We start from the raw sequence: 108798 nt of genomic DNA on the forward strand, positions 1-108798 counted from the left end.
GTTTCTCAGCATCTGCATTCTGTCTCACAACTTCAGTGCTATTCAGACTGTGGGCTGGAAAAAGGAACTGTTGTGAGGGAATAAGCTGAATGAAGCTGAACTCATAAACAAGTTTAGATGTATAACTGTATATAACATAGGCCTGTACACTATGTTCTTTGTTTAGTCTGCCAAACTATGAGTAGCTCCTACATGACACCTTCATGACAACTGACATAAAGCTAAATAAACATTTCTAAAGGCGTATTCCAACAAACTTCAACTGTCAAAATGACAGCTTTATTCAATTTTGACATCAACCTGGCATAAGATTGTGTTATGATACTTTCCAGTCTGACTTGCTGTATGTATATACCCCAGCACTGTTGAAATCTCATATCTATTTGGCAAGAAGGTGTTGATTGATTTTCTATAACAGCAGCTCAGAAAATAGTGCAGCTCCAAATTACACGTTTATATTAATTTCGCTCTTTCTAATATCGTTATCGTTTCTATGCAGAAAGCAGCTCATTCATAGAGACTTGCACGGCACACACGCCACGTAAACGGCTTCATACAACTGACTTTGTAGCTCACTGCACTTCTGGTATTCATAGTACTGAGAAAGTCTCTGTTTCAAATTTAATACAGTACTGAAAAAAAGTCACACTTATTGAGGTGCTTTAAATTTTACTTGCATATCAAAGGCTAGTACAGCACTTTGCTATTTTTCCCCAGTTAGGATCAATCATTCATGGCCTCCTCGTTGGAACTGCTGCAACTCTCAGTAGTAAATTATTGGCTCCAAATCCCTACCAAGAAAAGCTTCCCCCGTTTAATATTTCAGTGTTTTACATTCATATTTCATGATTTCAGCTGTTCCCTCCCACATGCCCTTTGTCAGTGAGGATCCTGTGCTGCCCAGGAGCAAGTTTATTAGACAATTACAGCAGCAAAGACAAAGATCAAAGCTGGAGCAGAATCGAGAAACTTCTCTCTGGAGTATCTCTGTTAGCCCAGCATGAACCTCTCGTCTGAAGGGTTCATGAGTCAGGCTCTGGGATCTGGAGATGTTTCATAGTAGTAAATCAAAGCGACTGGCTCCTTCACTACTCATCTACAAGACTATACCACAAGTCTTAGCTTAGCTACGGATAACTGAGTAACGTGAATGACCAAGAACCTTCATACTGGCATGTGCAAAAGTTTGCATCGACTTTTGAACTGCTGTGCCACAGGGCAGCGTAAACACACTGGGTAGAAAGCGCTCTCAGCCCTCTTCCGCATACACAAGCGTGAACTTTTCCACATACACAAGCGTAGACACTATTTTGCTTTGCATTCAGGTTTTTTTAAAACAATTTCTCAATGCATTTCACTGTCTTTAATTGGCATTATACTTCACATACAATAATGATTGTTTGGCAAATTTTGGTTCTCTAGAAAACATTTCTGGGAATCTCTTAGAGATCTGAATTTGTGGCCAACAAGAACAAATAGCACATAGAAAAAAACTTATTTACATATAATCATCTACCTCTACTCTGCACATAATGTAATTCATAAAGATATTCTTTATAAATGATCATCAACATGCCAATATTTCCCAATGTATGCACATTTACAAGTAACAAAAACAAACTGTGTATGTTAAGATATTAACAGTGCAAAGGTTTGCATTTTTCTTTCTGAATGTGACGTACATATTCGCTAATGACTTGTAGTCCCAATCTTTTCTTTTTTCTCTTGTGCGTCTGTTATATATGTTGTAACTCTGCCAGATGTCATACACCTCTTTCTTTCTTGAAGACTGAGAGGATAATAAAAAACTTTACAAAAAAATTACACCCACATCAATTTTTCTAGATAACTTGTAAAGCACAACAACAAGTAAAAAGCTTTTCTGGAAAAATACTAAATGTATTCCTCAATTGTTTTCATAAATATTTATCAATTCTTACATGCAAGTACTGTAGATACAAAATTATCCATATAATCAAATACTTCACCTATCATTTTGCATCTGTAGATGAGCTGGATTAATTGGGGGCAGACTCGCGTCACTGTGCTGGTTTCTGATGCGTGACTAGCATCAGCGATAAGATCCACATTTAGATCTGACTCAGACCTCCTGCTGAGCTCAAAGTACAAGGCAAAAAAACATGTAGCTCTGAGGGTCCCACCCCAGTGACGAGTGACGGTTTGGTACCTGAGAGTGTAATGAGTAAGGCACAATTCTGACGTCAGCGATAAAGCCTCATTTATGTTATGAGTTCAGTTATAAGATTTACTTCACCACAGATTTGCAGTTTCTAAAATAACACATACATGAAAATAGTATAAAAAAGTACTTTCGAGAGGAAAGACATTTTGTAGGCAAATTAAATATTAATGCTATTCTTCATTTTACGTAATGATTTTTGGTTTTTTTTTGTTTTTTACACGTCAAAGGGTGTTGTTTATTCATAAATGCTATTTAATGAGTACATTTCAAGGCATCAAGGTCAAAAACTTGTGTACATAGTTCATCATTTTCACAGTGTGTCCAGAAACATTTATTTATTTTATTACAGTTTATTTATTTGTAAAAGCTGTAATTTACTGTTATCTTTCCCAAAAAAATTACAGCTTTTACAAATAAATAAACTGTAAAAAAATAAATAAATGTTTCTGGACACACTGTGAAAATGATGAACTATGTACACAAGTTTTTGACCTTGATGCCTTGATGATGTTGGGAGATGTATTACATCTACAGTTATACAAAATAAATAAATAAATAAATAAAATAATAATAATAATAATAATAATAAAATAAAGAAGTAATAAGAAGTAGGGCTGGGCGATATGACCAAAATATCATATCATGAGTCTCGAAGACATTTCTATGATACACAATGTACCACAACAAGAAACCTCTGGCAAAACATTAGTGCTGTGATTTTTAAAAACTTTTCTAATTTAAAATGTAGAATTGTATTTATTACAAAAATAAATAAATAAATATTTAACACTGAAAAAGGAGGAAAAATGAAAAATCTGTAAAAATCTCACAAATCACAAAAAAAAACAAGTGCTTTAACAGGTTGTAATTAAAAAAAAAAAAAAAAGAAAAAGAAATATGAATAAAAAGATATCCACGGTATCCCAGAAAAGCATGTTGTGACGTCATTGATCAGGATGTCCATGTGTGTGTCGTCACTTCTAATGAGAAGTTTGCTAGCTGGAATGTAAACTTCCATCAAACGCAAGAGAGGGAGAGAGAGAGAGACAGAGAGAGAGACAGAGAGAGAGAGAGAGAGAGAGAGAGTTTAGATAGCACGCGCAGGACTAAGAGACATTCATACATACCGGAGCAGCCGCGATGTCGCGAGACAGAATTCCACCGACGTCTTCTGTCGGTCACGTGCACGCGTGAAGACAGGATTCTTCACGTGTTTTCCGTCCAACACACACACTCATAAACACACACACACACACACGTACACACACGCATAGACACACACGTGCGCGCGCCTGTGCGGGGATGTGGCGACCATGGCATGCGCGAGGAGGATGAAAACTTTGGCGTCGACGTGCGTGATCCTCAGCGGCATGACCAACATCGCGTGCCTGCTGTACGTCGGCTGGATCACCAATTTCGTGCACGAGAAAGATCCGGAGAGAAGTTGGAGGAGGATAAGGAGAGACGCTGCGCATCATCGAGAGACTGGAGCGGCTGGAGAACGTGGTCAACTCACACATCCAAGGTACAAACCTCACGCGCGCCGTGCTTACCTTATTCCATTTCTCAGAAAAGAAAAAATACAAAAAAAACTTTAATACATAAAAAAAAAAAACTCATATAATGTTTGATTTACTCCAGATCTTCTGCAAACTTTACATCCAGTCCACTACTTCACACGACACAAGATTCATGTGAAGCATGGGTTCTCGAGCCTTTTTACACACACTGACCACTTTAAGTGTAAATATATATAATAAATTGATCCAGAAACTTTATGTACTACGCTCAGCTTTATCTACATCCATCACCTGTGCTGAAGTCACTGGAGTAACTTCGTACTTATCTGACAGGAGTGGAACCCAAGCGCATGTGCCTCAGTGTTATTCATCCTGAGATGCTTTTCTGCTCAGCACGGTTGTAAAGAGTGATTGTTTGAGTTAGCTTTCCTGTCAGCTCTAACCATTCTCCTCTGACCGCTCTCACGAATAAGACATTTCCACCCAGAGAGCTGGATGTTTTTGTTTTTCGCACCATTCGACATAAAACTCTAGAGCTGTTGTGGGTGAAAATCCCACGAGATCAGCAGTCAAAACAACGATGGCTCCCGTCACCGAGGTCACGTTTTCCCCTCATTCTGATGTTTGATATGAACACTGAACTGATGCTCTTGACCTGCATCTGTGTGATTTTATGCATTGCCCTGCCCCCACATGATTGACTGATTGGATAATTGCATGAATGCGCAGGTGTACAGGTGTTCCTAATAAAGTGGCTGGTGAGATTCTCCTCATCCCTGCTGTAGTAATGCACGGATCTGAATTACCTGCAAGAGCCAGGACACATTTTAGCCTAATATTTACAGCTCTGAATACATTCGTTGAGTTACGTAGGAATTAACTTTCAGACTGAAATGTTCTTATCTCAAATTGCCGTGCTAATTTGCCCACTAATTTGTCAGAGCACTTGTGTTAGCTCATTAACAAACCTGTTCTGGTGTCTTTAAGTGACAGATGAAGTTCAACGGATTCAGCTGTTCTCTTTTCCTTTGTCATTTTCATGTCTTTGTATCCAAAGGAAACAGTAGGCATGGCCATCCTAGTGGAACAAACTCATTATCTGTTTGGCATCCGGAGCCATTGTTTGTGCTCATATGAGGTCTGTCTTCGAGGAAATTACTTTTTTTTTTTAATATTAACCAAATTTCTGGAATAACAATGACAATAACATATTTTTTCCACATATTTTTTTTCTAATCAGAATTATTCAAGTCACATGTCCCACTGGCACTCACATGACATGACAAAGTCTTTTATACCGAAAGTCATTTATTTTCAATAAAAGTTGCCGATTTATAGCAACAACAGGCAAAGAAAGCAAAAGTGGGTTTAATTTTATTTCTACCACAGTGCTATTGCATTCTCAGTTCTGATTGGTCAGGAGGTGTTGATTAGTTTTCATGTTTATATTAATACGCAGGTTCTAATAAGTTATCGTTTCTATAGTAGCAGCTTAGACAGGGACCTAAATGGCAGATGCTCCACATGAACAGATTTTTAAAAATGTGTACTTGTTGATATTACTTATGGAATTGTAAGTCAGTAAGTTTTATAACACAGGAAAGTTTTCCAGAAGTTTACGATTTCTGGTTTCTCGGTAACATGATAAGAGCCTGGTGAGGGACCGACTGTTTATAGCTGCTGTAACGTAAGTGAGAACAGGAACTGTTACGTTCTACAATGTTAAATATAACTGTAAACGGATCGAATGTATGACTTGTTCTTGAATAAATAAAAAATAGTAAACTCTGCTCTGTTACATCACCCTGTTATTGATTATTTTCCGATAACAGCATGACAGCAGAGTGTTTTATTCCTTACATAAATGAGAAGTGATGTGATATAGTGACTTCCAAATGTTATCCATGGTCAGATGGTTGGCTTTGGAGATCTTTTGTAAGTTGCTATGAAGTTTGTGTGATACTGTTGCACTAGCCACATGCTACTAGTGCAAGCATGACAGTGAAATGCTTATGTTGAAGCTCAGGTAAATTGCTTACATACTGTATATCATAAGGCACAGAATATACAACACACACATCTCATTTAGACGAAAAGATTAAAACAGAATGAAATGATTACACTGAGGTGCAGCAGGTACAATTGCCACCTCACGGTTTCAGGGTTATCGCTACGATCCTGAGCTCGGGTTACTGCCTGGGTGGAGTTTCACATGTTCTCCTTGTGTCTGTGTTGGTTCATCCGGGATTCTTCTGGTTTCCTCCCTTTTTCCAAAAACATGCCAGTAGGTGGAATGAGTGAGTGTGTGTGTGTGCGTGTGTGTGTGTGTGAGTGTGTGTGGCCCAGTGTTCCTGGGATAGGCTCAGTATCCACCACAACCTTGACCAGGATAAAGCACTTATTCAAAAGATGAATGAAAGAATGCGAAACAAGTACAATAAAATACGCCATGCAATATAATGACAACAAAGCGAGCAGTGTAGATTTACTGCTGGAGTGAACCCGAGTCTCCATTCCTGCCTGTAGGAACATGCTGCGTTAAGAGAAAAATGGGACAAAGTAATGGAGATAACGCATGAAAATATGTAGTGATGAGTGGGTGATGAGGTAGAAGGCATTTGCGTATGTAATGTTGTTGCTGGATTTACATCTTTCCTTGTATTGCATTTGTTCCACAAACTGTTTAAACACGACGTCATTTTGTTTTTGTCTTGTAGAATGAATTATGTTCTGCCACAGGCTGTACATCCGTAGTGTGATTGAATATTCCGGTTTGTACTAATGCTCATAGCTCACACACACACACACGCACACACACATGCACTCAGGCTGATCTCTATAAAAGAGAGGGGATGATTGTAACTCCAAAGACAGCAGAAGAGTGCAGGATTACGCCAGAGTGACATTTATTCCCCCAGAACGTATTAAAAGTCACAGAGTTTGGTTTTTACGCTCATCTGAACCGTCTGATTAGATCGTCATTGGAGGAAACGGGAGCTCTCAGTCCACTTCTGCTTTAGGATGAAGCAGTTTAGTGAAAGAGATAAAGCGAAGCACGTTAACAGCTGCATCGTTCCTGCATTTGCTCTCTCTCGCAGTGAGACACAGCCTCATTAGTGCGAGGCAGAAGCAGTGGATGGAGGGTCACAGTGCTAACACCAAGCGTGCTGAAGCTCATCAGTGTCAAAACCGTGGCTTTTTTTTAATTGTGAAGCGCTGGAAAGGAGTAAGGAAGAAAATTATATGACTGCTAGAGAGGAAAAAATTAGGGCGTGACTGATATGGAAATTTTGTCACAGATATGGATTCCTAAAAGCTAAAAAAAAAAAAAAAACAGATAAGATCGACCCAAATAATGTTATGTAAATTAAATAAAAGAGACGACAATAGATTTAATGGAGGATAAGAATGATCTTTAATGCATAAAAATATATATTTAATCACTGATCCTTTTCCTATAATAGCATGTCCTGAAGTGTGTTGTTCCTCTTAGACGACAACAATAAAGCAACGATTATGTGTTTTTTATTTCTTAAAGACAGACACATCATACATTTTATCCATTTATAGTTACATCTAATGTTGCGGACTGGCCACAGTTGCTGTTATCACGTACATCATAGCGACTAAACAGTTGTTCCCTCACTAGTCTCTCTCTTTTCTCTCCTTTTCTCTCTCACAAAAAATATGTTGTTAGAAATATATATATGCTATGATTTCTGCCAATATCTATAATTTGGTACAACATTTATATCAGTTTTGCTCTAGTAACAGCAGTTGTAATCAGTGCCATGGTCTCAATATTTACAGCATGCATAAAGCAAAAGCTGTTAAGCAATCCAACAAAATCAACAGCGTAAAATACACATTCATTCACTGTCCACTTTATTAGGAACACCTATACATGCGTGCAATTATCATTCAGTCATGTGGCATTTGTCTCACACAATATCATGATTTTTTTTTTTGTCACCAATCAATGAATTCATGACCCAATAACGTGATCATATCAACATGTGTAACAGAAATGTCAGAGTGAAAGCTGCACAAATGCCAGTTTTATTCCAAGCATGATGCCTTGAGAAAATAATCACTGCAGAATCATCCACAAAAACCTCCCAGAAGACTGAATTGGGGGAAAGTTGTTTACTTTTTTGCTTCAACAATGACAAATAAATCTGTATTTCGGAAAACAGGACAAAACCATTCAGTGCAGCTCACTTTGTGCATTCCTTCCGCTGTTCTGTATGAAAATGCTTTAATGACTGAGCTGAGTCAGAGGCAGGGTACGAGTAAGTATACCTACTATAGAGACTGATTATGGCTGAGTCACCCAAACCCCATGCGCTCAGGCAAAGAGTGGGATATTATATGACAACCATTAGCTGTAATAACTGGAATGTTTCAGAAAAACACCACTGTAGCAACCTGCTCTGTTTTAAATGGAAGAAACTGACCTGAATTTTTATTGATTCTGATTTGGTCAGAAGATGTTGATTAATTTTCTATAACAGCAGCTCTGACAGTAGTGCAGCCTCAAATCACAGGTTTTTCTAATACATTATCGCTTCTACAGTAATGCAGACGAATTTTAAAAACCGTGTAATGATTGTTTTGGTCACATTTTCTGTAATGTTTATTTAGCATTTATGGAAGGAGTCTCCAGTGTCAGCAATTTGTAACCATCATACATGAAGCTGTAATTTTAAGTTTTCCAACACAAAAATGTGCTGCATTTTTTTGTCTTATTAACTTCAAGAGAGAGAAAAAAAGAGGCTGGTGAGGGAACAACTGTTTATAGCTTCTATAACATAAGTGAGAACAGGAAAGAATTTGTTCCACAACATTAAATGATAATACTATAAACCGATAAAAGCTACAGTATATTGTTAAAAATAAAAATAAAAATGTGTAAATTGCTGTTGTATAAGAGGAATAAAACACTTCAGGATGTCCTGTTATGGGAAAATAATCAACTTCAGCGTGGTAAGTGACTCTGCTTCATCGCACCATTCCTTCACTAATTATTTTCCTTTAACAACATTCCCCCAAGTGTTTTATTCCTTACTTAGTTTGTTTGAACTGTCTTCAAGCAAAAACGATGCATCATTTATGCTGAGGTTTTCATGTTTTAATTCCTGCTGCTGAATCAGATGGCAGTGAATAAACATGTTTTAGAAAATATGGTCATACCCCTGGTTACCCCCACCATGGTTCCTGTGCCTCAAGGCGAACACTTTCCTTTGTTTTCGATTAAAAATCGGTGGCAAATTGGGTTGCATCGTGTTGCATCATACTGTATTGAATATATGCTGTTTTAAATGGAGCATCCATTGGATTATTGATCACATCAAGCTGTGGTCTCAGGCAGAAAGAGCCTTAATGAATACAGCAACAACAACAACAACAACAACAACAACTACGCAAAGGCAGTTTGTTAAGGCAGTTTGAGCTTTTTGCTTTGTTAACCGTATCAGTTCTACTGGCAAGAACCTGTGAAAAATCTAAAATGCGGAGTGTTTAGTGTGAAATCTCTTGTCTGGCTGCTCTGAGGCTTAAATCGATTTCATGCCTAAATGTCAGCTTCCGCACATCGTCGTCATTCAGGTCAGACAATGATAACGTGCCCATGTTAATGTTAATGAAGCTCCCTGACTCCCTGACTCTCCAGTGTAGTGGCGGCTTACTGAGCAGAAACTCTGTATGTCTTGCTCAACAGCGCTCCTTATGTATGGTCTCGTACACTGAGAGATGTGTGGTTCTTCCCTCAAGGACTGAGGCTGGTGCTCATTTTTCTTCTCTATGCACCTGCTCCAGGTAATCAGTTGCTGCAAAATATATGGGCTGCCTATTCATGCCTGTGCCAAGCGACCATCTAGCGCTTTCATTTATTACCTCTGTATCTGCACAGCTGAGCAGATTTCCATAGAACATTGTGCTTATTAGAATTTCCTGTGAAAATTTAATCACTGAAATGTTTCAGGCGTGCACATTAGCACGTTGTCGCCGTCTGCACAATGCGCTATGTACTACACATTACTCACTTGACTTTTGTTGCATAATCACGCCTCAAATTAAACACAAAGTACTCATGCTTGGTGTGTCAGTCTTTCAGCAGTAATTAAGCCTCAGCACTCCCTGGTGGCTCCGCCCCTTCTGCTAAGTACAGGAGGCAGCTACTGTTTAGTGTGAAAAGTGTCCAGTATTCCACAATTCATTTCTCATTCTCTGTAGTACATCATGCATGCATTAATAATACACTACATCTTGCTGAATTTCGCAGGGAAACATTCTACTCGCAATGATAGTGCTAGTGCTAGAAAAGCAGCTAGAAAAAAGGCAGGGCTTCCACAGTGCTTTTATTTTCACACAAGGCATGAGTAGTTTTGTACATATTTCTACTGTCACATTACTTGCAAAAAGAAAGGTAAGGTTGTGGTTTGATTGCACTCTACTGCTACTTCCCCTCCTCCAGATAGAGCTACGCTGATCAACGTAGCATCGTATTGCAAAGTGGTACATTTATCACTAATGCTTTAGCTAATATTTAGAAGCTAATTATGAAAATATGTTGACAGAAACTTTAAACTACTTAAAGTTTTGGTTGGGAGAAAAATCCTGAACTTTAAAAATTATCCTCTTGTTGTATTTGGGCAATGATTAGGCTGAAGTTTGAGAATAGACATGCATCATGGGAGGTACTTGCAAAAGTTTTCTGTCAGAACGTTAACCAGTTAAGCTGAATCCCATCCAAGCATATATCTGATCTAATGAAGGTTAAAGATCATGCTCGAAGGATTGACAGTGATTCTCTGGCAGTTGTGGGATTCAAAATTACAACCTTCTGTTCACTAAGCACTACTCCTGCCCCTGGTGTAGTTATCTGTGTGTGTCAGGTTCAGTTGATCTTATTTCCAGTATCACCTGTGATTAGCTTTGGACCGCCCGGGATCTATCTTCCACCACTTTGGAACCTGTCGTGTCCATTTAACTGAGGTCCGAACTCATTTAAAATTCCAATTAATTGGCGTCTAATGAACCATTTAGCCGGCGAGACTCTAAATGAAATTGGATCACATCCAGAAGACACAGTGCTGATATTCATTAAGTCTACAGCGTGCACTCAGTTTGTCTCAGTTGGGGTCTATCTGGCTCATGTCTGATCTCCAGAGAGGAAAGACCCGTGTGTAATCAGACTGGAGCTCTAATAATCCTTTCACATGTGACCACTGCTGAAAAGGAGGGGTTTAGGTTTAATCAGCACGGATCATGTGATGCTTCACAGTCCAATCTGAGAGCAGAGTTTTATCTCTGGGATATATTACTGTTTTGGGACGGCCCAAATGGAATAAACGGTGGATATGTGGGCCAAACTAGAATCCTTCTTGAATGAAATGTAGGAGTGGGCAATACTGATACTGATACTGATACTGACACTGACACCTGTCGTGCTGAAAGGTGAAATTCCTTTTCATCTTCAGCTTACTAGCAGACACCTGAAGGTTTTGCATTAAAATCGGCTGGAATTTGTAGTTGTTCATGATTCCCTCCACCTTGATAAAAGCCCCAGTTCTGGCTGAAGAAAAGCAGCCCTAAAGCATGATGCTGCCACCACCATGCTTCACCGTGGTTATGGTGTTCTTTTGGTGATGTGCTTTTTTTTTGCACCAAACATGCCTTTTGGAATTGGTCTCATCAGTCATTTTGCCACATGGCTTGGGGTGATTTAGTTGAGGTTGGATGTTTTTTGTGAGAAAGGGCTTCCGTCTAGCCACCCTACCCCACAGCCCAGTCATGTGAAGAATATGAGAGATTGTTGTCACATGTAATCAGTACTTGTCAGATATTCCTGTCACATGAGTAATCAGTACTTGTCAGATATTTCTGCAGCTTCTTTAATGTTGCCGTAGACCACTTGGCAGCCTCCCTGGTAAGTTTGTTGTACCTCTCTCCTGATCGATACCTTTCGACAGTGGGACCCTGTACAGGCTTTGTAAGCTCTTTGCAGACCATGGCTTCAGAAGTCAGATGGAACTTCAGAAGATGTGAAGAAAGCCCTACAGAAACAGCTGGTCTTTATTTGGGGTTAATTAGAATAATTTCATTGATGACAGCTGTATGATAATTACTTTTGAACATGAGATTGAATGTGATTGGTTCATTCTGAACACAGCCACATCCCCAGTTATAAAATGGTGTGTTCACTTATGCAACCAGGTTTTTGTAAGTTTTTTATTTTCCCTGTTTTTCCCTAAAATGTTTCAGATTGTTTTCCACTTTATTTTTATACAGTGTAATTTCACACTAAATGTAATTTCTGACATGATTTATTTGGCTTCACTTCTTTAAAAATCACAAAAAAACCTGCCATTTTAACAGGTAGACTTTTTATATCTACTGTTTATAAATAATTATCACGATGTGACTGCTACATTTTGGCGATACACAATATATACGTTTGCTAACAAAGTGACAGCAAAACAGTATTGCATTTTTTTTAAAAAACTGAAAAATTAAGTCTTTTTTTACCATTTCAAAAACAATTTCAGCAAGTCATTTGAACAAAACCATGAAAAACCTTATTACAACATGTCACAATATCCCACAAAATCTCAGCAAAGTGTATTGTGACATTATTTATCATGATATTGATATGATATCAAATCATATTGCCCAGTCCTAATGACCAGCGCATCATACATTTTTATCCGTTTATAGTTGCATTTAACAAGTTAGAGACTCTGGAGACTTTGTGTGTAAATATTAAATAAACATCTCCCTATGGAAATCAACGATTACATATTTTTCTTTGGTAAATAACTGCAAATGTCCCTGTGAATTTGCCCTTACTGATAGAAAAATAATGTGACAGAACAAGTGCATTGATATAAAATTAAGGGGAAAACAGCATTAACCCTAATTTCAAACAAGTGTTTTCAGGGAGAAAATTGCAGCGTGTTTGGGCCATAGCTGTCTTCCCACACTCACACAGCTGAATATTACACATGATTTCACTGAAAGATAATTGTATTTTCATTGACACACACGTTCCTCCTGAAGACTTTAATAGGATCGCCTAAAAAGAAACTCACTGATGTAGTTTTGCTCTCTTTTTTTCCTTCCTCATTCTCCAAATCCTAACACTGACTCAAGCAGAGGTATTGATCAGTATAATTACTTCTTAGCAGCAGGAGTGTGTGTAATGGAGTGAACGTCAATATGAGGCTCGAGTGGCTGCCTCTGATAACCTTGTAGTGTTCGTGTTTGTCTTTGACTCATTGTTGCGTCTCTGCATGCGGCTGACTGGTCCAACTGATAAGAATATAATTAATAATAATGGAATATAAAATGAAACATTGTGATGATTAAATTAATATCGATATTATTATTATTATAACTGATGCAGATTGGTGTAGTTGGCCTTATGACAGACGTTTTGGAGAGTTCACTGTCAGAAAAATGTACTTTAGAGAAACGTCTACTACAGAGTTGTTGAAATCTCGAATCTGATTGGTCAGAAGGTGTTGATTAATTTTCTATACCAGAAGCTCTGACAGTAGTTCCAGCTATAAGGCAGATCACAGGTTTATATTAATGTGCTCATTTCTATGATAACAACTTACACAGGGTCTTGTATGGTGGATGCTCCACACACATGGATTAATTGTTGATATGGTGAGGAGGTTGAAGGTTTATGTAGCATTTTAGTGTATATATGTTAGCCGTCACGCTGCAGTGGCCGAGCTGGATTACTGGAAGATTTAGCACACACTGTGCTTAGGCGCTCGTTCACTGTTTAGCTGTCATTTTCTTGCTTTCAGCTCTCTGTGAGCTTTAAATTTTATGGAGTTTTATGGGCGTGGATAAAATGGAATCAGCTATGTCATGAATGTGCTTGATAATTTATGGCTGTTTGGTGTTTATCAACATATTATCACGAATCCCCTCTGAGGATGTTGCTTTAGTCTGTACTTTGGCTTAGCCCGTGCTCTTACTTTGACATTCTTTGCTTTCACTTCCATATGCATGTCATCTCTATTGATCCCACCTGTTACATGTTAAGTTCATAATTAGTTTGAATAACCTTTTTAACTTCCATGTCTTCCTGTTTTTTTTTTCTTAGTTACTTCCTGGTTTTGATCCTCGCCTATTTCTCTCTTATCGCAATGTGGATTATCCCTTTTTGATGCTGCCTACCTGTTATTTGAACCGCGCTGTATACTGTAACATTTAGTTCGGTGTGGTCATGAAATCATTTACATACAACTTTACTGAGGCCTACTGAGAGAAACCAAACAATCTCGCTAATTTGGGTCCTCTAAAGAAAAAAATACCCATGGTTTAATTGATTGACCGACAAGCTGACCTAACACTCACCTGAGTCAACTTGTAATATAAAATACAGTCCTTGAAAGAAGAATTGTTTCTGACAAAAAAAAAAAAAAAGTATATATTACCACTAATACTGCTTATATATTTAAAGATGGCATTAATGACATTCAGTTTGCTGCATTTAATACGGCTTCTGGCTGGAGAGCATATTGCAAAAGTATAAAGCTCTTATAACCATGCCTCTCGTTTCTGCAAAACCTGCGTCTGTGTGCATCTCTCTCCAAGCAGCACATAATTCCTGACATAATTTAGACATCTAAATACCGATGCGCACTATTTCCGTATGAACTCCTCAGTACATATATGCCTCTAGTGCATATATAGCCTTTAAAGAGGGGAAATGGGTAAAAGAGAAAAGTAAAAAGAAAATGCCTTTTTCTCTCAAACCATGACAATTGGATGAGAGCAGTAATCTTTTAATCTAGCTTTATAACCAAGAGCATTCACGTCATCGTGATTTCCCTGAGGGGCTTTAACTATGTGTCACCACTGACTCATATGTTCATTTATTCATTCGCTTATTCACTTATTTATTGCTTTCAGGTTTCTTAAGTGACAGTGAGGCATGAAAAGTCAGGTCAAGTCTGATTTTATAGTCATCTCTTTAATATGCACTTTTCAAGTGGGACAAATGTCACGCATCATGGACACAGAACACTGAACATTCACAGCAACACCGCAGCTCAATACAAACAATTACAAAAAAACTCATTAGACAACAGAATAAGGCACAGAGAAACCTACAATTTTTATTCTTATCAATTCAGATTCTGTGAATTTGCAAATGAAAACACTCCTAAATCCCAGCCTTAGAAATACTGATTGCATACTTTTCTGGCCACAAGCTTCTGCATCTCGAATGTTGCATATGATTGGCTGTCTGTGCATCCATGTGCACACATATTAATTATTTTAGTTCATGAATGAGTCGGTTCTTGATTTGTGGTGATGGTTGAGAGATGTATTTTGCTTTTTGCCTTTTTTGTAGATAAAAAAAACTGTTGTAGATAAGACAAACCTGTTCCTCTTGCTGCATGATGTGATCAAAATGCTCCAATTCAGTTAGTGTGAAAGGTGAGACGTGTGTTCGACTCTCAGCTGTGTGAATGAGGCATGACAGGGACACGTCACCTTTTAATATTGTAACTCTGTCCGGTTCAGAAAAAAAAGTGGAGCCATTTGGGATCTGAAAGATTCAAGTCTTACTGATGAGTCAAATGATTTGACGCACTAACACACTGACACACTGTAATCTGTAAAATAAATAGCACAAAACAGCTTAACCCAGTTGTTCCAGCTTAAAGACGAATCATTTTCTTCCTCAGTATGACGCCAGTATCAGACTCAGGAAGGAGGCGTGGCCTAATGTTTGAGGTGATGATAACGTAGTTCCAGTACAAAAAGTAAAGAAGCAAACTCTGACTCTAGACACCAAACATGACTTGGTTGATTAGCTACATAAATTTTAAAGTTATGTAGCTTTCAAAGTAAAAGTGTTTGTAATAAATTCACACGACATATGGCACAGCCATTATTAGACATTATTCTCTCTTTCGTTTTTACACTTTTTTCCTACCAGCCTGACAGAACGGCAGTGTTGTTTTCATGACCGTTAGTCAGCAGCCTGAGAGCCCAAAACTTGTAAATCCTCCTGCTGGTTTAGTAGTTAAGCGTCTTGTGCTGCTGGCGTGATTGTGACGGTTTGGCATCGTCTCAGGTGGGTCGAGGGAGGGGCATTTATTAGCATAGTACATAAAGAGCTAAACGGGATCACAGATGGTGGCATTTTAACACACCGCCTCTGCAGTGTGGAGTGTCACACTGTCAAGGGACAGAAAGAGAGGGAGAGGGTGAGAACTAAACACTGAGAGACAAGAACACAAACACAAGCAAGCAGTTAAAAAAAACCTGTTGGATATCACTGTGGCTGAATTCTGGAAAACAGCCAGAAATGATGAAAAATAAGGGGTTTGACCAAAATTGAGTGTTTCTCCCGATAATATTCTTTGACATCTCTATTTTAAGAAAACATGAATAGATTTCACCAAAACAGCATGGAAATGTTCTTTATTTAGCTTACTTTCTACACATTCAACATACAATGTTCATGTAAAATAAGCTTAACAAACAGTGCAGAATGCAGGCAGTGAGCCTAAAGGCATTTAAAACCTTTGTGAACTAACAATGTTTTCATATTTGTCTCAAATCATTGAGTCCTCATCCAGGCCTGATTCTGGGGTCTCTTGGGGGCGAGGCTCAGTATCACAGGTTTGCTTTTACATAGAAGCATTCCTTCTGGTCCGTGGATTGATTGCACAATTCCATATGGCGGTTTTGTGTAGGCAGGTTTGCAAAATGGTAGGCACTAGGTTCATTCGTTTCCTATTTTCTATTAGTTTTCTTTGTGAAAGCCTAAATGTCTCTGAGGCCCTCTATTGGCTGGCTGCAGTATAACATTTAACCCCGCCCATTCCCAAGTTCAGTTGACCCTGATAACTCCCTCAGTATTTTCCTTTCATGTGTTAAATGTGTTTTATAAGAGTTATTTAATGATAAGTAAAAGGGCGTGGTTAATGAGATGATTGACAGTTTTGTACATGGCAGCTAAGACTCATGAACGTGCATGTATTTTCCAACACGAATCTGATGCTCTTTACTCTATGACCATAGCAAACACTCAAAATATTTTAGTATGGTTATCCAGTCTCTCCTTTTTAAACAAACTGCACTGACAGAACGAGTGGAGAATAAAGGAGTGTTTCTCCGTTCAGATGGGTAACTTACTGCAGGTGACAGAGCTAGATGAAAATCATGGAGATCAGCGATTTTTTTCCTCAAAAAAAATAGTTTGTGTTGAGTGTAAGTCATGACTCGTTCAGTCATGACTCAAAGCTCTAAAATCTTTTCCTGACGAAGGTAAAATCAGTATACCTGTGAAAATGATCTGACTACAATTTAGCATTTTAGATGTTAATTAATAAGCTGTACTTGCCACTTAGTTAGCTGATGTGCCATCTTAAATTGCATTTCAGGTAATATCAGTGTGTGTCCTTGTGTCTGAGTGTCCATCATTAATATTGGCGGGTGAGAGGCGGGGCCACTGTCTACCGGCTGTGTCTACTGCAAGCTTCCTACATTGAAAGGTGACAAATTAAAGGAAATACCAACATAAAGTGTGTTAGTAAGGTGTTGAGTTACCACCAGCTGCATGAACAGCTTCAATGTGCCTTGGCATCGATTCTACATGTCTCTGAAACCATACTGGAGCGACAGACACCGTTCTTCCAAAAGATTTACATAATTTTCAGCATTAAACTATTCAGTGAGCCCACCTGCCCTTTGAATGGGGGCGGAGTCAACTCGCAAGAGACTACACCCATTAGAACAGAAGTGTTTCATTATAGGATAAAGGAGATCAGTCCGAAGAACTTTATATTGATTTGCATCAATGCTCCTTTCTAAGGGGACAATTGGACCAGAAACTATCCCAGAAAAATAAATAAATGCCCCCTAGAGCATAACAGAGCCATCAGATTTTCCTTTAAATTGTCTCGCGTTTGTAGTTCAACGGTCTGCAGGGTTTAGACTGTGTTCTCATTATGAGCTGTTCTCCTGAGACGAGGCTTGAACTGTACTGAACTGTAATCATCAGCTATTCTCCGGGATTATCAGCTGGAGTAATTAGAGGCATTGAAGCGTAACTCCTGATTCACTGAGCAGAGAGATCCTTTGAGGCGTGAGAAAGCTAGTTATATAGATGCTATGTCAGAAATCCATTGTGTCCACATACTTTTGGCCTTATAGTGTAACTGTTAGCCAGATAAACCTGATTTTATCTCCTGAAACCAAATAACATTTGTACTGAATGCCTCTTACTGCATCAGCGCACGCATACACACACACACACACACACGCACAGTGACACAGAGAGGAGATTGCCTACAAACCATATGGACAGAGCAATTAAATATCAATTACAGAGTATAATGATTCTGTACTGCGCTGTGTCAATGCGAAAATCACTTTGGGACATGCTGTTAATGGAAAATAATCAACTTCAGGCTGGTAGCAGTAACTTCACACCAGGCCGCATCACACCACTCCATCTTTGATTGATTGTTTTATTCTCCACATATAATACCATACATCAATATCATGCATATACAACGTCCTCAGGGACATGATGGTCCAAAAAATTAGCCTCAGCTTTTTTTCTCCTGTTATAAGCCATTAATCTGATCTTGCGTGTCTTCGGGAAGATTTCCCATCTAATCAATCAGACTTTATTAGACCACAAATGGGAAGTGTTGTTTAGGGATTTAGAGACCTGCAGGCAATGGCTGTGCATATCTGCTTCCTTTCCTACTTTATAAATGCCTAAACATTCATGAAAGAGAGAAACAAAAAACTGTATTCAAGAGGGAAACAGTTTGAAGAGTTGAGAACTGAGAGAAATGAATAAAAATTTCTTACACTGCACTTCTCTTCGTTGCTGAGACGTAAGGGCTCATTATATGAGTAGCGATGCGAGACGTTATTCAAATATCTGGATATCCAGAGTAAAAGGTGCGATTTGCCACAAAAACACTGTTTACTCCTTGACTCCACCTTCCATCTATGCTCACATACTGTATTCCATCTATGTCACATCACATCCACATTAGGTACCTAGCGAACTTTTCATCATTTTATTCTACTTGGCTAGATACAGTGTTAGCCAAAAACATGTGACATGGCATTCCTCTTCAGTAAGCGCCTTAACCTGGTCATTGTCACGGTGGATTCGGAGCCTATCCCAAGAACACTGGGAGTAAGTTTGGGAACACACACTGGATGAGACATCAGTGGGACACCATGAACACACACCTTTACACACTCATTCACAACTAGGGGCAATTTGGAGTCATCAGTTCATCTATTGGCATGTTTTTGGGAGGTGGGAGGAAACTGGAGAATCCATAGGGAACCCCCAAGGACACAGGGTAAATTGCACACAGACAGTAACCTGAGCTCAGGATCAAACCAGGGACCCTAGAGCTGTGAGACAGAAACACTACCTGCTGCACAACCATTCCACCCCAGCCTGGAGAAATGTAGCCAATCCGGTGTCCAGCTTCATCCTTTTACCTACATGGAGACACCTGTTAACTGCAAACACTTCAGCTCCGAGATTTATGCTTGCTTTAATTCTGCTGGCAACATTACTTTTTTTCCCACATTAACAATATTTCAGATTCCTTCCTAATTCCATTTCTGACCAGTAAAGACGGTGTGTGACAGTTACATGACTGATCGAGTCCATCCCAGACCTGTGTTTCTCCAGGTGCTTTTTTTTTCAGTCACACAATACACTTTGATCTCATTGTCTCCCACATGCAGCCTGGGAATTCCTTCTTACTTCCTGCGCAGTATATCACCGTTCTGCACAGAATGTTAAAAATAGTGTGACTGTATACATGCATGATTCCCATAATCCCTGCTAATGTAATAATCACTGTGACATACAATCACTGCAGATGTGTAATGCCAACATAGCCGCAGAGTTTGTTGTAAATGGAGCAGAGTCCTGCATGAGCCCAATTTTAGAAACCCATTCCTACCCGGTAGCCACAAATATCTTCAAATCAATTTGGTAAGCCAAACTGACCTATTTTTTTGTACAAAGACCTGCCAATCTGCAGCTGCACTCACTCATTAGGCTCAGCAGGTTTAAAATGGCTTATTTATTCCTCATGCAGTAACATTTTAAATGGAGGAGACCTGCTTCCCTATGTACAGAGCCAAATAACAACAAACTGGAAGAGAATAGAAAAGATGATTAAACGCTATATCCTTAAGTGCTGTTTTTTTTCTTTCTTTCTTTTTGTAGAAAGTATGTCAGTAAGTTTTCCGTCATGGGAAAGTCTTCAGGACAGAGATGTTTGCAGTTTCTCAGTAACATGACAAGCTGTATATTTTTAAGAGGGTGATAAGAAGAGAGACTAATGATGATATGTATTCATTTTCTGCTACTTATCATTAAGGGTGCCAATAATTCTGTAGGACACCATAAGTATCACATCCATGAGAGCTTGACTACAGTCCAGAAGATGGTACTGAGTTATATAATGGAAAAGTGCTCAGGTGGATTTTGAGGAGGCTGACTGCCTCAGGGAAATAAAATATAGAATTTGTTGCCATTTCATGTGAATTTATCAAGAAAAGTTAACAAAGTATGTAATGAATAGTATGTGAAAAGTCATACATTCATCATCCAAAACAAAGAATCAGACCTGGATCTGTGGTTCAAACCCTGGCCACATTTACAAACTCAGCTTCAGTAAGCTCTGATAAAGGTTGAAAGTCTACTCTCTGAGGACCGAGAGGCTGAGTGAGAGTCCGTATGAAGCGTGGAGGAGGTGGAGGAGGAGGATTTGGACTGAAAGAAGAAGGCTGGTGGTCAGGTTGAAGAAAATAGTAGTGAGTGTGGAGAAAAATATACATGAGCTATTTGGAAAAGCCTAAAGGAGTGATCGATGATTGTTGCCTCACGCTTTATATATATCATTCTTAGCATGGGCCGCTTCAACTGCAATTTCTCTGAAGGATCTTTAATAAGACGTATCTCACAGCCTACCTGCCTGTCACCACAATCTTCTGTTATTCCTGAAGACATGTTAGACAGTTGCTTAAGGATATCAATTTTCTCCTTCTCCTGCTGTCTATGCTTTGACTTTTCCTGCCTCATCTGCCAGTTTGAGTGGTGTGTTGCTCAGTCTTGCTGAGTTTTACATCTAGAATTTACAGTGTAGAGTTTTGCATGTTCTCCTTATGTCCTTGTGGGTTTGCTACGGGTTCTTTATTTCCTCCCACCTCCCAAAAACATGCCAGTAGGTGGATTAGTGAGTCTAAATTGCCTCTAGGTGGGAATGAGTGTGTGAATGTGTGTGTGTGTGTGTGTGGTGCCCTGAGATGAACTGGTGTCCCATCCTGGGTGTATTCCAACCTCACACTCGGTATTCCCAGGATAGACTCCGGATCCACCTCAACCCCGACCAGGATAAAGCGCTTACTGAGGGTGAACAGACGAATGAATGAATATCTCCATCACACCCCTACATTTGATGAAGCAACACAGGAGAGCTGAGAATTTCCAGTTGCTTTAATGTATGTTCACAAGCTTTATAGCACAATTTGGATTTTTTTTAATTTGTCTTTTTTTTTTTGCCTTGACAGGTTATACTCGTATATATATCACGGGCGAGTGTATTGTGACATAATTTATTGTGGCACATCGTCATATCACCCAGCCCTTTGAGCAAGAGCAGAAATAGTTTGCTTCTGTATTATTTCATGTTAATGATGTATTAATAAACAGCTTTCTTTCCACATATTTGAGAAAAGCAGCATAAAATAAACTCAAGCTTTGCCCCTGGCAGCCGTGACTCACTTGTTTCAATTATGAAAAAATAACTGATGCTTGTTAAACCCTCCTGCTGCTCACTCCGAGCTCTTTGCAGATTACCTGCTGATTCTGCTGAGCTTTAAAGACCTCTCATGAACCCGGGTTAGATGACTCCAGCTCGAGTACTTCTCGGAAGAGTTGTCAGGATGTGCGCTGGGCGACTGACAGAATGGGATCTGTCAGTGTTGGAGTATCTCTTGCTTTTTTTCTCACACTGACATCACGTTCAGATGAATTGTCAGCTTCCTATGAAGCCTGAAGTATGAATAAGATGGCATTTGGGAGACAGTCATCAAAAGTTTCCCAATAGTACTTTTTCACCGATCCTTATTAACTATAAGTCACGGCAACTTTGCTGTAATGGTCACGACTGACCCAAACAAAGCCAAGTTTCAGACTATCAGCAGTAAATAATCCTTGATCCAGGATGCGCTGGATCAAGTGCTATTTTATGTGCTGCTGAATATTGAGTGAGGAAGCCATATTGTTAAATTAAACCATAATTTTTCAGTGATTAATGCAATAATTACGACTAGGTCTAATTATGCAGCAATATACTGGCAATATACTAGACTCCTATCAGATTTATTTTAATGATTGCCATCTTCTTAATCATATAATCATCATATTAGTCTGTTTATTTAAATTTTATTTGTTGGTTATATGTTACATTATATTACATTGGACAGCAAAGGGAAAAAAAATTCCTTCTTTAGTCTGCATTTTCTATCCCTGATTTTTTTTTATTTTTGGGGAAAATGTCTCGGAGAAATCTCGCGACTTTGTGATTTACTTGTGATTCAATACAGTACTCAGCTCTCTTTAGCTAAGCTCACTAATAGTCACACTCAATTTGATTTCATTAAATAAAGAAGCCAAAAACTGGGATTGCAATTATAATACATTTAATTGTAGCACCCTGTCTTTTTTTGACCTTTTGTATCCTCTTGAAATAAGTTGCTTTATCTGAAATGTCTGAAGCTTTGTAGCGTCTCTGACCCCTGACACATAACATCCACTATGTGTTCTGTAGACTCTCTAATGACCCTCTGATTTCCTTCTAAAAAGGGCAGAGCCATCAGATGTCTTTTTCATTTCTGCAAGCGCGGGACCGGTGCTTATATAACAGGTCTCACTGAGAGTGTGACCTTCTCCACTGACGAGAGGTTCACTTCACAGCCTGGTCGTCTTCTCTGTCATGTTCTAATGACCAGAGAGAGAGAGAGAGAGAGAGAGAGAGAGAGAGAGAGAGAGATAGTTACGACAGATCACTGGAGTTATGAGTGGAGTTTTATTGGATTTTAAAACTAAATGCAAGGTTTTGTGTGAACAGCTCATTTGCAGATATTTTTTAGAGTTATTTCTTCATAAGGTCTGATTCGTGTTGGAGGACACACAGGTTGTAGTGACTAAAAATTCTTTCACATAAAGACACATTTGCAATGAATTCAGAATGTTGCATAGCTCAAGGCTTTGGAGCCAAAATCATTCGTGTCCTTGTGCATTTCCTTCCACTTCCCAGAAATGTGCCACTACGTGTGTGTGTGTGTGTGTGTGTGTGTGTGTATGTGTGATGCCATGTGATTGACTGGCTGGTGTCCCTTCTTGTGTATATCTATGTCTCGTTCCCAGCATTCCTAGGATATGCTCCAAATCAGTCATCAATTTTTGTTGTACTCAGCAAATCTAGCGATTATTTTCCTGTTCTAATGACAAAGTCAATCTCCAAATGGGGAATTTCACACATTTCGTATAATATAATGTACTGCACATAATCTCTAAATTAATTTTTATTAGCTTTAGATTGTCATAGTTGTATAATTTGTAGAAGTTTTGTTTTATATTCGTAGAATTAAATCAGTAGCATATACATGGAAGTCACTTATTACCATTATTACCATACCATTAATCTGAACAAGCTAAGATTAAACATGATAAATTTAACGAGCCTCATTAAACTGTGAAATTGCTACACTAGTATTTTACATATTTTACTACTGTGAATTATTCTTGCAGCTCAAACTTCTAGATAGTCCTGGTACATTTTTTTCAATAAATGGGGCCGAGAACCACCTGATTCCTCACAAAAGAGGCTATTTGACTGACGTCGCAGACCCACTATGATTGTCTCACTTCCTCAACGCTAACTGTTTCCAACATAACAGGATTCTGGGAACCGTTTTCAATCCAGTAACTAAATCTTGCTCTGAAATACATTGTGTTACAGTGTGAAAAAATGTATCTTTCTGTAGACCGGTGCACAAATGTGTCAAGACACATAAGTATGAATAAGCAATCATGATTCTGAAGCTTGTGGCCAGAAAAGTGTACAAAACAAGATGCACTAATGTGAATAAAATCTGCTCCTCTTCTTGTTCAGCAAGTGGCCACTTGTGTGATGTAGGTGTTACACACTTCCGAGTTGTGAGGGGAATTCGACAATGGGGATTTTAAAAATAGTATTGGAAAGGGGGGACATTCCTTATTCCTGGTTTAGCAAATGATATTTCAATTAAAAAAAAAAAACTTTAGTGATGGAATTTTATTATGTAATTTGTTGATTAATTATTCATGTCTATGTTTAAGACCTTGGATTTGTCATAATTATATGAAGAAAGGATTTTTTGGATTTGAAGATAAAAATTAGTGTTTGCTCTTTACTTAGCCGTTCATCATCACTCCAGTGTAGAAATGGACAAAAGACTGAGAAATTATGTGTAAGTGAAAGTAAAGATAATACATCATAAACTTAATTAAAAGTGGAAGCCAAAAATGTACTCAAGTGAAAGCCAAAAACTTGAGTACATTTAAAAGTAACAACTTTTTTGAAGAATTTTCTCTGATGAAATTAATGAAGTCGATGTCATGTTTTCATGTGAAAAGCAACTACGCCATTTTGCCTAAAAACATTACTCAATCTTTTTGTAATATTTACCGTTAGCTAGAATTTGACTTGCTGCCTAGTCCATTATGTTAGCTACTCGAACAGATGCTAGTAAAAACCTGGCATTAGCAAAGAAGACAGGCTGACTTACATAAATATAGCCAGCTGATGTTAGCAAATTAGCGAAACTCAACAATACCTCAACATGCTTTTTCAAGTTAAATGGAGTTCATGCCTTTTACGGAGGTACAAGTGACACCTCATTTTATACGAGTCTTTGCTAACTCCAGTATATTGAAGTATTATACTGAAGTAGGGCCAGGGCGCTCATCCTCAAGTTCAACACTGCACTCTGGTGCATTATTCATCATTCATTATTCATGAAGAGCTATAGCGCTAACTACATTGTGTAGTATGAGAAGGTTTTGTTTGGATGCTAACCTGAAATGATTGGATGCTAAACTAAACCCATTCGAGTGATATATATAGCATACAGTCATCGGCTGGATGAGAGTGCAATTATTCCATTTCTATAACACTCAAGAAAATGGAACTTAAGTCTAGTAACAAAGTACAATTACTCAAGTTATTCCTTGGCATGCCTATTCCTATGTCATAGCTCCATCATTTAAAACAACACACTCATCTGTTACACACTCACACACTTCCTAAAGGAGGATTTCAGTAAGTCAGGGTCTATGCTTCACCCACACTGACTCATCTGTAGCATTGCCAGGGGAGTGATTGTCCTTGGTGGTGAACTTCTCTGCATCAGGATGTACTGACTGAACTGCTGAGAAAGCAATACCATTCACTCTCCTCTTAAAACCCTTCACTGCTATTATTAAGTCGGAAATGTCACTGCATCTTCTGCAGCGGTGTTTCTGTTTTTCTAAGTGTGATGAGTTGCTAATGAAACACTATTCCGTTCGAAAGGCACCATTTGGAGAGAGATGTTATTCAGGTTTTGCGTTGTTCTTTCGCCTCTAAGTTTAACAAGGCAACAATTAAATGTGATTTGGTGTTGCTGTGTAAAGAACAATCCAGCAGCTGGGAAAACAAAAGCATCCGAAACACCAATTATACCAGAAATGCAGGCTTTGGTTTATGGGTCTGTGCTTTTTAACTGTAGCATAAGGTGCTCTAAATTCGGCCACTGAGGTGCTTTACATTTTTTTCTTCTAAGGAATACTGAATGCAGGAGATCTGATTTCAACTAGACCAAGCTGTCAAAATGAAAGGCCATTTATAAGATAACATGTGCAAAAAATCATAAATGTAAGTGTGTTTATGATATGTAACATATGTATTTGTTTTTCATATGTATTTACATATGAAAAACAAATAGAACAGGAAACATGCTTTCCAAATTTCGCCACCATTTTACGTTACATTTTACTTTGTAAACTTTTGTCTCATAAGGAATTGGTGTTGTGTTGTTATAGGAAAATAAGCAGTGTTATATAAGCTATAACTGTTTTATTTCTCTTATATCACAGCAATTTTGCAAGCATTCACATTTTTTGCTTATGTAAGAATGATATATTGTACTATTTATCTGTTTATAGTTAAATTTACTGTTGTGGAACATCCAGGAAACAAGTATGTTCCTGTTATCGCTTATAGCTATAATACTATAAGACCCTTGCCTGAAATTAACTGTACGGAGGCAGTTTATGAAGAATGGCTTAATAAATAAACAAGTATTTATTAAATTCAACACCAAAAGTGTCTCTGAACAGAAAATTGTCCAAAGCTCAAAAAAGAAAAGTTAATCTGAGCTCAGTTTGATTTTGGAGAGCTGAAATCATGTTACATTCATTAAATCTGCTCGAGTCGAGGAGAATCTCGGGCTGTCCCCAGGTGCATTGTGGGTCCGTACGTGGGCCCGAGGCCGTGCTGGACTGTGAGCTTTTCTGGCAGCTATCGACTAGCCTTCAGGCTAAATCTCTGGGCAAGATGGATAATGTGGGCTGTGTGCAGAGAGCTGATCCACACTGGAATAGAGCAGAGAAACCTATTTGGACAGGAGAGTAAATGTAGTGCTTAACTTTGTAGGACCTTTGCAGTGATGTCAAGAATTTCCTCTGGAGTACAGCTGGAGTAGCAGCCTTTATACGTGAGAACATCCACCTCACGCCCCCAGGTATGCATCACACACGACTAAATGATCCCCAGAAACCTCTGCTCTAAGATACCAAACACGTCAAAGCAAGATCGTTTGTAAAGTGAGTATAGGGTGAACATGGAAAAAATATACAAAGAGATATGCGCAACGGAATGAGCAAAAGGATTTAAAAATAAAGTTGAATGTGTGCAACAGAATGAGCAAAAGGATTTAAAAATAAAGTTGAATATGTGCAAAGATGTGTGTGTGCAAAGTGAGTAATATGCAAAAACGAAAATCTGTGTACTGTATGTACCATATGAATAATAAATATGCATATGTACTATGTATAAGCTGTACGGTGAGGAGAAATAAGTATTCAGACACTTCCGTTTTTGTTATTTAATATACTTCCAGTGCATATATCAGCTTCAGATTTACACACATAATGTCTTTTGTCTTTATACAGGATTATTCGTAATTATTTATTATTCATAATCCTGAACAAAGATATGTTTAAAAAAAATGAAACTGAAAAAGTATTCGGACACCACAAATTACCAACATTAGCACTCAGTTGCAAAGATGTTGTTGGTAATTATCGCGTTGAGATGTCAGCGGTTAGAAGTAATTAGCTTTTTCCATCATTCTGGTTCAGTTTTGGCCAATTTCTCTTGGCAAATTGTCTTCAATTTCTCAAGTATATGAGGGTCCTTCAGATGGACTCGCAATTTCACAGTCCTCCATAAATAAAAATTTTTCATTGCAAGCACGTTCAGCTTCTTTTTTAGAAACCAGTCATGAGTTATTCTGGCTGTATGTTTGGGGTGATTGTCTTGCTGATGAGGTTAAATTGTCCTCTAATATAGCCCGATACATCGCTCTATTCACGTTTCCCTCGGCGACGTGTAATGCCCCAATGCCGTTTGCACAGAAGCAGCACCACACCATGATGCTCCCACCACCGTGCTTCATTATGAGTATGCTGTTCTACAGATCATACACAGAGCCCTTCTTTCTCCTCTTTTCTCTTTTGTTTCTTCTGACCAGAGCATATTGTTCCAAAAGAGTTCTGATTTGTCTAAATGCTTTTAGGCATACATCTCCATGCTTCCTTTTTTTGCAGAGGAGTTTTGTGTGAGGGTTTAGGAATGGAGATTATTGCAGTGCAGTTCATTGCTTATTGTTCTCTGTGTAAATGTTGCTCCTGCTGCTTTCAGGATCCTGAGTAATTGCTTGTTACGGCATCGTCTGGAAACACAATCTTGTGCTTTTCAGACGGGTTTTACATCATTCAGACAATCACGCAGGCCTTGAAGTAGTTCAAGCATGTCAATACGTACAAGGTCATGTCTGAAGGTGGGGAGATTTATTCAGATGCTTTTTGACTTAGTAAAAATCTATAAAAAAATGGCTCTGTATGTATGTCAGCGTAGTGTTCAGGAGATTTTATACTCTTATATTACTCCCACTCACAGTGATTTAGGACGGCGTAACAAGCTTAAAAGGTTGCCAAGCGCAAGGAGTATTTATTGCCCAATGGACAATAAAACAGCTCAGTACCCAAAATCAAAACTCCTAAACTTTTGAATTAAAGTGTTTCAAGTTCAAAGATAAACACAGTCAACTTTGTATTACATTAACCTGTGACAGCGTCAGATCATTTTATCACGCGAGGCACGGATAGCTCTGGAATTGTCCAAAATTGAATCCGTGTCCCAGCAATAGGATGCACACTTTTTTAGCAAATTACACCACTAGCGGTGTTTATTCAGAGTTCCTGTCCAGCGGCTGATTGAGTTATTTTGAGTGATGGAGAAACATTCGATCAGCAATGAGCCTGATCAGGATTTCAGCACGTATCCTGATTTCTTCTGCGCTCTCCTCTCTCCGACACAAACAAAGCACACTGAATTATTCCTTCTTGCACCTTCTCTCTAGGGGTGAGAAAAATTCTCATCTGAGTTCTCTCTTTAAACAATTCTGCATTGTGCATCGATCTCCATAATCAGACTTTTTTTCAAAGAAATACAATTCAAATATGCTCAAATAAAAAAATGACAAATGGTAAAAATAAATTTATTTCGGGAAATATATATATTTGCATTTATTTTGGGCCAATATAAATTTTCATACAATATACTTTTTAAAATTAAATAAATAGTAACAATAACATGTATGTTTGGTTAACATATAGTATATTTATTAATAAAATCTATTCTAGCTCGACATAGAAACAAATCCGTGGTAAAACTTTGCAAGTGTCGTGTTTTTGAGAACATGTTGAGTGTTACACATGCTGGAGCTGAGGTTGCCATTTTCCTTTGTGTTTTAAAAGTAAAAATTGATCATGCAGTAAAAAAAAAAGGCATTATGAATAGAGTTGAGATGCACTGAGGATTGTTTTATATTCGCATCGTGACACTGAATCGAAATCTCATTGAATTGCAGAGATTACACTCTCTCACACAGCACACACGCTTTTCCATGAAAAACCCGATGACCATGAAGGCACTTTGTAACGTTGTCTTGAATAAGCTCTTGAACGCAGCACTCTGGGTCACAGATTTTGTGTGTGTGTGTTTGTGTGTGTTATATAACGGAGTTTGAAGGCAGTGTGGAACAGCAGTGTTTAGCTCGAGGTCACTGATGCCGGCTGTGTGACTTCAGGCTCTAGTGATTCTCTTGTCAGGAGACAGTGAGAATCTTTGAGGGTCACGGCCTGAAGTGTTGTATAACTCTAATACCACAGCAGTTTGCAGAGTATTACAATTTTATCTATCGAAGAATGACAATGTTGTGGAACATCCAAGAAACAAGTTATTTCCTGTTTGCATTTACAGTAGAGCAGCTATAAACCTATAAGCCTGTCTTTTTTTTCTCTCTCTTAAAGTTAACAAGACAGAAAAACACAGCTTGTCATGTTACTGAGAAACCGCAAAGCATAAACTCCTCTGTCTTGAAGATGTCAGAAAGCTTTATAGTTACAGAAAGTTACAGCTTTACCTCGAACACTGGAGACTCCTTCCATAAATTTGAAATAATATTTGGAATGGGATGTCTAGCAAGCTCGTATAGGTGTGATGGTCATGTGTCCACATACTTTTGGCCAAATAGTGCAACATACTATATTATTATTATTATTATTATTAATTTCTGTAGTAATTGCTGTTGTTGCAGCTAATTACATTCCATCACATTCAACTATTTATAATCTGTGTTCATGAAAATGGCAAAATTACAGACTAATGAGGCTCATAAATAAGCAAAATATTTCTCTAATTTATTCAGGGATGCACTGAAATAGATACACTGACATGAAAACTTGCCTTGCGTTTTTAAATTCACTGATTTTAATCATTTGTTATTCATTTATTATTTATTTGTTTTAATTTTTTATGTATATGCTCAGTTTAGGTTTTTATTTACAGGATGTCTTATTTAAGTCCAGCATCATATGGTTAATGTACATTTTTTATTTTTTTACAGACCACGATGTATCTGAGCAAGGAAGAACAAATTCAAATAATTCTACTCATAGGAACTCAAAGTCAATCTGGATATTACTTCGAAATTTGTGTATTGAGAAAAATGAAAATTTCAGCAGTAATCATAACATCATCAAAGGAAGTGTCTATACATTGACTACAGAGCATCATGTTTTAGGAAATAAGCTTTCCAATAATATATGATTCAAAAATATCCAAAAAATATGAAAACTGAAACGGAAACATTTTCAGTGAAATTGGTTTTGCCAATTTAACTCTTTCTGCCATTTTCGTGTGGAAATACATTCAATACTGCAATGTATTACAGCATTTTATACCATGGCACTGTTGAATTCTTGAATCTGATTGGTCAGAAGAGGTTGATTAATTTTCTATATGCACTTGTTCTAATTTCTGTAGTGACTCATTCACAGGGACTCACGCCAGACGCTCCACAAAAACGTCGTTGTTGTTTAAAAAAATGCATTATGGTTGATATGGTGAAGTTTTTTGTAAGGAGATGTTTATTTAACATTTATTGAAGGAGTCTCCAGTATCAGTGCTTTATAGCAGTCAGAGGTAAAGCTGTAACTTTAAGTTTTCCAACATCTTCAGGACAGAGGAGTTTACGCTTCTTTGTGGTTTCTTGGTTCTCTTATTAACTTCTAGAGAGAAAGAAGAGAAGCTCTATGTGCTGTAACATAAGCGATAACAGAAATTGTTTTGTGGACATTCCACAACATTAGAACTATAAGTGTAACTATAAATGGATAAAAAGCATGATGTGTCACTCTGTAATTATTTAAAAATTGGCAAATTGCTGTGGTATAAAAGGAATAAAACATTTTAAGATGTGTTGTGTAGGACTTCAGGCTGGTAACAGTAACTCCGCTTTATCACACAATTCCATTGATTTGTTTTCGTATAAATCAGTGTTTTATTGCTTATTTCTGGAATTACTTGATATGTTGTAGGTTTGAGCATTTTTTTTTTGTGGAAAAATACGTCGCTTATTTCCTCACAAAAAGAGATGCTAGTATTATTTCATGCGAGCTTCTTGCACCTGTGCATGTTTCAAGCAACATCCATCACAATTTAGTCTGGAATCTGGAGCCATCATTTCTCCAACACACACACACACACACTTCATCTGTAAGTCACAAGCCAACAGCAAGTCCCTGATTTTTGTGGAAGATCATGATGTTGATTTAAATGCATTTTTTAAATGTGGTATTTTTTTTTCCTCTGGACATTTTGAGAGTTTCTTGTAGGTCGTGATAAACGTACAGTATTAATCACCCACATAGTTTGACCCTTTTCACTCTTGGCTCACCTGCATCTGTGGAGGCGTATATCGCTTCTGCTGGAGTGAGTTTTCTGCAAAGCAAAAGGCTCATGCTGAGTTTTTCACTGCTGTTTCCTGTGCTGTGTCTATTTCTGTTTCAGACAAACAAGTCCAGTTTGTTAGTTCAGTTAATGGTGCAATAGTTGCTTTTTTTAAAAATTTCTTGCTACTAAAAAATAACCTGGAATATTTGTAGAACATGATAGAAAATAATTGTTTACGCCATGGCCTCAACACAAGTGATGCGGAATGGATGCAGAATTACTGATGATGCTCCTTGACAGGTATGCAAATGCAATCTGTGTAAAGAGATAAACTGTTTGAATGGTTGGTTTTAGATAATGAATCAAGTAGATAAATTCTAATCAGGTGAGGTAATGCCTTAGATGAGCCACTTTCATAGAAATCTATGTAATGCTAGCTAAAAAAAAAGGTTATTTGAGTTTACTTGATTCAAATGCATACATTGGTTCCACGTGATTGAATTGAGTTACATTAACACAGTTTGTTTTCGTACATCCAACGTGATTTGATGATAATTTTCAAAGCCCTGAATAAAATGGATCTCTGTGCTCTCACCTGAGCTGAGGAATGACCCCAGGTCACTAGCAGCACTAGGTGGTAGCCACATTACCGCTGTGCTATTCTACTGCACATGAGTTAATCGTGTTAATGTAATACTATAGTTGTAGTTCTGGTCAGTGCCAACATTCTCATGAGAGTTCATAATGTAATTGGTTTAAGTTAATACTACGTGAATTGATCATGGTCACTCTACATAATTCAAGCTAGCAGTTTGTTTAAATTAAATTTAGTGTAAGCAATGAAGTCAAGTTTTGATGAGAAATTTCATATTTTTATGTACACTGTATGTAATATATTCTCTTAAATCTGTACACTGCTCGTAATATATTCGCTTAAATCTCTTAAATATATTCTCTTAAATCATTGGTAGTGATAGTCAACTGAAAAACTCATGAGAGCTCATTACAAAGAAATACAGGAGACTGAAGGCACTCTTGACACTTCTCACAGAAGGGAATCGTTATGAGCCAAATTTCACGTTTATAGTTTTATAACTTGGCTAGCAAGCAGTTGAAACAGTGAAGACATAGGAGTTTGATGACTGCTTTAGCAAAAACCTTGCTGTACCAAGAAGAGTACTCAGGTATCAGGATCAGTCGCGCTGGATAAATGAAATGTCATGGTATGAATAAATAAACGGATATCAGTACTCTAGCCCTCTGTTGATGATTATTTTCGAGCTAGGTTTCTGAAAGTAAGCACAGCCATTCTGATCTAAACTAGCCTCTAGCCATGTTATTAATGGTTGTTGTTAACAACTAATGAGAGGTAGGCTATATTGAGTATTATTAATGTTTGCATAATGCCAATAAGGTAATGTGGTGCATTTAATCATTTCTAAATAACGACATGCCTTAATAAATAAACAGCGTCCTACCTCATTGCTTGAATGTGATGTCATGACAATTCCCGGTAATGCTGGGAACTTGGGAACTCTGAATCTGTTGGGCAGTGTAGATTCTCCAGGGCGTGGCTTTGTGTACATGTCAACAGGTTCAAGGAGAAAAAAGTATATCAGTGTTGTTGAAGTTGTTGTTGTTGTTCAGCTTCAGGCTTAATCATGACTAATGCACCTTTAATCTCCAAACCACAGTGAGGTATAGGATCACTAAAACTAATTTTCAGTCCAGTGGATCATGGACATGTTAACAAATTAGTTTGCACGTGTGTTTTAACACACACACACACACACACACACACACACACAAACCTATATTAGCTTAAATCAGTGCAGTACAAAGATAAAGATAAAAGCATTTCTCTTTCCATTCTGTGAATACTAATGTAAGTTTAAACCACTGAATGATGTAAGGCTTGGCATGAAAACGAAAAGCAACAGAAAGTCTTGTAAATAAATTCTTTCTTCTGTATACACACAAACGCAGAGACAAACTGCAGCGCACGGAGCCACTGAATTCAGATATCCGCTGTTGTTTGTTACTGCCCTTTAACTCTCGCCGTTCGTGTGGCTCTGCCGGGGATTTACTCTGTAAATGCTGTGAGATAATCACGGTGACTAGCGCTGGACTAGTGCTGTCTCTTTCCCCTTAGAATTCAGCACTGATTGCGGAGGCGGCGAAAATTACAGCCTCATTTACCCAATTATGATTCTGTGTAGTTGTGTTAAAGAACATCTCAATGAAAAGAGTTTTTTTTTTTTTTCATTCCCAGAGCAGAACAGAAAAAAACAAATGCACAGCTGGTTTGGTGAATAGGAGGTTAAGAAGGGAAGGTGTTGATACAGTAGATAATGAGGTGCTAAAACATTCAGAATTTCAATGGATGAAATGATTTTTTTTTTTTTTTTTTTATGTGTGAGTCAAGCAACAGTAAAGAAAACAGTGAGGTAAAATTTTGGTGTGACGTTGCTTAATAATAAAAAAAAGCTCCATGAATGTTTTTCCACCCAGAGAGACTCACTGGTCCTAGATAAAGTCTTTTCAAATTGAAAGTAGCCATTGCCAAAAGCAAATGAGCATCTTTCACATGTGGAGTCCTTTCCCCTTCAGTGAATAGGCTTTTTCTCCAGATGAATTTTATTCTTCTTTAGTCTGACTGCTGCTTTTTTGAAAATAGCAGAAAAGTTTTCAGGTGTCTCCCATATTGATGTAGTAAGCAGTCACCATTAGTAAATCCTACGGCTAAACCATAAATGTTGGCACCTCTATAGATGGTGTGATACTGTGTTTTTTGTACATTTGGAACATTTTATCTAAATACATCCAAGCTTTGAGCTGAACAGTTTAGGATTAAAAGAGTTGCTTTATGGCCAAATAGTGTCTCTGGTAGTCCTGAGATTTGAACTTAAAACACAGGACAAGGTGTGTTAGGTCAACATGGCAAGCATTAAACTAGGGAAAACATCTTTAACCAAAATTAGGTATTAAATTCATATATGTTTCTGCTCAATCCAAATGTAATCAAAAAGTCGAGACACTGTCTGAAGTTTGACTCATTGGTTTTGCATATAAATACATTGAAAATGTCACGTCAGCACCAGTTTTGGCGCCTCGCTACAACTCTCAGAATGCGTTGCTGCCTACAAACATGGCCGCCGCAATGCACAGTTCCCAATCTGCTTCGTGGCCTACAGACATTACCGCCATGGACTACAACACCCAACACACAAACTCTGTCATGTTCACGGTCACCATCTTACTGATTACACCTGGACGCAATCACACCCTATATATACATACATAATCCTAACAATCCTAAGCACCAGCGCAAAGTATTGCTCAGCGTAGAGCATTCTCCTGAAATGCCAAGTTCATGTTTACGTTAAAATCTCTTGACCAAAAAGGTACGTCTTTATTTAATACATGTACAAGGGGCAATAAACTTTTGCTTTCGCTTTTGTTTGTCCCATGTGTAGAAAGGCCACAGAGGGACGATGCAGCTGATCTTTCTCTCTCAGACTCTCCTCTGTTCCTGCGTTGGGGCCGTGACCTGGGGCCCGAGAGCCGCCGTGTTGCTCTGCGCAAGTTCCAGTATTACGGATACAACGCCTACCTCAGTGACCGCCTCTCACTGGACAGAGCCATCCCTGACCTCAGACCAGACGGGTGAGCGAGTCACAGAACAGTGACTGATTCTCTCTCTATCCCTCTATCTCACTCTCATTCACACCACTCTTCCATGAGGCTCTGTCTCTCTCAATCACTCTGGTGTCATGTCGTTTAGCTGACTTATAGATGATGCGCTCACACACTGCGCCTCTGAGCAGCTTAAACGTTCTGCTCAAGGGAACCCTGTGAAATGGCGCACGCTATCAGCTGGAAATAAACCCGTGACCATTTGGTTCACTGAGCTCCTGCAGCTTCGTTTCTTCTCTTTTCTTTACTTCGTAACTCTCCTTTTTTTTGTACACGGACATCTCTGCGATGTCACGCAAGCTGAATTCATTTGATAACTTGCAAAATTAAACTCGCAGGACCTGTCAGGTCTGAATAATTTATAGCTGTAACTGAATGGCATGCTTTCAGACGAATAACTGAATAATAAGCCACAGATTTACAGGGTTAAGGAAAACAGGGGAAAAAAGACTCAGATGTCAAGAAAGGTAAAATATATTAATATTAGTGATGGGCATTTGAGTAATTTTGTAGTCAAGTGCTCAGGCGTGTAAAAAAAACATGAGAAATTGGTGTTCAGCAAGTCTGAATGCATATGAAATTATTTTGCTTTACTTAACAGCACTAGTTTCAGATCAGAAACACATTTTTAGGTGAAATGGCAAAAATCAAGGCAGCTGATTGAATAAATTTACACTGAAAGGTAAAATATTTTATATAGTATTACATTCATTTTTTATGATCTCCAGCAATCTGTATTGAAAATAATGTTTTTTAGATTTTTAATAAATATATGTTTTAAAGTGAATATACTGAATATACAGTTTTCACTGATGCCACCCAGTAGTCATTAATATTCATAAAACAGAACTCCAATCCTCATAAATATTCAGGAGTCAGCTTATAGTATATTTCATAGCCTTGAGTTAAAACCACACTTTATAAGCAGTACCAAGGCAGGCTAATGAAGCTTTCACGGGTGCAACAAGGAAAGAAGCATTTTGTACATCTTCATTGAAATTGGGCTTTTATAACCTGTTGCTGTTTCGTTAATTTTCCTGTTGATTAATTTTCTCTGACAGTAGTGCAGCTCTGACAGTAGTGCAGCTGTAGTCTAGTATAAATCAAAGGGTAATATTAAAGCTGAACAGTAACAACTTACACAGAGACTTGTATGACGGACCCTTGATATAATCTATGACTAATTAGAAACATCAAACATAACTATAAATGGATAAAAACTATGGCATGGATAAAACCTTTCATTTTTGGCCATTTTTTGATGGTTAAAGGAAAACTTTAGGGTGGTAACAGTAACTGCTTTGTGTTGGATTAATAAAAGTGATTCTACATTTTTTTTAACAAAGAAAAATATATAATTGTGATTTGATGAAGCATTTTATGAGAGAAATATTTATTTAAAATTTATGGAAGGAGTCTCCAGTGTCAGTGCTTTGTAACAGTCAGAGGTAAAGCTGTAAATTGAAGTTTTGTTTTGTTCTTCAGGACGCAGGAGTTTACGATTTGCAGTTTGTTGGTAACGTTATAAGCTGCGTTGTTTTTAACTTATTAACTTACAAAAAAAGTGAGGGAACTAACTTGTTAAATGTAACTATAAAAGGGAAAAAAAAATCTGGTGTCATTCTTTAATTAATGAAAACTTGTAATAGTTTCCAGTTTTTACTTGGAATAAAAAATTTTGAGACACGCTATTGTAGGATAGAAAATAACTCCACTTCATCACACGACCCTGTTATTGATTATTTTCATAAAACAGCACGTCCTGAAGTGTTTTATTCCTTCTTCCTCATGTTTCACCCTTGTCACTACAGAATATTTTCCAATCGTTTCACTGTAGTTACTGAATAATTCATAGCAATGATGAAAAGTAATTAATAAGCTACAGATTAATGGTTTAAGGAGACATGAAGAAGTAATTCTGAGTAAATTCCAAAACTTTAAAGGGTTAAATAATGAAACAAGTCTACTCAAAGCATTATAATTTATAAATAGCAGTACCTTGGCGAATCTAGTGCCACTGTCTGATGTAATTTTGAAAAAAAAAAAACAGAGCCAGCATTTTCAAACAATAACCAAAGATTTTGTTCTGTTCAGAGAGATGATTTCTTTTTTCTTGTTATCTCGAGGCTGCTGTGAAGAATATGCCCTCTGGTACAGATGTGACAGACTCCTGGCAAAGTTTGCACTCAAAATTCGGTCTATTTTCACTAAGAAAGTAAAAACAAAGAAAGAAAAGTATTGGCACCCCAGGCTTTTGTTTTGGTCTTTGGCTGTCATTATAACAAACCAGCCATCTCTTGTGTTTAGTACTTCACCCTGTGAGTAATACAGTGGCAAAAGCCAACTAGGTGTGTCTTTAATTCAAAGAAAATCAGTAGTTACTTTCAACTTTTTAAGTCAGTATTGGCTGTGGACTGATAGATCCCTCTATAAACGCCTGCTTGCTTGTTAGACATTATAAAAAGAAGTGTTCACTACTGTTATTCTTTGCCAATAATTAAAAAAAAAAGTACACCACTGCACTGCTGAATTCTCGAAACTGATTGGTCAAAAGGTGTTGATTTATTTTCTATAACAGCAGCTCTGATGATAGTGCAGCTTTATATTAATACACTCCTTCTAATACAGTTTCTATAGTAACAACAAACGCAGGGACAACGTATACTTGTGTATGTATGGCAAACACTCCACATAAAAATTGTGAAATTGTTGATATGGTGAAGTTTTCTGTAAGGATATGTGTATTTAACTTACTGAAGGAGTCTCCACTGTCAGAGAATTGAAATTTTAAGTTTTCTGATGCGGACAAGTCTTCAGGACAGAGGAGCTTACGTTTTGTGGATTCTCGGTAACATGACAAGCTGCTTTTTTTCTTATTAACTTCAAAATAGAGAAAAAAAAGAGAGGCTGGTGAGGGAACGATGGTATGACGTAAAAGATAACAGGACCTAACTTGTTTCAGAGACATTTCACAACATTAAATGTAACTATAAACTGATAGAAAGTACCATATTTCGTTCTTTGATTAATAAAATTTGTAATCGTTGGTAAATTGCTGTGGTATAAGAGGACACTTTGGAACATGCTGTTATTGTAAAATAATAACTTCAATATGCACGCTGTATGTTCATTTTTATAAAGGGTGCCAATAATTTTGGAGCTGCCCATGGCTTCAGCTGTGTCCCTTCAAATTTACTTCCATCTTTACTCTTCTTTACTTTTGTTCCTCGTCAGGTGCAAAAACATCTCCTACCATGCCAGCTTGCCTCAGGTCAGCATCGTCTTCATCTTCGTGGACGAGGCTCTGTCAGTGATCCTGCGCTCCGTCCACTCGGCAATGCGCCGGACGCCCTCGCACCTGCTGAGGGAGATCATCCTGGTGGATGACAGCAGTAGCAACGGTGCATATATTACACACAAACACACACACACACACACACACACACACACTCTGTACACCCATTGCTATGCTGTAGGGATGTGTGTTTGTCTGACAGGTGTTATAATAGTGCACATCACAAGGACGTGTGTGGATCCTTCTGCAGCGTTGTTGTATCAGGATGACGAGCGTTGCAGGATGAAGCGTGTTTGCTGGCGATCGCGCTGCATAGAGATTCGACTTAAACGAACATATTTGCATTCTCTGCATTCCGTTCAGATGCTATGGATTTGCATAGCGAGTTTGATTAATTGCAAACCTCTTGACTGAGTATAATGTGAATGTACATCAAGGCTCTTAAAATAGACTTTGACAATGCAACACTCAGAAAAAAAACAAACCTAATCAACTAGTTTCGGCATTAGAGTTGTGTGTTGTCAGTGCAGTTCAGTGACCCTAGCTGGTCAGGATTTTATGGAAGTTAGTGTCTGCGTCTGCCACATTTGAGGAAAATATAGTACACAATTTTTTAATCTCACAGTTAGGTATATTTTATTAGGTATAATTTTCTCACAGAAAGCCATTTTCAGCCAACAGTGACTCTCACTTTTCTCACAATTATGAGTTAACGTCACACGATTGTGACTTTACATCTCACAGTTACTTATTAATTATCAAACATTGCAACTTAGTGCTTCTGGTTACACTAATCAAACACAACAAACAGCATGCAGTGTGTAAAGAAGCACTATAAATGCTGATTTTTACTTGCTGTTAACTACACATATGCATATGCAAGATGGCTGCTACATGTATCCTGCGCTTGTTTGGTGCGTCACTTGTGCACGTCCTCAGAAATTAACGTAACACATCTGCGTATTTCAGTACCAGCATAAATAGTGGAGGCGTCTGGCACCATGTATCACCGTGTCCACAACTGATTAAACAAACTAACCTCGTGTCTCAAATCGCATGCTTACTGTATGTACTATTCTAGGCTGTTATTGAGTACTAAGACTAAGGCTTTTTCAATTACAGTTAGTGTTTGAATTTTAAAAACCTCTTAAACATACTTAAATACCAGTCTTCTGTATTTTCTTGATTAATACTGTAAATACTAATAAATGTACGGTGAGGTTTTCAATTTGGGATTTGAGACGCCGATCATGACAACAATCAAGTCCATGGCAGAAAGTTTTAAGGAGAAACGGAGGTCTTAATATTTTCTTTTATATGACTGAAACAGACTTCCATAGGATATTGAATGGGAGGACTAAAAATAATTCTACTATCTATCAGTGTTACTATTATGAAACCAGTATGGCTGAGCCTTATAGCACGGGGGCTCATCAAAAGCATAAATCTGTTATGCATATACACAGGAACCTGCTCAATTAAAGATAGATAAGAAACACCATTCATACTTTTTAAGGTCAAGTCTCTTCCAAATAGCAATTACGGTTCTGTCTTTTGTCCCTTCCTGTCATTTATACTTTGATTGGACAGTATTTGCTTAGTCTGTCTACTTCTAGTTTCTACTCCAAAGTCATTTTGAAAAACCAGTCATTGAGAAAGTATTCCATCTCCTGTATTTCATGTGCACCTTCTCAGCCATTGCTTATGATATAGATGTGTTTTCAATGTATCTGAAAAATATCAGACCAAATGGAGTCCAAACCTAGTGAGCGTGTCATTGAGTGTAATCATCTGACATGACTGTCACAGATACATTGCACGAATCTACAGTCTGAAATACTCTGCGCCTGGGTTTTTTTTTCCATCTTAAAAGCCACAGTGAAGAGGTGGAAATGGTCAACCACAGAGCCATGAAAAGGCTCAAGGACTCAAAAGTAATGAAGAGATAAATGTTTGGCCTTCAAAGCCCACATGCATATTTACCCATCATTTTATCACCAGTTAACTTCTAGACTGCATTTCAGACCGAAACAGTGCTTCAGTGGTAGACTAGATAGATAGATAGGTAGATAGATACATAGATACATAGATACATACATACATAGATAAAATTAAAGTTAAGTTTAAAAACATCCTCTGGCATATAAACTGGTCATCCAGAATTATTCGGACATGCCATAAAATGAGCAAAAAAATTTCTTAAATCAAACAATATGAGAAATTACTTATATTTGATTATAAAAACATTTCCATACTTAGTATCTTTCTAAATAATTATATTTTATATTTTATTATAAAACACATACAGCAAAATTATTGACATCTCTATGGAATATTTACAATCAAACAAATTGTCGTCCTTGCTCTTTATTGAAAAAAAACAGCAGCTGGAAATATATACTTTTAGATTTTCTGATAAATTTGCAGGAATTAAATGTGATGAACTATAATTAACAGATGTGATGTTAGCACTGGGTTTATAGCATTACATTTGTATTAGTGTACTGAATATAACCCTGTATAGTATATATACTGAATCCTTTCAAACATGTTCAAATTCATGGCTATAGTCTGAATTTAAGTCCTGATGTGTTAGAATCAGGTGATGAGAAATCAGGATCTGATTCACTCTACGTTCTCTGCTGTCTCTTGAGTTTTCTAAATGAACTCAGCACGAGTCTGTGGAGTTTAATTTTCTCCCCAATCTGTCAGCGAGATGAAAAATGAGGAGAGGCAGCGTGTGTGTGTGTGTGTGTTTTGCATGCTACTGATGCAATAATTAGAAATCTGATTAAGTTCTAATTATTGTACAAAGCATTACATTCAGATCCCCACAACCCCAGCAGGCCATTTTAAGAGTTCAGGTCTTCAGCGTGGATGTGGGTTTAAGGCTTTAGGGCGGTAGAGTGAGGGTTAGAAGTGTCAAAAAATATCACAGTTTCACTATATCACAATATTGAGTGACCTTTTAACAGCATACAAGCACAAGTTTTTCAGATTTATTTACCTATTTTTTGGTTCAGTTTTTATAGCTCCTTTCAAACACCCAAGGTCACTCCACATAGTATGAAACACGAAATAACATCAGATTTTTAAAAGCGTTTTTGTAAGCACAATGTAAAAATAAATGTAGTGTTAGCTTGCTTGCTAGCAACCTCGACTACTGGTTTACACAGTGTAAAAACGAATGTCATGTTAACTAGCTTGCTCGCAGCCTTCACTAATTGTTTACACAGTATAATATTTAGTGTAGTGTTAGCTAGCTTGCTAGCAACCTTGACCACTGGTTTACACAGTGTAAAATTTAGTGTAGTGTTAGCTAGCTTGCTAGCAGCCTTTACTAATTGTTAACACAGTATAATACTTAGTGTAGTGTTAGCTAGCTTGCTAGCAACCTTGACTACTGGTTTACACAGTGTAAAATTTAGTGTAGTGTTAGCTAGCTTGCTAGCAGCCTTTACTAATTGTTAACACAGTATAATACTTAGTGTAGTGTTAGCTAGCTTGCTAGCAACCTTGACTACTGGTTTACACAGTGTAAAATTTAGTGTAGTGTTAGCTAGCTTGCTAGCAGCCTTTACTAATTGTTAACACAGTATAATACTTAGTGTAGTGTTAGCTAGCTTGCTAGCAACCTTGACTACTGGTTTACACAGTGTAAAGTTTAGTGTAGTGTTAGCTAGCTTGCTAGCAACCTTGAGAAGTAACATTAGCTAAGCTAAATACTAGTACAGTGCTGTGTATATTTAGCTGGCTATTATATCTAATGCTGGAAATAAAATGTCTCAAACCATGGAAGGTGTTGGTGTGTGTGTGTGTGTGTGTGTGTGTGTGTGTGTTTCAATATCCGAAGTGTAATCTACACTTTGAAAGTCAGCAGCACGCTAACCAGCTGATTGTACAACCCTAACACTGTGAAAACAAGCCGTGTGCGAATGGGTTTGAAGACTTTATTGCGACTTTATTACAGGCTCCTGTGTGTGTGTGTGTGTGTGTATGTGTTTAAAGATTATGACGGATGTTTGTGGTGTCTAGGAAGTGTAAAATCATGACTGAGGTTTAGGCTCAAGTGTTGAAGGCTGAGCCGCTGCAGCATCCTGTAGCTTCCCAGGGTCCTACAGTTTGTTACCATGGCAATGGAAAATTGGACAACAGGTGTTCATATACAGTACTGAGACACCTCTTAAGGTAGATCTGATCAAAAAAAATATAATCACAGTTCTAAGTCAATGCTCCTGATCCTATGTGAGCATGCTGGAGTGTAACCATGGCAACAAGTATAAATAACGGTTTAGGTTATGTACTCCTGCATGTATTCCTCGGGCATTTATCAGGAGTAAGGAAAATAAATTACATTAATGTTCACTTTCGTTTTTATCAGTTTTTATCATGGAATTTATGTGAATTTCCACCTTAATAGAATTACTAAATTTATTTTTCAATAGCTGTCTTCTGTAAACTTAGTTTTTTGATTGTCATATTTATTTTTTAATGATAACATTTTATGACTGACAGTCGACTTAGAATTTAGCTAATAATTTTATTATACTATGCATAAATTGATTATTTATAGGCTTGGGTGTGTAGAAAAGACCACAGAAACTGTGGCCATATAACTGTAGCCATAATACAACATACAACGTACTTCAAAATTAAACAAGCAACGACATTTAGTGTTGGAAATGAATCAATGTCTGTGAAGCGTAGAGTTACTGTTACAAGCCTGAAGTTGATTATTTTCCCCTAACAGCATGTCTCGAAGTGTTTTGTTCCTCTTACACTACAGCAGTTTGCCAACAATTACAATTTTTAAAATTTTATTAAAGCTTGTCAAGTCATCATTTTTTATCTGTTTATAGTTACATTTAACATTGTGGAACATGCACAAGAGATATAAACAGTCGTTCCTTTTTTATCTCTCTTGTAGTTAATATGTCAGAAAAATGCAACTTGTCATGTTAAAGAAAAAAATACTAACTTCGTAAACTCCTGAAGATAAAGTTCCAGCTTTACCTCTGACTCATACAAAGCAGTGAGACTGCAGACTCCGACTATCAGCTAAACAATCTGAACAATCAGTTTGAATTGTAGAGAGCTGTGGTAGAACAGAAAATAACAAACTTTTGAATTACAGTGTTCTTTGCTTCCGTCTCGTCTAGTCTGGTATTTTCTCAGGACACATGGTTGGGTGTTATCTCTTACTTGTTGCTAACCAAATGCCGCCCGAATCTTCATGTCATTGTGCCTCGGGATAATAGGCACCCGTCTAATAAAGAAAGATGAGCAGCGCGGCGAGCAGACAGGAGTGGAACCATGACCGGCCTTCACCCAGAGACCAATACAGAGTCACAGACAGGGCCGTGAGTGATGTGGCCTTTATTGCAGTAAACACTGCTCTGGTGCATTGAGGGGAGCGACTGGGAATTAAATTAAAATGTAATAAAAGTGTTCAGACAGGCTCCTGTCACTGTGATAGTGCAGAGAAGAAACTTGAGGAGTGATGTGAATAGAAAAACTGGGCAGAATTTGGACTCCAGCAGCTACAAGATGAAGGATAAAAACTTGGGAATGATTTGTGTTCTCCTTGACTGAGAACGTATGCTGACCAACATTAACTTTATTCATTAACTTTAGTTCAACTAGTCACTTTATATCATCTCATTCTACTTGGCCAGTTATTACATGCAATTTACTGACACACCAAATAACTTACTGATTTATGCTGCAGACGTTGATATAAAGCTAATGTTTTTTTTAATGCTATTGATATAAATAATGTTAATGATTATGTCTGTGCTTGTATGTCAGAGAAGGAGAAAGGCTTTGGCAAGCTAGTGATGGTTTCATTTGGAGGAGTTTTTTTTTTTTTAAATTAGCCTTAGATTATGTGGAGCATCTGCTGTACAAGTATCATACAAATTATTTTTCTTTTCATTAAATAATAAACTAAATTTGATTTAATTTACTACGGTTATTTGTCAGTTAAAACGAAAACAAGTACATAGGCGTGGACAAATTATAAATGTATTAGTCAACTCACCAGGAAATAATGCATGTTATGCTATTTAGCGCATTAATACAGAATTAATGCAGGCTAAGGAAAACAAACAAGTACTACGTGATCATTATCCTCCTCTGACGAAGTTTCTAATGTGGCGCGTTGTGTTTACAGCTCAACAAAAAGTCAGCAAGATGTTGGCCATTGTTTTGGTTCAGAGTTGTAGTGTAAAATACTGTATAGTATATTTTGTAAAATATAAATCTGGATAGCGTGTTTATTTTCTCTCAATATGTTTAAAAGTACAAGCCTGCATTTTGTGCCGAATGAGGTTTTTGCTGGACTGTATGTTGCTCGTCTGTCATGCGTGCACGCAAATTACTACGCCTCATTTGTCCAGTATTTTTTACTTTGGAAAAAGACAAAAAAAATCTAAATGAACACTAGTAATATTAAATGTTCTGTTGCAAGGTTTGAGGTCTTTATTTTCTTGTAGCTCTGCCTCTCTGTATCTCATTTCTTTCTTTCTCTTTATGTCTGTCTCACCTTCTGTAGCTGAACTGAGGGAAAACCTGCAGAGGTTTGTGGAGGAGACTAACCAGCGGCATCCTGACTTCATTAAGATGGTGCGTCACACCAGGCAGGAGGGTTTGATCCGTGCCCGTGTGAGCGGCTGGAGGGCGGCCAGTGCGCCGGTCGTGGCTCTGTTTGATGCCCATGTGGAGTTTAATGTAGGATGGTGAGTGGCCGTAAGATATTGTGTATGTTTCAGACCCTAGCAGTATGAACACGCAGTTTGTGCAGCGTTTATATTTCACAAGCAGACTGCCAGCTTATCATTCCAGTTAGTCTTGTCTGTGGGTGCTCCTGGGAACAGTCTGTGACCTAGCAGAAAGTCTTAGTACTTCCAGGTTGTAAATGTATTATGCAAGCCGAGGAATGAATTCATGTTTACACACACAGTGTAATTTGATTTTCTGTCAACACGTGTTAAGACAGCAGTTTTCAGTCTGATATTGGAGTGAAGCATAAAGACACACAACAACCGTCCTCGCACTCTGTTGTCTCATTGGGACTGAAATTTGTCGCTGTTCAGGATTACTCTCTTATGTACGCAATTATTGTCTTTGTTAGTAAGAAAAAATGCCTGAATGTTTTGGATGGAGTCTGAAGTGAGATCATGAGAAGCATACTGTTGGATTAAATAGGTGCTCTCAGCTTTCAGTCTCTGTTTTTTTGCCTTTTTTTTTCACACTGTGCCCAGTTGATATTATTATGGTCAAGAATGAAGGCAGAGTGGCACAAAGATGCAGCGTGTAGCGTTACTGCCTCACAGCTCCAGGGTTAGCAGTTCAATCCTGAGCTCAGATTACTGTCTGTGTGGAGTTTCTCATGTTCTTCTCGTGTCCGTGTGGGTTCCCTTGTTGTTCCTCGCCCTCACAAAGACACACAGTAGGTGGATTTGACACTTAAAAATTGCCCCTATGTGTGAATGAGTGTGTGAAAGTGTGTGTGCATGATACCCTGTGATGATCTGGTGTCCCAGTGATGGAATGGTCCTCAGTATTCCTGGGATTGGCACCAGATTCAGCTTGACCCTGTTCTACGTGTCACAATTCCCACAGTGACAAGCGCCATGTGCTCATGTTTGTGTTGGTTTTTGTTTTAGTCCTGTCTCCGCCCCCTGTTCTATCACCTGATTGTTTTTGTTTATCATAAGTTTGCATCTTGTGTCATATAAGTGTCACTGTTTTGTTGAGAAGTCTCGTCATTGTTTCTTTGTTTCTGTGTTTTAGATACATCCGTGTTTTGACCTTGCCTGAATCCTTGTTTTACGTTTATGGATTATTTGTGTGATGTTGACTACTTGTGATTTGACCTATGATCCTGATTATGACTATGATTTGTGGATTACACTCAATAAAGACACCACTGAGTTTACACACTTACGTCCTGCCTCTCCAAGTAGAACCATGTTGGTGAACCATAGTAGTGTCCATAATGTGTGCATGTGTGTGTGTGTTTATATTTTTATAGGGCTGAACCCATCCTGCACAGGATCCAGGAGGACCGACGGCGTGTCATATCCCCTTCTTTCGACAACATTAAATATGACACGTTTGAGGTGGACGAGTATCCTCTCTCAGCACACGGCTTCGACTGGGAGCTCTGGTGTCGCTACCTGAACCCACCCAGAAGCTGGTGGAGTCAGAAGAACCACACAGCACCCATCAGGTACCACAGAATCACCTCCGTCAGCAGAAAAATACTAGAGAACTAATGTTGAGCAGTATGTTTTATGTACAGGTTTAGGCATCTTTGGTTAGTTAGACTGCAAAAAGGTCTAATATGCTTGGAGATTCTCGATTCTGACTGGTGAGAAGGTAATGATTAATTTTCTAAAACAACACTACGACGACCTGTCCACTGTGACGGCGGGCCTGCATCCTCTGCACTAAAAGCACTACACGCTCCTCACACGCCCGCCGCTCGGATGCTGAATGGACAGCGCCACTTCAGCACCTCCGTTGTTGTGGACAGCACGGGAGCACATGGCTGCAATGCGGGACGGCACAACTACACACAGCTGGCAGCCAATGATAACGACAGCAACTCCTCACCCTCCTCATGGTTTCAGGAGAGTATAAAAGGGCACAGCAGACACACACAGGTGAGTCAGTTTGGTCTTCTCCAGGGTTCTCAGTTCAAGCCTGAGCTTGGGTTACTGTCTGTGCAGATTTTTCATGTTCGTCTCATCTCCATGTGGGTTCCCTCGTTGTTCTCTGCTCTCACAAAAACATGCAGTAGGTGGATTTGACACTTGATTCAGCTTGACCCTGTCCAGGATAAAACACTTACTGAAGATGAATGATGAGGATAAAACAGCACATCAGGGTGTAACAAAAACTAAAGAGGGTTCTGTCAGGGGTTACCATGGCGACAAGCGCCGTGTGCTCGTGTATGTGTTGGGTTTTGTTTTAGTCCTGTCTCCGCCCCCATTCTATTACCTGATTGTTTTTGTTTATCATAAGTTTGCACATGTATACTCTTGTGTCTTTGTTTCATTGTGAAGTCTCGTCATTGTTTAACGTGCGCCACTTGGTTGCTATGATTCCTTGTTTCTGTGTTTTAGATACTTCTGTGTTTTGACCTTGCCTGAATCCTTGTTTTACGTTTATGGATTATCTTTGTGTGATTTTGACTACTTGTGATTTGACCTATGATCCTGATTATGACTATGATATGTGTGTGTGTGTGTGTTTGGTCTTCATGTCCGTGCTGACCCAGTTCTCTCCCTTTCGTGTAGAGACCGACGACAGCGCCGAAGACCACGCTCCCTACCAGCATTGCGCAGAGAGACTGCTCCCCGATGGCCACAGGAACCCGCAGGAACTCACCTCGCCCTGAGCCAGGATGACCACGACCCCTCACTTCATCACTCTCACCCTGCACCTCTCTCACATTCCCCTCACTAAAGAGCTGAATAAAAGAGCACCTTGTTTTCCACTACTCCTGCCTCCTGTGTGTCTGTGTTCAGCCTGCCTCAGCCTCGAGTTGCCACGTGCACTTAGTATAATACGTTATTGTTTCTATAGTAACAACTTACACAGGGACTTGCTTGGCAGACACCTCATAAACCAATTAAAAATTTGTCTGTAACCTTTCGTTGTTGGTGGGTTTTTTTTTTATTCCTTCACCACTAGGTAGAGCAGGTAGTCTCTTTTCAGCTTGTCTGTGTGTGCGTCTGTCCGAGATTCTTGTTAACACAATATCTCAATAACGAGTGGTTTAACATTTGTTAGGATTTATATGTAGTTATCTTTGTAACCAGCATATGAACTGATTAGACTTTGGAATTGATCCAAACAGGGTCAAGGTCACAGCAAGGTCAAATGTCTTCCTGTTTGAAGTATATTATAAGGGTATTTCTGGCATACAAATTAGTAACAAGAAGGACTAGACATGTTGGCGGCAGAGGCATCCCTGTGGACGACGTTTGTGTCGAGTTCTACTTGTTTAGATACGAAGCCCACCATAGCCCTGGCTCGTAACTAACTAACTAACTAATTAATTATCTTACCAAGAAAAACTACTAGTCAACAAACTAGAGACTAGTACGTTTGTCAAGAAACTACTTCTTTCACAGAAAGTCACTTTGAAGGTCACTTTGACTGACAGATCACAGACCTCTTCCTCACATGCGAGAATGCCCTGTTTACTCGCCATTAAGTGCTTCAGATAAAACTCTTTAACTCTTTTTTGAGTCTGGCGACTATATTTTGCTCTGAAACACTAATCGTCTTGCAGTGTTTGTATACGTGGACGTACTGAGAGCCAGTCCGATTGCAGCCTTCTGAAGCCTATGATGTGCTCATGATGGGGTTGACATGATGGTGTTTGTTAATGATGATGTTTTTCGTAAGCTCGTAATGTAGTAACATCTTATCTTGCACAGTACACATCATTAATCTGAAGTCTGCTTGTCTTAATATCTTTAACAGGAGTCCTGCTCTGATTGGCTGCTTCGTGGTGGACCGGCGGTACTTTGAGGAGATCGGGCTTCTGGATGAAGGCATGGAGGTGTACGGAGGCGAGAATGTAGAGCTGGGAATCAGGGTAAGACGTTTCTGTGTATAGAGAACATTCACAAAACTAGACACAAGTAATATTTTACACAACAGTTGCATCTGTGCAATACAGTGTAGCAGTATTGCTGATGTTCACTATATCTGTAGCAGTATGACATTACACACACCATAATAACTGCATAATACTAAATAAGTCATTATAATCAGCTGTACCACAGCGTTGTTGAATTCTTGAACCTGATTGGTCAGAGGGTCTTGATTAAAATTGCAGCTCTGATAATAGTGTAGCTGCAAAGCACAGGTTTCTATAGTTTCCATAGTAACAGCTCATATACAGGGACTTCCATGGCAGACGCACCACATAATCTAATCCTAATAATACACTGATTAAAAAACATGCTTTTTTTAACAAAGAAAAATATGTATAATTGTTGACATGGTGAAGTTTTCTGTAATGAGACATTCATTTAATATTTATGTAAGGAGTCACCAGTGTCAGTGCATTGTAAAAGCTGTAACTGTACCTTTTCCGACACAGCAATACTTATTTTAAGGACATTCCACAACATTAAAGGTAACTATAACCAGAAAAAAGTATACACATGATACCAAAAAGTATCATTTAATATTAATATTAATATAATAATAAAAAATTCTTTTCCTTTTATGAGCTTATGCACTTGTGATTATGATGTTTTGCAGAATGTTCACAGAACTGTTACTGAATTGTTCATGAAAGAAACATAATGCTTCAATGAATCAATTTCCCTTCCTCACATTAATGTATTGCATTACATTTCTTTAAAAACTGAACTTATACAGTCTGTCTTACATTTTGACATTTTTTTTTTTAACTCAGGGACACACGGGATCCTAAAACATGTAGGCGTAGAGCACTTTTATAGAGCAAGGTGTGATTGCGGGTAACTCATTCAAACCTTTAGCCCTCACATTGAGCATCACTGATCCATCCTGCTGACCCTATAATTACCAAACACAGTCTGAATAGAATGTGCCAGACACACACACACACACACACACACACACACACATGGTTCTGCACAAAGAACAGCCATCTGGTCGCTGCAGGCTGTTGCTATCAGTTTTGCAGAACCACGTAGCGCTGTCTGTTAATGAGGCGTGATAAAATCACATTTCTGCAAGCCACTAATGTAAGGCTTACCGAGATGAGCGTTTATGCACAAATTCAGTACAAATGTTCATAATATTTTTGTATTCAAAGGAAAAATCGATATCTTGTATTAACATCTGGCAACGTATGCTCAAAATATACATCAGTATTTATGCAGGGAAAGTTCTGCGTATTCAGAGTTGAGTTACGCAGGTGCTTAAGTTGATTTTCTGAGTGGGCAGATTATCTGTTTATAGCAGCAAAACAATGTGTAACCCCATCCCATCACTTTGCATATGAAAGTGAAATTATTTTTATGTTCTGTAGTTTATGTGGTAGTTTTCTACTACGACAAATGTGATTAATACATATTTAATTAAATATTTAAATATGCGGTGCCAATTAAATATGAATTACCCCAACATTTTATACTGCAACAAGCTCTGGGCTAATTATTATTATCATTTGTTAGCTAATTAATATATAAATCTGTTTATTATTGAATTCAGTTACTACCTAATGCATTTGTCATGTATCTAATAAAATTATAATGCAAATTGAAAGGAAATAGTCAGAATTCTAACTAGCTATTAAAAGTAACTTACGCTATTAAAATCCAAATTAGATCTTGTCTCTTGTAATTTGCAGTGCAGACACTCAGATGAAAATTTAATCAGACTGAAATCAGGTTTTGCAATTTAATTAATGAAGTTGATTCAATGAATTAAAAATGCCGAATATTATTTCACGTAAATCCCCGAAACTTTTGAGCTGTTCAGTATGTGGCACTTTGTGTGACAGACAGCCACGTCTTGGATATACACACACACACACACACACACACACACACACACTGTATGTACACTCACACAAACTCAGGGATAATGCTAAGAACAAGATGATGAACAAATATGCCTAAGATCAACCCGAAGCAGCATCAGGAACTGAATGCAGGAGCTTGACAGTCGTGTACAATGCCAATCACAGATGCTGCTGGATTTTTGATCAGGCGGTCACACACACACACACACACACACACACACACACAAACAGATACACAAATGTGTGTACATTGCTCATTATTGATGTAGCATCTTTGAGGCCTTGCGTGCATCTCAGTGCATGGGAAAAGGCAGTGTCTTTAATTTTGTGTGTGTGTGTGTGTGTGTGTGTGTATGGAGGGATTTAGCACAGTCAGAGAATAATGACCCTTGGCAGCGGAGCTTCCAGCTGCATCTGCTGTCTTCATCCTAAAGCTCTTCAGTTAAAGTCTGTTTCTTGCTGTGGCGGAACTGAACGTGTCACTAAACCCCTGTTTCTCTCTCGTCTGATTAACGCTAATGCACAGAGACTTTCACTCTTTCTTTTTCACTCCTCCCTCTGCTCTGTGACTCACCTGAAATGCCACTGGAGTAATAAAACTCTTATAGATATTGATACTGCTAAGCGGGGATAGATATGCGTCTGAGATTAAAATCATGACATGACAGTAACTGTAATGTAACGATAATTGTCATGAACCAACATTTAAGCAGCTCATAAACAAAGTTCAAGGCTTATCACAAGCTACCAACAGAGTAACAACAATGCATAGAGTTATAAAAGAAGATGAATATACTGTCTGAATATAGATATAGTTATAACAGAACAAATATATTGGCATAAAGGAGCACAGCGTTATACCTGAGCATATGCAGCTATAACAGAGCATAGACACCTAGCTGTATTATCAGTCACTTCGGGCCCCTGGGAAAAAGGTTTACGTATCAGACAGTCACAGTGGGATGTGTTGTGGTATGAAAAGAATAGAAACTGCAGTTTACGTAGTAAATTTATGTAACTAACATCATAAAATCATAAAAAAAACATTAACATCTTTCTGAGGCAGAAAAATGAATAAAGGAAAAAAGGACAAGAAGAGAAACGGGCGCAAAACCCAAGGAAAAATTTAATATTAATTCATTGGATTTATTCAGTTTGTCCACTTTCTTGCATCCACTTGTTGATCTCATTGAAATGGGAAAGGTTAGTGGCTAACTAGCTAGCTAGCTAGCATCTAGAGTAAGAAGTGTTAGGCTAACACACGTTAAATTGTTAGCTTGTTATTACTAGCTATGACGGTTGACTTTAACGATAATCACCACTCAGGTGGTTGAAACGTCGATCACCTTACAAATCTTTTCAGAACTATATGAAGAAATGATTTTCCAGAGTTTAAACTTTCACCAGGCGTCGTAGCTTAATGATCATTTTTCAGGCTCTATAAAGAAATATTTTGGGGCAACATCAGTGTAAGTTTTCATTCATTCATTCATTCATTCATTCATTCATTATTGACTTGTTTAGATTATGTATATAGGTCTGGTTCAGTTGTTATTTACTGCTTATTAATTTTTTTTTCCTTCATCCAAGATAAATATTAATTGTGTTCATTCTTGTTCTTGTGTTCATATAAAATAATATGCAAGAAATAATATAGGTGGGACTCCCTTAAGTAATTTGTCGCTGTGACATTATAGAGCTAAAACCGAGCTCCTATGGAGTGGCACTAGAGCATGTTCAGAGTTGTAACAGAACATATTTAGAGCTTTAATCAGAGTATGGAGTTAGCACAGATATGCATATAACACAGCATAGACTTATAATAGTGCATAGATACGTTATAATACAAATAGATTTAACAGAACCTAAACTTGAAACCGAGGATAAATTGAGTTATAAAAGAGCAAATAGTTAAAATAAGGTGTTATATGAGATCAAAGAAACACATTAGGACACAAATTAATTTGCAGCACCTTCTATAAAATGAATATCAATGTTTTGTCACAAGCACACAACACACACGAATGTAGTAAGGGTGTAACAATGAACAAAATTCTAAATTGATGCGAGTTCGATGCGGTGGTGCCTCGATACAATACATTTTAATACAGCAATAATGAGCATTGCCGGAATATGTGCCGAAGGTTTCCATTTTTGTTTGTTTAAAACATTCAACACAGCCGTATAGCAGTGTGTTTGCACTATTACCGGTGGAGTATTGTACGTATATTTGGTGAATTTGGCACAGTTTAATGTCTCGGTCCACTACTCACTGGCTGTCAGTGGCGTAACTTACTGGGAAGCCGAGACATTATGGATTGGAGGGCTAATCTCCCACTCCCAGCTCTTGCTTGCTGCTGAACATAGGAGCTAGTATGCTAATATGCTAGCATGTTTGAAAAACATTGCGCTTAAGAGAAGCTTTTTTTTAATCCCTGTAGCTTTTGCTGAGTCGAGATAAAAGAGGAAGCTATTTTTTCAGAGGACGTGTTTCATTGTGGGCTTGATTCAGTTAATTTTTTTTTTTATATATATCTCACATAAAATAAGCAGCATTTATGACAAATAGCAGATTTTATTATGTAGATTGTTGAATGTTTTGTTCAATAACGAATCGAGAGCCTCATATCGAACGAAACAATACGATTGGTGCAGAGCGTGGCATACAGTGCATTCAAGTGAAAGTATGCTTGTGACAGAATGTAGATATTCATTATATAGAAGATTCTGCAAATAAGTTGCATATGTGTGTATTTTTTCACAGATAGAATTATTACAGACTACCAATACCATTACGACAGTGCACAGTTATTTATAAGAGATGTTATAAACAGAACATAGTTATCGTTTGAGCAGAGCATAGATTCAATACACAGTGTAGACAAAGTTATAACAGTGTAAATAGATGTATAATGCATAGATAGAAGATAAATATAAAACAAGACTCAGTATAAAACAAGAGTGATATTAGAGAGCATAGTTATAACAAAGCAAAGGTAGAGTAAGAGAATTATTACAGCGTGAATAGAATTAGCATATTACTATTGCTCTTTTGGAAACTAGCTAACGCAGTCAGGAAGAAAAGAAAGCTGCCCTTTAGTAAACTTCCTGGCTTTTGAATGGGTTTAGCAGATTATTTCAGCATTAAGGAACTCTGACTGCAGATCTGCAGAAAAACAGGGATGGTTCTGACTGCTGGAGGAAAAACAGATATCATTCATTCACGGCTCATCAGCACTGTTGTCAATAATTATGCAAATGAACCATTCTGCTGGCAAATCAGAGCGCTGAACATCTGTCCCCTCCCTGTTTGCTTTTTGCATAATGAACATTGTTTTGGAGTTAATGTGGATTCTTGCTGTCAGTGTTGGTTCTCCTGAGGAAACATAATGCCATGTGCTGACTGCAGATACGACAGAGAGACACACTGAAAGACAGCTCACTCACATGGCAGATGTTTAGATGATTAGCTTTTATCATTTTGGTCTTACTGACGCTTGGGGTTTGTCTGTCATAAAATACTTAATGAATGTAGGATGGCTGATGGATGGATGGACGGATGGATGGATGGATGATGGATGAATGGAAAGATGGATAAACGGATGCTATGAGCAAGGTTGACCTGTAGTTTGCAGTACACACCAGCTAGCATAAGTGGATGGATGGATGGATAGATGGATAGATGGATGGATAGATGATGGATGGATGGATGGAAAGCTGGATAGTTGATGAATGAATGGATTTTTGATGGATGGATGGATGGATGGATGGATGGATAGATAGATAGATAGATTATTGATGGATGGATGGATGGAAAGCTGGATAGTTGATGAATGAATGGATTTTTGATGGATGGATGGTTGGAATGCACACACTAGTTATCAGAAGGTTAGTATATATGGGTGGATGGATGGATGGACGGACGGACGGACGGATAGATAGATAGATAGATAGATAGATAGATTATTGATAGATGGATGGATGTATGGATGGAAAGCTGGATAGTTGATGAATGAATGGATTTTTTGATGGATGGATGGAAAGCTGGATAGTTGATGAATGAATGGATTTTCAATGGATGGATGGTTGGAATGCACAGACTAGTTATCAGAAGGTTAGTATATATGGGTGGATGGATGGATGATGGATAGAGGAACTTCATTCATCCCCTGGGGAAGATTTGCATACTACAGTTGCTGATGAACACCAGACATTAAATACACAAACACACATTACAGAAACACAACATCACAACATCGACCAGCACATTCATATTCAGTGTGTGTGGCAGGTGAGGTATTCATTCATTCATTCATTCATTCATTCGTTCGTTCATTCGTTCATTCATTCTGTTCTTTATATTGGTCAGGGTCTTTTTTTTTTTTTAATTTGCACAACAGAGGTGGATGAACAGCCCTAATATTTTCCTTTAGGTCTGCGTTTTTGAAGCCGTTCCTCTGTTCAGTCTTTTATAAAGCTCTTTGTGCTGCGACACAACAGCTATCAACTACACACGAGTACATCAGTGTGACTGAGGAAATGTAAATCTCTGCTGGCTCTTTTCTCTTCCATTTATACAACACATAATGCAGAGAAACAGAGAGAGAGAGTGAACGAATGAGAGAGACAGAGAGTGAGGGAGAGTGAGAGAGAGAGAGGAAGGGTGAGAGTGAAAAAGAAAAAAGGATACAAGAGAAAGAGAAAAATAGAGAAAGAAAGTTAATGAGAGGGTGTGTGTGTGAGAGAGAGAGAGAGAGAGAGAGAGAGAGAGAGGAGAGTAAAAGAGAGAGTATGCAAGAGGGAGGATAGAAGAGAGAAAGAGAATGAGAGACAAAAAGAAAGAGTGAAAGAGAGAATGAGAGTGAGAGAGACAAAGAGAGAGAGGGACATAGAAAGGGAGAGTGAAAGAGAGTGTGTGAAAGACAGAAAATGAGAGAGAGATCGATAGAGAGAGAGAGTGGAAGAGGGAGAATATAAGAGCGAAAAGGAATTAGAGAGAGAAAAAGAGTGAAAGAGAGAATGAGAGTGAGAGAGAGAGAAAGAGAGAGGGACAGAGAGGGAGAGTGAAAGACAGAGTGAAAGACAGAAAATGAGAGAGGAATAGTGTGTCTAAGAGAGAGGTGAGAGGAAGTGTGAGAGAATGAAAGAGAGTGAAAAGGGGAGGATGAGAGAGAGAGAGATAGAGAGAGAGTGCAAAAGGGAGGACAGAAGAGAGAAAGAATTAGAGAGAGAAAAAGAGTGAAAGAGAGAATGAGAGTGAAAGAGAGATAAAGGGAAAGGGACAGAGAGGGGGAGTGAAAGAGAGAGTGAAAGACAGAAAATGAGAGAGGAATAGTGTGTCTAAGAGACAGGTGTGAGGAAGCGTGAGAGAATGAAAGAGAGAGTGAAAAGGGGAGGAGGAGAGAGAGAGAGATCTTGAGGGGAAAATGAATGTTGGTGGTGACACTCAGCAGGAGTGCAGTGGGTGGATGAAAGGGAATTGGTGCGGAACACACACGCACGAACACACACACACACACACACACACACATACACACACAGCAGACCTATCTGACCTATTGTACTTTTGTGCTATAGAATAATCAACTATATGCTAATTCAGCAAATTTCTGTGCAAACATGTTGTAAGCTGTGAGCCTATACTGCACTCAGCTGCACACACACACCAATACACTCCAGCACACACACCAACACACTCCAGCACACACACCAATACACTCCAGCACACACACCAACACACTCCAGCACACACACCAACACACTCCAGCACACACAGCAATACACTCCAGCACACACACCAACACACTCCAGCACACACACCAACACACTCCAGCACACACACCAATACACTCCAGCACACACACCAACACACTCCAGCACACACACCAATACACTCCAGCACACACACCAACACACTCCAGCACACACACCAACACACTCCAGCACACACACCAATACACTCCAGCACACACACCAACACACTCCAGCACACACACCAACACACTCCAGCATACACACTGCCTCTCACTTCCTTGTAAATCTGCTCTCATGAGAAATTAAATATTGTGTGCAGAATCAATTTCTAATAAAGAAAGAGGAAAAAAATAAGAAAAGAAATCCTTAAACTGTTCCCTTTAAACTATATAAAGACGAATCATTTTCTATTCTGCATTCATTCATCAGCCGTAAAGACTCAGGACTATATTTAGAATCAGTAACTTAGGTCCAAACTTTGTCATTAAATACGCAACACTTCTGCTTTCATTATTCAGCAGCTTATAAAATAGCACTTGATCCAGTACAGTATTATTTTGTATCTTGTGGCACAATTTTATTATGAAATTGTAAAGTATGCATGACATATAATCTGTTTTATCATGCTTTTAATTGGCTATTTTTATTTGTTAAATTAGTAAAATAATGCTTTGGTTAATTCAATGTGCTCTCCTGTAAAGAAAACGTGTCCACAGTTTGAAGGATAAGCTGACCGAGCACTCACCTACTACACTTATAGCTCATGTTAAGTTCATTCAGAACTCTACCCGTATAATATTTGCAAAATCTCCGATTACGATTTATGTATTTATTGAGTACATTTCAGCGTGACATATTGCGGTTACATCAAACTGTCAAACAGTGGAGCTGGACTCAATGCTACTCGTCGCTTGAGCTGATATAACATGAGAAATATTTGTCATAACGGGTGTCCAAGGAGACGGATGCAAAGTGCAGAACTTTTTTATTTAGGACCAAAAAACAGCCAAGAAACAAACCATAACACAGAGAAAACCAGAAAACTGGGACACAGGGAGCTAGGCTAAAGCTAGGACAACAAGGAGCTAGGGTAAAACTTGAAAAACAAAAACTATTCACACGGCAAATGATAACGAAAATTTCACCAATCACAAATCCACAAGCACAAACTCAAACTTAATGCTTCGACAAACAAAGAGGGAACAAAGGGAACTTAAGTAGGGAACTCAATAAAAAAATATAACATAGGTGTGACTGATCATAACAGGAAATGGGGAAAACAACAGAAGAATCTGTTCAACACAGTGAGTGATGGTGCCCTCCAGTGGCCCAGCGAGGAACTGCCCCTGGTGGCTATGATAATATTTTCATAATAAGTTCAAGGTCAGAATCGTGTGTAACTGAGACACGCCTCTGTTTGTGTGACTTTCTGAGTAGAACTTGAGTCTGTAGCTTCGTCTGTAGTCCGAATAGCGATTAAATTCTCGCCATGCACGCTTAACTCTGAATACGGAGATTATTCCTGGTCACGGACATTGTGAATCCCGAGTCTATCCCATTAACCGTGTGCGCAGGTCAGGAAAGTGTCCTGGATGGAACTTTAGCCTATCGCAGACATGACTTTCTGTTCTACTGTTTATTCCTTGTTTTAATTTCACTTTCAAAAACTGATGTTATAGCTTTCCTTTCATTCCTGATGGTCTAGCTCACTTGTAGCCTGAGCTCAGAGGCTTTTCTAAAGGGTTTAATCTGCTCTGTGCAGCTTAATAAACTGTGATAAATGACCACCAATGGGCGTTTTTTTGGACTCGTGACATTTAGAGCAATTGGCACCTTCAGTTCTTTAGTGAGATGGATATCTCAGCTGGGTTAATGCCAAAACGACGACCTTACAATGCTCCCTATTACCATTAAGCCTGATTTATGTTTCCTTCACCGGCCAATTTTTAAACTTTTTTGTAGGAACACTGGATTTTCTGCATTCGGAAAGGTGAGGGTCGTAAATCAATCGACAATATCATGACATGGAGGGGATGGGCACAATTGTTTTCCAAAACTGTTGCCATCTTTCGACTTCTTTTATGTCATTGCCTCCAGTAAGTTTAGAAATTAACTATAAATTAACTGTGAATCTGTGGAATAATATGCAGTTTTAGAAATGTAATTTACATGGGAAATAAAAGATAAACCAAGCCTGGCTGCAGGATTTCATTTTGATCAAACAGGTGGCACACTGATTTAACTGATAGAATCCAGGCTCCTGATTGGTTGGCCCTTTTGCGAATAAGATTGGACACTGTTGGTGTAAATAGTTTTGACTATATTTTTCAGCAAGAAGCAAAGTTAACCACTATATTATTTCATTTCCTTAACATAATCCTATGGATTAAAAACATAGTAGAGTATGAATAAGAAATAAAACTGTGTATCATTTATAAACACTACTCTGATAACCTGCTCATTCATGCAGTTATCCAGTCAGCCAATCATGTGGTGGCAGTGGAATGCATAAAATTATGCAGGGCAAGAGCTTCAGTTAATGTTCAGATCAAACATCAGAATTGGGAAAATGTGTGATTTCAGTGACTTTGACCGTGGCATGGTTGTTCATGCCAGACAGGCTGGTTTGAGCATTTCAGAAACTGCTGATCTTCTGGGATTTTCAAGTACAACAGTCTCTATAGTTTACACAGAATGGCATGAAAAAAAAAAGAAAAACATCCAGTTCTGGGGCGGAAACACCTTGCTGATGAAAGAGGTCAGAGGAGAATAGCTAGACTGGTCTGAGCTGACAGGAAGGCTATAGTATCTCAAATACGCACTCTTTACAGCCATGGTGAGCAGAAAAGCATCTCGAAATGCACAACATGTCAAACCTTGCAATGGATGGGCTACACCAGCAGAAGAACTTTGGAAGTTCCACTTCTGTCAGCCAAGAACAGGAATCTGAGGCAACACTGGGCACAGGTTCTCTCAAATTGGATAGATAAAGATTGGAAAAACATCACCTGGTGTTTTTCTAATGTTCAACTATCCAGTTTCAGACAGAATTCAGAAAGATTCTGACATTCTGCTATAAGTGTAACCTCATGATTCTCATATATTGCCTTCCATGGATGTGACCACAGCGAAATCTACAGTGTTCTCATTTCAGAAATATTTCTGATGAAAAATAAACTAGTCTTTGTGTGTGTGTGTGTGTGTGTGTGTGTGTGTTCCCAGGTGTGGCTGTGTGGGGGTAGTGTGGAGGTTCTCCCCTGTTCCAGAATAGCCCACATCGAGCGCGCGCACAAGCCGTACACAGACGACCTGGCAGCTAATGTGCGCAGGAACGCATTCCGAGTGGCTGAAGTGTGGATGGACGAGTTCAAGAACCATGTGTACATGGCCTGGAACGTTCCACTGCAGGTAAAATAACCCAGCAGATAGAACCAATGGCAGCAGTAGATTAAAATTGTATTAAAAGTTGTGGTCATGTGGTCATATTAAAGTTTTGGCACCTCAGAAGTTCAGGGTTTGGATCCTGAGCTCAGGTTTCCTTCCGGTTTCTTCCCATCTCCCAAAACCAGTAGGCTGATTGGTTACTCTAAATGGTGTGTGATGCCTTGCTTCCTGCCAAGGTTGTGTATTCCTGCTAGTGATGACCCTGACCAGGATCAATTAGATGAACAATTTTGTTTTATAACCTGAAACACAGAGGGCCACAACAGCTTTCCTATCTGGAACCAGTGCATTGTGTTTTAGGAGTAGGAGGAATCAGTGGCGCACAGTGATGACATCAGCTTTCAGTGATCGGTTAAAGGAATGATATTGCAAAAGTAAATGTGAAGAAATAACTGCTTGAGTAAATCTGATCGAGCCGATGCAGCATTGCAGAAGCTCTTGTTGGTCTTCGTGAGCTGTACTTCTCTCATGGGAGATTTTTCATCTCAGTTCTGGTGGCAAATGATTTTCAAAGTGTCATCACTGTGTGTGTATGTGTGTGTGTGTGTGTGTGTGTGTAGGACTCAGGAATCGATATTGGAGACATCAGTGAGAGGAAGCTCCTGAGGGAGAGGCTGCAGTGTCGGCCCTTCCGCTGGTTCTTGAAGAATATTTACACTGAAATGCGAACATACGCTGACACCATTGCTTATGGTGAGGTAAACACACTCTTTCATGTTTCTGAACACCAAATCGATCAGAAGATCTTTCCCATTTTCAGTGGGATTATTGGAATGCTGGAGTTTAATAGGAGGAAAAAAATGTCAATGATCTCAAACATAAGGGATAGTGGACAGGTTTAGTTATTAGCTCCTAAAAACAGAGCAAGAGCTTCTTGTCTTTGTCACCATTTTCCAGCGATGTTTAACGTCATATTAAGGAGAAATCCAGCATAGAAGTAGAGAAAATGGACGTTAAAGCAAACACTGGACTCAGAATCCCAGAATGCAATGCAGCTGAGATGTGGCAGAGACTCAGCTCGACATGTTAGAGATCTGTGAGCTGATGACGCTGGTATTAGCGTGAAAGTTGATGCTTTGGAAGCTGAGCAGTTTGAGCAGAGTGTACAGATGAGGAGGTGGGAGAGCTGGACAGACTAAAGGACTAAAGCACTGCTGCATCGCTCTCTTTAGCTAGAGATGAAGCGAGGGCTAAATCCCACTATACCGCTATCAGCCGGTAGTCGAACGCCATTGTAGGGTGATGTAGGAAAGTGAAAAGAGACCAACATGTTGATGAAAGCAGTGCAAACTAAAAAATAACCACAGAATTTCATTACAAAATAAATCTTGGACACATTTGAAGATGATGTGTTAATTATAAAGATGAATATACTGTGGTTCAGGCTGGATTTTTCCTTTAATACCTGTTTTATCTGTAAGCAAAATTCCAGTCTCCTGTGCATTTGTCAACAACACTACAATATTATATTCCCCTCTCCAGGCAGCTGATATTAACATTACCATTAGCATTTCTCGTTTTTTTATTTGTTACGACAACAGGCTGGTGGAGAAATTTGCTAATTGCTGTTCCTTTATGGATTAGTGTGATTAAGAGCTCCAGGGTGTTCAGGAAAGCACAGTGGCCATTAGCCAGGAGAGCGAATGAAACAGATTCTGAATTCATAATATGATTCTTTCTCACCTCATCTTTCTGTGTGTTTTTTTTTTTAAACTGTTCTGCATGCTCTGATTGTGCAGCTGAAGAATAGCTTGAAGCCAGATCTGTGTGTGGATCAGGGGCCAGACTCGGACAACATCCCCATCCTGTACCTCTGTCACGGCATGACGCCTCAGGTTAGCGCCCGCTCCCCTCTTCCTCATGACCCACTGACTGGTGTAGAGCTGTACACTTTTTTTTTTGTTGTTGAAAAATCTCACCTTATACATGTTTGCTGTATTCTGTAGTGACCTCAGCTGATCTATGAAAATATGTACAAATGAACAAAAGTCTTTTTTACACACTGTTTTCAAGGTTTTCATGTTAATTTTAAGAACACACCAACACACCAATTTCAGCCCAGTTCATTATTCAGGATGTTTTTTTTTTTCCATGAAAATGTTTTAACCAATGTTTCGCAAGGTGTCCGAGTTAAAATGATGTGAAAAATCACGATCCCATCCATCCTCCATTTTTTTTTTTTTTACATGATTTGTCAGCTTGTCAGCTAAGAATATATCAATCCATGGTCAGGCTGAGTGCAAATAAAAATCACCTGGTGAAAAAGCCAATTTCATTCAGTGAGAACCAGGAAACAGAACATTTCTTATATTTAAGGAACAAACACTCCATGTTGTGCTGTTATACAAAAATATTCAATTATCTTCAAATCACAGCAAGTGTTTTATTCCTTTTATTCCCATTACTACAGCAATTTTCCAACAATTGGTTTTTTTTTTCTTGTTATATTTATATCAGATATTTATTTGATCTGTTTACTTATATGTAATATTGTAGAATGCCCATGCAACAAGTTAGTTCCTGTTTGCACTTATGTTAGAGCAGCTATAAACAGTCGTTCCCTCACCAGTCTTGTCTTTTTTTTCTCTCTCTCTCTGTCTTGAAGTTAAAAAGACAAGAAAATCGGAGCTTGTCATGTTACTGATAAAGAGAAACCACAATCTCCTCTGTCCTGAAGATTTAGAAAAGTTACAGCTTTATCTCTGACTGTTACAAAACACTGACACTGGAGACTCCTTCCATAAATTATAAATAAACATCTCCTTACAGCAAAAACTCGCCATATTAACCATTTAACGTGGTTATGTGAAGCATCAGCCATACAAGTCAATATGAATGAGCTGTTACTATACATACAATTAATATAAAGCTGTGATTTGCAGCTGCACTACTGTCAGAGCTGCTGTTGTAGAAAATTAATCAACACCTTCTGACCAATCACAATCCAGAATACAACAGCATTGTGATATAAATTATATTAATTAACGTAATTACTATCATTTGAGCTACACTGCTCTATAAATAAATTATTATTATTATTATTATTATTATTATAACTCTTGGGCTTTAATCAAAGCCTTTAACATTTGATATTGCAACTCTGTGACTGTAATTCTGTCTCACTCATAAGTCATTTTAAAGAAAATCACCTTCCAAAATGGCTAAATGTAAATTTCTTTCTTGCCCTTTAAATAATCCACAGTCTGTCATCGAGAACTTACTCGGGCCAACAATAAAAGAAATGACTCAGCACAATCTGTTGCTACTCTTATGGAAAAATCTTTAATTGCATGTCATGTGGAACTTTTTCCCTCCATTGTGTTGGGTGTGAAGCCTGAGCAGCTTTATCGCTCTGCATTATGCTGTGCTTGCGTTTCTGTGTGACGCCGCTGTATCACGAATGATCGCCGTGTTTCTCAGAGACGTGCAGGAAAAAGTGAAACCCTCCCTAATATTAAATCCATAAACCCTGACTCGTTATTTTCCCGTAGAGCCGCTCTGCCTGAATGTGTTTTGCTGTTTGGTTATGCATCAGCAAAATATGCCGGGAAATATCCGGCATATCCGGAGCACTTGGGTTTGTCGGATGTACATAATAAGCTAAAAATGAATTTTGAAATATGAATGATGTGGATTTTATCATTAGTTTTAATTAATGTGGATGCTTGATGCTTTATCCACACCACATCACCATCAGTCTGACAATGAAAAAGTCTCTCTCTCTCTCTCTCTCTCTGTACTGATACTGATACTGATGTGATGATCCATAAATATAAACAATATCAGTGAGACTTGAAGCATCTGAGGTTGTAAAGTTCATTAGCATTTTGTTCGGTTAGCAGAAACGCTCACGTCTGCTAACATCATGCTTAAGTACGCTTGAAGGAAGACACACTGGTGCCAAGTGTTATACTGCAGCGTTTCTGCTGACGCTTTTCAGCCAATCAGCAACATTTGCACAATCTCAGTACCATAATAAAAAGGTTTTGCTTGTAAACTACATTAACATATTTATTCATGCCTGATTTTAGTTGAAGGTGAAACAAAAAACAACCCAAGTAGAGCGGTGAGGGTTGAAGTCCTTGTTCATCAGCGTCTCCAGGGATTTGAAATCACAACCTTCTGGTCACAAGCACAGAACCTTAACCTTAATCACAGGTTTATATTAATACGATCATTCTAATACGTTCTCGTTTCATTCACAGGGACTCGTGACCTTGGACTAATAATAAACAGATTAAAAAAACATGCTGCTATTTAACAAAGAAAAGTGTATAATCATTGATATGGTGAAGTTTTATGTAAGGAGATGTTTATATAACATTTATGGAAGGAGTCTCCAGTGTCAGTGCTTTGTAACAGTCAGGGATAAAGCTGTAACTTTCTCTTTTCCGACATCTTCAGGACAAAGGAGTTTATACGTAGCGGTTTCTCTGTAACCATACAAGTTGCGGTTTTTGTCTTCACAGAAGACACAGAAAAGAAACTAACCTGTTTCTCAGATGTTCAGATGGATTGAGTTATGAGTTTTACCATAGCACCATCATTTCTTTTATCATCAGATCTTTTATAGACTGAGCCATAAAACAGCAGAAAAGCTTTTGTAGCAGCTTTTCTGTAATTAGCTAACGCTGATAATCCTATTCGTAGATAAACCAGGAAATATGTTCAAGGTCAGAATCGTCTTTGTTCACGCGAAACTCCACCCCACTCACACAAATCCCGCCCAGCCATCTGTAGTCTGCACGTCTGAGGTCTGAATTTCGCTATTAAATTTTCACTACTCTTTTAATATATTAAATTTTAATGAAGGGTGCCAATAATTGTGGAGGGCACTATATAATGTGCTTAACCTCCATTTCTTCTGTCAGTGGATAGGAAGCTAGCTTTCACCCACTCAGTGCCACTTATTTTCCTGCAGAAAAGCTGTGAAGCACCCAGCCTTTTCCTGAAGCAAAAATGAAACACGTCGCTGCACAGGCTTCTGTTTTAACTCATTTAATTCCGTTTTGCTTCTTTGCCCGATATTTTCCTCCGTACCTGCCAGAAGGATGGAAAGAGCTGTTTGTAGGGTGAAAGCACTGTTACTGTAAATGTTTTTCTCTCGGTTTATCCTTTGTGCCCACTGGACATTTTTTGTTTTCTGTCTCAACAATAAGAAAGAACAGGCAAAAAACTCATCTGTATAAAAAGAACATTAGACTCAGTAATTTACATTTTCAGCTCAGCCTGTTAGAGAAAATGCTTCCCTTAACAAAATTCCTTCTCTTCTCTTCATTCTCTCCTGGGAGGCTTTACCAAATGTTAACTGTGGGGTACCAGTAATTTTGAAACCAGTGTTTTTGCCTTTTTGCATGTGTTTGGGAGAAACAAGTTGGTTTAAAATAAAACTAAAAATAGTTTTATAATGAATCTCAAAAGAGCACTTGGTGGTGTGCTGTTATAGAAAAATAATCAACAACAGGGTGGTGTGATGAAGCGGAGTTACTGCTACCAGCCCGAAGTTGATTATGTACCAACAGCAGCATGTCCTGAAGTGTTTTATATCCCCTAATACTGCAGCAATTCTGAAACAGTGCAATTGTTTTATAAGAACGACACAGCATACTTTTCATCCATTTATAGTTACATTTATTGCGTGGAACGTCTGTGAAACGAGTTCGTTCCTGTTCTGAATTATATTATAGCAGCTATAAATAGTCATTACCATACCAACCTCTATTTTTTTCTGTTGAAGTTGATAAGACAAAAAAGCTTGTTACTGAAAAACTATAAAGTTATTTCCTGTAACTTACTGACTATTACAAAGCTCTCACACTGGAGACTCCTTCCATAGATTTTAAATAAATGTCTCCTTACAAAAAAAAAAACCCTCACCATTAAATAATGGCACATTTTTTTAATCTGTATATTATTACACTAAGATTGAGTGTCCACTATACTAGTCCCTACACTATAGAAATGATGATGTAGTAGAATGTATTATATGTTAGAATGAATTAATATAAATGAATAAATATAAATTCTGACATATCAGGTTTGATAAATCAGCAGAACAATTAGTGCACCCAAAACACTCATTTTAAATAGTTTCCTCCCTGGGCTTTGCACATGACGGCGTTCACGTGTTTATTTTAAATCACCTCTGACACATGCAATAACTGGGTGCCTTTTCTTAGCAGTTCTTTTATTTTGACCTTAGAGGACTTTCTATCATTGTTCTGCCTCTGAGTTATCCTTTCAACCTCTGTGTCTGCAAAGTGAAGTTTAAACCTGGAACGTGACCTGAACGTTGAGTGTCTGTTTACAGCCTGGTTATTGACTGCTTTTGAACATGTCATAGCTGGAAAGCTTCTTTCAAAACCAGCATATTACTGCGAGAATGACAGAACGTGCCTTTACCAGACACCGAGATCAATATTGACTCAGATCTGTCAAGCAAGGGAGCTCTCACCAGGAACTCTGCTGCATCTGAATATAGAAACCAGGTCCTTAACATATCTCTTTGTATTTTTAGTAAGTAAAGCTGACTTTGGTGTCTTTGATTCCTGGATCCCAAATCCATCTTCATAAATATTGCAGCAGACGCAGTATCTGTTACAGCACTTCTCCCTTTTACAGTAAAGTTGATGTTCAGAGTTTATTTCAGTACTGTCTGTAGACTGATGATGGTGAAACATCATGGCCAGCTTTGTTTGCTCTGCAGATTCCCTCACACAGGGCGCAGGAACAGTTTGGCAACTCTTAAGTTTGAGTACAGAGACAATGAAATGCAGTTAGCATCCAACCAGTAGTGCAAATAGCAATAGAGATTAACAGTATACAGGTAGAGGAAAGCAGCATGATGCATGCAATATAATGCAGTGGGTACATACCGTGGATAAAATGCAGTAAATGCAATCGTGCAAATAACAGTTTGATATAAATAATAGTAAAATGACAGATAATGCAGTAAGTACTTGTAAATAACTGCAGATAACAGGACTGATTGCAGATAATAATGGTAGTAGTAGTAGTAGTAGTAGTTGTTAAAAGAAATTAAAAGAAATTAAGGAACTGGCCCCACATTAAAAGTGCATTTCATTAAAATGGAGTGTGTTAGTAAGATGTTGTCACCATGAGCCACCAGAACAGCTTCAGTGCTCATTGGCAAGGAATTTGAAAAGTCTATGAAACTGTACTGGAGCAATGAACAGGATATTCCCTCAGTTGGTGTTTTGATGATGGTGGAGGAGTAGAGTGCTGTCTAACATGACAGAACCGAAGTGAACAGAAATGATGATGGTGAAACGATATGGCCAGCTTTCTTTGCTCTGAAGATTCCCTCACGCAGGGCACCAGAACAGTTTGGCACATGGTGACAAGTTAAAGGACAAAAACACTTAAATGTGTTACTGATGTATCCAGTCACCATGGACCATTAAAAAACATCTTTTTAATTACTGCCACCACTAGCAGGTACAATGTATGCACAAAACAGGAAATCAGAGTAAAAATAAGCTGCAGTTCATCTAGACAATCAGAAATTAGTTTTGTTTCTTCTAAAAAATTTTGGTGAACAAATTAATAAACAGTTCAATCAGCCAAGAATAGTTGGAAAGGAAATGTTCATGACTCACATCCCTCTCTCAAAGATGGAAGTGACTCTTTAATTCTTTGTATTTAAAGCTATTTTTTTGATTCATAAATACTCCTCATAATTTTACACAAAAATTCAACAGTGTAGTCCAATTAGAAAAAAAACTTTAGCCAGCTACATCCTATCAAATACCCATATAGCTAAACCATGCGCTTTACTCATAGGTACAAATTGACCAATGTTAAAAGTGCTTAAAAGTTTCATGTAAACTAATCTAGGCAACCTGAGAGCACCTGAGGAATTGATTTTTTTTTTTTCTTTCACAGCCAGAGCAGGTGTCTGTAAAAACATTCCCAGAGATTGTTCCAGAAAAGCCTCATCTTCCACCAGAGCCGTGGATTAAAGCCTTAGCAATGATTCTGGGCTTAGCAGGAGGAAGACACATGCATTACTGATCCTGATCAAACACGTAGCAAGCTGGAGGATTTGGGCTTTTCTTCTCATGGGATGTTTCCAATCATTACGCAGCTCTCTGCGGACATATTTATTAAAGTGCAGCAGAAAGGAAATAATTCTCGACTAATTCCAGTAGCAGGTTTTTATTGTGTGAAATTTTCTCCTAGAGCAGGGCTGCACTGTGTATAATTAATGTATGAAAGTACAAACTAAAAATCTCTGAAGACAGTGTACAGTATTTAGTTGTAGCTCAGTGGATAAGATATTTCATGAGTTCAAATCCCAGCACTGCCAAGCTGCCACTGCTGGGCCATTGTGCAAGGCCCTTAACCCTCAACTGCTCGGTTATAAAAAAAACGAAATAAATGATGATAAATAAGTCGCTCGGGATAAGGGTGTCTGCTAAATACCGTAAATGTAAGACACTGTGTGTGTATTAAGTGCTGTAAGACAAGAAGGAATAAAAACACTTTAGAATGGCTGTCATTTTCTAAAATGTAAGCTGCCTTCCTCATAAGCTTCTTACTGTAATGCGCCGTCTTTATTAAAGCTTTTCTAGAAAATCTTTAAACGTAGGTGGGTTATTTCTTGCCTTGTGCAACAAGTCAAAATTTAATATCTCTGTCTAATAATTTTTCTCTTCTGTATGTACCGTATTTATGCCTCTAAGCTGGAGATTTAATAAAGGCTTCGTAATGTCATTTCAGAACGTGTACTACACCAGCTCGGGGCAGTTGCGTGTCGGCGTCTTGAGCCCAACCATCGACGACAACGATAATAAGTGCCTGGTGGACGTGAACGGGCGTCCACGCCTGCTGGAGTGCAGCTACGCTGGGAATAAGCACATGAAGCTCTCCTGGCTCTTCACTCAGGTCTGCTCACCACCCACAATCTATGGGTTAGCCATAGCATTTATGATTTTGACTCCTTGCTATGACGAGCCACCTGAAAACTACGCTTTAGTGGTTTTCAGCTGTAACAATGGTCAGATCGAACAGGAATAAAATTCACCTGAGGTTGGGAGATTGTAAGTTCGAATCCCGACAATTCCACAGCCAAGGAAGCAAATTTGGCCGTGCTCTCTCTGTGGGAGGGGCATACTCTCTCTCCCCTGTCAATCACAGTGACACTAGCCAGTTGTAGGCGTCTGTGAGCCCATGGATGTGGAAGAGGGCAAACAGCGATTTCCTCCGAATGTTACACAGCATGAGCAACAGTTTGAAAAGATCTGGTTGGTTGGCTTCACATGTTTCAGAGGAAGCACATGTTAGCCTTCACACTCCCTGGCTGGTAGCTGTTGTATGATAGGAGAGAGTTAACGAGGAGGTGGGAATTGGCTGGTGACCAAATTGAGGAGAAATATGGAGGGAAAATGGGTCAAAAAAACACATTTCACTGAAAGGGAAAGGACACAGGACATGAAAGGCATGAAATTTGACATGTGATGTGATATAAGCCTTGGTTTTGCGAGTGAATAGCAAACAATTGAGCAGGACTGTGGTCTCTTTGGTCAATAAAACACAGACAATCTGCTTATTATGAATCAGAGCTCAGACAGGACATTTGTCTATCAGTTTTTTACTGTCACTTGGCTCACATCTGAAAAGAAGAAAAGAGCCGTCTCATCCTCAGACATACACTAGTGTTTTGGTAGTAAAATACTGCTTTTTATTCTCTCTCTCTGCCTGCTAGAATGTTCTTGTTAGCAATGCTGACACATCTGTCTAACACAGCGAGTATGTGTTAGAGTCGTACAAAGAACAAAGACTGAAGAAATAAGGGAGCTTTTGCACTCCTGTTCTTTTTTCATGTGATCCTGTGAGAAGCGGCCACAGGGCAAGTGGATGAGGCCGCTTTTTTAAAAATGCATTTGGTCACAGAAGATCTTACAAAGTTGAAAAAAAAAAGTTTGGAATAAAAATGCTTTTTTACATTCTGACCAATTAGGTCGCCAGTTCATGAGGAAGCGAGAAAAAACAACATGGAGGACAGAGTGCGGGTGAAAAATGACTTGTTACTGAGAGAATTTCAGGAGATTTATGACATATGAAGTAAAAATATTTCATTGTCAATTGCATTGTAGCTAAAATAACACTGTCTATTTTTAGGATCTTCACCTGCAATGTCACGTCCCACTTTAGCTGCATACAGTCACGTCACACAGGCAGCTCAAATTCTTGTGATTTTCTGCCTCCAGAGCTACAGCGAAGACAAACAACCTTCTCATCAGAGCTACACCAAACTTTCTTTCACTTGCATTAATGATAATAACCTAATAGCTTGTTTAGCTTGCAGTAGCTTAGTGGTTAGCACTGGTGCCTTGCAACACTGGGGTTGGGGGTTTGATTCCTGCCACTGTCACCCTGTGTGTGTGTGTGTGTGTGTGTGGAGATTGCATGTTCTCCCTGTGCTTCAGGAGTTTCCTCCTCTGGTCCAAAGACATGCATTGTAGGCTGACTGGCATTTTTAAGTTGTCTGTAGTGTGTGATTGGAGGTGTGTGTGTGTGTCCCCTGCCTCATACCCCGAGTCCCCTGGGATAGGCTTCAACAATTTGCATTTGCGTTTATTGCAATTGCACAAATAAAACAAGTAAATACACGTATTATTCCTTTCTTTCACATATTTTTTAAATTATTGTATGCACGAGAGCTTAAATTAATTACTTAAACTGTTTTTTGTTTCTCTAATCACACAGGAAATCAGTGTAAAAAAGGACACATCACACATACGATACACAGCTTTGTCTATTTTGTGTATCGGTTTGAAACATATGATTTTGCTACCCACTTAGCAGTATTAATGCTAAATTACCAGCAGTAACCAAACAACTGAAACCAGAAGTTGAGCTCTAATGGGAACCTGCACTTGAACCAGTCCTTATAAAAACCTGTTGAAGCAGCAGAACTCAACAAGCTAACTTTATAAAATACAACTGAGAGGATGAACCAAGAAAATTTTACAAGAACACTTTGCAAAATATTGCAAAATATTTCCCAACCCAATAACACCAGGCTAACACAAAACAAGACATTTCGAAAACAATCCTTCCATAATATCTCGAAGTGAAATCATTTTTTAGTTCCTCAGACCCATATGCAAATTGAGTTCCGAAGCCACGCCCCCACCCATGTATGGCGTGGCTGCAATATTATATCAACTAAGTAAAATATACCCTTTGGGTTTTAGCCACATATATATACATTAATTAATTTAGTACAGAACCTAAAGCATTCAGGTCATTCTAATAATTAAAAATGACAGTTTTTTTAATGGACTGCTGAATCACTTTCTTCAGTGTAAGAAACTGGCCGCACATTAAAAGTGCGTTTCTGTCTAAATAAATTTACTTGAGTAAGAATGAAACATCCCACTTATTAAACCAACCCTTATAAATAAAGTGTAATTTATTTAAAAAAGTAACAGTAACAGAGTGAATGAAGCACCTCTGAGTTGGTGTGAGTGTGTGATAGTGTGAATAGTGAGTCTTTGCAGTCCTCTGCAGTCATTATTTTTTATTCGAGAGGGTCATCAGCACTCACTGCACGGTAAAGGCCATTATTTTTTCTCTAGTCCAGTGCCTCATTAAACGCTGCTTTCCCCGAGCCGGCTCATTATTATACTGCTGCCTCTGTAAATCTTAGTAAATGTCCAAATCTGGCCAGAGGTTTGTTAATTTTCCTTTTCAAGTAGTCTCAAACATGAATTTAACACATTTCTTAGAGCATTCATGTGCAGAAGAATGCATGAAACTTGGACTTGGATGTTTAAAATGTATTAAGATTTTGGATTTTACCGTGCTTCCTGAAGCTGCTTTCTGTACACATCTGCTATAATTAAATTCCCTTCTCATTTCTGAGCAGTGCAGACGTTATTAGAAAGTAAGTCTGTTTGTGTCAGCAGGTGTTACCTCGAGGGTGTTTTTCATCTTTATATCTGTCTAATGTGTGACGACCATGGACAAGAATTTTAGCTCATTTTCTTGTACCGAAAATGTCAAACTTGCTTGTGATGGAGGTCTTACAGTAGGTGTCCTCTGCATGTGGTGTGAATATTTCCCACCGCTCCCTTCACCAGGAAGGTTTCTGTCTACAGGGCAGGACATGAATCAACCTGTCAAACATGAAATTAAAAAATAAATGACCTTCTTAGTCAAGTAGGCTACTCTCACAAACTTCATTCAGTGAATATTTCTGTGAAATATGAAAGACTTGTGAAGTTAAAATATTCCTTATACATTTATTTTATGTCTGTTTATAGCAGCATCCAATGACATGCATTCCTGCTTAAATGTGTTTTTTTTTTTACTTCTTTTATTTTTGTCTTTGTGTCCATCACCTTTTGGGTCATAGATGCTGAAGAAACCAGACACTGCAGTTATTATATTTCCAGACAGAACTATATTTAGGCAGTACAATGCATATGGACAATGGAAGGATGTCTTTTGTCCAGTTAGTCACTGTTACGCAACTGCCACCTGAAATTTGCAAAAAGTTGAAACCAGCTCAGCTTGTCTCACCATGCCATGACTGAAGATCTCACCGCTCGCTATCCCACACACATTAAGCTTTAAAATGTTTTTTTAACTGAAGCACTTCAATGCCTTCACGCAAAAATCACTTATGTATAAATATAATAAAATCAATCTTAACAAAAGAAAACCCTGTCAAGGCTCTTTATATGTAAATATCTCCAGTTCCAAAAATAAAGTTCTTTTCCAAATCCAATTTCAATCTTTGCCATTTGATACAGACCCTGGTATCTGTTTCCATCCATGTTTTGCTGGTATCTGCAATATTCGCTGGTGTACTGGGTATCAGATGTCTGCTAGCTCTACTTTTGGCCCATATCTCATCACGCATAAGTTGTACTGTGAAAATTCTTTTCCCCGTTGACTCCTTGGCTTCTAAAAAATAACTATTTAGCTCCACCCACTTAGATTTGGAGCTAATTTGTATAATATGTGAAAGCTACTTTTGCAAGCTATGGTCTTTTTTTCCTAGGTTTTTTGGCATATCACAAAATTGGTGTCAAAATACTGAGTAGATTCTAAACTACTAAAAAAATGATAAAGGTGAATTAAAGTTCATTCATAGATATAAAACTATCTTGCTATACAGACAAACGAATAGTTTGAAACTGTGTGTGTAGGTTTTGTAGAGATTGTTATAGAAGACAAATGAACATGTTACTAGAGGAAAAAAAGCTTTTGATTCACTTTTCAAAAGAATCAAATTAATACTTCGAGTTTCAGAGAGCTTCATATGTTAAAAGGCTTTAGGTTTGCCCTTGGAGCAATAGGACAGGAGAAAGGCCTTGGTGTCAGATTTTGGATTTCAGATCAGGGAGGTGTTTCATCTCTAGCTTCTGCTTTCATCATGTTTCAGCCTCCTCCTTAAACACTGGATGATGGAGAATACTTGAAGCTCAGCTTCAAAAAAAACATCAGCTGACTTTTGACCTTGTTCTGTAGATATAGAGCTCAGAGGTCTGTGAGTAGAGAGTCAGTTTCTTCCACGGTTCATGAAGTATTTATTATCTGTAAGCTGAACGTTTCAAGAAATTTATGCATGACCTTGATTTAAGAGTCTGAGTCACATCGTTTGAGTCACTTTATTACCTCAAGCTTTGTTTTTTAGACTCAGATGGAACTTGAAGGTACTTAGAGTTGGGTTAATTATATCGGCTTTTCTTTACTGATCTCACTCTTGTCAGTGCTGCACAAATTTTAAGTAACACTAGTGACATCAAGACAGTGGCGTATTTGAAATGCATCATGGTGATCTTTTTTGTTTTTCTGTAAGTGTAATAAGGAGGTGATGTTCGTGCATTTTAACATCTCTCTCTCTCTTTTTCTCCCACACACACATTCGTAGGGGGGATCCATCCAGAACACTGAGTCACGGTACTGTCTCGAGATCGTCCAGAGCAGCGGAGTGGATGTCGGCTATCAGCTCGTCCTACAGACGTGCACAACTCAAACGTGGACAATTACGAACATACTGACTACTAAAGTTCTCTGAGAGCACCGACGCCTGCGGGCCTGCACATGGAGATAAATTTTTTGACAAAGAAACTCTGCCTTTATATACAAAGGCTCAATTTAGACACTTGAATCTTATATGCAGTGCATATCAGATGATTTAGACTTTAAACAGTAAAAGCCACTGGCTGTGAGGATGCCAATCATTTGTACAAACGCACAAATCCAAGCAGGAAAGAAGATCAACAAAACGAACTGGACCATTGTTGCTTGCTATCTAAAACCTGTCCATTTTTTTCTATTTTATCCTACAGGGTTCTGTAAGCACCTTGGCATCTGTGTCCCTCACTTAAAGACATCATCAGATTATTCAGCTGAATTTGGAGTGACTGGTAGTTGGTTCATTCCAGGTGTTACGATTGCCTGAATATGTTTTAAAGTCATCCATAACTCTTTTTCTGTTGGTCTATATTCAACAAGATATTTCTTAATGTCATTGTTTCACTAAAAAATATATTATTAGACAACAAAAAATTGCACAATTGAGGTCACAAAAGTCAGAGAACATACAGATGCAGATACATGGGCTGTATTTGCATACTGGAACATGATTGGTTCTTGTATTTTATGATGTAATTACACTTTCCAGTCACTTGTTCAAGACTAAAGCCGGATTTATGCTATACTATTATTGGCTTAATTTTTCTGATGCTACCAAAAATTGCACATTGTATAAGAATTCTTTGATGATGAATTGCAATTGGCGGCATAAAGTGAGACCCTCACTGACGGCCAATTTAGCGGCAAATAGCCACCAATAGAAGGACAGCATAGGATGTAGGACAGCTACAAATATGGTCAATGTAAAAAACATGCTAATTGTTATAATTTAGCTTATTACCTGAAGCTCACTTTAAAGAACTTTTGTGTGAGCATGATTTCTGCACAAGCCCAGATCTCGTAAAAATGTAGTAATTTTCTTTAATCACAAGTCTACATTCATAGGATCTTCATTGTATAATCTGTCATGGACAACACACATTATCACACAGTCTGTTACAGAATTCAAGCAAGATTTTATTGGGATCTCATACAATGTGACAAGTAACAAAAAAGAGTGCTGAAGTATTTTTTTATTTATTTATTTTTAGCTCGGCTTGTTTTTTTGTTTTTTTTTAAAGCCAAAGTTACACAATTTTCCCCAATTTGCAGTCAGGCTGTACAAATTTTTTTGGCATTGGAAAGAGATGGAGTGTGTAAGATATCTTTTCATATTTTAAGTCATACTCTAGTAGGGTACTTATTTTTTACTAGAGTATCTCACTTTTTTGCTATTCTATAACGCACTGTGGTTATTTTTACTACTTTATTTATTAATATATTGTCTTTTATTCCTATCGTATATCTGTTTGAGCAACCTCTGGCATAAGAATTTCCCTCGGGATGAATAAAGTTCTATCTTCTCTTCTCTTATCTTATCTTATGCAGGTCACCATCTCAGAACTGAAAAGATATCAATATAGCTATCAATAGCTAATAGGGATATCAATAGCTAAAGTAAATACAGGAAGTAAATAAAGAAAATTAAGGGACGTGAATACAGTGTAACTCCTGAAACGAGGCAAACCTTGTGTCAGGAGCACAGGTTACCGAAATAGTACAACTGATCAAACAAGGAAAAAAATCCATGTCTGAGAAACGAAAAAGCGCTTTGAAGAGCTCGCTTTTGTTTTAGTAAAGTTATTATGTGATCTTTAGTCACTTACTGGCTCTAATTTTACATAAAATCTTACAAAATGTGTGATCTGTTAAGATTTTAAAGGACATGTACTGTATCAAAGGCTTAAAATAACCAGGAAATTGACAATATTCACACTTTGAACACCACATAATTCTCACAGAAGTATTTAGTCACAAAATACATATTTTATAAAGTGTAGGGTGACTTTAAGATTGTATCCTGTTTGTATTTCTTGATTGAGCTTTTTGCTACTGTGTAGCTTGCATTTAGAGTGTACATTTTCAGTTCATTTTCTTGTTTTTCCATCTCATGTGTCTCAGGTCTGTGTTTGATGCATATGAAGTTGAATTTAAGTTGAACCATTTTTATGAGCATATGACACCAAATGATATTTTGTCAATGCAAAACAGTATTTATAAGAACTTTTTTTTATAATAAAAGTATTGAAAGAAATGAGAAAATTCATTCATTGCTAGAGTATAAGAGTGAGTCCATGATTGTGGTGCCATTTAGCCCTAGGAACTCTTAAAACAGATTAAAAAAAAAAAAGCACTGAATCTAAGAAAATTAATCATTCAAAAATGTGTAGGTCCAGTAACAGGGCTGAGCTTTTAGCACAGAATTAGCAAATACACAAAATGTTGGTAAAAAGCATCCATGCTAATACCATGAGGTCATTAATGACAGTGGAATGATTCGAATAATTTACTTTCAGGCTATAATTTGCATACCAGAGTTGTACTTTCAGAGTGACCAGAGTGAACAGTATCACAATATCACTGATATTAAAAAAAAAAGAATGAGAGAACCTACTTTTCTTCTTCCCGTGATCTTCAGGAAATTCGGATGACGCAACTTCCTGTTATACCTGTGGAAACATCCAAATATTTCATTGAGGTGAATGTGTTCAGGTAACAGCATTGAGTGAATGAACTAAAATGTATTTTTTTCATAACCCATAATGGAGGAGGCTTGGAAAACGATGTTTCAAGCATGAGATGTGAAACATATTCACACATTGATGCACATAAAAGTATTTTAATGATTGTATTTGAAGATAAATTAGTTATAGTGGTCTGGGACAGGCAAACAAGCTGTTAGTGGTGGTTATAGAGTTGGAACACTGGAACACTTGGAACACTTTCCTATGTTGATGGTTGTAAAAAGGAACTTTATTCTCTGCAAAGATTAAAGATCCTCCTTAACCGCGCCAACAAAGTCATTTCGTGCTCAGTGAAAACGGCAGCCTCCTCCCAGAGCCCTGTTCTCTCTCAGGGACACGAAAACCCCTCCGCATTAATCAAAAGCTACTCACGGCACGTATACTTAACGCGACCTGCTTTCCCCAAGCGCAGTCTAGCATAAAGATCATTTTAGAAGCGAGGAATGTGGAAATGACTTTTAGCACTCCCTCTAAAAAGCTAAGATGAGCTTTGGGTAGCTCGGGCCCAGAACATTTAACCCTTCAACTCCGTTCGAATCACTTTATCCAAAATTGTAACCACTGACTTCGGAACACAGAGGATGTGCAGTCTGGAGGTCATTTGATGTCAAACAAGATGAAATTTTATAAGGCTGCCAATCATAAAATAAGTGTTCCATCAAATCCATAAATCTTTTTATTTAAGGAATCTGAATGAGTGTTTTACTAGAGGTGAGTGCATTAGTTTGATGAAGAAGATACTGCAAGACCATTAGTTACCATGTGACCATAAGTTACTGTGAGACCATGTGAGATTGTAAGTTACAGCATGACCATAAGTTACCATGGGACCATTAATTACTGTGAGAACTTAAGTTACTGCAATACCATAAGTTGCTGTAAGACCATAAGCTACTGAGACCATAAGTTGCCGTGAGACCGTAAGTTACTGTGAGATCGTAAGTTACCGTGAGACCGTAAGTTGCCGTGAGACTGTAAGTTACTGTGAGACCGTAAGTTGCCGTAAGATCTTAAGTTACTGTGAGACCGTAAGTTGCCGTAAGATCTTAAGTTGCTGTGAGACCGTAAGTTGCTGTGAGACCGTAAGTTGCTGTGAGACCATAAGTTGCTGTGAGAACTTAAGTTGCTGTGAGAACTTAAGTTACTGTGAGACTGCAAGTTGCTGTGAGACCGTAAGTTGCCATGTGATCGTAAGTTGCTGTGAGACCGTAAGTTACTGTGAGACCTTAAGTTGCTGCTAGACTAAGTTGCTGTGAGACTGTAAGTTGCTGTGAGACCGTAAGTTGCTGTGAGACCGTAAATTGCTGTGTGACTGTTGATTACAGTGAGACCGTAAGTTGCTGTGAGACCATAAGTTACTGTGAGACCGTAAGTTATTGTGAGACCGTAAGTTACTGTGAGACCGTAAGTTGCTGTGAGATCATTAGTTGTTGTGAGACCGTAAATTGCTGTGAGACCGTAAGTTGCTGTGAGACCGTAAATTGCTGTGTGACCGTAAGTTACTGTGAGACCGTAAGTAACTGTGAGACCATAAGTTGCTGTGAGATCTTTAGTTGCTGTGAGACCGTAAGTTGCTGTGAGACCGTAAGTTGCTGTGAGACCATAAGTTACTGTGAGACCGTAAGTTACTGTGAGACCGTAAGTAGCTGTGAGACCGTAAGTTGCTGTGAGACCATAAGTTGCTATGTAACCGTAAGTTACTGTGAGATCTTTAGTTGCCGTGAGACCGTAAGTTGCCGTGAGACCGTAAGTTGCTGTGAGACCGTAAGTTGCCGTGTGATCGTAAGTTGCTGTGAGACCGTAAGTTGCTGTGAGATCATAAGTTACTGTGAGACCGTAAGTTACTGTGAGATCTTAAGTTACTGTGAGACCGTAAGTTGCTGTGAGATCTTAAGTTACTGTGAGACCGTAAGTTGCTGTGAGACCGTAAGTTGCTGTGAGACCGTAAGTTGCTGTGTGACCGTTGATTACTGTGAGACCGTAAGTTGCTGTGAGACCGTAAGTTGCTGTGAGACTGTAAGTTGCTGTGAGACCGTAAGTTGCCGTGAGATCATAAGTTGCCGTGAGATTGTAAGTTGCCGTGAGACCGTAAGTTGCTGTGTGACCGTTGATTACTGTGAGACCGTAAGTTGCTGTGAGACCGTAAGTTGCTGTGAGACCGTAAGTTGCCGTGAGATCGTAAGTTGCTGTGAGACCGTAAGTTGCTGTGAGACCGTAAGTTGCTGTGAGACCGTAAGTTGCCGTGAGATCGTAAGTTGCCGCGAGACTGTAAGTTACCGTGCGACCGTAAGTTGCTGTGAGACCGTAAGTTACTGTGAGACCGTTGATTACTCTGAGACCGTAAATTGCAGCGAGACCGTAAGTTGCCGTGTGACCGTAAGTTGCTGTGAGACCGTAAGTTACTGTCAGACCGCAAGTTACTGTAAGACCGTAAGTTGCCGTGAGACCGTAAGTTGCCGTGAGACCATAAGTTACTGTGAGACCATAAGTAGCCGTGAGACCGTAAGTTGCTGTGAGACCGTAAGTTGCTGTGAGATCTTTAGTTGCCGTGAGACCGTAAGTTGCCGTGTGACCGTAAGTTGCCACGAGACTGTAAGTTACTGTGAGATCTTAAGTTACTGTGAGACCGTAAGTTACTGTGAGACCGTAAGTTGCTGTGAGACCGTAAGTTACCGTGAGACCGTAAGTAGCTGTGAGACCGTAAGTTACTGTGAGACCGTAAGTTGCTGTGAGACCGTAAGTTACCGTGAGACCGTAAGTAGCTGTGAGACCGTAAGTTGCTGTGAGACCGTAAGTTACCGTGAGACCATAAGTAGCTGTGAGACCGTAAGTTGCTGTGAGACCGTAAGTTGCCGTGTGACCATTAGTTACTGTGAGACCATAAGTTGCTGTGAGTATGGTATTTGTTTTACACAAGTAGTTAAAAGTCAAATGTAACTACCCTGTGTCAAAAAAATGGAGCTTTAGAATGATTGACAAAAAATATAATTAATGTTACAACTGACCCCATTCTCCCCTTTTTGCTTCTCATTAAAACAGAGGTGTCATTTTTTTCTGCCACAGTGGTCCTCAAAGTGAGATCTGGGGACCCCAGGGGTCGCGCCAGCCTCGTTACTCCTGAGCCTAGTCATAAATCACGTTAACTGAGAAAGAAAGCACCTCCATTTCATTTTTTGTGTCTGTAATAAGGCTGTTAAAACGTTCAAGACAGTCGTGAACACTTTGAGACAGAAACGTGGCTTATTTCTGACTTTATAAAACTACAGAATCTGTCATGGGGGCACATTTTGTGTATTTACTGCAGGGGTTCAATAATTTTTCCAATCTGGCACCTTTTTAAGTTTAAAACAAAGTTCCACAGTCCATCTTAATCCTATTTGAATAATAGGAGAAATATATACCTTCATATTTATGTATTTGAGCCATTGTAACTGTAATTCCTGTATTTCTTAAAGTTTTATTGCAGCTGCACTATTTATTATTAAGCATGATTTCTATTTGTTTTTAATCTCCTGAAAATATTTAGACCACTGTTGAAGTCTTGATTCGGACTGGTCAGCTAGTTTATATCATAACAGGTTTATATTGATGCATTTGTTCTAATATGTTATCTTTTCTATAGCAACAGCTCATTCACAGTGCCTTGCATGGCAGTGAGGGAACCTCTGTTTATAGCTGCTATAATGTAAGGAATAACAGGAACTAACTTGTTTTGTGGTTGTTCCACAACGTTAATGTAACTATAAATGGATAAAACAGCATGAAGTGTCATTCTTTAATAAATGAGTTGGAATTGTTGCAAATCGGTGTAGTATACAAGGAATAAAACACTTCAGGAATTGCCATTATGGGAAAATATTCAAATTCCGGGTGGTCACAGTAACTCCGCTTCATCGCAAAAACTCCAGACCAAAATGACATTTAGGTCCAGAGATGTGAATCAGTCTGAAAATTGCTGAGTGCAAAAGTTTGTATCCCTCCAAGCCAAAATGAAGACAAGTATAAATTACACTAATGAGGCATTTAGTATGTTAATTTTCACAGATGTTCCTTTATCAAGAAACAAAACTAGTCAAATAGCATAAGATATTAACAGCAAAAAATCAAAATATCAGTTCAAAAGTTTGTATCTCGTTCTGAATTTGACATATTTACACATTTACAAACTTCGTCTTAGATGATCATTTGATGTCTTCTGCATTATTGTATCAGTAAAGAATAATTTTTTGATTTACAATTTTTTTTTTTATTTCAAAATAAAAATGATTAAAAAAAAAATGTATATCAGTAAAGAAAGTATTACAATAGACCACTGTTCAGACAGTAAAATGAATGAAGGCTGTCAGGGATTATCTGCAAAAACAGAAGCATGTGAGACAGTCAACATCTCCAGGAGAACCGCGGCAGATTCTCCAAGATGCTCAGAAACATAGCAGCCAGAGCTGTCATAAAACCGTATGAAGTGTACCTGAGACTACTGATGCATTTTAAAGGCAAAGCGTTGTCATGCCAACTACTGACTTATAGTAGTTTTTTTTTACTTTTATATTTGACTTTTTATTTTGCTTTCATTATTTTAAAGCTTTTTTGTTTTACAGCATTTCATTACATGTGCTGTATATAAATAAATGCTCCTTCATCATGCTTCTGTGGGTACAAAAAGCAAACCAAGAGCCAGAACACCAACTTCAGAAATAGAATGCTGAAAACCTCTATATTAACTCAATTTCTCTAGTCTTCTTGTCACGTCCATGGCCCATCGAGTGCAATCTAATAATGGGCCAGACCCATTTACTTATACCTCCAAGCTGTATGTGAAGCTGCTCCTCTGAGCCGGCGGGTCTGTCTGCAGCAGTTAGATGGACCCAGGTTGGGAAATATTTGTAAATTGTACTTCTCACTGTGCCCTGAGGCATTGAAGTGAATTATTGAAGGGAACATCTTCATTATTAGTGGTGTTCTTTCTGGGCTCAAAGGAAAACAGCTTCAGGGATGGAAAATGATATTCTGTCTCACAGAGCAAAGTTTCATAAAGAGCACAAAACACAGAACACACTTTACAAAATTCTGATTTTGCCACCACGATTATAGGTTTCTGTTATAAGCTATATACCTGGTGTTGATATTTGAATGATTAAAAAGAATTTCAAAATAGTCTAAATTAATTAGAGTGATTTATTCACATGAAACCACAATCCTGGAAGACAGAGAGACAAATATTTTTACTGAGAGACAAAACAGTCTATCTATTAATATATTATATACTATATTAAAACAACAGCTGTAATATTTCGGATCTAATCTGAAAGTATATATAAAATTATCTCAGGTTTTCATTAGCGTTGGACAACAACAACAACAACAATAATAATCATTACAATAATAATAATAATAATAATAATAATAATAATAATAATAATAATAATAATAATAATGACAACAACAGTAATAATAATAATAATAATAATAATAATAATAATAATAATAATAATAATAATAATAATAATGCAAGACTGCCGCCTAGTGGTCACATAAAAAATGACGTCTTTACTTAGTGTTTAATTTTGAATTAATATGAATAGTGTATTTACTTATTATTTTAGTTAGTTAGTACCTATTTAAAGTGTATAAAACATTTTCAGATGTTTTTTATAAAGCATTTTCAGATAATTTCTCTTAATTAATCCCACAGCGATCACTAGAGGAACGTTTGTATGCACGGATTTTGCTTCTTCCGGAACGAGTTTCCAGACGGACCGGAAACTTCAGGCGGACAAACAGACTGAAAACAGGTTGAACTCGTTTTGGGATTTTTCTCGGACATGTCTCAGAATGCGCTGAGGAGATTAGCTACAGGATATTGTAGTTATAACAGATTTGTGAATAGCACGACATTTCTGCGACCGCTTCAGATTTGGGAGAGAAACTTGTCCGGTTCCGGTGGCGTGAAGGACGCTGGGAAAAAGCCGTTCGACGTTTCTTTACTCGAGTTTCTTGTGTGTCCTCTGTCTAAGAAACCTCTCAGGTATGATCATTAAACACCTTTTCAGTCCCAAAGTAACATCTAGCCTAAAGTGTCTAATTTAAGGTGAGACACTACAAGTAGAAATTATGTTTTCTGTCACATCAGTATATATTTTTTGGGTAAACTGCATCTATAATGTTTCCTCTTAGACTGTAGTAATAGGGGAAATCTGAAAACTCAACAGTAAAATGATAATTTAATTGTTTTTATCCATTTGCGATGACCGTACAATCTCAAATGTTGCCATTTTGAAGGCTTAAGCCACGCCTACTTTATAATTAGGTCACTTCATATATCTCAGAAAAACCTGTTTTCTAATAAATAGTCTGTATGGCCAAAAGCCATATATTGTGTACACCTGACCAGCACACACACACACACACACACTGTTACCACAAAGTTGGAAGCACAAAATTGTATAGAAAGTCTTTGTATGCTGTAGCAACTTTCCTTCACTGGAGCTAAGAGGCTGAAACCTGTTCCAGCATGACAATGCCCCTGTGCACAAAGCGAGCTCCATGAAGACATGGTGTGTGACGGTTGGAGAGGAAGAACTCGAGTGTCCTGCACAGAGCCCTGACCTCAACCCCACTGAACACCTTTGGGATGAACTGGAACACCGACTGAACCCCAGACCTCCTCACCAACACCAGTGCCTGACCTCACTAATGCTCTTGTAGCTGAATGATCACAAATCCCCACAGCCACGCTCCAACATCTAGTGGAAAGCCTTCCCAGAAGAGTGGAGCTTATTATAACAGATTGGAGAGCAACTCCATATTAAAGTCCATGGTTTTGGAACAGAACGTTCAGTGGTCAAGTGTGCACATACTTTTGTCCATATACTGTTTATTAGTTATTATGACCAGATATACACATCAAATTCAATTATAAACCTAGTGAAACCACATTTTTAAATTTCCATATCCAGAGCCAAGAATCTGTTTCTAGCTGAACTGAGCTACAGTCATAAAATGTTTCATGTTCATTCTTATCCCTAATTAGAAGCATGTTATAGAGGAATTTCCCAAAATATTGACTTTTGTTTGATTTGTGTTAGATTTTATACTTTTTTTTTTTTTTTTAAAACAACAATTTTTATAACAGTGCATGTTATTTTCTTTGTTAAACGATAAATGATTGATATTCCTACAAACTTTTCTGTAAAAGTCTTTCCACTGTGGAATTAACATTTTCCTTCCAGCATCATCCAAATGCTAGATTGTTTTGTTTTTTTTTATTTGTTTTATAAAGTATGCAAACGTATGCATATTTAATTGTACCAACCACATTTGCATCAATAAATGAAAGATTTTGAAAAAGTCACACTAATAGAAATATTAGAATAGATATTAAATAATAAATAATAGAAATACCCGAGGGAATATCTGCAAACCACTGGCAAAGCTTGATTGGGATATTTATTGTTTATACAAAATTACCATATTCACATCTAGTGTCTTGCCTTAAATACACTTAACAAATTGTTACTTAACTGTTACTTTTCCTATTTTCCGAGGCTGAATGTTAAATGCTTCTGTACTCACTCTATTAGTGCACTACACAGGGTAAAGAGTTGCTACTTCCTGTAAAGTGTATTATATAACACAAATAGGAAATTTTAATTCAGGATTGTAGCAAACTGAATTACACTGTATTAAGTTCATTATTAAGGGACTTCCACTAGTATATACTGCATAATCAAGTAAAAAATAGCTGATGAAGGATTCATTTCTGAAACATCGTGTTTGTCTGGGCCATACCATTCGTCACGTTTTCACCTGTGTGCATGTTTGTAGTGTCTTGGGGTGTACAAACTTCTGCACTCCACTGTAAATTAAGTGTAGTAGTTGTAGTTACTCTCCATCATTTCAGTGTAGCCATGTTGCTTTATGTCAGTGGTTCTCAAAGTGGGGTCTAGAGACCTGAGCCAGGGGGTCTGTGATTTTCAAATTTAAGACATTAAATTTAATCATAATAACCACCGTCATTAATCCAAAACCTCAATAAATCAAACACAAGTCGGCCTGTAAGTAATCAGTCAGTCTGATCATAATGTGTTCTGTTGGTGCAAAGTTGAAGAATAAAAAGCTTTATGGCTCTAATAAATAAACAAATTAGTAATGTTTGTAGGATTTATATATAGTTATCGTTGTAACCAGAAGATGAACTGATTAGATTTTGGAATTGATCCAGACAGGGTCAAGGTCACAGTCTATTTTAAGGGAATTTGAGGTATAGACATTAGTAACAAGGACTAGACTTATTGGCAGCATAAGTATCCCTGTTAATGTCGAGTTCTGCTTGATTTAATAATTAAAGATTTATCTTGTTTTCAGTGTTTACTTTTTAATTTTTGTAATATTTATGTTTGAATGTAAAAATAGAGCTTTTACAAATTCTTGGGAAATTGTTAGTAAACCTATATATTGTGATACATATCGTGTATCTTAGAAATGTCTTTTAGAATTGCGATATTTTTGTCACCCCTAATTGTACACATTTAATTAATATTCATGAAGTAAACCTGTACTGAAGGGAAGGGAAGGGGAAATGGGACAAAAATATTATTATAAAAAATCATGTTGTCATACTTTATGTATCGTGATATTGATATTGTATTGTCATATCGCCCAGCTCTTTAGGGTCTGTGAAATTTAGTTAAGACTTCAGGAGTTAAGGAGACTTAAGAAGTCCCTGGAATCCCTCTGATCTATATTTCACTGTGTAATGAATATGCTTTTCGACTACAGCTCTACTGTATGTCTTTTTATTTTCTTTTTAGATACGAGGAAACAACGAATGAACTAATCAACGAAGAGCTTGGCATTGCGTATCCCATACTAGATGGCATCCCGAATATGATTCCTCAGGATGCACGTCTGATCAAGGAGACTGTAGGAGCTGAAAAACCGGCTCAGTCTTAAACGGCGTGTTTTCTGTCTGCTCACACACACACACACACACACACACACACACACACACACACAATAAGCCACAATGCCGTTTTCTCTGTCTACAGTCACCGTTTTAGTCCCGGTCCTGTCCTTAATTGGCCTCCTGTACTCCTCGAGTGTGGATGAAAACTTCCCGCAGGGCTGCACTGACACCACCAGTGTGTGTTTTTACAGTCTGTTGTTGCCCGTCACTATTCCCGTGTACGTCTTTTTCCATCTGTGGAAATGGATGGGAATCAAGCTGTTCCGACACAATTAAGATGTAAATAAAGTTTTATTTAGACAACCTGAAAGTTGTTCAAACGTGTATTCTTACTAACATCCGGACATGTTTAAAACCTGAGTATAAAATGTTTTCATTTGTGGTTTGTAGTGATGAAGCTTCGATCAGCTCTAACACGCAAGTTTCATTAGTTACACCAATTCTCAGTATCGAGCCTTTTAGAGACATGTATGTGTGATCATCAGGCAAGAATTTACACCTCTCTTTGTACTGAGAAAAGAACAGAATAAAATGGAGGTCCATCAATAAACATCTAATATACATGACTGTATATCACCAATTTTAAGCTACAGCAGTCAAGAGTGTTTCGATGAGACAAAGATGACAGGAAGTCGTACTGAATCTGTTCTTATGGAGGTTTTTATCCAATTTTCCAACACTGGAGCAATCTGTACAAAATATTTCTGATTATTTACACGTTCCTGAACATTTTGAGGTTCACATTCCATCAGACACAAACACCCACAAATTATTCTCTCTGAAAAGTTCATTCCATCTCTCAAAGAACCCAATGCACAAATATTCACTATTGTACTTTTATTGTACTTTAAACACAGATCTAGCTTTAATTTATAAAGGCATTTGGCTGAAGAATTATTGAAAATGATTTTTTTTTTTTTTTAAATTCACATTAATGTTTACAAAGGTTAACAGTTTTGTTCTTTTCTCAGTGCAGAGGAATGTCTAAATTCTTGTGATTGCATTGAGGTTGGAAAGCTCAAAAACACTTCCAATCAAAATGTGTATCCTAATATAACGTATAGTAAATATAGTCCACAGCAACACACACGATATACACTGCCAGTCAAAAGTTTCTGATGTTTGTATTACGGTTGAATTACTATTATTATTTAAACAGAATAGCAATAAAATAAGCAATGTATAGTCTGTATGGAGCTAATGAGACTATAAATAACTGTAAAGCTGTTAAACCGACAAAAGACTCACACAGCGCTAGTGTTAACTGGAAATTATAAACGTGTTGTGCCTAATAAAAGTGATAAATATTTTAAACATGTCTTTAAACAAGTCCTTTAAACAGTGCTCAATTCAATAAACATTTCTCTTTATTATACCTTCTTTGCTTTATTATACCTTTCTGATTTTATATTATTTAGTCAAAAACACATTTGACTTGCAGTGTATATATTTAATATAATTCTCTCTGGAATATAATCAACACCAAAACAGAACAAACTGAACTTGGGATTAATTGTCTAAAACATTCTAGCTCAACAACAAATCCACAGACCTGAATTTTTTTGTTTTAACAAATTTGATTTTGTCACGGCTTCTTCTTCTCGCCACTCCCTGCGAACTTCATGAGTGGTGACATGGGCTTAGGTGAATCCCCCTCTCCCTTCAGCTTGAAGAAGAAGGACTCGTTGAGCCGTGTCTGAACCACTTTCAGCTGGGACAGGTCAGCTTTGCTCTTTAAATGCGAGTCGCTGTCGTCGCTCTGCGTCAGGTCTGTTACGTTCAGCTCTGGATGATGCTGATCTTCGGAGGCTTTACTGACGCCTTCCCACTGGAGAAGCCTGGATCTTTTCGGCAGGCTCAGGTCCATCGGTACTTCAGTGCATGTGCTCCAGTGACGGAACCTGAGAGAAGTAGCAAGGAGAGGAGAGGTGAAGAAGTTTTCCGTCTGAGTAGAAGCGTCGAGTTTGTGACAGTGTGACGGTTTCCTTGGTGGTGATGGGTGATATGCTGGACATGTTTTCTTTGGTAATGACTGGGGTTCTGGACATGACCATTTCCTTGGCGATGACGCTGTATAAGACTGATGTTCTGGACGTGACCGTTTCCTTGGTGATGATGCTGTATAAGACTGATGTTCTGGACATGACCGTTTCCTTGGTGACGACGCTGTATAAGACTGATGTTCTGGACATGACTGTTTCCTTGGTGATGACGCTGTATAAGACTGATGTTCTGGACATGACCGTTTCCTTGGCGATGACGCTGTATAAGATTGATGTTCTGGACATGACTGTTTCCCCGGTGACGACGCTGTATAAGACTGATGTTCTGGACATGACTGTTTCCTTGGTGACGACGCTGTATAAGACTGAGGTTCTGGACATGACTGTTTCCTTGGTGATGACGCTGTATAAGACTGATGTTCTGGACATGACTGTTTCCTTGGTGATGACGCTGTATAAGACTGATGTTCTGGACATGACCGTTTCCTTGGCGATGACGCTGTATAACCCTGAGGTTCTAGAGCCTCCTCAGCACTAGTGCTGCTGCAGAGGTCTATGTAGGGATCTGAGAAGGACTTCTGCGTGATGAACAGATCTTGGCTGTTGATGTCATCAGACGTACTTTGAGACTCCGTGCCGTTTTCTTCCATGGCTGGCTTGCTGTGGCGTCCATCTGCAGGAAATATGCTGTTAAATGACGGCTTTTTGTCGGTGCCGGAGCATTGTGTTTGAAGGATGTCTCTCACCACAAAAGGATTTTGAAGTGGTTTGGGTTCAAGCAACACGGGCGACAGGTTAAAGACAACTCTCCTTTTATGTTTCTTTTCTTTTTGTATTGAGTTTAAAATGGGCTGCACTTTTTCCTGTTCACCATGACCTGACTCGACACCATGCTCGACTGTGTGTGTGTCCACAACACAGTTACCTTTTCTGTTCTGCTTGTGTCCCTTTGACAAATTGAGGTTTTTATTCTGTGTAAGGGGAAATTCCTCATTCAAACTGACATCAGGTTTCTTTTTCCTTTTCTTCTTCTTGATCTCTGGCCACTGTGCAAAAAGGTTTGAGTCACAAATGTCAGCGTAATCCTTCAAACTCTGTTGATCTTTTGGCTTTGATTTCTGTTTGTCCAACTTTTCCCTTTTCGTTTTCTTAGCCTTTTTCTTCTTGCGTTTTTTGTGGTTGTCCAAAAATGTGCTCCCTAACACCTTCATGGAATCCATCTCCTTCTGTAAGATAAAACAACACTGACTTAATTAAACATCCAACTTCATATTTCCTATGTCTACAAACTGTAAAGTGCACCATGTGTGTCCTAAACCCCTCTGCTATAATGTTTGGACACTAACCTAGTGTAGTGCATTTTGGGATATCAGAGGTGCACCCGAAGTTCTAAACTAAGCTTTCCAGATTATAAAAAAAAGCAAAGAAAAGTCACATTAAGTAAACAAAATCTGTGTTCGGATATACAGTCCAATAAGCATGCAGTGTAGTGGACATTCAAGACTGTGTGCTGCTTTCGTACATAAAATGCTGCCAGACTAGGAGTTTATTAATTAACAGTCTGCTAGTCTCCCACACAGTTAAAAGATAAAGAGAGCAAACTTGCATACTTGTCTATTGGGTTACCAAATTGGCATCCAAAACGGGAAACAATAACCTATGCCAGTATGCGTAGAATAAACAGCTGGCAGTGTAGAGGATGTAAAAATTGTATATGCATATTTTTTTGCTCTATGTGTCTATACACTAGTAGTGGTAGTTACAGGTGAGTAGTGGTAGTTACAGGTGAGTGTTGGTGAACGAGCATTTGTTTACAATCAGGGTGAGGCGAGAGGGCAAGCCCAGGAGAGTGCACCAAGGTCGGCTATGTGGGCCGGGCTCTGGTTCTCCAAAAATATGATCAATTGCTCTATAAACTAGGAACTTTGCAAATGATCGATTGAAATATAACGAGTTCCATGGCAACGCCTGAGGTGTCAGTTTAATCAGAAACAGAGCTCCAAAGTCAGCTAAAATGCCTGATTTCCACAGCCTCTTTCTCAGGCACCGTAGATCACAGAGGCACGGCGCTGGTGTCATCTGAAAGCTACTGAAGAGCTGTTTTTAAGGAGGCGCACACTGGTGATTGCGATCGGACTGGTGGATGGTGAAGCTATCGGATTATCCCTCACTTCATGAGTGCAGACGATTCCCGTTTTGATAATGTTAGCAGGCTCTCCCTGAAAGGACGTGATCACGTGGTCTCCATCTTTTAACTGTATGTGACGTCAGCATGCTAACTTGCTAACTTCTCACAGGACTAATGAAAATTCAGCACCAGCCAATTATTTAGTTATTATCTAGTGCCAACTTAGTGAATATTAAATATTACAATATAAACATATTTCATGTGTTTCACAGTGGCGTTTTCATTTAAGGTACATAATTAAGTTTTAGAATGAAGTTTTAAATGTACATTATAAGGCACATTTCTAATAAAATAAACGTTCTACAGGTACAAAATGTGACAGTGAGAAGAAAGGCACAGTTTAGAGTAGACATATTTTTTTTTTTTTTGTGAGTGAAAGGTAAGAAATAATCTCTTTAGGATTCTTTGTAACGTCGTTATTGCATAACCATAAACTCAGCTACATAATAACTGAAATATACTGTGTGGAAGTGTTTCAGTTTCATTTCAGGAAAAATTTTATAACATATTCACATTGTATAGGTTACTTTAACGAGCAAAAAAACACTAATTAACTAGTTAATTAACTAATTAATCGTCTGACAGGAAAATGTCGCGCTACCAAAGTTGTCGCGAGCTCACCGACCTCACCTGTTCCGGCTAAGATAAGATGCTAACAGCTGTTTATTTTATAAGTTTATAATAATAATTATAAAAACTCGCTTAAGTCATAAAACACCTTATGAGAGCATTTGAATGAAAAAGCTAACAAGTATAGCGAGTTTTAAAAAGTGAAAACAGAGCAAGAAATTTACCTGCCGAACATCAAGTTTGGCGCGCGCGCCTCAGTCATTGCGCATGCGCAGTTGAGTCGAGTCAACGAGCCCGAGTCCAAATGCTCACGTGACGATAACTGATAAGTGATACTGTTGAGTGCAAAAGTTTTCACCCCCTATGGTGGGTTTTTTTTGCCTCTATTTTACAGTATACCTGCAAAACAGAATACTATGCAATACAATTTATTTTGGGTTTTTTTCTGTTGCAACTTGTTAAAATATTATAGAACCTGAGTTTTTTTTTTTTTTTTTGCATCCACATTGACATGCTTTGCCAAATTTATCTGAATGTGAATCAGAATCAAATTTATTTTCCCATATGGGAATTTTGTCTTGTTTTATTTTGTCTTTTATCAAGTCTTCTTGTAATGTGTTTCTTGTATCTTTGTTTGTTCTAAATGGTTTTATTGGAGCCATACAGCAAGACAAATTTCCCATATGGGACAAAACGAAGTGTCTCTAAGCATCCACACAGCAGTAACCCACCTGGACAAAAAAGACGCTTATGTCAGAATGCTGTTTCTGAACCTGAAACAGTTCAGCGTTTAGCACCATCATCAAATTGCGCGTGAAGTAAAACTCAAGCTGAATAAAATAAATGTAATAATGTAATGTTTCCTCGTTATTTCATGACAGATTAAGGAGATAAAATTGGAGTTGATTCCAAGTGTTGAATTTGTATTTGGTAGCTGTTCATGGAAACAAGATGTCGACGCAAGCGAAGAAGGTCATTATTAGGGAGATTCAAAATGATGATTCAAAACAAAAAACATCCTGTGAGCGGAGAGTCTGCAGGCTGAAACACCGTGTTGATGAGAGAGATCAGAGGAGAATGACCAGACTGGTCTGAGCTGACAGGAAGTCTATAGTAACTCAAATAAGCACTCTTTACATCCATGGTGTGCAGAAAAGCATCTCAGCATGCACAACACATCAAACCTTGAGGTGGATGAGCTACAACAGCAGAAGATTTCACTTCTGTCAGCCAAGAACAGGAATCTGAGGTCATCATGGGTGCAGACTCACTCAAACTGGACAGCTGAAGGCTGGAAAAAGACCAGGTGATTTCAACTTCAGTGGCTTTTTTGCTCACCATGGTTGTAAAGTGTGATTATTTGAGTTACTATATCCTTCCTGGGAGCTTGAACCAATCTGGCCATTTTCCTCTGACGTCTCTTAAGGCGTTTCCACCCACAGAACTGTCACTGACTCAATGTTTTTTTGTTTTTCAGACCATTCTGTCTAAACACATGGACCTTTCAGTCATTGTGAAGCCTTACAGTTTGCCCGTCAACCTTGTCAGGTCTGAGCTGTGTTTATTTTGGATAGATATTCTGTATTTGACCTTAACTTGCCTTGACATGCCTCAGCGTTTGTCTTGCGCCTTGGTTTTTGGATGAAATGTCTGATTTCTGATATTTTAACCCTGCAGTGTATTCTGTATTCTGTTTGCTGTTTGTTATGGACTGGAGCAGTATCCAGATAGCCTCCAGAAAAAGAAGCTACGCTGGTGGCGTGCGGTTCAGGAGGTGATGGACCTGCAGTGCCTCTGCCATGGCAGTTTGACAAGGAGGTGATTGCCTGGAAGAGAAATATCAGAATCAGAAATATCATTAGTTTCAGTGTGAATGTCTTATCTTACATTTCTTTGACCATCTGGGTTACCTCTCATAATGAAGCATTAGCTCTCATTCTTGGTTTCCCTTTATAGAAAAAATATCATACAAACTTCACATGTGAAATTTACACATCTTTTTTTTACTTTCACATGTAGGACATGTAGGACTTTTCACTGTGAGTTTATTCATCACATATTGCATGATAAATAGCCTATGATACAAGATATAACACATATTATATATTCACATGGTCACAATTACCTACAATATAACCTGTTGAAATGCACACGTTTTCACACGTTTGTCATGTATTATTACATATTACTCACATAATCGCTTGTGGAAAACACATGGTCATGTCTTGAAAGTATGTGATTTTTCTGCATTTTTAACATATGTAAAACCGAACTCACTGTCTTCTTTCCATCATTTTAAAGGAAGGGTGTGCAAACTTTTGCACTCAACTGCATGTCTGTGGGTTCAGTTCATGTCTGCTGAACCCGCATGGTTGGCATGGAAATGAAGGGTGACAACACAAGCTCCATCTTGTCCTGTGAGTCAGTCTCAGTGGTCTCTCCTCTCTCCTCCTCTCTGCGTCACTGGGTTCAGGCCCTGCACTGTTTCCTGTCTCAGACGTGACTTTCTCACAAAAGGGGGCACTCTCCTCTTTGTTGTGGGAAAACGTTTTAAAGCCGGTTAAAGCTGTATCACGTCAGCCAACAATAGCCAACATGATTTCCACCGCCGTTCCTGTCAGGCTTCAGGGAGAATGTGGTTTGTGGAAACAGCTCTCACGGCAAGACTCCTTCAGAATTACCGAAACACACTCTCCTTCTGATTCATGTGGAAAAATAAAACACTAATCTGTGTTTCTAAAAATTTAATGCCAGAGCAAACATGAGAGCAGACATCACAAGAGACGTCTCTGTAGATTTAAGTTCTGACTTTCCAGTAATTTTGTATAACACAGCTTTGTTTAAAGCTTTAATAATAGATCAGTTCACATTTCACATGATAGATGGGTATCTAAATTCAGTGTCCTTACATCATACACAATAGTCTTTTCATTATCAGTGGTTAAATTACTGCCCTTATGGAAAAATCACACACATTCCACATGCGATCATGTGAGTAATGCGTGGAAAAGCATGTGAAAGTGCATTTTAGCATTGCCATGCCCTGAAATTGCACGTGAACTCAAGTAAATATGTTTGACCTCATGTGAACAATATGCAATCGTGTGAAAATTAATGAGGTGTGAAAAAAATCACATGAAAATAAAATCACATCTGATTAAAACAAAAAAAAAAACAGATGTGTAAATTTCACATGTGAAGTTTGTATGATTTTTTTCCATAAAGGGAATCCAAGAATGAGAGCTACTGCTTCATTATCACAAGTAACCAAGATGGTCAAAAAAATGTAAGATAAGATAATGGCAATACATGGAACACATGTAAAAAAAAAATAAAAGAAAATGTGGATATAAAATGATTGGGGGTAAAAAGCACATGTGCACATAAAATCATATGTCCTACATGTGTAAAATTAAACTTGTGTGTAAAAAAAATCACATGAAAAATTAATATGTAAAAAATAATTGGATCATGTGTAAAAATCATGATAGAATAAATGAATCGTGTGAAAAACATCACGTGAAAATAAATCAATAGTGTGTAAACTTCATGTGAGAGCAAATTAATCATGTAAAAATATCATGTGAAAGTAAACTAATTGTGTGAAAATCACACGTGAATATTAACTAATCGTGTAAATATCACACGTGAAGGTAAACTAATTGTGTGAAAATTACATGTGAAAAAGTATTCATGTAAAAAATCACATGTGAAAATAAACTAATTGGGTAAAAATCACATGTGAAAAATAATCATGTGAAAGTCACACCTGAAATTTAACTAACTGTGGAAAACTCGCATGTGAAAATAAAATAACTGTGTAAAAATCACACGCGAAAATAAATGAATCGTGTGACAAAATCACATTTGAAAGTAAACGAATCCGTAAAAAGTCACAATTAAAAAAAAAACAAATGCCCTACATGTCAAAAGTCCACAATGTGAAAAATGCGTGAAATTTAATGTGAATTTTCTAAAAATAAATAAATAAATAAAAAGGCTGATAAATGCTAGTCATGCAGTTGGTCATGTCATTTACGCTTGTCAGGACAGAACTGAATTCGGGTTTTGCGTAATAAATAAAGACACCTGCAGGGGACACGTTGATCCATCAATTGTTAGATATCGCTATTTGTTGTGATTATTATTATTATTATTATTATCAAGTTTAAATCTTTAAAGCCTTTTTTTATTCAGTTGTATGTCTTAAAGCATATTACTCAGTAATGATTATGAATTATTCAGTAACGACAGTAAAACTAATAAGAAATTTGTGGAATTAGGAATGTGATGGCTTCTGGGAAATTAAAGCGTTAAATAAAGTTGTGAATGTACTTAAAACTTAATCTTCAGTCTCCAATAAACAAAAATGACACCAACAGAAACATCCAAAACATAACTGTTTGAGGATATAAGACTCTAATCTGCCCTGTTTTGCTTGTATGTGGTTACTGGATTAATGCAATAAAAATAAATTCGATTTAGAGACTGAATTCTTATTATGTTGTAAATTAAATAGCTGCTGCAGTTAGGTGTTGTTGATTTAATTTTTAAAGCATCGTAATTTAGTGCATTTGGATTCTTGTGGGTTTTTTTGTTGCCCATGTTCGAGCAGGAGAAACACTTTCAATGTTCATTATGTCACTGTTGAGGACACAATACGGAAGACAGATATTTATATCTCTGATGTACAGAAGTGTGAGTCGTACACAGGTTATTAGGAGCACACTGGCTTCATGCCATGTGGTTGGCAGACGTCACCATGGCGCTTTGTTTTTGTGCAATGTCAAGAAGATTTAAGGTTACAGCCTGTGTGTCGTCAGCATACGCTCCTCCAAGTGGGCGTTAAACTGTTATTGAAAGGAAACCCCACAAGACAAGGGGTTTCGTCAGCAATGCCATTCTGTAATGAACCTCGCTGTGATGGTTAAAATGTTACCTTATAAGGTGAAGTTGTGACGTCTTGCAGTATGAGGTAACATTTTTATTTGCATCCTCTTTCCTCTTTTTATTTTTCATCCAGCCGGTCACACGAGGGATGCAGGGTCACAGCTGCCACCCTCGAAATAAGGCTTGCCACTTCAACTCAAACCATTTCAATTCCATTCACTTTTATTTGTATGAAGCTTTTAACAATAGACACCATCTTAATGCAGCTTTAAAGAAATCTGGGTGTAGATTTAGATCCCTAATGAATGGACAGTAGAGAGAAAAAACTCTGAGATGACATGAGGAAGAAATCTTGAGAAATTCAAAAGGGAACCCATGCTGATCTGGGTGACACCAGATTATGGGATTATAAATCATTACAGGATACTTCTACATGTACATAAAGTACGCAGGCGAGTGTGTGAACAGTGCCGCTTGTGTTGCTGCTGCTTCTGCACACTCATGCATCATGCATAAAGCAGGCTTTAGCAGGGTTGTTTCTATGGGCCCACATCCTATCTCCTGAAAATGCAAAATTAAGGCCCCATTCCACCAAACAGCACTATTACCCTCACACCGAACCCCAACTCATGGACTTGAAATACTGAAAAATTTTACTTCAAAGCCAAACAGGTGCCTAACACCTTTTTTTTTTAGATTTTCCTCCTCAGTTTGAAAGATTCTACAGACTTGAACTGGACATGGAGGAAACATTTAGACACAGCTTCCTCACTATTAATCTAGCATACAGACGATTATTTTCATTTTTTCCACTTTTGATGCTCCATTCCCTTAAATGCTACATTCATTTTTTCCAGCAAATGTTAAAGGAATGACATCGTCTGTAGCCATGCAGCTGTAAGAACATGTGCCTCCACCCATATTTTCCGGAAGCCAAGTGTTAAAAGACAGCAGAAATTCTGCACCCAGCTTCAGAAACCTGTAATGTCTGCAGGACAAGTGGGTTTTAATCGTGTGTGGTTTGATCTCAGCTCGGGTTCCTCTCTCCCAAGCCGTTACAGCAAATGTGCATATCGTCACGGTCACAAAGAAAGGTTTCCACACCTCGCCTCACTTTCACACTGAAATCAGGAAGTTAATAATAAAAAAATCAGATGATGGATATGGGAATAAAATAAAAACACCATCTCAGTAAAAAAGAAGAACAAAGTGATGATAATTCCTGTTTATACTGTAAAGCTTTTAGATGCTCTGGGTTCAAAATAACTCTTCTGAATCTGAAATGCTTTTTCACATGGGCCTTTCTATTGCTGAATAAAAACTTTTTACCAAGTTTTTTTTTTACCAAGTTTGAGAATGCCCTTTTTTTTTTTTTTAATAACAACTGGCGAGCCAGCCAGGAAGGAGCCTCAGGAAAAGCAAGATAGGTAGTTCTTTCCCTTTTCCCTGCTGCTTTTCAGGAAACCCTATCATTAAAAAAACCTGGAAAGGAATTTTAAGGACAAGGTTTCTTTACTTTATAACTAGCAGGAGGATTTCAGGTATAATTCAGATATAATTAAGTACATGAATCAGTGCGAAATACTGTGGTATTATAGGCTAGTTTTAATGCAGTTGAAATAAGTTGTCCACACTGTAGTTTCTAGAGTAACTGAAACTCGTGTTGTAGCAAACCTGAAGTACCGTGCTTCTATTTAACTTTATAACTCATAAACTAACAGTACAATTTGCGTGGTTTGGCCCGATGGACTGAGATCGTATTTTAAACTAGTTAGTTGTTGTTGTGCTGAGCCCAACATACAGTGGCCGTTTGTTTGTTTTCTTTCATTTAAGTTTAAGACTAGTCAACGTGAAGTAGTATGGTTTAGCCTGATGTAAACAAGGTTTCTGGTTTAAATTATAATGTAGACCCAAAGCAGTGTGGTTTATGCCCGATAGACCATGACCATAGCCGTTTGACATACATGTGAATTGAAAAGCCTGCAAAAGTTTGTATTTGTGTTTATCATCCTAGGACAATGAATAAGTGATCTGAGTTACAGTATCTGCTTTATGTCATGTGAAGTGAAAGAGAACTCTTGAACTGCTTTATAGGCAAGCCTTTAATAGGGTAATATATCACCAAGCATGGTTCACAGGGTATGGTTTGACGGGATTGAAAATGTTGTGAATGAGTCAACGGGCTGTGTCTCGAATCGAGAATGATCCCAAAATATCAAAAAAGTGAGAAAAGGAAAGTGGCAAATGGGCTCCAGGGAATTTTCACCATAAATAAAGTTCTTAAGAAGAAGATAGAAAACTTGGAGGCAGAGAGACAAGCTCTTGCAACCGAAAATAAGCTACTGCACTCCAAAGTCTCTGATACTGTTATGTCAATTAAAAATGAGTGATGAGGTTATTTTTAAGGAAGAAACATTGGAGTTGAAACAAGAAATTTCAATGCAAGAACGAGTGACTTAGATCTTCTCTTGAAAACACAACTCAACTTCTCCATGCTCAATCTGCCTTCAAATATGTAGTGAATAAACTTACAACTAGTGATCCAAACATTTGTAATGATTACACAGACAGGAGTGATTTCAAGGCAGAACATGTTCATGCTTCTCCAAACAATTCTGCACAATCCCCAATGGCACAAGAAGGGCCGATCCTGTAAATGAGAGTAACATTGATCCCAGATTTGCAAATGCCCCAGCTGTTTGGACAGCTGTGTCTTACAAAACTATCTGTTGAAATCCTTGTGAGAATATTAGGTGCATTTCAACCTGGTCAGAGAGATCCTGCAGGGCTCCTGTCAAATCTGTACAATTTGTCTGATTCGGATGTGTGTTTACTGTCCTGCCTTCCTCACATGTTTGATGGAGCATTCTGCCTAAATGTCTCTTAACAGAACAGCAGACATCCGAATTCTTTGGACTGATTTGGTTAACAGGAGGAAGATAACAGAGGTGACAACACATCTTCGTGTTCTCGATCTGGTGTCTTACCTCAGGAGCTCCGCCAAGCTGACCTAAAAATTTCTCGATTTTTATATTAATCTAGTCCTATTTCTTAAACTGTTTATAGTATTTATAGTAGCTGATAGTATATTATAATATTCTCATTCGAAACGCTTTTTATAACACTAGTTTTATTTTATTTTGTTCTAGAACACCCGCTTCTAGCCGGTTAGCCCATTAGCATCGCTAGCCCGTTAGCACAGCTACCACAAGTTTGTTTACGCTTCTCACCGATTATTTCTGTTACACTACTGCTCTAAAACACCATGTCGGTTGTGTGTCTGCCTTTGAGTGCAGGTGAGGATACACCCGAGCTGCACTCGGTGGATCTGGAGTTGGAGGCCGTGGAGAAACAGATCCGCGACCTACAGGTGAAGCAGGCCCAGCTGCGACAGCGGAAAGCCGCGCTGGAATCGTCCCGGACTGACGCTCACCTGTCCCAGGTAAATCCGCGGCGGGAAACAAACACTCCCAAAACCTCAACTCCGCGTATTTCTCTGTCCAGGCCTAGTGCACCAAGGTCGCGGCCCGCCCAGGTTTCGTTCACTCCGGCGCCGGGGTACCACGGAGCCTGGATGCAGCAGCAGCGGAAGACACGAGCCAGGACCCGGGCGAGGACCTCTCCCCCTCCGCCGCCACCCGTTTTCGAGATCTCGACCAGGAACCGCTTCGCTCCACTTCGCGAGTCGGAAAGCGACGCGGTGATCATCGGAGACTCCATCGTCCGGCACGTCCGTGCTACCACGGCTAAAGGTAAGGTGCGCACTCGCTGTTTTCCTGGTGCTCGTGTTCTCGATGTCGCTGCACAGGTACCCGCGATCCTGAATGGGAAGAACATCGGAGCTGTGGTCCTCCATGCTGGCACGAACGACACCAGGCTGAGGCAGACGGAGATCCTGAAGAAGGACTTCAGAAGCCTGATTGAGAAGGTACGCAGCACATCGCCCACGACGAGGATCATCGTGTCAGGACCGCTTCCCACGTTCCAGCGAGGAATTGAGAGGTTCAGTAGGCTATTTGCTTTTAATGAATGGTTACAGTCATGGTGTCAAGACCAGAAATTACCCTTTATTGATAACTGGAATATTTTCTGGGAGCGTCCTAGGCTCTACCACACTGACGGCCTGCACCCAAGCAGAGCTGGAGCAGCGGTCCTCTCGGACAACATCTCTAGGACACTACGCACCATCTGACTGGTAAGCCATACCTTAGATTGCAATTATAATGGCCACTGTCCAACTCACCAGACTGATACAATTGGCTTAACCCAACCGTCTGCTAGCTGCCTAGAGTCGTCACCTAGGGTACATAGCATTGAGACTGTGTCTGTTCCCCGTGCTGTATTAAAATTAAGAAAGAATAAAGTCTGTTTTAGCAATTTAATAAACATACCTACATTAGATAATAATACTGAGAGTGCAGCCTGCACCTCTACTCTAAAGCTAGGTTTGCTAAATATCAGGTCTCTTGAGTCTAAAACGCTCTTAGTTAATGAACTGATCACGGACCAGGAGTATGACGCGTTATGTTTAACAGAAACATGGATTAGGCAGAACAATTATGTTGCATTAAATGAAGCTAGTCCGCCCGCTTATAGCTACATACATCAGCCTCGTTTAACCGGTAGAGGAGGAGGCGTCGCAGTTATTCATAAGGATAATCTGACCATCATACAGAAACTAGGACAAAACTTTAATTCATTTGAAGCACTTTATAGTAACATAAGTGCAGTCGCTAATGATAAGTCATCACAGTCCCTTCCGTTAGTTATTATCTACAGACCCCCAGGACCGTACTCTGAATTTCTTAGTGAATTTACAGATTTCCTATCAAACCTAGTTGTTTCTGTGGACCGAGCGATAATTACTGGAGACTTTAACATTCATTTTGAGAATATAGGCAACCCGCTGAAGATAGCGTTTACATCCATACTTGACTCATTGGGAGTCAATCAGTGTGTTGTAGGATCCACACATAAAGCAGGTCATACGTTAGACTTAATATTATCTTTTGGAGTTAATATAACAGATATAGTGATAATCCCGCAGTCTGAGGCAATATCAGATCACAGTCTGATTTCGTTTTGTGTGTGTCACAGTAGCATTGTACACACAGAACCGCGCTACCGATTTAGCCGTACAATAACACCTGCGACCGCGCAGAGCTTTATTAATCACCTACCAGAATTATCCGCTAATATAGGGTCACCTTCAGACCCTTTAGAACTCGAACAGGCGACAGAATTTTTAGAGTCGACATTCCGCTGTACCTTAGATAATGTAGCCCCACTTAGAAGAAAAACAATTAAAGATAAGAAACTCGCTCCGTGGTATAGTGACCACACCCGCTCTCTAAAACAGAACGCCCGAAAGCTAGAGCGTAAATGGCACCAGACCAAACTCCTAGCGTTTAAAATAGCATGGAAAGACAGTATTTTAGCCTATAAAAAAGCTCTAAGGCAAGCTAGGTCCACTTACTTATCAACGCTTATAGAAAATAATAAAAGTAATCCTAAATTCTTATTTAACACCATAGCAGAATTAACTAGGAATAAGACATCGACAGAAATTTCCACAATAACAGCATACAAAAGTAATGATTTCATGAAATTCTTTGATAGCAAAATTAAAAACATTAGGCAGGAGATACAGGCCCAAAGTCCAAATTATACAATAGACTGGGAGGATAGACTAACCATAGATCAGAGCTTAGAAAGTTTTACTCCTCTTGAAGAGAATGATTTAATCTCGCTCATCTCTTCTGCTAAATCATCAACCTGTCTATTAGATCCGGTACCAACACGTCTTCTTAAGCAAATAGTTGGAACCGTAACTGAACCCCTGCTTAAAATAATTAACTCCTCACTGAGCAATGGGTACGTTCCAAAATCACTTAAATTAGCTGTTATTAAACCACTAGTGAAGAAACCAGACCTTGACCCTAACAACTTAACTAACTATAGGCCGATTTCAAACCTTCCCTTTCTATCTAAAATACTAGAGAAAGTAGTAGCGCAGCAGCTAATTTCATATCTACAAAGTAATAATATCTATGAACTTTATCAGTCAGGTTTCAGGCCCCACCACAGCACAGAGACAGCATTAGTCAAAGTAGTCAATGACTTGCTATTAGCCTCTGATCGGGGTTGCATTAGTCTATTAATTTTACTCGACCTTAGCGCAGCGTTCGACACTATCGACCATAATATCCTTCTTCACAGACTGGAAAAGGTCGTAGGAATTAAGGGCTCAGCCCTCGACTGGTTTAGATCTTATTTAACCGATCGCTATCAGTTTGTAGATTTAAACGGTGACCACTCAGCACGTTATCGAGTAGAATATGGCGTTCCGCAGGGTTCAGTCTTAGGCCCACTGCTTTTCACGTTATACATGCTCCCTTTAGGTAACATAATCCATAAACATAATATTAGCTTCCATTGTTATGCTGATGACACACAGTTATACGTCTCAGCTAGGCCAGATGAGAATAGCCAGTTAAAGAAAGTTGAGGCATGTGCGATAGACATAAGAGACTGGATGCTAAGCAACTTTCTCCTGCTAAACCCAGAAAAAACAGAGGTTCTGGTACTGGGACCACAAGCCGCTAGAAGTAAGTTTAGAGATCACACTGTTACTTTAGATGGTCTCTCTGTTTCAAGTAGTCTAACAGTAAAAGATCTCGGTGTGATTATAGACTCTAATCTCTCATTTGAGGCGCATGTAGATAATGTAAGCAGGTTAGCATTTTTCCACCTCAGAAATATTGCTAAGATTAGAAATATACTTTCGCTAAGTGATGCTGAAAAACTAGTCCATGCATTTATCACGTCCAGATTAGATTACTGTAATGCTTTACTATCTGGATGCTCATCTAGATGCATAAATAAGCTTCAGATAGTTCAGAACGCAGCAGCGAGGGTCCTGACTAGGACTAGGAAGTATGAGCATATCACGCCAGTCTTATCTACATTACACTGGCTCCCAGTAAGATTCCGCATCGATTTTAAAATATTACTCCTAACCTATAAAGCATTAAACGGTCTCGCTCCGCAGTATTTAAGCGATATGTTAGTACCTTACGTTCCGCCACGCCTACTTCGCTCTAAGGATGCAGGCTGTCTATCAGTACCACGCATTGCCAAAACCACGGCAGGGGGCAGAGCTTTCTCTTACCAAGCCCCAAAATTATGGAATAGTCTCCCAGTTAATGTACGTGAAGCAGACACGGTCTCAGTGTTTAAGTCGAGGTTGAAGACTTATTTATTTAACCTAGCATTTAGCGACTAGTGTTTTTATCAAAGGAGTAGATCTGGGGGACTCGTGGATGTTGAGTTTTATCTCCACACGGTGACTGTGAGTGTACCTAACCACTTTCCTTCTCCTTCTGCCGAGCTACACTCCTGAGCTGCCGGTGATCCAGACCTCCCCCCCTTCACTCTGGACCTGTCCACCGGCAATGCTTCATACTGCCACGAAAACGCTTCAGCTGTTTTCCATGGACTACACCAACACACATTGTGCTCACACACACGCACACTACAGTGTAAACCCATATGAGGATGGGTTCTCTGTTGAGCCTGGTTCCTCTCAAGGTTTCTTCCTATCACCATCTCAGGGAGTTTTTCCTTGCCACCGTCGCCCTGCTTGCTCATCAGAGACGGCACACACACACACTTCACTTTACTTTTGTTTGTGTAAAGCTGCTTTGAGACAATGACCTTTGTAAAAAGCGCTATACAAATAAAAATGAATTGAATTGAATTGAATCCAGGGGAACACTCTGTATCGTATACATCAAGGTTGGAGAAGGTCTTTAGTCATTGAATAGAGATGTGAGATTAGAGCCACATCGAACAGTGTGCACTAGAATTATGCCACACTTCCTTTTTCACGGTGTGACCTGTCTATTGATCGCATCGCCATGGCAACACTGTTTGGGATATCAAAAATTCCTTGCCAAATAAACATCATAGATATCTTGAGAGCACGGTGACCATATTTTGAATCTGATTAATCTGAATATTTATTTGGAGAGTATTTGGTACAAAATCCAAAATGGCCGCCTTCCTATTCCTGTAGTTAAGGAATGTGATTTTAAGATTTGTCTGTCTTAAAGAGACCCATATACCTACCAAATTTGGTGCATGCTGATAAAACTGGATTCCCATAAATAAGAGAAATGCTTTTTCAGAACTCGATGACCACCATTTTTAATGCTTGTGCCAAGTTTTGTGTGTTTTCAAGCACACCAAAGAACTCAAAAATGGCCAAAGTGTTGAAAAACAATAAACAGCCCAAAAACAATATTGTCCTTCACACCCTTGGTGCTTTAGAGCTGTTGGAGCTGTAGAATTGAGAAATCAAGCTGCTGCCTCAGAAAGCTGACGAGGCGAAAGGAAATCTTCTACATCGTCCATCACAGACCCAAACACTTCATAGCAGTCAATTCAGGAATGTGTCATTTTGTGAAATTTGGAGATGCCACGTATGAAAACATTGTACAGAACACAGGAGACTCAGTCAAGGTATTGTTTATTTTGCATGTTGAAAGAGGGGACACAAAGTGAGACAAGGTCACTTATTACACAAAAAACAGGTTGATGTATCAAGACCTGCTTAAGTAAGTGAGCGGTTTAGTGACTGTAGATCAGTGACAAGCAGTTGTTAGTCGGACTGGAGAAACTGTCAGATTGGAGAAAAATGATGTAACTACATAAAACGTAATGGCCTTTTAAGTGCAAGAAGGTTTGTAATGTGTTAAATAGTTTTTAACAGTCAAAGAAATCAAAGAAATTCTGTGCCTTTGACAACAATAATATGAAATGTTTCATCAAGTATCAGTAATAATTCAGCACCAAGGAGTAAGAAAATGGAACCAAATCATAATTGGCTTTTGCATTTAAAACCGCATAAATTGTCTTTGTAAAATTGTACCATTTTTATAAAAATTTTTTTTTTTAATTCTGTAAAAGCAATTGGCTGGTAGGTTGTTCCAGGCGTCTTGGAGAACCTGCTTCTGTTCCTCTGTCGTTGAGTAAAACATAGGGTGTCAAGACTTTTGCACAGTACTGTATGTGTACATGGGGGACAAAGGGGTGGACGTTCTTTCTGTTCTTATTGTATGTGTTTTTAGATTCCATCACATCCAATCAGACAAAAAAAGACAGCATTGTCTTCAGAGATCGATGAACCAGTTCTAGAGGAGCTAGAGGAGCTAGTAACTCCCCGTTCAAAGGAAACCCAATTATGGAGGAAGTTTTTAGGATTCGTGGATTCTGAGAAACTGAGAAGGAAAGAACTGACTAAAGGCCCTTGTAGATGAGCAAGTCCTTCTAACACATGTACAACTACAGAAGAGACTGCAGGAGGCAAAAAGATTGTACAGGACATTCACACTGTCCACATGGTCAATCATTTCACACATGGAGATAATTATTGTACAGGGTTATGATGGTGTGTTACAGAGACCAAACACACACACACACACACACACACACACACAATCTGTTTTGTGTTTGGGGTTAAAGGTCTTTCCCATTTCAAATCATAGTTCCAGTTTCACCATTACACAGCATGTTTTGGATGTGATGGTACTGAATCGCTCTCTCTCTATCTCTCTCTCTCTCTCTCTCTCTCTCTCTCTCACACTAACACAATGTTTATTTGCTTTTGTCCCAAATTGTATTATACAATTATTCTATTCTATTAATCTATTACAAGTATTAGATCATTCGGCCTGTTTTTAAATGATTTTACTCAGTTCAAGCTTTTAGTTTCTATATCCTATTAGCAGAGCTTTTTTCTTCTTTCTAGAAATAAATGCTTAAATTTAGAAAAATTATTTGCCAATAGAACAAGACGACAAATTTCAAGTTTTGAAAGTAAAAATGTCTAAAAACAGGTTTCAGAATCCTGTAATAATAATAATAATAATAATAATAATAATAATAATGGTTTGTTGGTATAATAGAAAATTTTAGATTTATTATTTGACTATATTCAAGATATTTTCAGTTGCTGAGATGCCATTCAGTGACAAGTAAGACTTGCAAAAAAAAATCTTAGGGACAATTTCTTGAATATAGTCAAATTTATTTAAATTGTTGTTCTTCTTATTTCAGCTGCTCCTGTTAGGGGTCGCCACGGGGGATCATGGGTCTGCATATTTCATTTTGCACAGTTTTTATGCCAGATGCCCTTCCTGATGCAACCCTCTCTAGTTTTATCCGGGCTCGGGACCGGCACTGGCAGTGCACTGTAGTGGGGTTGGCTCCCTGGCCAGGAATCGAACCTGAGCCACGGGGGTTATAGTGCCAAGGCCTAACCACTAGTCCTCCAGGGACCAGCATGCCAGCTATAAGATTATTTAACCTATTTCTAGACATTTCTAATAATTTCAAGCTTTAATTAGTCTTGTTCATTTACTTCTAGAAAGAACTAAAATTACGCCAATAGAATAAGACAATTTAAAGCTTAAAATTAGTAAAAGTGTTTAGAAATAGGTTTAATAATCTTATATTTAGTTTATGGTAATTTTGTAATGGGAACTACTAGATAGATTTGACTATATTCGAGATATTTTCACTTACTAAGATGTCATATTTTGCAGTGATATGGCCAAAGTGTGTGTGTGGTGGTGTGGGAAAAGACAGGACAGCTCCATCACTTGGCATCCATTTTAGAAAGGATTCAATATGAAAAGCTTTTCAGCAATCTGAGATGGCTTGGGAACACCTTGAGGAAGCTTTTTCTTAAAGAGGATACCCACAGGCCAGAAGGAGTTAACGCTGAGGTCGTACCTGGTCACCAGGCTTTATGCTGTGTGTTGAACAGTAAGACCATCTCAGAATACAAGTCTTTCCACATTAGGGTTGACGTCGTCCGTGAAAAAAATTCCGAGCTGACTCAGAGGAAGTGGAGCTGCACTGAAAGTTTCCGGACATGACACTGTTATTTCTGCTTGCTCATGCACGAATCCTGCCGAATCCCTGCTTGCCACGTTTCGTCATTTTATATCCACACAGCAAGATGGATATTTTGATGTTGGCGAGTGAACTCAGAGTTCAGGGAAATCAGACGTGTGTTGTCACTGAAAATATTGGCCTTGAGTTACCTATCATTAAGAACAGCTCTAACGAACATTCTGGTAAAGATATGATACCTCTGAGAGCACTTTATGGTGGAGTTTCCCATGTTTTTTCATTTTCATTTTCAAGTATTTGGAAGCTCCAAAACCTCAGAACCATTGGAGAGTTAAGAACAACTTTGGCAAGATGAGGAAAAGCAAGTCAAACTTCTGACTGATATTATTTAAGTAAAAAAATATGTTGTTTATAGTCAGATTTATTTAGTATTTCCTATTATAAGATTACAAGAAAGCAAATATAAGACCATTTCTAATTTCAGGCTTGAAATAGTATTGTTTTTTTGGCAGATAATTTTACTATTTTTAAACACTTATTTCTGGAAAGAAGCAAAATTATCTGCCAATAGAATAAGAAAATTTCAAGCTTGAAATTAGTAACAGTGTCTATAAATAGGTTTGAAAATCTATATATTTGGTTTGTTGTAATCTTTTAATAGGAAATGCTAAATAAATTTGATTATAGTCAAGAAATTTAACTTGCTAAGATGTCATTTTTGCTGAATAAATACATAATTTACCATGACGTAAAGGTAAAAACGATTTAATTACTATAAGTAATTGAACACTTTAAATATCGTATAGGAGATTTGACCGAGTATAACTGAAAATACTCAAACAATACTCTTACGCTATGACATCTAGGAAAATGATCATGCGATTTTTCACAATTCGTTTATTTTCACGTGTTGATTTTTCACACGTTAATTTATTTTTCGTATGTGGTCATATATAATGTATCCTGGTTTCCCAGGATAGACTCCAAGCCTGACCGGGATAAAGCTCTTACTGCAGATGAATGAATAAATATTAACTATTAACTAACTGAATATTAAATTTTAACTATATTTAAACCATTCTGTACTTTGCCTGCAGTGTTGCGTAAGATGTTTGTCTTATTTATCCCTGTTCAGCACCACAGTAGAGATGATTTTAATTCACAAAGCCATGTTTTTTAAGCTTATTCTGTTGTATACATGGATGTAGTGCATTATCTGTCTTGTGTTTTCTTACTGATTCATTATTATTTTAAAATCCAATTCCTATTCCAAATAATTTGGATTTTCCCCTGTCTTATAAATATGCAGTGTGGTCCAAAGGTCTGAGAACACACTGAAAATCTGGGACTTTTTTTTTTTAATTTATTTTAAACTGGGAATGAACAGATTTGCTCAAATTTAAATAGTGACCCAGAAATTGTGCAACATCTTGAATACTGAAGTTGCACAATTTCTGGGTCACTGTTTAAACTGAAGCAAATTTATGATATTGACCATGTTAACTTAAGGTCAGAGTTTTTTTTGAGGTCAGATTTTCCATGAGTCTTTTCCCTTCCACTGAAGCGCATGTTCACTCTGAAGGATTTGATCTTATATGGATCATCATGGATCTTTTTACACACACCTGTGGAGTCTGTGTCACCTCAAGTGCACACTGTCATTAAAGCAAAAAAAGGAGACCTACCAAATAAAAAACTCTGAAATTCTCTTAAATATTTCTAAGATTCTACTTTTCACTCACGTCGTTGCTGATAATATCATCTGTAATGAGAACCTTTGTGTTAAATTGAAAAAGAGTTCCAAACAGAAGCATTTTTTGCTCAGACTTTTGGACCCCACTGTACATCCAGTTGTCATGATTTCAGTATTTTGTATTCATTTTGTGTTAAAATCAGCTGATCCCATGAAAGAAAAGCGTATGCAGCTACGCTGTCTGCAGGTTTGTGCTGCAAATTTTGGATTTTTTTGTGAACTATGATTACAAAATTAGGATAATCAACTTGAAATGAAGAGTCGAGAGAAAAAAAGAGTAAATACAAGTCAACAAACTAAACAGCCTTTAAGCCCAAGAAGAGGAAAAAGACAAAATGCACAACTGGAATGCAATCTTTGGTAGTTAAGTACAGAATTAACCTTTACACCTTTATGAAAATTGAGCAGCACAGTGTGCAAGTCAGCGATGCCTTCCTTTATTTTCCTGTTTCACTCAATACTCATTACTTTATTCTACAAAAAGCTTCTATCAGCTAGAGTATATAAATGGAGATTATATCTCTGAAGCACAACTCAAACATGGATCTAGCTTCAGATTTTAACATTTATAGAATGTATCTTTTAGCCAAAGAGTTCACCAGGAATGACGGCAAGTTTCTGATGTTTATTCACTTCATCATGTTCATGATATTTTGATCGGAACATAGCCTACTAGCAGACCTGGAGAGCAAAAAAAAAACCCAAAAAGTTT

The 108798-nt window shown here is 38.3% G+C and overlaps 5 protein-coding genes across 11 annotated transcripts; 4 read left to right on the top strand and 1 right to left on the bottom strand.

The window, feature by feature from the left end:
* Positions 1–3219: 3219 nt before the first annotated feature.
* Positions 3220–76295, top strand: galnt18a (UDP-N-acetyl-alpha-D-galactosamine:polypeptide N-acetylgalactosaminyltransferase 18a). The gene is given in 12 exon segments (XM_026946563.3): positions 3220–3659; positions 3661–3728; positions 34844–35033; positions 38298–38464; positions 44912–45095; positions 46394–46591; positions 48859–48973; positions 59876–60061; positions 60658–60795; positions 61837–61932; positions 68840–69004; positions 74007–76295. Coding segments are annotated over 12 exon segments (1797 nt in total). The 5' UTR covers positions 3220–3516; the 3' UTR covers positions 74154–76295.
* Positions 76296–82523: 6228 nt separating this feature from the next.
* LOC113546685 (protein preY, mitochondrial) lies at positions 82524–85812 on the top strand. The gene is made up of 2 exons (XM_026946666.3): positions 82524–82822; positions 85608–85812. The coding sequence occupies exons 1-2, from the start codon at positions 82620–82622 to the stop codon at positions 85747–85749; spliced, it is 345 nt and encodes a 114-aa protein (XP_026802467.2). The 5' UTR covers positions 82524–82619; the 3' UTR covers positions 85750–85812.
* A 10-nt stretch (positions 85813–85822) lies between these two features.
* Positions 85823–86072, top strand: LOC113546686 (phosphatidylinositol N-acetylglucosaminyltransferase subunit Y). The gene has a single exon (XM_026946668.3). The coding sequence runs from the start codon at positions 85823–85825 to the stop codon at positions 86036–86038; it is 216 nt and encodes a 71-aa protein (XP_026802469.1). The 3' UTR covers positions 86039–86072.
* A 571-nt stretch (positions 86073–86643) lies between these two features.
* On the bottom strand, positions 86644–90833 carry si:ch211-176l24.4 (protein SCAF11). The gene is made up of 2 exons (XM_053235400.1): positions 90748–90833; positions 86644–88991 (listed from the first exon to the last, which is right to left on the bottom strand). Exon 2 carries the CDS (start codon positions 88983–88985, stop codon positions 87348–87350), a length of 1638 nt encoding a protein of 545 aa, XP_053091375.1. The 5' UTR covers positions 88986–88991; positions 90748–90833; the 3' UTR covers positions 86644–87347.
* A 7546-nt stretch (positions 90834–98379) lies between these two features.
* On the top strand, positions 98380–103132 carry LOC128318594 (uncharacterized). 7 transcript variants are annotated; one of them, XM_053235406.1, is made up of 3 exons: positions 98380–99415; positions 99518–99608; positions 102804–103132. In XM_053235406.1, the coding sequence occupies exons 1-2, from the start codon at positions 98679–98681 to the stop codon at positions 99603–99605; spliced, it is 825 nt and encodes a 274-aa protein (XP_053091381.1). In that variant the 5' UTR covers positions 98380–98678; the 3' UTR covers positions 99606–99608; positions 102804–103132. The 7 variants fall into 7 exon arrangements, with proteins under 7 accessions (XP_053091381.1, XP_053091382.1, XP_053091383.1 ...); XM_053235407.1 differs by having other exon boundaries at positions 102898–102915; XM_053235408.1 differs by lacking the exon at positions 102804–103132 and adding an exon at positions 102713–102729.
* The last annotated feature ends 5666 nt before the right edge of the window (positions 103133–108798 follow it).

The sequence above is a fragment of the Pangasianodon hypophthalmus genome, chromosome 7, assembly GCF_027358585.1.
Source record: "Pangasianodon hypophthalmus isolate fPanHyp1 chromosome 7, fPanHyp1.pri, whole genome shotgun sequence".
Taxonomy (NCBI): domain Eukaryota; kingdom Metazoa; phylum Chordata; class Actinopteri; order Siluriformes; family Pangasiidae; genus Pangasianodon; species Pangasianodon hypophthalmus.

Coding starts and splice junctions, on each gene's coding strand:
- LOC113546685 (XM_026946666.3), top strand. CDS start 82,620: ATGTCTCAGAATGCGCTGAGGAGATTAGCTACAGGATATTGTAGTTAT. Junction 82,823..85,607: donor CTGTCTAAGAAACCTCTCAG/GTATGATCATTA, acceptor TTTTCTTTTTAG/ATACGAGGAAACAACGAATG.
- LOC113546686 (XM_026946668.3), top strand. CDS start 85,823: ATGCCGTTTTCTCTGTCTACAGTCACCGTTTTAGTCCCGGTCCTGTCC.
- si:ch211-176l24.4 (XM_053235400.1), bottom strand. CDS start 88,985: ATGGATTCCATGAAGGTGTTAGGGAGCACATTTTTGGACAACCACAAA.
- LOC128318594 (XM_053235401.1), top strand. CDS start 98,679: ATGTCGGTTGTGTGTCTGCCTTTGAGTGCAGGTGAGGATACACCCGAG.